We start from the raw sequence: 121,896 nt of genomic DNA on the forward strand, positions 1-121,896 counted from the left end.
GAGAAGGGAAAACCCACAGATGGCCCTGGAAAATTGCTCTGAACTCATAAACACCTAACTGGATATTAATTAGAGGCAACAAAAAAATTCAAAGTTTAGAAGATCCTAGAGGAAGAAATAAGGACAGACATAAATAACTGGAGGTACGTGTTACCTGTGACTGAGCAGCTAATAAGCTTGTCTCCCTGGCACCCTCACATAATCCTGTGAGCTGCCATACACTCTAGAGTTACATCCCTCTTTTCTTAGAGTAGCTGAGTGGGTTCTATTGTCTTCAGTAAAAACCCTGGTTATTACAGAAGACAAGGGAACAAATGGAATTCCTAAATCACTGTATAGAAAAAAGATAATCAGAGAGAGAAAGACAGAAAAATGAGAGGCCAGCAGAGGAACGCCTGAAGGACTGTGGAGTGGGTGTGTCCTGCTTTCAATGTTGTCAGGCTGTTTGTGTTACTGAGATATAACTATCCACTGCTCTGAAACATCCACCCATTTTCAACACATTCAAATGTCCTTCAAGCGAATGAATTGCAGGTGCTTGTGTACATGAAGAAAAATGGATTCGGTCCCTCATCTGTGTCAGTGCAGTGTGGACATGAGAGCAGCCATCAGCAATAAAACTGCAGCAATCAAGACACACTTCGAAGCAGGAAGAAGAGCCAGAAGAGACTGAGAAATCGCCTCTAGGAATTCGATTTCTATTATTTGTATGAAGGAGTGAAATGGAGCAGGACCTTATGGTTCTTGTCCCCCATGTCCTCTGTTTGCCTTTTGTCTGTGGCAAAACCTTCGTCAAAGAATAAGTTTAATCAGAGAGGTGAGAAAATGCAGAGACAATGGAAAACAGTGAAAGAAGAACAAGTACTAGGACGTTTAGTCATTACACATTGTCAAGTTGTCAAGGACCTTTAGTTCCTTCTCAAGGGCTATAGATAATATTCTGAGCCATAACCTGTGAGCTGTCTTATAGATACTGAAACCCCCACCGGGTGGAAGAAGTCAATTACATGACGACCAGGCTGTAGCTACGACATAAGCTGCCACAATTCTAAGGACAAGCTTCAAGGAAATGGGGACAAACCAACCATGGAACTGAAGACTAACTGTAAAGCAATCAAGATGATGCCGATCAGACCACTGATGACCAATTTCAAGATGACTGTCAGAGCTGACTGTGCTGTTTCCATATGTTGCCCCATCCCTTAGCCTATGAAAGCTCTTGCCCCTGAATGTCAGTGGGGAGGAGGTGGCCTTTGAACAGAAGTCTGCTCCCCTCCTTAGTTGCCAGCATCCAAAATAAAGCAAACTTCTATTTCCCCAACGTTGTCTCTAATTAGCTTTTGAGCAGTGAGCTGCTGGGCCCCACTTTGAGCTGCAGGAGAATGTGGGAGTAAAGAGCTTGAGCTGACCTCTAAGTTCCAAGGGAACAACTGCTTCTAGCCCCGTGGTTCTCAGACATGGCTGCATCAGAATCACCTGGAGGGCTGATTAAACAATGCTGAGCTGTGCAGGTTTATCAGTCAGTAGGTCTGGCACAAGGACTCATAACTGACCTTTCTCACAAGTTCGATGTAACATCAATGCTGCTGGTTCAGTGATCACACTTAGTCAACCACTGTTCTAGACCCCTGAAAGTAGGTCTCATTAAGCTGGGGCATATGATAAGCTGAGACAGGTAGGACACAAGCCTGTGAGCCAGGGAGAGATTATTTTTGTCCAGTTATCTACTATCTGCAATTTATTTTTGTAGAAAAGTTTTCCTAGATTTTGTCATCAATGTACTGCAGGTGAGTACAAATTGGCATAATCTCCTCAAAGGGAAACTTGGTAACATTAAAATAGCAATATCAAATGAGTATATCCCTTGTAAGCTCCTTCAGCTTAGAGACCTTTTTCCATTTTAATCCCTGATATAGCCTAAGCAGGGTTTCCCTGGTGGCTCAGTGGTAAAGAATCTGCCTGCAATATCGGAGATGCAGGTTCAATCCCTGGGTCAGGGAGATTCCCTGGAGAAGGAAATGGCAACCCACTCCAGTATTCTTTCTGGGAAATCCCATGGACAGAGGAACCCAGCAGGCTGTAGCCCATGGGATCACAAGAGTAGGACACGACTTAGCAAATAAACCACCATCACATATCTGAAGCAACTAGAACGATATCTGGCACATAGTAAGTGCTGAATAAATGTTATCTGAATGAAAACAAACAAACAAACAAAGAATAGATCCTTTGACTCAGAAGATTCACATCTAGAAGTAAATAAGCAGTATGAAAAGATAAATCCAACCATATTCATGGCAGCATTTTTCTTATCTTTCACTTCTCCATGAAAAGATAAGTGACAAAGTATGTCATAAAATAATCACTGTCCATGAGACAACCTTCCCAATGTACTATTTAGTGAGAAGGCAGGTTAGTACTAGTACATGTTACAGTACTCTATTTTGTTCTACTCAACGTGCCAGTCTAGTAACTGATTTTTAGCCTCTATGAATATAAACCAACACACTGCCTCCTTTATTGACAATCTTTTGTCATAGAAAATAATACAATAATTTCTCCTAATCTCAGTATCTTCATATGCTTAATGGGGATAAAAATCAAGCATGATACTGGATGCTTGGGGCTGGTGCACTGGGATGATCCAGAGGGATGGTACGGGGAGGGAGGAGGGAGAGGGGTTCAGGATGGGAAACACGTGTATACCTGTGGCGGATTCATGTTGATGTATGGCAAAACCAATACAATATTGTAAAGTAATTAACCTCCAATGAAAATAAATAAATTTATATTAAAAAAATTTTTAATCAAGATTTACAAAACATATTTCTTTAAGGCCTTAATGAAACTAGTTCTTGGAAACAAAGATATTACCAAGCACATGTCCAGTTTTGTGGGGATGCTAGGCTATGTGCCATCATATGCCAATACAACAAACACCATACACCTTTTCAAATAATTGGTAATTGGAATACGGCAATGTGTTTAATAAATACTTTCAAAAAAGAAAAAACCAGAGCACCAAGTAGTGTTTATATACCAATATATTGAATATATGGGTATACAGATGGTGCTCTATTAATACATCAGATGTGAACTCAGGCCATGTGGAGCACAGAGCTGATATGCACGTGCCCTTTGCACAACAGACAAATGGAAGCTCCAGATTAAGTATCACCAACAAACTAAATTTAATTACATACGTCAGCTCCCAACGACAAACATTCCCTAGATTCCAAAATCAAAGAAAGTCGAAGCCTTGGCAACCCAATGGGGTTTTAGTCTCAGTTTTAGGGATGATGGGACTACACAAAGACGAATAAAAGGCACTGAAGCTCCATCCAGAACTCCTGGCCAAAATGAAGCACAGATCACTTTAAAGAACACTCTTGCAAGCATAAAATAAGACTGACAAGGCCTGCTCACTAGCACACAGAAACAGCAAAGACATTGCTGAGTGCCCCAGGCATTGCTGAGTTAAAACATCCATGAAAAATGGAAATCCTAAGCTCACGCAGGTGAGGGGTCTAAGTTTTTTCTCCATGCATAGCTTAAGAAGGCAGATGAATAGTTAATATAAAAAGTGATCCAAGACCACTAACTCCCTAGGGGTCTAATAAACACACCATGAAAATCTTTATCCTGAGCAAGTCTTCCACAGCTCAGGGCTTACAGGAAACTCTCACCAAAGATAAACTACCAAAATTAAATATCACAGACCACAGAGGAAATGAAAAATCATCATAAGTGAATCAGCAGACACCAAAATTGACACGCAGGAAGGAAAAACAATAGACTAGAAAAGAATCATGCCTTTAAATAATTTAGAAACCATGGTAAAGAAATAAGATACCATAAGAACAAATTTTTTTTACTAAATGAGAATTTTTTAAGGAAAATTATCACTGAAATGAAAAATGTTCGATAGGTTAAATACCAGACTAAATTTAAGAAGAATTGCTTAAGTATAAGACATCTGAAGAAATTATGAGATGGAGAAGGGTGGGAAGAAAAGAGAAAAAAGTAATTATGACTGGATGAGTGGTTAATAGACATGAAACATGGAAAGAGAAGCTTTAATATGTCAGCCTAATAATGCTTAAGAAGTAAAGAAGTTGCGGGAATGTATAGAGAGAGAGGTAATGTCCAACATAGACAGCATATTGAAAAGCAGAGACATTACTTTGCCAACAAAGGTCCGTCTAGTCAAGGCTATGGTTTTTCCAGTGGTCATGTATGGATGTGAGAGTTGGACTGTGAAGAAGGCTGAGCGCCGAAGAATTGATGCTTTTGAAGTGTGGTGTTGGAGAAGACTCTTGAGAGTCCCTTGGACTGCAAGGAGATCCAACCAGTCCATCCTAAAGGAGATCAGTCCTGGTGTTCTTTGGAAGGAATGATGCTAAAACTGAAACTCCAGTACTTTGGCCACCTGATGTGAAGAGTTGACTCATTGGAAAAGACTCTGATGCTGGGAGGGATTGGGGGCAGGAGGAGAAGGAGACGACAGAGGATGAGATGGCTGGATAGCATCACTGACTCGATGGACGTGAGTCTGAGTGAACTCCGGGAGTTGGTGATGGACAGGGAGGCCTGGCATGCTGCGATTCATGGGGTCGCAGAGAGTCGGACATGACTGATCGACTGAACTGAACTGAACAAGTTCTATTATGGTATCAACAAACTGATTCTAAAGTTTGTGTGGTGTGGCAAAAAGACCCAATATGGACAACACAATACTTAAGGAGAACAAAGTTGGAAGATTTAAGTTACCTGAATATTAGATTAACTAGTAGTTACAGTAATCAAAACAGTGTAGTATTGGAGGAAGAATAAACAGACTAGTGGAACAGAAAAGACAGCCCAGAAATAGACTCCGCATAGTCAACCGATCTTTGACAAAGGCAAAGGCATTATAATGGAGCACAGATAGTCTCTTCAACAAATGGTACAGGAACAACTGGACATCACATGCAAAAAAAATTAATCTAGACACAGACCTTACATTCTTCACAAAAAAATAATTTGAAAAAGATTATAAACCTAAATGTAAAACACATAAGTATCCAGCTCCTAGAAGATAACATAGGAGAAAACCTAACTGGCCTTGGATATGGTGATGCCTTTTTAGATACAACACAAAAGGCAGGACCCATGAAAGAACAGATAAACTGGACTTCAGTAAAAACTTCTGATCTGTGAAAGACAACGTCAAGAGAAGTAGAAAACAAGCCATGGACTAGAAGGAAATATTTGTAAAAGACACATCTGATAAAGGAGAGCTGTCCAAAATATACAAGGAATTATATAACTCAACAAGAAGAAAACAAACCACTCAAATTTTTAAAAATAGACCAGGAAGGTTCAAGAGGGAGGGGATGTATGTATACTTATGGCTGATTTATGTTATTATCCAGCAGAAACCAACACAATGCTGTAAAGCAGTTCATTTCCAATTAAAAATGAAATTTTTAAAAATAGACCAAATTTTCGTGAGCACCTCACGAAAAAAATATATTCAGATGTAAAACAAGTGTATGAAAATATCTCATCAGGAAAATGTGAATTAAAACAATGAGATACCACTTCCAAAGAGGAAGTATACTTTGCATGACAATAATAATGGGTATATGTCATTATACATTGTCCAGATTCCTGGTGCAACTGGATTTGGACAGTCACCAAAGGTTCAGCCTTGATAACAAGTGATGCTGACAATGGGACAGGCTATGCATGTGTGGGGGCCGTAGTATACAGGAAATCTCTGTACTTGCCTCTCAATTTTTTTGTGTGTGTGTGAACCTTACACTGCTCCAAAAAAATATTGTCTTTAAAAAAAATGCACACCTATACACATAAAGGTTAAACTTAACATAAAAGAAAAAGGGGAATTATTAAAATCAGAGATAAGACATTTTACCTTAAATTATAAATTATGTTCAGTTCAGTTCAGTCACTCAAGTCATGTCCAACTCTTTGTGACCTCATGAATCACAGCATGCCAGGCCTCCCTGTCCATCACCAACTCCCGGAGTTCACTCAGACTCACGTCCATCGAGTCAGTGATGCCATCCAGCCATCTCATCCTCTGTCGTCCTCTTCTCCTCCTGCCCCCAATCCCTCCCAGCATCACAGTCTTTTCCAATGAGTCAACTCTTCGCATCAGGTGGCCAAAGTACTGGAGTTTCAGCTTTAGCATCATTCCTTCCAAAGAACACCCAGGACTGATCTCCTTCAGAATGGACTGGTTGGATCTCCTTGCAGTCCAAGGGACTCTCAAGAGTCTTCTCCAACACTGCAGTTCAAAAGCATCAATTCTTTGGTGCTCAGCTTTCTTCACAGTCCAACTCTCACATCCATACATGACTACTGGAAAAACCATAGCCTTGACTAGACGGACCTTTATTGGCAAAGTAATGTCTCTGCTTTTCAATATGCTATCTAGGTTGGTCATAACTTTCCTTCCAAGGAGTAAGCGTCTTTTAATTTCATAGCTGTGATTACCATCTGCAGTGATTTTGGAGCCCCCCAAAATAAATTATGTTACTCATCAATGATAGATGCCAAAGGACTAAAAAATAAATAATACATTAAAATATTGAGGGGACTTCCATTTCTGGAGAAGTTGGAATAAATATATTTTTTTAAAAGCTGCAAGAAAAATATAGTCTCTGTGGTTCAGGGTTTCTCAACCTTGACACTATTGACATTTCGGCCAGAAATCCCTCTGTTGTTGGGGCCCTGATATGTATTTAGCAGCATCCCTGGCCTCTGGCCACTAGATGCCAATAACAACATCAGTTGTGACAACAAAAAATGTCTTCAGACACTGTCAAGTATCACCTGAAGGGCATATCATCCCTAATTGAGAGCTGCTCTCTCTAGCCACAGGACTTAAAAAGGATAGCCCTAGAGGAATGAACCCTCTCGAATAAGCCTAGCCTACTCTAGAAAACATCACGACACAGCCACATCGCTCGGCCTCCTCCCAGGCACTGCTGAAGGCCAAAGGAGGAACACTGCTGACCTTCCTTGCCCCACGCTAATTGAGCAGAGACAGCATTCATCTCCCTTCCCACCAGGTGCTGCAGAGATGGTGGGTGTAGCCCCATTGACCATGCCTGCTTGGCACTAAGATAAAAGGAATAAGACAGTGCCCCTTCCTCTCTTCCTGGGCATAGTTCCCACAGAGGCCACACAGCACATAGAGAAACCCTGTTGACCACCACAGGCACTGTACCAAGTAAAGGAGAGCAAACAGGCCAGCACCCACCTCCTTTCAACTAGAGAGAACCAAAGACACAGAGAAGAGGAAACTGGATAAAGGACTCTCATAAATCTGTACATGAAATGGTCATATATGAAAATTTGTATAACCTAAATGGTCCATGAAAAGAAAGAAAGTGTTAGTCACTCAGTCATGTCTGACTCTTTGCGACCCCACGGACTATAACCCATCAGGCTCCTCTGTCCATGGGATTTCCCAGGCAAAATTACTGGAATGGGTTGCTATTTCCTCCTCCAGGGGATCTTCCCAACCCAGGGACTGAACCCACATCTCCTGCATTGCAGGTAGATTCCAGGGACTGAACCCACATCTCCTGCATTGCAGGTAGATTCTTCACTGTCTGAGCAACCAGGGAAGCCAAATGGTCTATGCATGGAATCAATCTAAATCAATACAGAAGAAGTTTGAGAACTGAGCTATAATGAGAAATACCACCCAGGTTTCAAATTAGCCTGTGGGTAATCAATCAGAGCAGACCAGAATAGCAAAACAAAGGCTATGAAAACCAAACTGACAGTCAAACCACAGCCCATAAAAGGCTGAGAACATGAGTTTTGAACCTAAGCTGGCTGATTGGTTCCTACTTAAACATGATACTTTTGGAGGCAGTCTCATGTAATACTCAAAATGTCTAAGATACAACCCAAACGTATTTATCATACCAAAAATAGGAAATCTCAAACAAGAACAAGGCAATCAACAACAGTAACACCAAGAGGACACAAATGTTGGAATCACATGGCAAAGATTTTAAAGCAGTTATTTCTAAAATGCTCTAAACAAAAATGATAAACCTCTTCAAACAAATGGAAAATCAAATCTCAGAAACATACTGAAGATATAAAGAACAATGAAGTAGAACTATTGGAACTGAAAAATACAGTAACCAAAAATCTTTTTAAAAATCATTGTCTGGGTTCAGTGGCCAAATGGAAATGACAGAAGAATCCAAGGTCTTCAAGGGACCTTAAAGATTTATCAACAGAAATTGTTCAGTCCAAACAATAGAGAGAAAAGGGTAGCTGTGGGACAATAACAAAGGATCCAGCATTTGTGCCATCAGATCCCAGAAGGTGGGGAGAAAGAACACAGGACTGAAAAACTATTTGAAAAGTAACGACTGATGGACTTCCCTGGTAATTGAGTGGTTAAGAATCTGCCTGTCAGTGCAGGGTACTTGGGTTTGATGCCTGGTCTGAAGATTCCACAAGCCACGAGGCAACGATCTAAGTCATGTGCCACAACCACTGAGCCCGAATGCCCCCGAGCCCATGCCTCACGACAAGAGAAGCCACTGCAGCGAGAAGCCCGTGCACCACAGCTAGAGAGTAAGCCATCTCGCTGTAACTAGAGCCTGCATGCAGCAACAAAGACCCAGCACAGCCAAAAGTAGATAAATAAATTTTAAAGAAAAGAAATAACAACAAAAGTTCCCATACTTGGAGAAAGACATAAATCTAAAAAATCAAGAAGCTGAATAAATCCCAAATAGGAAAAGCCCAAGAAATCCACACCCAGACTTAAATTTCTAAAAACTAAAGACAACAAAACATCCTGAAAGCAGTCAGAGAGAAACAATGCTTTGCTACCTATAGTGGAATAACGACTCAGACGGTGTGTTTCTCATCTGAAATAATGGAGACCAGAAAGAAGTGACACTTTTTGTTTTTTTTTCAAGTGATAAAATTAAAGAACCGGGAAATATTTGGCTTATCAGGAATGAAGAACAGTAACAAAGATGATAAATATTTGGGTGAATATAATAAACAATTCTCCTCTTGAGTTCTTTAAAATATGTTTGACTTTTGAAAGCAAAACTTCTAACTCTGTCTTATGGGATTTTCAATGTATGTGTAGTGGTTTTTAGGGCTGCCAAAACAAAGTACCACAGACTGGGTGGTTTAAACAATATGAATTTATTTTCTCACAATTCTGGAGTCTAAAAATCTGAGCTCAAAGTGTTGCAGATGTGATTTCCTCTGAAGCCTCTCTCATGCTGGTAGATGGCTGTCTTCTCCTCGTGTCTTCACATTCTCTTCCCTCTATGTCCAGATTTCCTCTTCTTATAAGGACACCAGTCATACTGGATTAGGGCCCACCCTAATGATTTCATTTTAACTTAACTTTTAATTTTACCTCTTTAAAGGTTCTATTGCCAAATACAGTCACATTCTAAAGTTCTGGGAGTTAAGATTTCCACCCACGAATTTTTGAGGGACACAATTCAGTCCGTAATAGATGTGAATAAAACATATAACTAGAAAATATAAGGGGTTGGGGAGGGAGTCACTAGGGACTTAAATGGTGGTAAGATTTCTACATTCCATTGAAATAACACAATATTGATTAGAAGTAGACTGAGAAAATTTAAGTATATACATTATAATTCCTGTGCAACTATGTTAGGCAACAAGATAATCAATAGTTTGTTCTCTATATCTATGAGTCTGCTTCTTTTTAAATTCATTTGTGTGTTGTATATTTTAGATTCTACATATAAGTGCACTTGCATTTATCTCCATTTTTGCATCTCTGAAACTAGAGAAAAGGTAAAAACCAGACTAAAAGCTAAACTAAAACTAAACTAAAAGAGCAAGGGAGAAACAAGAGGAGGTGAAAAGATCAACACATCATTGGAAGATTGGAAGGAGATAGCAAAAAACCAAATCTTGCTCATCTTTCCCCAAACTACTACAGGGGATACATCACAATAAGCAAGCCAATACATGTTGTAGAATCCCAGAATGACTCTGTAATTGTAAGTGGCAAAGAGGGACCAAGACTGAAACAGAGGAATGGGCTGAAGGACTTGTAAAGCACTCAGAATCCAGAAGGCCCCGGCTTCTGCTAATGAAGCCAGAGGACTATTTCTTTCCTAACACTAGCAACTGAACTGTGCTCCCCTAAAATGCGTAATTCACTAACCCCTAATGTGATTGTATTCAGAGACAGGGCCTGTAAAGATGTAATTAAGATAAAATGAGGTCATATGAATGGGGCCCTAATTCAAAAGGCCGATGTCTTATCAAGAGGAGGAGACATAAGAGGACACGGTGAGAAGGCAGCCATCTGCAAGTCAGGAAGAGGATCCTCGCCAGAAACCAGCCCTGTGGGCACCTTGATCTTAGACTTCCAGCCTCCAAAATCAGGAGAAACTGTTGCTTAAGCCACTCAGTCTGTGTTATTCTATTATGGTGGCCTACACTGACAAAGACACTATGGCAGAGAGGCTCTGGGTTTGGAAACCAGTCATCTGGTGTTAAGGATGAAGTTCTGTACTGAAAACAGGGTCTTCAGGAAGAGCCCAGATAATGAAGGGAAAGACCACTGGATACCTTCACCTCCCAAACTCACAGAATCATAGAAGCTGGGCCTATAAGTATGTGTGCAGAGTGAGAAACAGAAAACTTTGTTCAAGGGTCAATGACAGCATAAAAGGAGTTTTGACCTTGCAGACCCTCTATAATTCTTAGGCACTTTGACCACCCTGGGTTCCCAGGTCCACACTGTGAGAAGTGAGTAAAGGATGGGATCCAGGAAAAAGAGGAGGCTCACAGTAGAGAAATAGACTGAATTTAGCAAACATGTGCATGGTTAGTCTATGCAGGCCACCATACTTATTCAATAGAATGACAAAGTTGAGGAAATATACATAAAAGTAGATCATTTCCTCAAGAGGCATATAGAACAGACAGGGGTTAAAATAGAAAAATATAACTTAAGAAATTTATATACAATAAATGATGGATTCTGTTTGGGAGAGTGATAAAGACTTCAGAGAGAAAACAGCATGTGGTTTGGAACACAATGTAGGAGAGACACCTTTTTAATAAAATGATTTCAGACTCTCCCTTTCGTTTTATTCCTTTTAATATTTATTTGGCTGTACCGGGTCTTTGCTGTGGCATACAGGACCTAGTTCCCTGACTAGGGATTGAACCTGGGTCCTCTGCTTTGGGAGTGTAGAGTCTTAGCCAGCAAAGTCCACCACCAGGGGGAGTCCTTCCCTTTCATTTTACATAGGCTGATTTTACTGGATAAAAACAGAAATGTTTGTCTCAAGGATCTAACTCAATTTCTAAAGACTAGGATAGTCTTACCTCAATTACAAGGAGCTAATGACTCTAGTTACAGCTCTTTCACTATAGAATAGCTTTCAGGTGATAAATAGCAACCAAAAATGAAAGTGTCCCAAGTTTCAAGAAAGAGACATGCAATCAAAATCAATACTTTCCATCAGGCAAAACTTTTTATGATAGCTTCATTTTCTAAGCTCTAACTTAGAGTCAATAATTATAAAGCAAGAATTCAAACAGTAGTTTGTCATTACACAAAACTATCAGCCAGTCAGGAACTATCCAGTTTTCAGGTATCTGTCACCCTGTTACTAACTCAAAAACAATGATTTAAAATGAATAAAATCACTGGAAAGAGAATACAGTACAAGCATATAGAGGCTTAAACTTTAAATAATCTCTTATTATTTACATGTAATCTCCCACGTAATGCCTCACACACAAGCAAGGCGGCTTAATGAAATTAAAATCCTTTTGTCCCTAAGAGAGGATTGATACAATTCTCATCCCCTTATTTTTCTCAGTCTGTGTCCTTCACCAGCTTTCAACCCAAATTTTAGTTTGTCCTGTTTTCCTTTACTTTTTAACTCCCAAAAATAAGACTTTGGGTATTTTAATTTTTATAAATTTCTAACAGCTTTCATGAAATGAATTCACTAAGCATACAGGCTTCGGCTTATTTCAAGCTCCCTAAAGCAGTATATATTCGGATATGACTTTCCCAATAATAGCTAAAGGTCAAACATTACCTTCCCTGCCCCTCTTCTACCACCATCCTTCCTACAGCACATCAGCTCTCTGTAGGTGGGAGGGCCATTAGTTTCTAAGGAAGGCAATTATCATCAGGACCTTAACAACCTAATGTTGTCTAAAGTTTTAAAGAGGAATGTGATACTCCAAAAAAAAGTCCAATTGAAGATATAGATTAAAAAGTTTAATGGGAGTATGGCAGACAGAATTCAAGACGGTCTTCAATTGTCCCCATCTCCTAGTTGTCCACTCTTGTTCAATCCCTCCAAGTTTAGGCAGAATCTATAACTTGCTTCCAACCAACAGAATATGACAAGGATTGTTAATGCCTGTCTTTCTAGGAGATTCTGTTCCTTCCTAACTTTGATAAAGTGGCCATATTGTTGAGGCTAGTATCTAAGGATGACCTCTAGTCAAGAGCCAGCAAGAAACTGACGTTCTCAGTCCATCAGCCCACCAGCCTGAGTATTTACAGGGCCTGAGTCTTGGTGATACTACGTTAGCTTAGAAGGGGATCCTTCCCCAGTCAAGCCTCAGTTCTTCAGATGAGAATCCAACCCTGGCTGACACCTTAATTGCAACCTTGCAAGACTCCTGACTTTCAGAAGCCTGCCCAGACTCTTGGCCTAGAGGGATAACAAATGTGTGTTGTTTTAATCCACTGAGTTTGTTGTAATTTGCTATTCAGTAATAGATAAAAAATAAAGGGAAAGCACAAAGAAATATAACACATATAGCTATAATTATGATGGTAATTATCACGCCTAAACTCTAATAGCTGACTCTGTACAAACAGACCCATTAGGGAAAACATAGCAGTGAACCTCTAAATAGCCTGAGGAAAGGGTGGTAGGGGCTGAGGGTTGTCCTCTACCTCCATGGAGAAGCAGGAGAGGGCTGGTTGAAGACAACCTAACTTCTGGGGACTCTACAAACCTGAGACGGACAGAGCAGTGTATCTCAGGCAAAACCCAAAGGAATAGTGAAACCAAAGGAAAATCATGATTGGCAGGTACAAAGATTAAAGCATGAGCTGGGAAGCAAGGGAAACCATGGAACTATCAAGATGTGCAGAGACCAGCCCCCCAGCGGCACAAGTGAGACAAAGGCAGGCTACTCTCAGAGCCTGGATGGCCAAAGTCAGGACCGATAGAGAGAGCAGGCAGATGAGGTCATTACATACGGGCATTACTAGAAGGTTAAGCCTTTTTAGACCACCAGCAACATGCTCAGGCTTATCACCATTATTGGACAAGCTTTTTTGAGACTTGAGAGCCAGGAGGGCATCAAACGCTGAGGATACACCCTGAAGCAACCTCCACCCGGTGCTACAGCTGCCCATCAGTCATGGCCACACACGAGGGGCACATCACAAAGCCCAGAGAGGCCCCCAAGAGCCAATCAGCAGAGACGGTCCCAGAATCCTCCTGGATCTTCAATAAAAATGGTAGTTATTGGACCCCTCTAAATGCCCGGCACTGAAACCTCACAAGTTGTTCAAAGCTGTACGTGTGCACATGCACCACAAGCCCATGTGTCGCATCACATTTGTGCAAAATGATAAGCCTCAGGGAAGAACACATCACAATTAATGTTGCTGTTTAGTTGTTCAGTCATGTCCCCACGACTTCTGCGACCCCACAGACTGTGGCCCACCAAGCTCCTCTGTACATGGGGTTTCTCAGGCAAGAATACTGGAATGGGTTGTCATTTCCTTCTCCTGGGGATCTTCCCCACCCAGAAACTGAACTTACATCTCCTGCACTGCAGGCAGATTCTTTACCACTGAGCCACTTGGGAAGCCCATCAATACTTCTATTTAAAATCTGAGTTCTGTACCTTCAGGTGATTTTTCCTCGAGTCTCTTCCTTGGAGTCTTCATTTCCAAACAGATCATTTGGTCTTCACTTTATATTCTTCAGCAGTCCCTGGTGGCTCAGACGGTAAAGAGTCTGCCTGCAGTGTGGGAGACCCAGGTTCGATCCCTGGCTAGGGAAGATCCCCTGGAGAAGGGAATGGCAACCCATTTCAGTATTCTTGTCTGGAAAATTCCATGGATGGAGGAGTCTGACAGGCTACAGTCCACGGGGGCGCAAAGAGTCGGACACAACTGAGCGACTTTCTTTATATTCTTCACAAGGAAAAATGGAACCAATGACTGAGGACCCCATTTCTGAAGGTCAGATTGTTCTTGTAACACAAGGTACACATTACAGGAAGAATGTTGTAGGGAATGAGAAGAGAAATATTTAATGGCTACTGTGTGCACAAGCTCAGTTAATTCTTGCAACTCTTCATGTGGAATAAGACAAACCTCTGGGAAGTTAAAACAACTTCCTAAGGTTATGCAGCCAGAATGGCAGGGCCAGAGTTTGGAATGTGGGTAGCTCTGAAACTGGGTCTGTGCTGTCTTCCACCATCCCACACTGAGTTCCTCAAGCTCGAAATTTCTATTGAGCTAAGTCAATTGAAAATCTAACTTTGACTGGTAAAAAGATTATAATTAAGGTAGTGTATAAATATATTAGTATGTAAGCCAGGGAAATTTTTTCAAATAGGGTAGATAAAATCATTATATGTCTCTTAATCTTTGCTCCATTGTAAGTTAAAGTATAAAATGTGATTTAGTGCATTCCTAAAATCAGAACTCTCAAAAATAATATACTCTGGCAGTAAGAAAATCTAATGAAGGGGGTTCCCTGGCAGTCCAGTAGAGTGTAGTAGTCCCTACACTCCCAATGCAGGGGGCATGGATTTGATCCTGGGTTGGAGAACTAAGATCCCGCATGCTGCACAGATCAAAAAAAAAAAAAAAAAAGTAAAGGAATGGTATCTGTGCTTAAATTTAAAGTGCCTAAAATCAGTTGTGTATAGTCCCTTAATGGAAGGTTGATAAGAACTTTATTTGCAATATATATGAGCTTCAGAAACTGCCCTAATTTATTACAAAGAGCTATCAATCAATTTTATGATCATTTTAACATACAGATAACCATTGTCAAATGGCATAATGGACATGTTTTAACCAACCCATAAGGCTAAACCATAGTAGTTAATTACTAAATGATACCCTAGGGACCTAAAAGAACAACTGCCATCCACATCTACCCACACTTAGGAGACTCCTCCCAAGAGATTTGACCCATTTCTATTTCAAAACATTAGAAAGTCAGCTCAGTCAAGAAAAAACTTCACTGAGCTTTCTAAATCAAAGATGCCATGCTGAAATTTAAACTTGGGGAATTCTAAATAGTATGAAATTAATCATTCTAACTTTCAGAACGTTTCATCAGGGTAGCATCAAATGAGTAAATCAGTTCAGAACACTGTCTCCGTACCCATATTTATGTTTTTTCCTGGAATTTAATTCTTGGTTTAAAAACAGGAGGAGGTGTTTGCAAAACAAAACAAGAATAAGCAGCTTCTCATACCCTTTCTTCTACACCATTTGTAATTACCCAGGCTCTCTCAACTTTTCAAACTTAGAACAAATCCACAACCCATACATGTCAAATCAGAGCATTTCTCAGAACTCTGGTTACTATCTTGCATCGCTAACAAGTTTTAAACATTATCATCACTAATTGCAGAATCGTTACTTCTCTTAAGTGCAAGAGCAGCATGGGGGTTATGGGAAGAAAAAAGTGTACACAGAGGCATACTAACCATCAGTGATTGAAATAACATGATATCTTGGAATTGCTTTCAAAAACAGCACCTAAAAAGGGGGTGTGAAGATAGGCAGATGCAAAATGCTGATAATTTTTAAAGCTGGGTTACCTGAGTACATTGGGTTCATTATCCTATTCTCGGTTCTTTCATATGTATATGAAATTTTCCACAATAAAAAGTTTTGTGAACATTATCATCTCAAACCAGATTTAGGAGTCCAGAATTAAGTCTTTCAGTATTATTTTGCTCAATAAGTAAACTCCAAAATATTAGACAAAAATGCCTAGAGTTAAAAATCAACATCCCAGACTGTTGTTTGTTTTTTATTTTTTTTAATAGAAGTATAGTTGATTCACAATATTGTGTTCATTTCTGTCATATACCAAAGTGATTCAGTTACACATATATGTCAGAAAGGGGATGTTTAAAAAAAGCAATTCCTTTTAGAAATCACACTAAAAAAAGAAAAATACGTAGGAATAAACCTGATTGAGGAGGTTAAAAGAATTGTATGCTAAGAACTATAAAACATTAATAAGGGAAATTGAAGATGATTCAAGGAAATGACAAGATATCCAATGATCTTAGATTGGAAGAATTAATACTGTTTCAAGAAGAGGATGACAGAGGATGAGATGGTTGGATCGCATCACTGACACAATGGACATGAGTTTGAGTAGGCTCCAGGAGTTGGTGATGAACAGGGAAGCCTGGTATGCTGCAGCTCATGGGGTCACAAAGAGTCAGACACAACTGAGCAACTGAACTGAACTGAATATTATTAAAATGGCCATACTACCCAAAGCAATCCACAGATTTAATACAATCCCTACCAGGTGACTCAAGGGTAAAAAATCCTCCTGCCAATGCAGGAGACACTGGTTCGATCCCTGGGTCAGGAAGATGTCCCAGAGGAGGAAATGGCAACCCACTCCAGTATTCTAGCCTGAAAAATCCCATGAACAGAGGAGTCTGGCGGGCTACAGTCCATGCAGCTGCAAAGAGTCAGATATGACTGAGCTATCAAATTCAGTTCATTTCAGTTGCTCAGTCATGTCTGACTCTTTGTGACCCTATGGACTGCAGCACCCCAGGCCTCCCTGTCCAGCACCAACTCCTGGAGTCTACCCACACTCATATCCATTGAGTCAATGATACCATCCAACCATCTCATCCTCTGTCATCTCCTTCTCTTCCCACCCTCAATCTTTCCCAGCATCAGGGTCTTTTCAAATGAGTCAGCTCTTCGCATCAGGTGGCCAAAGTATTGGAGTTTCAGCTTCAACATCAGTCCTTCCAATGAACACTCAGGAAATTACCCATGACATTTTTCACAGAACTAGAACAAATAATCCTAAAATTTACATGGAACCATATGTTTTGATTTGCAAATTTACAGAAGACTTGGAAGAATAGTACAAAGAACTCCTAGATTCACCAAATGCTAAGGTCTGGCACATTTTCTCTCTTTTCTTGTATAACACACATACACACACAAGTGCACACATACACATGAGCATTTTTCTCCTAAACCATTTGAGATTTTGTTGCAGACATCATGTCCCTTTACCCCTAAAGACTCCAGTTTCTCCTAAGAAAGATGGTCCCTTCCAAACTGCAGTTAAAACATCCTATTTACGGAATTTAGCATTGATACAAGGCTATTTTAATGGCAAAAAGTGAAAAGGAACTAAAGAGCCTCTTGATAAAGGCGAAAGAGGAGAGGGGAAAAAGCTGACTTAAAGCTCAATATTCAAAAACCAAAGATCATGGCATCCAGTCCCATCACCTCATGGAAAATAGATGGGGAAACAGTGGCAGATTTCATTTTCTTGGACTCCAAAATCACTACAGACTGTGATTGCAGCCATGAAATTAAAAGATGCTTGCTCCTTGGAAGAAAAGCTATGACAAATCTTGACAGTGTATTAAAAAGCAGAGACATCACTTTGCTGACAAAGGTCCATTTAGTCAAAGCTATGGTTTTTCCAGTAGTCATGTATGGATGTGAGTGTTGGACCATAAAGAAAGCTCAGTGCCAAAGAATTGATGCTTTTGAACTGTGGTGCTAGAAAAGACTCTTGAGAGTTCCCTGGATAGGAAGGAGATCAAACCAGTCAATCCTAAAGAAAATCAACCCTGAATATTCATTGGAAGGACTGGTGCTGAAGCTGAAGCTACGATACTTTGGCCACCTGATCCAAAGAGCCAACTCTGGAAAAGACCCTGATACTGGGAAAGACTGAGGCCAAGAGGAGAAGGGGGTGACAGAGGATGACATGGTTGGATGGCATCACTGATTCAATGGACATGAGTTTCAGCACACTCCAGGAGATACTGAAGGACAGGGAAGCCTGGTGTGCTACAATCCATGCGGTCACAGAGTTGGACATGACTTAGTGACTGTACAACAACATGGCTATTATCCAACATACAATCCATACTCAGATTTCCCAATTATCACAATATTGTCCTTGGTAGCATTTTTTCCTAATTTGGGTCTTATCCAAACCATCTATTGCATTTACGTATCTCTTTAGTCTCCTTCATTCTAGAACAGTGCCTCAGCCATCTTTCATGACACTGACTTTTGTGAAATGTCTCCAAAAGTGGGTTTGTCTGATATTTCTCCCTGATGAGAACCAGGGTACCCATTTTTGGCATAAGTAACCCTCTATCCTTCTCAAGGTTTCAGATCAGGCAGCACAGGTTACCAGCTTGCCCTATTACTAACTAGTGATGCTACCTTTGATGGTTGGTTAAGGTAGTGAACCCCATGTTTCTGCACTATAACATTACCATTTCCCCCTGTGCAATTAATAAGAAATCTGTGAGGAAATTACCCCAAAATGTAAATATTCTGGTGTTCAGGTTTTCACACAATAGTTTAGCATCCACGGATGATTCCTGTATGAATCAGTAATCTATGATGGTTGCAAGGGCTTCCCTTGTAGCTCGGTTGCAGTGCAGGAGACCTGGGTTCAATCCCTGGGTTGGGAAGATCCCCTGGAGAAGGAAATGGCAACCCACTCCAGTATCCTTGCCTGGAAAATCTCATGGACAGAGGAGCCTTGTGGGCTGCAGTCCACGGGGTCGCAAAGAGTCAGTCACAACTGAGCGACTAACACTAACTTACTTACTTATTTATGATGATGGCAAAGTAGTCATTTTCTAACTCTTTTTGTCTCTGTTTTTTAGTTGGCATTATTTGTAAGCTGTTTAATAATAATTATGACTGGAAATAATTTTACTTAAGAATTTGAGTTCCTTTTCACTACAATCAAGCAATTTTCTTTTAAATACTCAACATCCTAAGTCCTAAACATCTTGAGTAGCTATTTGGCAGAGCTTGCTAACCTTCACCTGTGTAGGGTCTAAATTTGATTTTCCCTCCCCTGCTGTCTCTTCCTTCTATCCTCCAGGACTAGGCACAGAGTAGAAATCACTGCTGGGATAAGTAGGGTGGGGAAGAAGTAAAGTGCAGGTTGTCGACCAGTAGCAGGAGGAGGAATGGCCTGTGGGGTAGTAACCTGGATGTACCCAGCCAAAATGATAGACAACCAACCAGTAAACCAGGAGCAAGCAGATGGGGACTAGAAGTTTTCCTGATAAAACCAAATATTCATCCACAGCAAGAAGGGCCCGAGATTGCCAGGGCATAATACAATTATATATTTCCAACATTGCCCAAATATGCCTGGCTGTTCCTAAGAAATTACACTTCTGAACAGATGACAGTGACTTTAACGATAAAGACTCATAAGGGCAAGTACTAATAATGGAACAAGTGACACAAATGGAAGAAAAAGAGAAAAGCACCTCACTGTGATCTGGAAACACAAAACTATCTGGAATACTTGTTACTGAGAAACTCAAGAAGCATAGGCCGAATACGTAAGTACCACCACTTTATATAATAACCGAGCTGCTCATACTAACAGAGTTTGGGTTTGTTTTTTATCCCCTACTAGTCTCCTTTTTTTTCCACTATAGTTCCTCCCAATTGTTTCAACCTTTTAAGATCTCATAAACCTGAATTTTACAAATAAAAATATGAATTGCCCAAGGGGAGTTTAGTTTGATGGTCTCAAAGATCCTTCCCATTTCACCACACCTCTCTGAAAACCAAGGTGAGGCCCTCAGAGTCTCCATTCTTCCTCTGGAATCTGCCTTCAGAGGGCATGTTGTCTGGGCATTCTTCTTGTGAACATTATAAGTTGCCAGGCAAATATTTTTAAAATATCTGTGTATTTTATATACCTTTACATACCACATTTGTAAAAAAAAAAAAAAGTCCTTCTGGATTACTTCCAGGAATAACTGGAGAGGATTCTGGTTTTGCTTAACTTTAGAACCAATTTTTCTCTCAAGAGTAAATTTCTTTGGGGACAAAAATAGAGAAAGCGTCCACTGTAGCCCAAAGGCAACACTGCCCAGGTGTGATATATGTTCACGATGCCATGTACCTGCAACACATTGACAGGACTGAAGAAGTGACCGTCTCTCTGTGCTCCTACCTGCCTCTCACCTGTCATTCCCACATCTACAGAGAGAAGACAGGGAGCATAGTAGCTTCAGCAACACCTGAAACTTGAATAAAACATCAATTCTCAGGCTACAACACAGACTTACTGAATTGCAGATTTTGGAAGTGGGAGCCAGCAACCTGTGATAACAAGCCCTCCAGGAGATTCTGATTCAGATTAAAATCTGAGATGTATTACTTTAAAAAAATAAAAATACTGATGCTCAAGGATTTTTGAAAGCTCTGGGAGTAATTATAAAATGCAGGCAAGCTGAGAACTGACCAAAGAACTCTGCATCTAGGAGAAGCCCTTTCCAGGATCACCTTTACACTAACAGTAAAAGAACTGTGGATCTTTAAGCTGCAGACGTGGTCAAGATCTGGAGAGAATTTTTCAAGACACTGGCTGAGAATACTTTCTTTTCATTTCCCTAGTAGGGACACACAGTAAGTGTCTTATCCTACTTCTGAATAAGAACAAAGACAAACTAATTATCCTCTACATTCTGGAAACCTTCATACTTTCAGCTCCATGCCAACTGAAAACAAACATAATTAAGGTCGTACTTAAAAATCAGCTCAAAAGCTAAGCTGGTAGAAAATCATTACCATTTTCCCATAAACAAAACCAATGGGCTAAAGTTTTATTCTTCAATCAGTAGTTGAACATGGGGCTTCCCAGGTGTCGCAGTGATAAGGCATCTGCCTGCCAATGCAGGAGACGCAACAGACGCCAGTTCTATCCCTAGGTCGGAAAGATCCCCTGGAGTAGGAACTGGCAACACACTCTAGTATTCTTGTCTGGAAAATTCCTTGGACAGAGGAACCTGGCGGGCTACAGTCCATGGGGTCGCAGAGTCGGACATGACTGAGCACACACACGCACGCACACACACTCCCTTTGAGGCTCCGCTAATGCGCATCCAGCTTCCGACACATCTAACTTAACCAGCTTTCGTAGACGTGATTCCATTTCCAAAAGCACTGAGCCAATAAAACAGTGATGCCAAGATGCCAAAAGCAGGCCAACCCAGCCTCTTCCAACACTTCCATTCAGTAGTTTTAACCTGACATCCACGCGCTCACCTGGTTCGCTGTCCATGGTGACCAGATAAGGTCTCTGGCCCCTGGGAACATGGCCCGGGTGGGCACATGGGGCAGTCGAGCAGTCAAGCCACCCTCATCCCCAGAAGGCGAACACGCAAAACCAGCCCCAGCACTCGGGGCGAACCTTAAATTCAACGCTAAATAAGCTCCCGGCGCCTGGATGGCAAGGTTCCCAAAAGGCCAGCTCTGGGCCCAGGGGCATCCCCAGAAGGGCTGCGTTGGCATCGAGCGTCCCCTCCACCTCGGCGTCCGCCGCTCGCCCTTCCACCGCATCCCTCCGGGACCGGGCTGCCGGGGCCGCCTGTGCCTCTCCGATCCTGCTGGCTGCAGAGGGTGATGGGCAGAGGGGCGCGGGGGCACCCGGCCGCGGCCCCCGCGAGCCCGGCACAAAGGCGGGCATCACAAAGAGGAAAACTTCTCGCCCCCGGGCCCCGCAGCCCCCCACCCGGGGCCTCCGCCGCCCGAGCGCACTTACTGTCGGTCGCCATGGTCCAGCCCGGGGCCGCGGGGCGACCACCCGCGCCTGGGGTACCGGAGCCGAGCCGGGCCGGCGCGCTCCTCGCCAGGCCCCGCGCGCTCGGGGGCCGCGCCGCGCACAGCCCCTCCCGCCGCGCGCCCCCGCCGCGCCGCCCCGCGCCCCGCCAGCGCCCCGAGAACCCCAGGCTAGCTGGCAGAGCCGGCCGAACCCCTGGGCCCGGCGGCTGGCCCACCCTTCTCCGCCTCGAAGCATCTGTCCTCTCTGCCGGACCCTCTCCCTAAGACAATGAAGGTAGCCACTTGGATAAATGCTCCTGGCCACGCTCCTTTCCCACTACACTCCCCCTATGTTCTTGTTTTTGTCTCTCCTTTTCCCAGTGGCCACCTCATCCTTGCCTCGACCTTCCTACCTGTGGCTTGGGAGCTCCAGCCACCGAAAGGAACAAAGCAGGAAGAGATGAAGAGTGGAAAGTGACGTTCAGCCAGGTGCCGGACATTGATCTCCAGGCCCCAGAACTCCTGAGAATCCGCCCAACACCAGCCTGGTAGCTTTCAAGGGTCCAGTGTTCCTTGTGTTATCATCCGTTTTGTCTCCTGTGTGAAGAGAGTGTCTGGCACTTAGTAGGCTCTCAGTAAATATCTGTTGGGTGAATGGTTCTGTGACAGAGGCCTGCAGGAATAAATGAAGGATTGAATAAAATGCCCAACTAACTGGATGCCACCTGGGTGAGCTGATTAACCGATGACCACTGGGAACCTAGCCCTACCAGCTGACTGCATGGATCCTTGAGTCTTGAATCAGCCTGAATGAGGGAGCCAGTGAATGAGTTTTGTGCCTCAGGGACCCTTCCTAGTTCAGGAGGGCTCCCAGCTGAAGCCACCTGTAAGAGCTGTATACACGTCCCTGAAGTGCAGAAACCAGTTTCTGATGGACTCTTGATTTGTCAGAGGGAGTGGTACACGAGACCCTGGATCCCTGATGTAAAGAATCAAAATGGCTCAAACCTGTGTTCTGAAGCATTATGGCGGCTCTTGACTTCTTACAGGTACACCTGTTTGTTGCATTTGGGAAGCATCCTCCACCCAATCAGTAGGGAACCCAGTAGGCTTCATTCCAGCCCTGGGCTGGATACCAGGAAGACCCTGGAGTAAGGCAGGGCAGAGCAGCTCCTGTTTGGCTGGGAAGACACAGGAAGCAACTGGACAACAAGGCAGGAGTCCCTTCTGATCTGTCCACAGAGCACAGATGAGGGAGACTTTGATATTGATTGGGCCCCACATTCAGAGTAAGTCCATCTGAGGTGGGACTGGGGGCATCATTTTTAGGTTGTTTGTTTTTGATCTTTCTGTGTGTAACACAGGTGATTCTGAAGCACACTTCTAGTTAATAACCACAGAGATCTGACTTATTGGGCTTTCACATCAACCCTCTGTGGTAGCCCTCAAAGTAAAGAGACTTGAAATGAGTTAGATGGAGAACAGGAGGTGGGAGGGGATTAAAGGTGACCCAGAAGTTTTCATCTTGTTGGAGGCTCACAGACCAGGAGGGTTAAGCTGATTGGCGGGGAGGGGTGGGGAGGGGGAGATAGTGGTTTGGGTTTGGATTCATTTGAAGGGTCAGTAGAACATTGGTGAGGTTCTTTAATCATCAGTTGAACCTACTTATTTAAGTCAGAAAGAGGAAATAACTCAAGGTATAAGTTCAATAATTGTTTTCTCAATGACTGACCAGTTTGACAGCAAGTTTGACAGCCTGGAGCCAGATGTCAGACGAGGAGGGGTTAAGCAATAGGTAGATCTCAAAGAACAGTGACCCAGTATCAACCATTTTCTCCAAAAGTTTGGCAGTACAGGGAAAAAGGGATGGAGAGCTTCAGAGAGTAGGATTGAGGTGAGGCTGGTTTTTTGTTTTGTATTTTGAGATAGAGGATTGTTCAGGAGGAAAGGTACATTTGTCCATATATTCAAATATGTAAAAAAAGAAATAACATGCTTTTCTATAAGTTAGCTTTCTGGGCCATCTCCCAATTCTACGTATTGTTGGGTCAGTTCACGGTAAACTCCCTCAGTTCAGAGCAGTTCTGAGATTACCCTCCCCACTTTCTCTTGTGGTCATGTCCATGTTCAAAGGAAACGATTGGATTGCTTTGGGGATGTGAAGAGGTATTGAGCACATCTCCTCCCTGTGAGGGACTGCTTGTCTGGATTTCAGGGCTCATCAGACCTCCTCAGTCAGGACTGGCCCCTAGTTATTTGTCCACAAGCGCGGCATCCACTGCTCTGTCCTGTCACCCACACCCAAAGCCTCTCCGGGTCTGACTTTTTGTCCTTGAGGGGAGGGATGGCTCCCCTCAAGGGAGCCCATGCCATTCTGAAATCCAAAGGTGGGTGGTCCCATGGTTAGTATAGCATCTCCAAATGTCAGGGGAAACTCAGACTACTTCCATCTGCCACCTGGAGTCCCTGGGCAGCAGGCCCCCCTCATGATCACAATAAGATAAAATCTCATATCCTCAAATGATAACTTTCCAAAAGTGGGGAGGGGGGCTATTCCAGCTATTCCTTCTCATATCTCTCTCTGCAGACAGGGAGAACACTCTTTGTAAAAGCTCCCTCCATCAACTCTTTCAGGATAGGGAGAAGACTGGACCAAGCGTTCGTTCATAAAATGCTTTAGTTAGATTTCTAAAGGATGAGGGCTTTTCTGACTTTGACGTAATTGTGACTCAACCATCCCCATCCATGTTGCTTGAGTTCATTTCCAGGATAAGAAAAGACAAATACCTCTTATACACACACTGCATGGAAATCACCATATAGTCCCTCTGACCCTTGACCTGTGACCACATCCTGTTGACTCTATCACCACCCTGGCTATAAACAATCCTGAGAGCAGGGAGTGGGGAGGGGCTGCAGCCACTTGCTGTGGGTCTGCATCACGACAGAGGTTATTTTTGGTTGAAATAGTTATTGCTTTGTCTCTTTGTTAGAGTAGATAAAAATAGAAAAATTATTTTAACTATGACTTGTGCATGTAGCCTGTGAGCGTCTAAGGAATTTATCTGATAAGAGCAGAGAGGAGCTTTATTTTATATTAAAACTTGCCTTGATTTTCATTTGGACTCTGTATCTGTTCTAAGCATCTGAACTCAAATACCTCAGAACATTCAGATACAATATGGATAATGCTAACAAACAGGGGAAGCTTTTTCAAAATAGCTATTAGGTAATAAACATCATGCTTTCATTTAACCCTTGCAGGTCACACAGGGAAGGGCAGAAGAGAGACAGGGCTAATAGGTACAAGTCTGGTCCAGAAAGTAGAGGGCAAGGGCCTGGGAATTGGCCCTACTGTTTGGTGATTAAGTTTCCAGTAGTCACTGGAGAGAATCAGCGGCTTAAAATAAGAAAATTAGGTAAGGGAGAAATAGTAAGGAAGAGTCTGGGAACCAGGAAAACAAATAGGTCAAAATGATGGCTTTGCTCTTCAAAACTCTTATGAACTCAACATTAATTTCTTTTTCCCAATAGGGATAAAAGACATATTTGTTAAAGAACATTCTAGCAGTTATTTTTCTTTAAAGTCAAAAATACACAATTATAGAAATAATACTAAAAATCTCAAGCCATATATGCTTACCCTACAATCAAGTAATCTTGGAGTAGGAGGAGGCAGGGGCCAGAGAATGCATCCTTGCTGTTATTCAGTTGCTAAGTCCAGTCCGACTCTTCACGACCCCATGAACTGCAGCACACCATCCTTTCCTGTCCTTTACTATCTCCCTGAGTTTGCTCAAATTAACGTCCACTGAGTCAGTAATGCCATCCAACCATCTCATCCTCTGACGCCCCCTTCTCCTCCTGCCCTCAATCTTTCCTGGCATCAAGGTCTTTTCCAGTGAGTCGTCTTTTCACATGAGGTGGCCAAAGAATGGGAGCTTCAGCTTCAGCACCAGTCCTTACAATGAATATTCAGGGTTGATTTCCTTTAGGATTGACTGGTTGGATCTCTTTGCTGTCCAAGGAACTCTCAAGAGTCTTCTCCAGCACAATTGGAAGGCATCAATTCTTCGGCGCTCAGCCTTTTTTATGGTCCAGCTCTCACACCTGTACATGACTAATGGAAAAATTATGGCTTTGACTATACGGACCTTTGTCAGCAAAGTGATGTCTCTGCTTTTTAATAAGCTGTCTAGGTTTGTCATAGCTTTCCTTCCAAGGAGCACGTGTCTTTTAATTTCATGGTTGCAGTCACTGTTCACAGTGATTTTGGAGCCCAGGAAAATAAACTCTGCCACTGTTTCCACTTTTTCCCCATCTATTTGTCATGAAGTGATGGGCCGAGATGCCATGATCTTAGTTTTTTGAATGTAGAGTTTTAAGCCAGTTTTTTCACTCTCTTTCTCCATCATTCAAGAGGCTCTTTAGTTCCTCTTCACTTTCTGCCATTAGAGTGGTATCATCTGCATATCTGAAGTTGTTATTTCCCCCAGCAATCTTGATTCCAGCTTGTTTCATCCAGCCTGACATTTTGCATGATGCACTCTGCATATAAGTTAAATAAGCTGTGTGACAACATACAGCCTTGAGGTACTCCTTTCCCAATTTTGAACCAGTCCGTTGTTCTATGTCCAGTTCTGTTGCTTCTTGTGTTGCATACAAGTTTCTCAGAAAACATCCTAACAGCTCTCAATTTTTGCCAAAGGTAAGCATATACCATCATTCACCAAGTCTGGGCCTCAGGGCACCTGGTCTAGAATCACCTTGAGAACTTGCTAAAAATGCATATCCTTTGACTCTTATCAACAGTTACTGGATCAGAAGCTGTAACAATGGGACCCTAGAATCTGCCTGTTAAATGAGGTGCCCTGATGGTGTTTCTAACACAGTCTAAAACTGGAGAACCTCTAACCCAAGAAAGAGTAGGTCCTCACAGGGTAATAAAACTGAAGATCTAAAACTTCAGACCCGGGAATTTCTGCTTTGCTCTTCTCTGACAGTGAAGAGTGGAGACATTGGTAAGCTACTAAATGCTGAGAGATGAGCCACTAAGAAACAAAGGCAGTGCTAATAAACTTGCTCAGTAGATGGCTCTTACTTGGATCTAATTAAAGACCTCCATTTAAAAATGAAAATCCATTCCTTTTTATTGTTCATAAGGACAAGAACTGGTCACAATTATCTATAATTCCTTGTATCATAGTAAAAAGCTCCAAGTTATAGGGCCACATAGCTAAATATGTGGCCACAAGCTAAGTAACTTGGAGGAATAGTTGTTTTTTTAAGCTAAAATAACAAGATATAATTTTTCAAAGCTGTATTTTACTTAAGCAATAAGTCTTGGACAAAGAGGGAATTATGGCTGGTAGGAACTAAAATACCCACTTGACTTCACCTCTGAGTATTTAATTTTCCCATTTGATGTAAGAAAACAGAGCTGGATAACTATAAGGGGGAATGTTACTGAGTTTTAAACTGCTGATCTGCAATAATAATTTATTTCAAGGTAGAGTAAAATTTATGATTTAAGTAACTCATTTTTATGTCATTCTCTTTAGTTCTACTTTCTAAACCTTTAATCATCTTGCCCTCTTGATCTTGTGTTTACCTCTCACTGGGCCACCCAGTTTCTCTTCCTCTCATGCAAACTTCAGAAAAGAATGATCCAACCACAGAGCATCACTTCCAACTTAATCCTTAAAAAAGCAAAAAGCTAATCAAAGAATGAGAAAATGTCAAAAGTATCTACAGGGATATAAATAAAACTCTCAGAAATTAAAAAAGCAAACTGGAAATTTAAAACTCAGTGGATACAGCCATGGCCTGGCTTGGTACTTAGCTCCCTTTTGGTTCCATGAATTCCAGCCTAAAGAGGCTTGCCTGGAAGGCCATGCTTGCCTGCTTTTATTGCATGTAGTCACCTAGACTGTACAAATCGCTAGAGATACTCTCCTCATTTAAAACTTGTTATCAGAAAGTGTGTAAATCCACCAAAGAACAAAGAGATATCTGACTGTACAGCCCTATCATTTTCTTCCCTGAATCATTAAGTCCCAGTTATATAAGAGTGCAGTTTTGTGAATGAATTATATTTGTAAATATAAGGGATTTTTTAGAAAGAAGTCTAAGAGTTATTTACTGGTACAATATGTTTATGGGTAATTTTGCTGGTAATTCAATATTTTGTTGGGCATCGATGGTAACACTAAAGAAAACTAGTAACACTAGAGCTATATCTTTTGATTGTTGATTAATCTTTAATTATACACAGAATGACTTTTTAGACATATAATCTCTAAATAAAGGACAAGGTATTTGGCTCTTAAATTCAACACCATCAGTTTCTGCCAAGCAATTTTATAGGCAACTAGTTGAAGTTTACAAAGAGAATACCTTCAGTTAACCAAGTATAACAACATAGACAATGGATTGGGTTGGCCAACAAGTTCATTCAGGTTTCTCCATAAGATGTTATGGAAAAACGTGAACTTTTTAGCCAACCCAGTATCAATTATGCTGCAAGAAACTAAGAAACTATGAGCTAATCAACCATTTAAAACATTTAACAAAAAGCAGAAGAGTTAACAAATTTGAGACTTTAACAAAATTCATTTCATTTAAATCATGTACACTATATGAAGTTCTGATTCAACAAATTATGTGGATTAACTAAAATAGTTAACTGAGCTAATATAGCCCAATTCGTTAAGTACTATGGTGACAAGGTATCTGAAATCAACCTGTAGATAATGTATTTATATGAAAGCTTTTTTGCTGTTATCTACCTTAAGAATTTTTAAAATCTCATATTAAAGTGCTTGTAAGAAAATACTGGTGCATGTAAAAAAATCCCCTCATGGCATAACCTGTAATTGGCCTGATAGGCTTTGTAACTTGCAACCAAAAGCAAATTAATACACAATTTGATTATTCTCTACTGCTGAGTTAAAATTTGGAGAAGATTAACCTTCTTGAAGTATCAGGGATTTTGAACATATTTTCAGAAGTGCCCCAACTTCTTTCAAGCCATTCAGTTCAGTTCAGTCGCTCAGTCGTGTCTGACTCTTTGTGACCCCATGAATCGCAGCACGCCAGGCCTCCCTGACCATCACCAACTCCCGGAGTTCACTCAGACTCACGTCCATCGAGTCGGTGATGCCATCCAGCCATCTCATTCTCTGCCGTCCCCTTCTCCGCCTGCCCCCAATCCCTCCCAGCATCAGAGTCTTTTCCAATGAGTCAACTCTTCGCAAGGGGTGGCCAAAGTACTGGAGTTTCAGCTTTAGCATCATTCCTTCCAAAGAAATCCCAGGGCTGATCTCCTTCAGAATGGACTGGTTGGATCTCCTTGCAGTCTAAGGGACTCTCAAGAGTCTTCTCCAACACCACAGTTCAAAAGCATCAATTCTTCGGCACTCAGCTTTCTTCACAGTCCAACACTCACATCCATAGATGACCACTGGAAAAACCATAGCCTTGAATAGACGGACCTTTGTTGGCAAAGTAATGTCTCTGCTTTTGAATATGCTATCCAGGTTGGTCATAACTTTCCTTCCAAGGAGTAAGCGTCTTTTATTTATTTATTTTTTTTTTTATTTCACATGTTTCAATGCCATTCTCCCAAATCTTCCCACCCTCTCCCTCTCCCACAGAGTCCATAAGCCTGTTCTATACATCAGTGTCTCTTTTGCTGTCTCGTATACAGGGTTATTTACCATCTTTCTAAATTCCATATATATGCGTTAGTATACTGTATTGGTGTTTTTTTCTTCTGGCTTACTTCACTCTGTATAATAGGCTCCAGTTTCATCCACCTCATTAGAACTGATTCAAATGTATTCTTTTAATGGGTGAGTAATACTCCATTGTGTATATGTACCACAGCTTTCTTATCCATTCATCTGCTGATGGACATCTAGGTTGCTTCCATGTCCTGGCTATTATAAACAGTGCTGCGATGAACATTGGGGTACACGTGTCTCTTTCCCTTCTGGTTTCCTCAGTGTGTATGCCCAGCAGTGGGATTGCTGGATCATAAGGCAGTTCTATTTTCAGTTTTTAAGGAATCTCCACACTGTTCTCCATAGTAGCTGTACTAGTTTGCATTCCCACCAACAGTGTAAGAAGGTTCCTTTTTCTCCACACCCTCTCCAGCATTTATTATTTGTAGACTTTTGGATCGCAGCCATTCTGACTGGTGTGAAATGGTATCTCATAGTGGTTTTGATTTGCATTTCTCTGATAATGAGTGATGTTGAGCATCTTTTCATGTGTTTGTTAGCCATCTGTATGTCTTCTTTGGAGAAATGTCTATTTAGATCTTTGGCCCATTTTTTGATTGGGTCATTTATTTTTCTGGAGTTGAGCTGTAGGAGTTGCTTGTATATTTTTGAGATTAGTTGTTTGTCGGTTGCTTCATTTGCTATTATTTTCTCCCATTCTGAAGGCTGTCTTTTCACCTTGCTAATAGTTTCCTTTGATGTGCAGAAGCTTTTAAGTTTAATTAGGTCCCATTTGTTTATTTTTGTTTTTATTTCCAATATTCTGGGAGGTGGGTCATAGAGGATCCTGCTGTGATGTATGTCAGAGAGTGTTTTGCCTATGTTCTCCTCTAGGAGTTTTATAGTTTCTGGTCTTAGGTTGAGATCTTTAATCCATTTTGAGTTTATTTTTGTATATGGTGTTAGAAAGTGTTCTAGTTTCATTCTTTTACAAGTGGTTGACATCTGCAGTGATTTTGGAGCCCCCAAAAATAAAGTCTGACACTGTTTCCACTGTTGCCCCATCTATTTCCCATGAAGTGATGGGACCGGATGCCATGCTCTTAGTTTTCTGAATGTTGAGCTTTAAGCCAACTTTTTGACTCTCCTCTTTCACTTTCATCAAGAGGCTTTTTAATTCCTCTTCACTTTCTGCCATAAGGGTGGTGTCATCTGCATATCTGAGGTTATTGATATTTCTCCCGGCATTCTTGATTCCAGCTTGTGTTTCTTCCAGTCCAGCGTTTCTCATGATGTACTATGCATATAAGTTAAATAAGCAGGGTGATAATATACAGCCTTGACGTACTCCTTTTTCTATTTGGAACCAGCCTATTGTTCCATGTCCAGTTCTAACTGTTGCTTCCTGACCTGCATACAGGTTCCTCAAGAGGCAGGTCAGGTGGTCTGGTGTTCCCATCTCTTTCAGAATTTTCCACAGTTTATTGTGATCCACACGGTCAAAGGCTTTGGCATAGTCAATAAAGCAGAAATAGATGTTTTTCTGGAACTCTCTTGCTTTTTCCATGATCCAGCAGATGTTGGCAATTTGATTTCTGGTTCCTCTACCTTTTCTAAAACCAGCTTGAACATCTGGAAGTTCACGGTTCACATATTGCAGAAGCCTGGCTTGGAGAATTTTGAGCATTACTTTACTAGCATGTGAGATGAGTGCAAATGTGCGGTAGTTTGAGCATTCTTTGGCATTGCCTTTCTTTGGGATTGGAATGAAAACTGACCTTTTCCAGTCCTGTGGCCACTGCTGAGTTTTCCAAATTTGCTGGCATATTGAGTGCAGCACTTTCACAGCATCATCTTTCAGGATTTGAAATAGCTCAACTGGAATTCCATCACCTCCACTAGCTTTGTTCGTAGTGATGCTTTCTAAGGCCCACTTGACTTCACATTCCAGAATGTCTGGCTCTAGGTCAGTGATCACACCTTCGTGATTATCTGGGATGTGAAGATCTTTTTTGTACAGTTCTTCTGTGTATTCTTGCCATCTCTTCTTAATATCTTCTGCTTCTGTTAGGTCCATACCATTTCTGTCCTTTATTGAGCCCATCTTTGCATGAAATGTTCCCTGGGTATCTCTAATTTTCTTGAAGAGATCTCTAGTCTTTTGCATTCTGTTGTTTTCCTCTATTTCTTTGTATTGATCACTGAGGAAGGCTTTCTTATCTCTTCTTGCTTTTCTTTGGAACTCTGCATTCAGATGCTTATATCTTTCCTTTTCTCCTTTGCTTTTCGCGTCTCTTCTTTTCACATCTATTTGTAAGGCCTCCCCAGACAGCCATTTTGCTTTTTTGCATTTCTTTTCCATGGGGATGGTCTTGATCCCTGTCTCCTGTACAATGTCATGAACTTCATTCCATAGTTCATCAGGCACTCTATCTATCAGATCTAGGCCCTTATATCTATTTCTCACTTCCACTGTATAATCATAAGGGATTTTATTTAAATCATACCTGAACGGTCTAGTGGTTTTCCCTACTTTCTTCAATTTAAGTCTGAATTTGGCAGTAAGGAGTTCATGATTTGAGCCACAGTCAGCTCCCGGTCTTATTTTTGCTGACTGTATAGAGCTTCTCCATCTTTGGCTGCAAAGAATATAATCAATCTGATTTCGGTGTTGACCATCTGATGATGTCCATGTATAGAGTCTTCTCTTGTGTTGTTGGAAGAGGGTGTTTGCTATGACCAGTGCATGTTCTTGGCAGAACTCTATTAGTCTTTGCCCTGCTTCATTCCGTATTCCAAGGCCAAATTTGCCTGTTACTCCAGGTGTTTCTTGACTTCCTACTTTTGCATTCTAGTCCCCTATAATGAAAAGAACATCTTTTTTGGGTGTTAGTTCTAAAAGGTCTTGTAGGTCTTCATAGAACCGTTCAGCTTCTTCAGCATTACTGGTTGGGGCATAGCCTTGGATTACTGTGATATTGAATGGTTTGCCTTGGAAACGAACAGAGATCATTCTGTCGTTTTTGAGATTGCATCCAAGCACTGCATTTCAGACTCTCTTGTTGACCATGATGGCTACTTCAAGCCATTAGGTTAGTCTATCATTAAATTATGATCAAACAGCACTTTGGGGACCTAAATGAGTTAATAAACTCCCAAAGAACGCTAAGTGGAATCTTGATAACCTAGGAGACACTTGACACAAATCCAGTGAACAAAGTTCAATAAGTTCCAGGTAAATAGGAGGCTATCATCTGGTTCTTTTCTATGATTAAAAACTGTAGGGCATGCCATCCTTGAAGGGAGAGATCCATGTTTCTGTAACATCACACCTGAGTGCACACCCTTGTCCATGGGACAAGACAGGTGTGCCGTGTGTGCTTAGTCCTCAGTCGTGTCCAAATCTTTGCAACCCCATGGACTGTAGCCCACCGGTCTCCTTTGCCATGAGGATTCTCCAGGCAAGAATACTGGAGTGAGTTGCCATGCCCTCCTCTAGGGGATCTTCCCAACCCAGGGATCGAACCCAGGTCTCCTGCATTGCAAGCAGATTCTTTACCATCTGAGCCACCAGGAGACTAAGTCTTACCTGGGCAGTCAGAGAATGGAGTTGGGGCTGTCAGGTTAGAAGTCAGAATGGAAAATCCCTGAAAGTAGCAGTTGCAGGGAGGGCAGCCCCAAAATGTGAGTGTAAAATTATCTCAGATCTTAGCCTGCAAGCAGGACAAGAACTCCACTGATTCCACGGCAAATAAACTGCTGGCGACCTGAAAGTGCCAAGCAGATATTTCAGCATCTACTGGCTCAAGCTGCCCCTGAGTTCAAAGTTTCAGCCCTGACAGGATGGAGTAATGTGGCAAATACTGTCAGCTTTCCACTAAACACAAGGAGGGGCACACCTAAGAAATAAGGGGCACATACCAGGACTAAGTCATCTGCCCTAAAACTAAGGACAAAACCAAAACAGATCCAGCCTAACAAGCCTACACACAAACCTCTCCAAGTTGTAATGCTCTGGCGGTAACTGAACTGCCTTTTAGAACAAAATTCAACACTCTGGAGGGAGATAATAGAATCCAGAGTCTCTAACATGCATCTTCATACAATAAAAATAATTACTAGACAGAAAAAGAAATAGGAAAATGTGACCCACAGTCAACAGGGAAAAAAACAGCCAATAGAAACACATACACTGATAACCCCAATATTGGACCTAGCAAAGGTGTCAAAATATTAATAACTAGCTAAGTATAATGGAGTAGGAAATGGCAACCCACTCCAGTGTTCTTGCCTGGAGAATCCCAGGGACAGGGGAGCCTGGTGGGCTGCCATCTCTGGGGTCGCATAGAGTCGGACATGACTGAAGCGACTTAGCAGCAGCAGCTAAGTATAAACTGAAGTAAAAGATGGATATAATGGGCAAAGAAATAGAAAACTCCAGTGGAGATATAAAAACCATAAAAAAGAACCAAGGAGACTCCTAAAACTGGTCAGACTCCTACTGGATGAGATTAACAGCATATTGAATAATGAAAGAAGGGATTTGTGAACCTGAAGTCAAAAGGAATCATTCAGTTTGAAGCACAGAGAGAAAAATCAGTAGGGGCAAAAAGCCACGATGACCTGTGGGACAGTACAAGCAGTCAATACACATATACCCGGAGTCCTGGAAATAGAAGAGACTGCTGCAGAAAAACACAGATGATACCCTGAGAAAACAAGCCATGATAGGCACGTCATATCAAACTTGAAAACCAAAAATAAAGAGAAAATGTCAAAAGCAGCCAGAGAAAAAGGGCACGTCATATACAAGGGAACAAGATGAAAACTAGCTTCTCATCAGAGACAATGAAGGCTGAAGATAACGAGTAGAATAGTCTTTAAAGTGCTGAAAGGATAAAAAGAAAAACATTTCCTACCTAGGATTCTAAACCCAGTAAAAATATCTTTCAAAATAAAAGGTGAAATAAAGACATTTTCAGACAAACAGAACCTGAAAGAAATTTTCTCCAACAGAGCTGAGATGCAAGAAATGAATATTAAAAGAAGTTCTTCAGGCTGAAGGAAAATCATTCCACAGGAAAGCAAAGACTTGCATGACAGAAAAGAACACTGCAAAAAGTTCCTATCTGGGTAACTCGAATATACTTTTTTATGTTTTCTTTTTTTAAATTGAGAAAAAATGTATAATGAGATTTATAACATATAGAACTAAAATATGTAACAGTATGACAAAGGATGAAAGGGGGCTTTAAATGGAATTATACTGAGTCAAAGATCCACATCCCTAACTTATTACAGGTAGGTTCTACTAATTCAGATGCATACTGTAATCCCAGAGCAAACCCAGGTTGTCTGGCCCCAGAGCAACTTCTCTTAAGTGCTGTGCAATGCTGCTATTTGTCAAGTGTACATTTTGCCACTACTTTGATTTCTTCCTGAAACTGCAATATTGACAATGATGTAGATCATCATTATCATTTTAAACCCATCATGATTATACTAAGAAACCCATGATTTTCTGAAGGCCTGTCTGTCCTGCTCACAGCCTCTTTAAGGAAGGCTGTCCGAGTTGGGTCCTTCCACATAATTGGCTGTGCCCTCTGGCTTGTGGGGCTTCCCTGATAGCTCAGTTGGTAAAGAATCTGCCTGCAATGTAGGAGACCTTGTTTCGATCCCTAGGTTGGGAAGATCCCCTGGAGAAGGGAAAGGCTGTCCACTCCAGTATTCTGGCCTGGAGAATTCCATGGACTATATAGTCCATGGGGTCCCAAAGAGTTGGACACACTGAGCAACTTTCACTTTTCCGGCTTTGACCTATTGCATTGGCCACAGTCAATTATACCAGGTGTCTCTGCCCTAGTTAAGGGCAGCCATCCTTTGGCTGGACATGATTTAGAGGGCCAGAATGATTTAGAAGAAAAGAGAGTGAGGGGGCTCTCTTTTGGATTATAATAGAATCAATCAGAACCTCTTTCAGGAACAACAGAAGCTGCAGAGGGCGAAATGTGCAGGGAGAAGTTGGTAAACCAAGTAAGAATAGGTACATGATGACTACTGAGCAGTGGATATCGACATCAAAGTTGAGGGCACTACCCAGCTATGAGAGCTGCTGTGCCCACTACAAGACAGTAATTTTCCCAGCCATGCCTTCGATGAGGCGGTCACCTTCCTGTCCTCTGTAGTCTTAAAATAAGCCTTCAGCATTTAAGATAATGTGAGTGTGCCTTGAAACCTAAAGGAGCATGTCTAAACTGTTCTTTAAAAACTCCAGACCTGCAGTATATAGCATATTAAACCAAATAATCCAAGCGTAAAAAATACGACATAAAAGGAGGTTATACAGCCTGAGACTTTGTATTACTTTAATACAGGGAATTTTTTTTAATGTGCAATAAAAATTACTACACAGTTGTTCAAAAGATAAATGAAAATGTGGCTAGTTAAGCACCCAGTCTTCTCAATGCCATTTAAAAAGCAGGCATTCTTCAAACCGTAATTTAATTCAAGAATCAAGGGTGGGTTGGGAAGCCATTAACAACTCTGCTTATTTTCCTAGGCTCTTTATGTCAAAGCAAGAGTAATTTTCAGCCCATAGAGTTCATTTTTAAAGACACCTCAATATATTTTCTCTATATATATTAATATATAGGCTTGTATATCAAGCCTTTATGTTATCCCTGAAATAGGTTATTAGAAGAGCCTATATAAAGAAAGCTGAGCGCTGAAGAATTGATGCTTTTGAACTGTGGTGTTGAGAAGATTCTTGAGAGTCCCTTGGACTGCAAGGAGATCCAACCAGTCCATCTTAAAGGAAATCAGTCCTGAATGTTCATTGGAAGGACTGATGCTGAAGCTGAAACTCCAATACTTTGGCCACCTGATGCGAAGAGCTGACTCATTTTAAAAGACCCTGATGCTGGGAAAGATTGAAGGCAGGAGGAGAAGGGGACAACAGAGGATGAGATGGTTGGATGGCATCACCGATTCAATGGACATGAGTTTGAGTAAACTCCAGGAGTTGGTGATGGACAGGGAGGCCTGGCGTGCTGCAGTCCATGGGGTCGCAGAGAGTCGGACATGACTGAGTGACTGAACTGACTGACTGATACAGCATACCTAATTCAACTTGAAAAAACCAACTCTTCCTTGTGAACTGAGTCATGAGAGCTTTGTTTCACATCAATCTGAAGATCTGTGTAAACACATAAGCTTTCAATTATTACTTAAGAAAATCACCTCAAAAATCACCACATTCACTAATAATCACTTTCATTTCCTTGACATCCAAATACTTTCTAAAATCTTACAATTTCCAGCTGTAATTATTTTGAAGTTCAATATTCATATCTTTGCATTTTTAAAGCAATATGCAGTTCTTAATATTCTGAAGTTAGTAAATGGTTCTCGATTATCTTGAATTTACAGCTAAGAAAAGGATTTAAACATAATGAATTTATTAAGGACACACAATGAATCAGTGGCAGAACTAGGATAGAAATGTTTTACTTTCTAGCTTTTAGATTAAAAAATTATAAGTTTTCAAACCAGTTGGATAAAGTTGTTAATGCATTTCCTTATATGTTCAAACTATCGTACAATTATGCTCATTTCACATACTAGCAAGGTGATGCTCAAAATCCTTCAAGCTAGGTTTCAACAGTATGTGAACCAAGAACTTCCAGATTTACAAGCTGGATTTAGAAAAGGCAGAAAAACCAGAGATCAAATTGCTAAAACCCATGAGATCATAGAAAAAGCAAGGAAATTCCAAAAAAACATGTACTACTGCTTCATTGACTGTACTGAAGCCTTTGACTAGGCAAATCACAACTGTGGAAAATTCTAAAAGACATGGGAATACAAGCCACTTTACCTATATCCTGAGAAACCTGTATGCGAGATAAGGAGCAACAGTTAGAACTGGACGTGGAAAAACAGACTGGTTCAAAAGTGGCAAATGAGTATGTTAAGGCTGTATATTATCGTCCTGCATATTGAACTTATGTGCAGAGTACATCATGTGAAATGCCAGGCTGGATAAACACAAGCTGGAATCAAGACTGCCAGGAGAAATATCAACTACCTGATACGCAGATGACACCATCCCAATGGCAGAAAGTGAAGAACTAAAGAGCCTCTTGATGAGGGTGAAAGAGGAGAATGAAAAAACTGGCTTAAGACTTAACATTCAAAAAACGAAGACCATGGCATCCGGTCCCATCACTTTGTGGCAAATAGATGGGGGAAAAGTGGAAACAGTGACAGATTTTATTTTCCTGGGCTCTAAAATCATGGTGGACAGTGACTGCAGCCATGAAATGAAAAGACACTTACTCCCTGGAAGAAAAGCTATGGCCAACCTGGACAGGGTATTCAAAAGCAGAAGCATCACTTTGACAAAGGTCCATTATAGTCAAAGCTATGGTTTTTCCAGTAGTCATGTATGGATGTGAGAGTTGGACCATAAAGAAAGCTGAGTGCCGAAGAATTGATGCTTTTGAACTGTGGTGTTGGAGAAGACTCTTGTGAGTCCCTTTGACAGCAAGATCAAACCAGTCAATCTTAAAGAAAATCAATCCTGAATATTCACTGGAAGGACTGATGCTGAAGCTACAATACTTTGGTCACCTGATACAAAGAGCCAACTCATTGATAAAGACCCTGATGCTGGGAAAGACTGAGGGCAGGAGAGGGGGCAACAGAGAATGAGATGGTTGGATGGCATCACTGATTCAATGGACAGGAGTTTGAGCAAACTCAGGGAGATAGTGAAGGGCAGGGAAGCCTGGCATGCTATAGTTCAGGGATCTCAAAAATTCGGACATGACTTAGAAGCTGAACGACAATCATATCACTATTCTGGAAATCCCTATAGAAGACAAAATCTTTGCCTAAAAGCTGGTTCTGTATCTCTCCCTTGGCAGTATAAAATAAACTGCAGATGGTACAACTCTGTCTGTCTCAGGAAACAAGCACTTTAACTGGGTGTTAAGGAGATTGGGAATGTTTCCTCGTTTTAAATATATCCACTCACAGTTAGGACATTTGAGGCATTAAGAGAAAAGGGTTATAAATGGGATCTTAGAAGGGCTTGTTGTTGCTGTTCAGTCGCTCATTCATGTCTGACTCTTTGTGACCCCATGGACTGCAGCATACCAGGCTTCCCTGTCGTTTACTATCTCCCAGAGGTTGCTCAAACTCATGTCCATTGAGTTGGTGATGCCATCCAACCACCTCATCCTCTGATGCCCACTTCTCCTCCTGCCCTCAATCTTTCCCAGCATCAGGGTCTTTTCCAATGAGTTGGCTCTTTGCATCTGGTGGCCAAAGAATTGGAGCTTCAGCATCAGTCCTTCCAATGAATATTCTGGCAGGGTTGATTTCCTTTAGGATTGACTGGTTTGATCTCCTTGCTGTCCAGGGGACTCTCAAGAGTCTTCTCTGCCCCATAGTTGAAAAGAATGAATTATTTGGCGCTCAGCCTTCTTTATGGTCCAACTCTCATATCCGTATATGACTACTGGAAAAACCATAGCTTTGACTATATGGACTTTGGTCGACAAAGTGATGTCTCTGCTTTTGAATACACTGTTTAGGTTTGTCATAGCCTTTCTTCCAGGAAGCAAGCAGCTTTTAATTTCATGGTGACAGTCACCATCCACAATGATTTTGGAGCCTAAGAAAATGAAGTCTGTCACTACGTCCATTGTTTCCCCATCTATTTGCCATTAAGTCATAGAACTGGATGTCATGGTCTTCGTTTTTTGAACGTTAAGTTTGAAGCCAGCTTTTTCACTCTCCTCTCTCATTTTCATCAAGAGGCTCTTTAGTTCCTCTTCCCTTTCTACCACAAGGGTGGTGTCATCTGCATGTCTGAGGTTATTGGTATTTCTTCCAGCAATCTTGATTCTAGCTTGTGCTTTATTCAGCCCAGCATTTCACATGATGTACTCTGTACTCCAATTTTGTTGCTTTTTATCCTTCTACATTTTCTGCTCTTAAGATTCTGCTGTATTCAATTGACAAAGACTGATAACGTAATGGTGAAAGTGTTAGTCATTCAGTCATGTCTGACTCTTTGCAAATTCATGGACTAGTTTGCCAGGCTCCTCTATCCATGGAATTCTCCAGGCAAGAATACTGGCGTGGGTAGCCACTCCCTTCTCCAGGGTAATCTTTGCAACCCAGTGACTGAACCCAGGTCTCCTGTACTGCAGGCAGATTTTTTACCATCTGAGCCACCAGGGAAGTCCAAGGGTCCTTTGCAAATACTGTTAGTAGGAATGTGGAGAAGGCAATGGCACCCCACTCCAGTACTCCTGCCTGGAAAATCCCATGGACGGAGGAGCCTGGTAGGCTGCAGTCCGTGGGGTCGCTAAGGGTCGGACACGACTGCACACGACTTCACTTTCACTTTTCACTTTCATGCATTGGAGAAGGAAATGGCAACCCACTCCAGTGTTCTTGCCTGGAGAATCCCAGGGACGGGTGGGCTGCCGTCTCTGGGGTCGCAGAGTCGGACACGACTGAAGCGACTTAGCAGCAGCAGCAGCAGCAGCAGCAGGAATGTAAATTAGCAGGCTTTTTACAGTTCAATTTGGCATAATTACCAAAATTTTATATATACACAGTGTTCAACAAATTCATGTGTAGATCAGATTGATCCAGCAGAAACACCAATGTAAGTGAGTCAAGATACACACACAAAGATCAATGCAGCATTGTTTGAAATAGTGAAAAATGAAATGAACTATGCATTAGAGGTAACAGAGCAGGCCTGAGACTACTGTCCTAAAAAGGCTTGCTTTGCAAGGTTGCCCCTCAGCTGGAGGGTAAACAGTTCTCTACACTGATATAAAGCTTTCCCTAAAGATCCACACCTGGGTAAATGAAGCCATCATGGCAATGAGACCCTACATAACCCAGAGCCACCGACACTGAAGCTCAACTGGTTTCAAATAAACTTTCCTTACTGTTTACGCCATCTGAAGTGGGGTTTTACTGCTTTCAGTCCATCTGGATTTCCACTTGTGTTGGCTTATATAAAACTGACTCTGAAATTATAAGCCAGAGCCCTGTGTGTGTATCCTAGGTGCATCACTAACTTCGTGAATGTGGGCAAGGCGTTTATCATCCACAGATAACAGTTTTTTAATCGTACAAATGAAATGATACCTTTTAAAAGTACTGTAGTGAAAAAATAACAGGGAAACTCACTGTTTTGGTTATACAATGTTTGTAAAGTTTAATGATCAGAAAGAGCTTAGCAAATAACCTGGTATATAAGTCACCAGGTAATGGATCCACATCTCTGCATGCCCCAATGCTAGAATATTTAAACCCTAGAAGCTCTGTCCAGTAAACACATCATAGAAACTGTCCATCAATTATCAGAAAAATCTGAAATCAGCCAAGGGAAACAATTCTGTTTCACAGCTAACATTATAGCACAGATTCTAATAAATGAAATTTTTATCTGGGCTAGCATTAGTTATTTTCACTCACAGGGCATTTGCAGAATTCCTGAACATACCACATGGGAAAACAACCTGGAGTATAATCAACTTTAAGACAGGCTGAGCCAGCCACATGATGTGGAGGTGGTCTGCTACTGGCAGCAATTCAAACAGTATGGCTGAAGCAATCTCCATCTAAATCTCTCAAATGAGAAATTAACAGAGAGGCACATTCACGAAGCTACAGAATTTTTTTTTCGAGTACCAACTTTCTGTGCCACAGACATGTTCTGAAATATATATTACCACTCTTAAAGGTTTTACTAGAAATAATCAGTATTTAAATGTTGTACCCAGTGTGCTGACTAATCACATTATATGCATAAATGGACACATACATAGATATATCTACACATACACAAACATGCATGTATACATACTGACATGTTAGGCCAAAGGGAGCTTTAAAACAAGCATCAAAGGATACTTAATCAATTATAGAAGTAGAAACTGAGCTTCCTAAATTATCAATCATATAAGCTGACTATATTGTCTCAAATATTCAAAAATAAAGCAAATAAGGCAAAAACTTTAGTGCACTTTACAACATAATATATAAAATAGTTAATATACATCATAAACAAATCTGTTATCAAACTGTAGATATAAAATAACTAATCATTTACATGTGAGTAAGTGAGTAGGTCAAAGTCGCTCAGTCGTGTCTGATTCTTTGCGACCCCATGACTATACAGTCCATGGAATTCTCCAGGCCAGAATACTAGAGTAGGCAGCCTTTCCCTTCTCCAGAGCATCTTCCCAACCCAGGGATCGACCCCAGATCTCCCGCTTTGCAGGTGGATTCTTTACCAGCTGAGCCACCAGGAAAGTCCAAGGATACTGGAATGGGAAGCCTAGCTTTTTGTTCTCTGTTTTCTTCTCCTCTTGGGTGCTGTGAACTCTAAAGACAAAAAATTAAGGCGTCTGTCAGATCTAAAAAAGAATACTTAATTGATAACACACATTAAACTAAATAGGTTGGTATAACAGTAAGAACACCTTCACAACAATGATACAAGACATCTTAAACCTGACATATACATGAGTTTTTCCCTTCAAAATGACATTGCAGTTGTAGACTTACTAATGTAGATCCCAATCATCCTAAATGCTACTTGATAATAAGCTACTTGGAGGTCGTTTCCTATGGGTATGCCCTCCCTATAGTTAGTATAGGCCCAGCATGCCAGATCGGAACAGTATCTGGGCCAGCGCTAACAGAAAGTGACTGAGATGTCAACTGCTTTCCACCTGACATAGTCACTTTCTGTTAGCACTGGCCCAAAACACTAGCACCATACCAAAAAGGTAGCATCTTTTTGGCTACCATGGCACATTCCATGACCAATACCCAAGTTAAGTCTCCATCTAGAAACAGTCGAGAGCCTAAAGTCACTGATTATTAAAAACAAAGCAAATAACAGAAGATACAAAACATGAAAATTATGGAAGACACAGAAGAAAGAAATATTCCCCATCAATGAAAACTAAAAGAAGATGACAGAAAAAGGAATGAGAAAAGACAGAGACAAAATTAAGAAGAAAAAGAAAACAGATTCCTGGAAGGCAGCAGCATCAGGCCAAGAGTACATAAAGCAAGTCTGAGACCCGGTGGAGACCTCCTTAAAAAGATGACAATGATAAAATGCCTAATGTGCTCAAGTGTTTCAAGGGGAAGGCTTATACATTGAGCAATAGTCTGAGGATAAACTAGTGATAAGTACATAAAGAAACAAATTAATAAGGCAAAAAAGTTATTAACTCTCTAAGGCCAACAATAAATGCTCAGATTAAGGGAGAATCACAGATTATGTTAGATGGCCCTACTGCTAATAATGTTTCATAAATGCTGAATACTCACGTAACTAAAATAATGACTATACTTGGAGGATGGGGGATAGGAAGTATCATGTGTTTGGGTTGGGAGGTGAAGAATATATAAAATTATTATACTGTACCATCTTTGTATGGTGACAGAGCTAACCCGTCACATGTATCTCTCTCTCTCATGGTGACCACCTTGTAGTGCACAGAAATATCCATTATGTTGTGCACCTGTTACATTAACGAAAACTAAATCCTCATCCTCCTCAGTGTGCAAAGTCAACAGATAATTCATAGAACTGAAATATGAATAAGTGACAATATAAACATGCTATTTAGAAACATGGAGGTCAATGCCAAAATAATTACGAAAGAGTTAAAAGTGGTTGTCTCAGGGAATAAGAAATGGGAGTCAATGTCAGAAGTCCATCATTTCTTATAATCAGTATGATAAAATTGTTAAGTATTAAATTATATGCTTATGTATTTAATAAAAACCAAATTTTAAAAACTCGCACTCTGATAGAGTTTAGAATGTGACTTGCCAGGTAGCCATAAAAGTGTACACGTGTTTGTTTACTTGCGACAAAACTAGAAAGCAACTATAGTCTGAAACTATACAGGACTATATAGGATTATAAAGAACTGTTTTACGCTGACACAAGCAAATCACAGAAGCACTCAGACTTCTGAAGCAACAAATATTCTCTTGTCTTTGTCTTCCGTATGGTTCCATAGCACCCTGTCTCTTTACCATAATGTACTGGGTCGTTTTTTTTTTCACACTAAGCCATAAGGTTCTTTGGAACTTGGACTGATCTGATTCATTAGTACCTTAGGCCCACTATGACCCACTCACTCTCCTCAGATCTATTCACTGTGATCAAAATAAAACAGTTCTTAAAACTCTTGTACTATATATCTTTATATTCCCATACCTCGCTAACTACTTCAAACATAATAGGCACTCAATAAATGTTTGCTGAATGAATACAGCACCAAAATGGAAAAGTCATTAGGCAGATTCTTGATATGTATTACATTCATTATCATTGATGGATTACTAAATATCAAGCCTAGCCAGCTAAATATGACTTATTCTCTATGTTACTGTAATTATTATTAGAGATAGTTATTTAAACTATTGTTTAATAAATATTATAAATTATGAAAACCACAGCAGCACAAAAAGGTATAGCCATTTTAACTCACATTGTGCAATTTACCACTTAGTTACAATCATCATCTCATAGGTGAAAATTTTACATTTACTAGAATTTGAAATGAGAAATTTTTAGCAATAAAGTATTTTTTAAAAAGTTATATCCAGTAACTCACTTTGTGAACTTTGCCCTTTGTTAGGAATACATTTCAGAAACCCTCATGATTACAGATATTCACTTACTAATAACGATGTATTCCCTCTCCTTCACTGACCACTGACCGCTGCCACTCCATATCCATCCATTTACTGTATTATCACTTACTTTTAAGTGTCAGGATTAATGGTATGATTAATGGTAAAATTCTCCAGTGTACCAAAGATAAAAACATCACAGGAACACACAGTTGTCATGCTCTTCTGGGTTCTAAACCTTGATGCTCTACAAGGAGTTTGACAAAATTTCATCTGTACCTGTTTCACTAAAACTTTCATTCTCTTCATCCTCTTCTGTAACCACAGGCATACTCAGATTTAAAGATTTATCTTCCATATGTATATTCTGCATGTCACCTGGAAATAGTTAAACAAGTAATTTTATATGAAAACAAAGAATGTTAACCTTTGAGAAAAATTTTACACAAATTATGACAAGACTATAATAGCACATATTAGGTGTTTAAAAGCTAAAATTGTAATGGTGAACAGAAATATGCATTTTAAAATCACACCATTTTTTAAAGTATTAATATATTTATACCTATGTTTTGAAAATAGCCTCTAATTCTTCCATTAAAGAAAACAGAGGAAAAGTGAAGAAACAAAATTAGCCAAACACTGATACAGGATTCAATCCTTATCACACACAGCATGAGTTATATCTGTAGACACCATGGAATAATCATGTGTTACTTCAAGTTAATCACAAATGTAATTCTAAAGTTAACAGTCTTTTGTTTTTAAGACTGATATGGACTTAATGACAAATATTCTATATCAGTTGCTGAACACCAGAATGCTGTCCAAGAACCATTATTAAATAAAACAACCTGAAAATAAGGCAATTCTCACATACACAAGCACACACACAAAATCTGTTCCTTTAGGATCATTATTCACTAACTTAACAAACAATTGTAAGATCACATTACAGTGACTAGGAAAATGTGCACAAACTTCAGAAACACAGTTAAGATTGGAGGTCGTCTATAGCAACCTTCTATTGCCGGAAGAAATATCCTCATCAAATTATCAAATACCATTGTCGTATCAGGTCTCATTCAGCATATCATTTTCTGTTCATGGCAATCCCTTGACACAGTCACTCTTTATTTCTTATGCTTCCTGATTCTTCTCCACAACACTTATTCCACCTGTTATCTGTAGTAATTTGTCTCTTTATAGCCTGCCTCTTCCCACTAGAATGTAAACTTCACAAGGACAGATTCTGGTTTGTTTAGGTTGATGTATCCCCAGCACTTAGAAAAGTGCCTGGCAGAGAGGAGGGCCTCAATTAACCACGAATAATCAAATATGGATTCAAGTATTTTATAACACAGTATTTCACAGAGTATATATGTTACTAAGTACCTGCCAGTACAGAAGGCAACAAATTCAATAAAAATGAGTTTAAGCTTTCTGCTCTGAACACACATATGCTGGCATCTTAATGCGATGCAGATTTTATGGAATGAAGAGATTGCTCTCAGTTCAGTTCAGTCGCTCAGTCATGTCCGACTCTTTGTGACCCCGTGAATTGCAGCACGCCAGGCCTTCCTGTCCATCACCAACTCCCAGAGTTCACTCAAACCCATGTCCACTGAGTCAGTGATGCCATCCAGCCATCTCATCCTCTGTTGTCCCCTTCTCCTCCTGCCCCCAATCCCTCCCAGCATCAGTCTTTTCCAATGAGTCAACTCTTCACATGAGGTAGTCCAAGTATTGGAGTTTCAACTTTAGCATCAGTCCTTCCAAAGAACACCCAAGACTGATCTCCTTTAGGATGGACTGGTTGGATCTCCTTGCAGTCCAAGGGACTCTCAAGAGTCTTCTCCAACACCACAGTTCAAAAGCATCAATTCTTCGATGCTCAGCTTTCTTCACAGTCCAACTCTTACATCCATACATGACCAGTGAAAAAACCATAGCCTTGACTAGACGGACCTTTGCTGGCAAAGTAATGTCTCTGCTTTTCAATATGCTATCTAGGTTGGTCATAACTTTCCTTCCAAGGAGTAAGCATCTTTTAATTTCATGGCTGCAATCACCATCTGCAGTGATTTTGGAGCCCAGAAAAATAAAGTCTGACACTGTTTCCACTGTTTCCCCATCTATTTCCCATGAAGTGATGGGACCAGATGCCATGATCTTTGTTTTCTGAATGTTAGCTTTCAGCCAACTTTTTCACTCTCCACTTTCACTTTCATCAAGAGGCTTTTTAATTCCTCTTCACTTTCTGCCAGAAGGGTGGTGTCATCTGCATATCTGAGGTTACTGATATTTCTCCCGGCAATCTTGATTCCAACTTGTGCTTCTTCCAGCCCAGCGTTTAGATGAAGTTAACTAGCAAAAAGCTTCCATTTTAAACACGATTCAAACCAAGATTATAATCAGTACAATCTATCCCAAATTACTAATACTCCTCTTAACAATCTTGCGCCATGTCCATCCATATCAACTATTAATGATTTTTTCAAACCCACATTTATAACCTAAGGGAATCTATGCAACAATGTCAAGGGAAGGATTTCTGAGTTTAAAACTGTCAGCTGTGCAAGAAAACCTTCATCTAGTCACATGATGATTAACTACATTTTAGATATCATTTCTACATTAAAGGAATAAGTTTAAAAAAGAAAGGCAATGTTCTCCAAAAGCTCTTAAAAACAAAATAAAATGCTTCATCCAGTTATGCAGCTAGGAACCAAGAAGTGAACACACAAAACTTCAGGATGTTTATCTCAGAGTCAACATATTAAATAAAAGCTATAAAAGCTCACGATACGTTCCTCAGGCCTTTATCCAAAACCTAATTATTTTACATAAAACTGAAACGAACGGCCAACCTGCTTCTTAAAACCCACTAGTTAAAGAAGCAGCAAAAGGGCAAAAAACTGCTATGTTTGCACACTGAGAACATAAAGACACCTACCACAACAAATGTGCCAGAAAAACAAGGACAGTCCTGCGTCCCGAAGCCATAGTATAATGATCAACTTGAGGTATCTGATAGGATTACTATATTACAAAATCCAGTAAAAAGAATATGCTCATGATGAAAACCCTGAATCATAAAGTGAATACTAAATTATGTTCAGGATACACTGTTCAAGAAAATAGGAGAGCATAAAATACCTGTAAAAATGATAAATGCACATTGTAGAAAACAAGAACCATATACATGTAGTATGCTTTAGAAAGGTATCAACCAGAATAATTAACTGTTTAAAAAGTAAATTTTGACATTTAAATCATTAACTTCAGTTATCCACAAAGCTAACTTCCTAGGGGGTGTTAGGTTGATAGTTTTCCTCTGCTCCAAGCTCATCACAATTATGGGATGCAATTATAAGTCACAGATTATTGCTCCATCTCAACACATATGATTACAGGACATGCAGCTAGAATACGACAATTACTTAAGTGCATGTCTAATCTGAGCTCCAGAGCCACATTTCCAATTACGTGAGAGATAACAAGTATGGAGTTAAGGACTCAGGCTTCGATTCAAGCAGACTGCCACTCAAGTCTCAGCTTTAAGTATTAGTTAGGTGACCTTGGACGTGGGAAAAAAGTTCAGCAGAAAATAAGTGTTACACCGCTATATGTAAAATGATAACCAACAAAAACCTATTGTATAGCACATGGAACTCTGCTCAATTTTATGTGCCAGGCTGGATGGGAGGTGGAGTTTGGGGGAGAATGGATACATGTACATGTTCGGCTGAGTCCCTCATGGTTCACCTGAAACTATTACAACACTGTTAATTTGGCTATACCCCAATACAAAATGTTTTTGGTGTTAAAAAAAATTAATTAAAATTTTAAAAAAATTAAAAAGGAAGAGTGTTACATAAGCAACAGTTGTTATCATCTTCACCATCATGTGTCACCATTACTATTAACTAATGTTCTTCCAGAAGCCTGCATGTTATATTCTAGGAATGGTGAACAGGTATAGCTTAAGTAATACAAAGTGGGTAAATCCAATCAACATACGTGAGCACTTATTTATGCATTAGACACCCTTTACAAGAATTGAGCCTGGAAAGGCAGATTGTGGCAAGTTCTTCCCCCAAATGAAATCTTCATCCTGTGACCCTTAGTCTGTTAAAGTCACCAACATTCCCCCAGTTGCTGAGGCTGTAAGCGTCCCTGTCTCATCTCTCTCCACCAGCCTCTGTATGTGGTTACCTGTAGATAGCCGCTGGCTCTCCTAATTGTCAGTCTACTTGTCTAATTCCTACAACCTGGCCAGATCCTCATTACTCCTCAACAGCCTTTTACTTAGAGCTCCTATTTTCAGTTTGTTCCCACCTAACTACCATACTACTGCCAGACTGATCTTCAAAGAAAACTGGTCATACCACTTGCTTGCTTAGCAGTCTCACAAGACTCCCTTCTGCCTACTAAATGAAGTCCTAATTTCTTGGTTCCACACTTCAGGCCTGGTCACAATCCAGTTCTCAACATATCTTTCTATATTAACAGTAACTCTTCAATACAGCAGTCACAATCCACATAAAATGGAACCTTCGTATCCTATACTTCCACCCACCTTGCCTTTTTTCATGTCAATCTTGTCGTAGTCTAAGGAATTATTTTATATTTGTTTGCTTTTTAATCTTTGGATTTTTCCTGATTACTAAACATGGTTATCATCTAAAAGTCAAACATTATGGAAATTTATGGACTTAGAAATTTCCATGATCCCATCCCTGAGAATTAACCTCTGTTATATGCATCTAGTTTCTTCAAAGATATATATATATATATATATATATATATATATATATATAAAACTTCTGTCTACATATTTTTTTATTATAGTTCACTTACAATGTAGTTTCTAGTGTACAAAAAAGTGATTTAGTTTATACATACATATGTGTGTGTATATATGTGTGTGTGTGTATAGTGTTGTCGCTCAGTCGTGTCCAACTCTTTGCTACCCCATGGACTACACAGCCTGTTAGGCTCCTGTGTCCATGGAATTCTCTAGACAAGAATACTGGAGTAGGTAGCCATTCTCTTTTCTAGGGGATCTCCCTGACCCAGGGATCAAACCCGAGTCTCCTACATTGCAGGCAGATTCTTTACCATCTGAGCCATCAGGGAAGCCTTGATTACTTGATTACACATATTACTCTTTTTCAGGTTCTTTTCTATTGTAGTTTATTATAAGATATTGAATATGCTTTCCCGTGCTATACAGCAGGACCTTGTTGTTTATCTATTTTATATTATAGTAGCTTTGTGTCTACATATGTATTTATTAAGAAATGAATCATACTTGTCTTTAAAAAAACATTTTCACTAAGCAATGTATCAATATATTTTGGACATATTTTCATGTCAGTATACAGAAAACTTTCTCCAGCTTTTTAGGAACAGCAAAGTATTCCTTTATATGGACAAAAATTTCATGTACACAATTTTTCAATGTTATACATTTGAGTTGTTAACAATCTTTGCCATTTCAAATAATCCTGTAATGAATGTCCTGTTTTTGTCACTTGGACAAATCCCTAGAAATCAAAAATACTTTTCTACTTTAATGAACTTTTTGATTAAAGAGAATCTTTTTAGTAAGCACTTGAATATTTATTAAGGTGAAGAATAACAAATTACCTCTGCTTCAAAGTATTTACAATACCTTCTGAGCTATAATAGTAGCTGGAATAGTTGAGTTATAATTAAAGATCTTAATTCAGATCACATTTTACTGTACTTTCTTTCTGATGGGTTAAATCCTCCCTAATACACCTAGGTAAATTCAATAACAAATCTCAGCCATCTTTAAAAGTTAATTTCAGAGTTTATGAAAATGTTTTAGGTAACTACATAAAGTAAAACAAAATATGACTAGTGAAGGAAGTGATCTTTCACAAATTACATGTGTCAAACCTTTCAGATGAAAAGGAACTTTCATTTAATTTCTTTTCTAGCTTGCATTTGCGGAGAAGGCAACGGCACCTGACTCTAGTACTCTTGCCTGGAAAATCCCATGGACCGAGGAGCCTGGTAGGCTGCAGTCCATGGGGTCACTAAGAGTTGGATACGACTGAGCGACTTCACTTTCACTTTTCACTTTTATGCGTTGGAGAAGGAAATGGCAACCCACTCCAGTGTTCTTGCCTGGAGAATCCCAGGGACGGCGGAGCCTGATGGGCTGCCGTCTATGGAATCGCGCAGAGTTGGACACGACTGAAGCGACTTAGCAGCAGCAGCAATAAACTTAGATATACAAATTTTTGTGTGAATGTAAGTTTTTATTTCTCTTGCATAAATATCAAGGAGTGGGATTGCTGTTATATGGTCAGTATATGTTTAACTTTATGAGAAACTGACAGTTTTTCATGGTCAGTATATGTTTAACTTTATGAGAAACTGACAGTCTTCCAGAGTATAGATCTAGGAGTTACCATTCTGAATTCCCACAAAAAATGTATGAAAGTTCCACTTAGCTCTAAAATATTTACTATCTGGCCCCTTACAGAAAGTCTGTTGACTCCCAACAGCTAGAGACTATTTTTTAAAATCAAGATGGATGCTAGACTTAATCAAATGTTTTCTTGGGTAACTATTAAAATGAATTCACATTTTCCCCTTTAACCTATTTACACAGCAAATCATATTCATAGATTCCTAACTGCACCATCCCTGCATCATAGAATGAATGTACACAGTAAAGCTGTTCTGTATCTGAGATTCTTTTGATACATGTAACTTAGAATTTTTCCATTAATACTTATGAGACTGGCCTAACAGCTTTCTTCACAATACATGCTAGTCCTGTAAAGAAAACTAAAAAAAAATTCTCCTTCGGAAGTATTTCTTAATTATCCTTAACAAATGTAGTATCTCTGCCTCTGAATTCTCAAAGCACTTCATGCATTAATTGATGGAACTTATCATATCTGGACTATATTAAAGGTACTAAACTGTAATTCTCCCTCTACCATCTCAATATAGGAAAAAAACATGCTAAAAGGCTATTATGCTGTCGCTTCAGTCGTGTCTGACTCTGTGCGACCCCAGAGACGGCAGCCCACCAGGCTCCCTCGTCCCTGGGATTCTCCAGGCAAGAACACTGGAGTGGGTTGCCATTTCCTTCTCCAATGCATGAAAGTGAAAAGTGAAAGTGACGTCGCTCAGTCGTGTCTGACTCTTAGTGACCCCATGGACTGCAGCCCACCAGGCCCCTCCGTCCATGGGATTTTCCAGGCAAGAGTACTGGAGTGGGTTGCCATCGCCTTCTCCGAAAAGGCTATTAACATATCTTCATATACTGCTGCAGTGGCTTTCTCTGTGCTTCTTATATCAGGCACTAAATATTTAGTATGTTTCTAATACTTTTTTTCCCTTGAGCCTGCTAATCAGATTCCAGCTTTATGTATGGTGAATATATTTGTGCAGTGCTCAAAAATTAAACTACTTGAGTACATGAATTCATGTTTTTAGAAAACAAACAGCAAAGTTAACTTTATAGATAAGCTATTTCAAAAGAAAAGCAGGTACAGCTTAGTTAGTACAGATAGTGGAAAATATGGTTTATAGAATGTGCTACTTATCATAACTTATTCTACATGTAAGTTTGATTCACACACAAAAATTACTAATGAAGTATAATATGGATAATTCTAAACTGATTCTATAACTAACCATATCACTTGGACAAGTTATTTAATCTGTATGGGCCTAAATTTTATCATCTATGAAACGACCAATTTTATGACTTCTAGGGTTCCTCTCAGTAGTAAGATTCCAAGAATCTAAGACAATTTATTTCTAATATTAATCTCACAAGGTTCTTAAACAAGTATCTAATGCTTTTTAATCAAGAAAACATGGTGAGGGAAGACAGTACGTAAGACCCATTCTCCCTTTTTAAGGTTCTCAAAAGGTACCTCTGTCTCTGGAAGACACTTTCTTTCCTGCTGGTTTCAACGTTTCTTTGTTTTTTCTTTTCCTAGTTGTTTTGGTTTGTACTTGGCCGGATTCAGAATCAGAAAAGTCAACTTTGACCTGACGGTGCCTTCTTGACTTCGATGCCTAAACAGTTAGAAATCTAATTAATCACAATGAATCACAAAATGAATCCAACAATACGTCATTTAGGGAATGGCAAAACATTACTGCATGGCAAACAGAAGGGGAAAAAGTGGAAGGAGTGACAGACTCCCTCTTCTTGGGTTCCAAAGTCATTGCGGACTGTGACTACAGCCACGAAATCAGAAGACGATTGCTTCTTGGCAGGAAAGTGATGGCAGACCTAGACAGTGTGTTGAAAAGCAGAGACATTACTCTGCCAACAAAGGTCCATACAGTCAAGGCTGTGGTCTTCCCAGTGGTCATGTATGGTTGTGAGAGCTGGACCATAAAGAAGGCAGGACACCAAAGAATTGATGTCTTTGAACTGTGGTGCTGGAGAAGACTCCTGAGAATCCCCTGGACAGCAAGGAGATCAAACCAGTCAATCTTAAGGGAGAGCAACCCTGAATATTCACCAGAAGGACTGATGATGAAGCTGAAGCTCCAGTCCTTTGGTCATCTGATGTGAACAGATGACTCACTGGAAAAGTCCCTGATGCTGGGAAATATTGAGGGCAGAAGGAGAAGAGGGCATCAGAGGATGAGATGGCTGGAGGGCATCACCGATGCAATGAACATGAACTTGGGCAAACTCTAGGAGATGGTGAGGGACAGGGAAGCTTGAGGTGCTACAGTACACGTGGTTGCAAAGAGTTTGACATGACTGGCCAAATGAACAACAGGTCATTTAGGGAATGACAAAACAGATAGACAAAGATGAGGAAAGATTTACAGAAATACTTGTCATAAAGTACTTTACTAGGATACTTGCTTGCTTAGTATTTGTCACAGGTGTATATACCCGTTTATCTTTATAACAGGAAGAGGTCCCTGCAGCTGTCATCATCATCTATTCAAACTGGGTTAAAATTTCCTTATTGGGTTAAACGGTTGTAGATGCATGGTTGGAAGTGGAGGTAAAAAGGACAAGTATATTTTTCCCAGCTAACAACCTATTCTCCTTTTCTTCTAAAAACATTTTATTTTCCTTTGTTAGCACCACGTATTTCAAGTGAAACTACTTTATGCCTGGCTCTCCAAATGGTCATGTGGTCCCAATCTAGTCAAAATAAGCCTCACATCCCCAAGGCCACCAGGGGAAGGGCGTGTGATCTGCCATAGCTGATGTAACTCAATTTTTGAAATCTGTTTAACTATTAGAAAGGAAAATTCTCCCTTTCCACTGAACCAAAAGCTGGGAAGGCTGGAGTTGTCATGAATAGCACTTGAAGATAGTGAAAGCAATATAAGAGATGAGAAATAGAGGTAGAGTCCTAGGACTTTTTAGTTACATCAGTCAATAAATTCCCTTGTTTAAGCAGAGCTCTAACTAACACAGTTTTCAGTCAATGTCATCTATGTGGTACATGTATTATCAACAGTTTAAAAGCTACCTTGCATTACATGTTAATTGTACCTCAATAATTAAAAAAAACCACAACCATGCAATGACACATTCTTATAAAAATTTATGGGGATTATAATTTAATTATTTAATAATTTTAAAAGTACTTCATAATATCTTAAGAAATTAAACAACAACTTGCCTATGCAATATGGAAATAGTTCTGGTTTAAAAGAATTTGGAATAATTCATTTATTGTCCTGATGCTTTCATTCAAAACTGCAGTAAAGCAAATTGGTAACACTTAACTAATCTATAGTCACTTCCAGTTTTTTCATTTATTCCTTTTTATTTCAACAACCAGAGAATTATAGTAGTTTCCCACAAAGTAAAGACACTTTCAGATTCATAAAAAAATCCCAGGAAAAAATATGAGATGAAGCACATAAGTTTATCAGTGCTCCTTCCTGAAACCCCACTAAAAGTGGAGGAGAGGAATAAAAATGAATGAACTCACAAAGTGGACATAAAAGGAAACAATATAGCTGTAAACAAAACAACACATTCTGGAGGCAGAAAAGTGATGGCTGACTTAGAATGAAGAAAGGTGAACAAGGAAAGCTGGTCCAAGTAGATCAGGAACTGGGGTCATTAAAAAATGTGTAGATATGTGAAAAATCTACAGAAGGAATAGTATCCCATTTTCCAGCCTCAAAGCTGAACAACTGACCTCTTCCTGTACAAAACAGGTGAGCTCTCTGGAGAGGCTAAGCCAGAGCATCTGAAGGCTTTTGACAGCACTAGAAAAGCTAAGGAAGGGGTAAAGCCTCTTACTGGAAGCAGGGGTGTTGAATGAAGTCTCTGGAAGGAATGAATGGTGAGCTTGTCAGTGGATTCTCTGTAGGCACCCAGAACACTGCCAGCTGGGCTTATTTACTACTTTCCTCCCCCAGCTTGCTCTCTGATAAAAATGGCTAGATCTAAGAAAAACATGGAGACTAAAAGGCTGTATCTCTAAATGGTGGTTTAGGCACTAAGTTGTGTCCGACTCATACAACCCCAAGGACTGTAACCCACCAGGCTCCTCTGTCCATGGGGCTTTCCAGGCAAGAATACTGGAGTGGGTTGCCATTTCCTTCTCCAGGGGATCTTCCTGACCCAGGGATTGGACCCAGGTCTCCTGCACCTGCAGGCAGTTTCTTTACTGACTGAGCTACCAGGGTATCTCGGACACGACTGAGCGACTTCCCTTTCACTTTTCACTTTCACGCATTGGAGAAGGAAATGGCAACCCACTCCAGTGCTCTTGCCTGGAGAATCCCAGGGACGGGAGAGCTTGGTGGGCTGCCATCTATGGGGTCGCACAGAGTCAGACACGACTCAAGCGACTCAGCAGCAGCAGCAGCAAATATGATCTCAAGATCTTCAAACGTTTGCAAAAAGTCACCAAAATGAAAGATAGAGAACAGAATAAACAAAAATAAGAATTCTGGGGGAAAAGGAAGAAACATCAAAAAACTGTAATTAACATCCTCAAATAGATAAACATATTGAACCACGGTGGGGGGGAAAAAAGAAGAAATCCATTTTTTAATTAATAACAGATTCAGAGAAAAGAAAAAAAATCTTAGTAATGAAAAAATGTCAGCAGAAATTTAAAAAATCCATTATAATAGTTCAGAAGATAAAGAAAGCTCTCTGAAAATAGATAAAAACAAAGAAGAAGAAAATAAAAGTTCCAGAAAATAAAAAAAGCAAAACTGCAGCAAAGAATTCGATCAGAGAAGCATTTACAGAAAAATCCATCAGAACGGAAGGCTATCAGATCAAAAGGACATCAATCATAAGAGCCCAGGGCACTGGTGGAAAAAAAGACCTACACCAAGGTACATTATCATGAAAATCCAGAGCTCTGGGGATAAAGATAAAATTCTAAAACCTTTCATAATTAGGAATACTAGAAGCTGGAAGACTATTAATAAAGAACAATGGGATCAAAATTCCAGGTAAATACCAGGAAAAAATAACTAAAAGAGAAAAAGGGGAAGATAGCTGCCTTTTGAGATCAAAAGTCCAGGGGCAGGAAGTGGTGGAGCAGGACTGCTGAACTGTATAAGCTACATAGTATTATTAGATTTTTTAAATTATGCAGAGGTGTTACTCTGATGAAAAAATTAAAATGTGATTAAAAGAGCATCAAGTAAATTTCTAAATTACCTTATTAAATAAATAACGTACCTGAGCAACAACTGAAAAGGCCTTTGATTTTATTTTCGCTAATGATTCTGCCCTTTCACATCTCTGGAAGTAAAAACAAACCGGAAGGGGAAAAAGTTAAAACACACAAACATTAAGTAAAATTACGAATAATTAAGTATTTTTTTTACCAGAAATAAGATTCAAGACAGAAGGTTAGGGTAAAAGAAACTAACATTTATTGGACACATATTAAGTAAAGACACATAGACATGGCATTACTTTCTAACAGGGGCCATGATAACAACCCCATGGCTACTGACTGTTTTCATTCAAGATTTAAAAAGGATAAGAATGAAAGCCGTGAGCCCTGGTGACTATGCCACTCCCTCTTCATCTGCCTATGCCCAAAGATGGCTCTTTGCCTCATTCACTAAGATGGATGAAAACCTTGAAGGCAGAAAGCAGTGAATAGTAGCTTAAGCTGCAGACTACGTGAAAGACTGACAAGCAGGGAGAAAAGACATAGCATTACAGCAGTCTTCCTCTGCCCCTGTAAGGACTGAGGGCACCTTCCACCACCATCTGTCCCCTTTCCCGCTGAAAACGGTGAACATTCTCATGCCCAGTCTATACCTGATGTGGTCTTTCACAAGATTTCCAGGAAAGAACAGACTAGCTCTTCACAGAACCCATGTTACAGAATTTTCTGAAGTATGTATTAATATAATATTGACCACAGGATGTTATGGTTAATACACAGAATCACAGCCACACATAAAATGAAAAGAAGCTAACCAAACCTCTGCCTCGTAAGCAATCATATAATGAATTTTTCTGACCTCTGATTGTTGTGAATTTCTCTCACTCTTTTCTTCTCCTCCTTTAACTTTCAGTTTTAAGGGTGGTTTCTAAAAGATAAAGTAAGTTATATTTACATATTTACAATTCAAACCAACTAAAAATTAACTGAAAATTATTTTCAGAACAATGGAAATCATTTACTTAATTACTGAAAAACTAAAAGAGTATTTCACAAGTACTGAAGCATGGCTCACCACCAGATATTAAGATCATGGTTAGGTTTCATTAGAATTATAAAATCAATAAAAATTAATCCTAACTAATGAAAGATAATATGCAGATTTATGTGGTGGCGAGAGAATTGGTTTATTCTCCTTTCCTTCAGGTTTTCAAAGGTCTTAGTCATGATCATTAAAATGAGTTATTAAAAGAGTGCTACAAAAAATGTTTATGTAAGTGCCCAGGTCATCTGTGCAACCCATTTGTAGCACTTAAAGTAGTCAAACATTAAAATAAATGTCCATAGAGGAAGCAAATTATTTCCTTCTTCCCAAGGCTGTTATCTCATCACTTTCCTTGTTCATCTTTTATAAAATTGAGTTTTGAGCCATTATCCTTTATATAAGCCAAAAGTAGCAACAAATCTGATATATAACACATAATGATGAAAGATAACACGTAAAAATGCCTTTCTAGCATTTGTGAAAACATTAACACATTATTAAACACACAGTAAGTAATAAGAAATTACTTGTTTTTTTCTTTTATCCTTTTCCTAGAAGTATTTAGTAAAATTAGATGGAGAAGTGGTTTCAAAGGGAAATTTAGCAAGGCTGGCCTTCAGAGGTAAAGTTTCTTTAGCTGAAAAGACTAACATGGAATATGGGCAGCTCTAGCATCAGCATTTGGGTCAGAAAACTAAATGGAAGATATGCATTGATGAGATTTGTAAACAGTTAAACCAAGGCAGGTAGAGCACTGGTAAACAGAGAGCATGCGCTCTGTCACAATGGGAGAAGCCACCCTGAAGTCTAGCTGTCCGCTGCCATGCAGCAAAGCAGGACCGGTATAACCAAACCTCTCACCTTTAAGAGAAGTCAGATGTCTGGAATCTTAAGACCACAAATACTTAAATGTTGGTAATTAATTCAAGTTTTTAAAACATTAGGAACAATGCTATGTAAAGAAAAAAAAAAGTTATGTGTAGGATTTGGATTAAAGATGGTCTGTGTGCAATCTCCAGAGAACGCTAAATTATAAAGATTGTACTAAATCCATGGTACACCAAGATTATTTATTTCCTTATAATTATGTATACTACATAATGTATACATATATATTAAATGGATATTAAACTATATATTATATAGTTGCAATTATAATTATATAATATTATTACACATAAAACATTAAATAACATCACCTAGCTAATAACTGGTAAAGCTAAAACTAAGGAAATTAAGCCCTGCAGATCTTTATTTCACAGGAGGTAGCCACTAAACAAGGCTGCCTCTCAACACCCTCAACCCATGTCCAGCCAGTCATGTACGATGCAAATGCAAAGGTGACGTATCAGACAGCTACAAACCTTTCTGTCTTTGTGCCACTGCTGATGCTCCAAAACTATGTTCTTGATATTGTCAAAAAAATCATCTTTTATCAAGTCGAGGGATTTTTCCGGATTGGATTTGTCAGCTGAAATTACATGTTTCATTCTCTGATAATGGTCATGAACATTCATCATTTCCTATAAGTGAAAAGATGAGTCCTTTAATTCAGTTTTTGAGGAGAAATGCACCAAAACAAATAAAATCAAATCACCTTCCAAAGTGACAGAGTTGAGAAGGAATAACTTATTACTGTATATTAAAAATAATATAACTATGCAAACCAGTACATTATTAATGAAAAGTCTGCTTTCCAGAAATATGGAATCATTATAATTAATGAACATTAATTAATATACAATATATGGAGAGATGATGCGGAAAGTCTAATTAATATAGGACTGCGTTCCTGGATGTAACAAAACTTATTTGTAGTATAGCATATCTTTAAATATTACCCCTAATAATTAAGATCATATTTTTATTTCATATTGTCACATAAAGGATATTTACACAATTCTTTATATTCAGCTGGGAATTCGTATCTCATGACTCTCACCCAATCCTCCACAGAGATGTGATTTCAGAAATCTCAAAGCTCTTGTGTCTATCTCCATAAGTTTCTTCATTACTTAAGTGATAAGATTCAAGATTAAATGAAATAGTGACTTATGACACCATTTGAGGCATAGTTATTAGTAAGACCTTCCTACTCAAGAAACCTCCAGACAAATGGGCAGGTCTACAGGGTAAACAGAGAGACAGCCTATGGCAGGCAGACTTAAAACTCACATAAAACCAGCACTGACACTCGGCTCCAAGACCAGCAGAGAACCATCCCTCACCGATTGTTACCACGTCCTCTGAGTCACTCCCAAGATAGGCTAGTCAATGCATTTCTAGGAGATTTTTATGGACTTGATCAACATCTGTTCAAGGAATGCAAAGGAGTGCTGAGTGCTTACATATGCGGGATCTTCAATGAGGAACAGTGTGCTGACATGGGCAGCCCCTAACATTTTACATGGTACACTGTGCTGTATTCCCATTATTTTGCATGCACTACAATACAGGACAAAGACAACTAGCTTGGGGCCTGAGACCTATCACTTGCTAGATTGTGACCTTGAACAAATCCCTCAGTCGCAATCATGTTCCACGTTTGGACAAACACAATGCAGATATATAAAGTGAGCTTATACAAGTGGAAGTAGTCTGTAAATGTAAAACACTATACAAAAATCAAAGGATGAAGAAATAAAAGGTAGTGTAGGGCTTTGGAGCTTTACACATTTGGACATTCAAATCCAGTGTCTGTACCTTATGCTACGTAAATTACTTAATTTCTCTAAGCCTCAGTTTCCTTGCTTTTAAAACTGGGAAAACACTACCTCCTCTGCAGGACTATTATAATTAGTGAAAAAACATACAAAAAACCTTCAGCATAGTTCCTGGCACACAGTGAATACGCAACATGTAATGCCATTATTATAATTTTATAAATGAAGAAAATAGATTCAAAAGTGGAATGACTTGCTAAAGGGCATATTTAAGTAACAGAGTTGGAATTAATCAGATGCTTTAAAAAACTGTAATCATGTATGGTGATGGATGTTAACTAAACTTACTGTGGTGATTGACCATATATATAAATATTGAATCATTATGTTATATACCTGAAACACAATATTATATATTATGCCTGAATTTTTTAAAAAATCAGCTATTTTGATTCAATATTCTATTCTCTAGTTTTATTAAACCTCCTTAATCAGATAACTGAGAATCATAATCAGAATTCAAATACGCTGACATGAAGACTTAAGAGCATTCGCAGGAGGAGAAAGAAAATAGAAAAGTATTCAATTTAGGGATTATCAGTGAAAATGGGTAATAGACTATGCAGAACAGGAAAAATAGAGCCAACACAAGCACAGAAGGAAAAGGCCTTCAAAGCAAATCTGTGGCAAGCCAAAAATGCTAGATAAAGTCAGGATGGCGTCACAGTCTTCTCCATTCCTAAAGGCTTCCATGAAAAGGGTCCTTCTGACCCTCCTCTCCAAGCACAAAAGAATATGGCTTTATGCATCACCCCAGCTCTGTTCTCTAAAACTTCCCATTATCTGCTTGCTCACATATACAATTATATAACAGAGGAACCTTTAATTAAAGAGCTTCAAATGAAAAAAAAAAAAGTTTAAGAAGGCATATTGAAAAAAATTAAGGCTCTATCACCAAATTAGTCAACAATCAAAAATTACAACCAACTGGGTTCAAATCATCTTTTTTTCATTAAGAGAATACTAATAAGAGCAACGTCTTGCTGTTCAAAAACAACCTCTGCCTCTCTCTTTATAATTCACACCAGTACTTCTTGGCAAATCCTTTCTGGTCTCCCCAAATCTTTCATTCTTCATGGTACTCCAAACTTTCTCAATTCTCTGTTCCAGCAGGAAGCCCCCTCTTAAAGTTAAGGCTATTGGGTCTGTTTGCTTTCTGCTTCTCTTCTTCACAGTTATGAGTCCATTTCCACTTCCTTCCCTCAGGTTTCCAAGGAAAAAGTACCTTCTCCAGGCCAAAGGAATCTCTCCACCGGGCTCTTGGTCACTGACCCACCACCTCCTCCACAGAAGGGACCTCATAGCCTCTTTTCTACACAAAATCTCTTTCTAATGGCTCCTTACCCCAAACCTAAATATATACTCTAATTTTCTCCAATCCCTAAAACTTTTAAATGATTCCCCTCTCCCCAAAAGATAAAACACAAATTCCCTCTATTATGCAAAGTTTTTTTCCTATCTTTATTTTTATACATGACCTTCTCCCACTTCTTTCCTGCTCAGCTGCTAGAGGGCAAAGATCTTAATTCTTGTCATACTTCACTGCTGCTGCTGCAAAGATCTTAATTCTTGTCATACTTCACTAGACATCTGCAAAGGATACCTTTCCAACCCCAGTCCCAGCTCAGACAAGGTCTCTGCTGTCCAACAGGCAATGCTACAGAACCTTAGCTCCACTGCTTCCTAACTTAATGTCTCCATGCCTCAGTTTCCTTAGCTTTTAACCAGGGATAAAACATCTTCTGTTTAAAAAAAAAAAAAAGAAAGAAAAAAATTAAATAAAATTTGTTTAAAGCACCTGTTTTGCAGGGATGTCGTTGAGGAGTAAAATATTCATAATATACAGAAAACATCTTGTATAGCTCCTGCACTACACCACAGTCCAGTCTTTAGATACTTAGTAAATAATTTCCTTCTGTGTAATTCTTAACATTCTGGGTAGATGAACACCTTTGTCAATCTGAGGATAGACTACCTCATCCTCACCAAGTGTCCATACATATGAAAAATTTATATACAATTTAGAGGGGGAAAAGGATCCATGGACCTTCTCAAGACTATTCATGGACCCCTGATTAACAATTCTTGCTCAAAACTGAAGTCGGTATACAGAGCAGACCCAGAGTGCTTTGAAAAATCAATCAACCTGACAGCTGAAGCTATGAGCACATGGTGGCATCTAGGACACAGAGAAACAGTTGAGCAAATCACAGATCTGATCCCCTTTCCACTCCTTATGTAGGAAAAGACTGAACAGGGATGAGGGGGGAAGTAGTAACATTTACTAAGCACCTACTATGTGCCATAGGCCACACTCAGCACTCTTCAGGAATAATCTAGTCTCAACTCTTACAAGTGGATGAAATAAGGGTTGCAATCATAATATTAAAGAGGAGGAAACTAAGGCTCAAAGGAATGAAAAAACACAACAAGGCCCCCACCTGCTCACACTAACTCCACACATTTTCTATGTACATAGGAATCTATTCTTTAGAAATAAGGAACGGATCACTAATTAGAAGGCTGCAACCCTTTAGTGGGGTTTTGTTTTAACCTCGGGGCAACTTTCCCACTCAGGTAAAACTCTCTGTAACTATTTATCAATGCAAAAGATTTTCCTGAATACTGCACATCTCAAAATACTGAAATACATTAGATTGAAAAGCTGTTTTTTTAAGACTCTAACTCTTATCCATTATTCTTGACTTCAAATTTTTGTTTTATCAAAATAAACTTTTCAATAGTGGGTTTTTACTCAAGCATTGTTAAAAAGGAATTTAGGAAATGAACATATATATTCATGTTAAAACATATATATATTCATGTTAAAACATATATATTGTTTTAAAAAAATAAAGTCACTAAATTCTTGTTTTATAATAGTGGGCTTTTACTCAAGCGTTGTAAAAAGGAACTTAGGAAATGAACATACATTGTTAAAAAAAAATAAAGTCACTAAATTCTTGTTTCATAATATATCTAAAGTCAAATACAAATGGTAGTTTCAGTATTTGAATCCCAGTATCCCTAGTCCAAGTCCAGTCTTTTACATCTATTTCTCACTCTTTCAAAATTTATTCCAGAAATTTTGATATATTTAGGGTATAGTATTCCTGACACTTGAGAGAAGGTAACAGCATTCTATGATTAGAAAAATTTTCAGTATCCAGTAGATGAAGGTATAAACTCAATATATAGTTAACAACAAAACAGTTTTTAAAAAATTTTAAGAACATAAAAGCAAATTTACCTCTAATACATCAGAAGTGATAAGTTTCAATACACGATCATTTGGGTCCTTAAATTCTTCAGTAATTTCAGCTCGTTGCATTTTTTTCTTCATTCTGTATGACAGCTAAATAATAATGTCTTTTAAAATAGATGTTTTAAAAGATATATTTTAAGTACTGAAATAAGTAAGTAAGCCAATAATAAAAATCATCTATAAGTAAATATGAACCAAAAAAAAAACCCCAGCTCTAAGTATGTACTTACTAAATAAGTACATATTTAGTAAGTACATACTTACTCTGGAAAAAATATTTTTCAAAGACTGTTAAACAACTTTTGAAATAACCCTTAAGATGCCAGGCCACATGCTTACAAATTCAGAGAAGTTACATGATTTGCCAACTGACAGAACTAGAATCTTTTGATTAAAATGCTCTTTCAGTCTAGCATCTGAAAGTATCACAAGACTGAAGAAATATATATTAATGGAAGTTTCAACTTTTCTCTAACTGGAATTAAAATCCCTTAGTTCTCTTTCAGTAGCCTCTTTGATGTCTGAATACAGGCATAAGCAAAGCAGATACCCAACTAACTTCTTCTTCTAACCATCTACTTAATGGACAACATTCAGAAACACTGCATTATTAGGAGAGACTGAATTTTGCTTTCAAAAAAAAGTAAGCAGAAGGCATTTTTTCCTCTTTTCTTTTTTTGGCCATGATACACAGCTTGTAGGATCTTAGTTTCCTGACCAGGGAATGAACCCAGGCCCTCAGCAGTGATAGGAGTCCTAACCACTGGATCACCAGGGAATTCCCAATATTTTTTTCCTACTTTAAGAAATCTTTTTTCTTTTCTTTTTTTTGGCCATACCACATAGCATGTCGAGATCTTAGTTCCCTGACCAAGACCTGGGATTGAACACATGGCCCCTGAATTGGAAGCACAGAGTCTTAACCACTGGACCACCAGGGAAGTCCAAGAAGCCTTTTCTCAAGTATTGGAAATTATATAATACTCTCCACTTTCTGGAGACTGAGGAACTTTACGGACAATGAAACAGAATTTCTCATTTTGAAAACCAGTCTCTTTCAGATAACATACCAATTTAGGCATTGCTGTAAAGTGAAATGCTCTGTCTAGTCGTAGCTTCCTAAAAATATAAGCTGCATCAAAATGTTGTGCATTTATCAAATCTTGCTGAAATTTTAAAATTTCATCCCAATCCTTCAGGGCAACTCTAATCTACAAACAAGAGGAATAAAAAAATTGTTAATAAATGCAAATCTTTCTTCACAAATGTATTATAATTTTGAAACACTGGTATTTCTCTTTAAAATCAGTTGGCTATGAAAATATTGCACCTGTTTCATATTTCAGCTGGAGGAAAACAATTCACAAATATTACCTTTTGTTTTGGTTGACACAGTTGCATGTTATATAATCCATATAGCAGATACAAAGCACCAACTCTGATCTGGAAGGTATATGGAGGTAAAAAGTATCGCCAAGCCAAAGTCAAAGCTTCTTTTGTAAACGTGTTCTTTTCTAAATTTCTCATTCTACCACTAGAAAACAGAAAGAACCTATATTATGCCTGTGAAAAAAAAATAACAGAAGAGATTTATACTTGTTTAAATAGCAGCTGCTAGAAAGTGGACAGGCATTCCACACCTGATCCTTTCATGATTCAAGGATAAAGACCTAATTTTCTGCTGTGTTTCTTACAGTGAGGCCCTAGATACTCTTGACGCATCTTCCAAAAGCATCAACTTTACTGCTGAATTGGGAGCAAAAGGACCAGGGTTACAACTAACTACTGGTTTAAGAATTTTAAATATGTAATATATTAAAATAACCATGGTAATGTTACAGAATAAAATACAAAGATCAGGAGCATTTTGACAAAATAAATTGAACTAAAGGGTATTATGCTAAGTGAAATAAGTCAGACAAAGATAAGTTCTGCATAATCTCACTTATGTGTGGAATCTAAAAAACCAAGAAACAAAACTGAAACATATAAACAGAGAGCAGGGTGATGGATGTCAGAGGGGAAGAGGATAGATGGATGGGCAAAATAGGTGAAGGGGATTAAAAGATACAAACTTCCAGTTATAAAACAAGTAAGTCACTGGATATAATATACAGCATAAGGAATAAAGCCAATAAAAATAATACTTCAATAATTTTGTATAGTGCCAGATGGTCACTGAACTTGTGGTTGATCAATTGTAATGCATTTGACTGTGGAATCACTACACTGCAAATGCTGTAACTCAACTATCAGTCAGTCAGTTCAGTCACTCAGTCATGTCCGATTCTTGTGACCCCATGGACTGCAGCATGTCAGGCTTCCCTGTCCATCACCAACTCCCAGAGCTTGCTCAAGCTCATGTCCATCGAGTTGGTGATGCCACTCAACCATCTCATCCTCTGTTGTCCCCTTCTCTTCCTGCCTTCAATCTTTCCCAGCATCAGGGTCTTTCCCAATTAGTCAGTTCTTTGCATCAGGTGGCCAAAGTACTGGAGTTTCAGCTTCAGCATCAGTCCTTCCAATGAACATTCAGGACTGATTTCCTTTAGGATGGACTGGTTGAACCACCTTGCAGTCCAAGGGACTCTCAAGTCTTCTCCAACACCACAGTTCAAAGGCATCAATTCAACTCAACTATACTTCAATTAAAAAATATATGTGCATATTAATATATAATAGAGTTTTTCCCCAGTAGCCTCAGGGGGTCCTAATCTGTTCTGGAGACATTTGGGTGAAAAAGTTGGAGAACCACAGCAAAATGTAACCCTCCTCCTCCTCCCAATTCTGCAGGGAAAAAGTTCACCAATGTAAACAGCAGGGTAACAAAGGAGACTCCACTATATTCCAAAGCCTGGGCTCTCTAAGTAATGAATATACTACAAAAAAGAGATCTTTTTTGACCCAGATAATCATGATGGTGTGATCACTGACCTAGAGCCAGACATCCTGGAATGTGAAGTCAAGTGGGCCTTAGAAAGCATCTCTACGAACAAAGCTAGTGGAGGTGATGGAATTCCAGTGGAGCTATTTCAAATCCTGAAAGATGATGCTGTGAAAGTGCTGCACTCAATATGCCAGCAAATTTGGAAAACTCAGCAGTGGCCACAGGACTGGAAAAGGTCAGTTTTCATTCCAATCCCAAAGAAAGGCAATGCCAAAGAATGCTCAAACTACCGCACAATTGCACTCATCTCACACGCTAGTAAAGTGATGCTCAAAATTCTCCAAGCCAGGCTTCAGCAATATGTGAACCGTGAACTTCCTGATGTTCAAGCTGGTTTTACAAAAGGCAGAGGAACCAGAGATCAAATTGCCAACATCCGCTGGATCATTGAAAAAGCAAGAGAGTTCCAGAAAAACATCTATTTCTGCTTTATTGACTATGCCAAAGCCTTTGACTGTGTGGATCACAATAAACTGTGGAAAATTCTGAAAGAGATGGGAATACCAGACCACCTGATCTGCCTCTTGAGAAGTATGTATGCAGGTCAGGAAGCAACAGTTAGAACTGGACATGGAACAACAGACTGGTTCCAAATCGGAAAAGTAGTACGTCAAGGCTGTATATTATCACCCTGCTTATTTAACTTATATGCAGAGAACATCATGAGAAACATTGGACTGGAAGAAGCACAAGCTGGAATCAAGATTGCTGGGAGAAATATCAATAACCTCAGATATGCAGATGACACCACCCTTATGGCAGAAAGTGAAGAGAAACTAAAAAGCCTCTTGATGAAAGTGAAAGTGGAGAGTGAAAAAGCTGGCTTAAAGCTCAACATTCAGAAAACAAAGATCATGGCCTCCGGTCCCATCACTTCATGGGAAATAGATGGGGAAACAGTGGAAACAGTGTCAGACTTTATTTTTGGGGGCTCCAAAATCACTGCAGATGGTGACTGTAGCCATAAGACACTTACTCCTTGGAAGGGAAGTTATGACCAACCTAGATAGCATATTCAAAAGCAGAGACATTACTTTGTCAACAAAGGTCCATCTAGTCAAGGCTATGGTTTTTCCTGTGGTCGTGTATGGATGTGAGAGTTGGACTGTGAAGAAGGCTGAGCACTGAAGAATTGATGCTTTTGAACTGTGGTGTTGGAAAAGACTCTTGAGAGTCCCTTGGACTGCAAGGAGATCCAACCAGTCCATTCTGAAGGAGATCAGCCCTGGGATTTCTTTGGAAGGAATGATGCTGAAGCTGAAACTCCAGTACTTTGGCTACCTCATGCAAAGAGTTGACTCACTGGAAAAGACTCTGATGCTGGGAGGGATTGGGGGCAGGAGGAGAAGGGGACAACAGAGGATGAGATGGCTGGATGGCATCACTGACTCGATGGACGTGAGTCTGAGTGAACTCCGGGAGTTGGTGATGGACAGGGAGGCCTGGCGTGCTGCGATTCATGAGGTCGCGAAGAGTCGGACACAACTGAGCGACTGAACTGAACAAGAATGAAAACTACCTATTACAGTACTGGCAACCAAAGCAATTTCTAAAGAAAATCCACCACTCCTTAAATAATCTCTACTTGTTTTCTCATTTTAGTTTCTTCTTCATTAAATTAGAAGTTGGGGCAACCATAGCAAAATTTTTCTAAACCACCACTTTTCCCAAGAGGGCTACAGTGAAAAAGATCACGGGTTTCAGAAACAGTCAGACAAACTGGTTTCAATACCTGCTGTACCACCTACCAGTTGTGTGATCATGGAAAAATTACTTAACCTTTTAAAATCTCAATTTCCTCATCTATAAAACAAGGATAATTACTGATCTCAGAGTTGTTCTTTGGATTACATACAGCTATAAATGCATTACATTTAGTACCCGTAAAAAAAAAAAAGAGTTCCTCTCCTTTCATTAATTGTACAACAAACGGTTCTCCATTCTCCATCCCCTGCAATGGACAAACTACACAGGTAGTTATTTTACAGCAACAAGGAGAAAAAAGAGAATGTTCACATTTTATTCAGCAGAACATAAGAGTTATAGTCACAAAGACTCATTCATTTTATTAATTTAGCCTTTTAAATATTTTAAGTATTCTAATGGGATACTAGATCCATCCAGTCATTGTCTTCACAGAGCTAAGTCTAGTGGAAAGAAAATTTAAAATAATAATAAGGAATATTTCTTGAGCACTTAAGAGTGCAATTATTACCACAGTCAGTAGAGGACTCTGACCACAATCAGGGAGTGGGGCTCCATAATCCATGCTTCTCACCACTACACTATACTGCCTTCTGAACTACACAGGTAAAATGTGATTAAGTCAAGAGATAAAATAAGCACAAAGTGCTACAATAAAAAGAGCATGAACACTTTATTTAGTCCAAAAGGGCTAAGAAATGTTTCCCTGAGGAACTGTCACAAGAGCTTAACCCTGAATGAAGAATAAGGTAGCCAGGCAAAGGCAGTTGGGGTAAAGGTCCAGACTGAGGAAACGCATGTAGAGAGCCATGGAGTGGGCTGGTAGATAAAGCTGCAACGCTGGGCAAAGGCCAGCCACGAAGGGTGTTGCCAACCTTGTTAGGGAATTTGAGCTGTACTCAGAGGCAACGGAAACCATTAAGGGTGGTATGATAGGCCGTGACATGATCAAATCTGCACTTTACAAGTTCAGCGGTTGTATGAAAAATGAATTCAATCATGCAGGGTTTTGTCTTTGCTTGTGTGTTTGTTTTCAAACATGGAGTTCTAAGAAAACAAGACTAGAGGGAGGGCACGCGACGGTGATCTCGATCAGGGTAGTGGAGGTAGAAGAGTTCAGAAGGGCGGCCAGGTAGAGGTATACGTTATCTGGGAGGAGGCCCCAAAATGGATGGATGAAACCCAAGCCAACGAAATCGGCCAGGGAAAACGCGTAGCCAAGCATAGATGACGGCCCAGAAGAGACGAAGGCAGTGTTCAGACTGCCACTTTCCTCAGCCCTTCCCAGGTGCCGCAAAGAGAAAGGGAAGGAAGAAACTTGTTACACCGCCCCTGAGCACAGAGATAGGCGGCATAAGAAACACCCACCAGAAGATGGTTCCGAACTTCATACTTCTCCAGAGCTCAGCGAAGTCCTCGAAGCGCACGCTATCCATCTCCTGGAAGCGGCTGAGCAGTGCCTCGCAGTCGTCCTTCAAACCTGAAGGAGTCCCCATGTCTGCAAAGCAAGCACGCCTCGCTCAGGGTAGCTGCCGGTGGTAGCCGAGGAAACGAGGCTCTGAGCCCCACCTCCTACGACCTGACGCACACGCCCTCCGTGACGCGTTTCCGGCCGTTTCAACTCCACCTCCAGCTGGATCTACCCAAGCTTTCGCGATGTGTTCTGCGCCTGCGTAACCGTTTGCCTCAGGAGCTCAGATCTCTAGGGGAAGTAACGTGGGCGTGATTAATTTCAGTAAATAAGTTTACTTCTCAAGGGGACCTGTGAGCCAAAGAAGGAATTTAGGTCTGTATTATACCTTCTACCAATCATTATTACACTTACCATCTCTCCCCTTTAAAGTGATCCTAGGGGAGAAGGAAATCGCAACCCACTCCGGTATTCTTGCCTGAAGAATCCCATGGACAGAAGAGCCTGGCAGGCTGCAGTCTATGGGGGTCGCAAGAGTCGGACACGACTAAGTGACTAAGCGCAGTGCAGACTCTTGCATAAAATAAATAAATAAAGTGATCCTAGGGTGAGAAGTCAACTTTTACACCTAAAAAGGAACATCTCCCAACCTCAACCACTGCCACGTAGAAATAGGATCCAAAGAGGGTTTACTGAGAAGTAGACTGGACTTCAGAGGCGGGCATGGCAACCCACTCCAGTATTCTTGCCTGGAGAAGCCCATGGACTGAGGAGCCTGGCGGGCTATAATCCATAGGGTCGCAGAGTCAGACATGACTGAAGTGACTGAGCACAAACCCACGCAAACTGGACTTACTCTCTTGTAGGCTATAATACCCGTGCTTAATGTGTGGCTCTCTGGTTGTAGCCTTAACACCCTTCACTCTTGAGAAGCTCTTGTAAATATACCCACTACCACCACCACCACCACCACAGTCTAGCACATTACTTAGCAAAAAGTACTGTATCTGATTTTGTTGTGTTCTGTCGCTAAGTCGTGTCTTTTTTTTTTTTTTTTGACCCCGTGGACTGCATTACTGCCAGGTTTCCCTGTCCTTTATTATCTCCCAGAGTTTGCTGAAGCTCATGTCCATTGAGTTGGTGATGCCATCCAACCATCTCATCCTCTGTCGGCCCGCCCCCTACTTCCCCGCTTCTCCTCCATCTTTTCCAGCATCAGGATCTTTTCCAATGAGTCAGCTGTTGGGAGTCTGGTGGCCAAAGTATTGGAGCTTCAGCTTCAGCATCAGGCCTTCCAATGAGTATTCAAGAGTTTATTTCTTTTAGGATTAACTGGTTTGATCTCCTTGGTGTCCAAGGGACTCTCTAGAGTCTTCTCCAGCACCATGGCTGAATCTGTCTTCTTTGTACATTCCACCTTCTAGCATCTCTCAGGAACTGGCTATCAAGTAATATTTTCTATCTTTCACTATTTCTGTGATTGCAAGTCATGCTATTCTTATGCTTTTGGAGAGTTATCCTAAAAGTATAAGGGCTCTCTGTAACTTTCCTTATCATTCATCTTTTTTTTAAAAAGTTATGTAATACACATTATAGAAAAACTTATGTAACATGTCTGAATAAGACGCATAGCAGGTATATGAATACCTGTGTACCTTCTACATGTATAGGAACTGGAACGTGACCAACACCTTTCCTCCTCTATTCTCCTGCCTCTGCCATTACTTTAATAACAACTACCTTATTTTGTTTCTCATTCTCTTGTAAATATTTTATCACGTGTTCAGATCTCTAAACAATATATTGTTTACTTGTGGTTGATTTTGAGCTTTATAATGGTGTTGCAATTTCTAATACATAGTCTTTGAATTGCTTTTTAAGCTTAATAGTGTTTCTGAGATTCATTTATATTATTTCTCATAGCTGTAATTCATTTATTTTCATTATTTCCTAATATTCCACTGTGTGAATATAGTTTATTATTTCCTCATGAAAATTTAGGTGGGTTCCAGATATTGCTGTTATAAACCATGTTTTATGAACACTTTTTCCTGTCTTTTTGGAGGATTGCCAGATAAAATACACGAGACCAAATTAAATTTGAATTTGAGGCCAACTAAAAGAATTATTCATTGTTCATCTTAAATACAGTTTCACTGGGTACCCCTTATTTTTGTTGGTTTAATATGGATTTCTACTTATATGTTGCAGGAATGTGGAGTATATATATCTGAGAGGAATTATTAGATGATAAAGAGTGCAAATGTAAAACTTATCAAGATTTATACTTTACTATCAGTGAATCAGTTCAGTTCAGTTCAGTCGCCCAGTCATGTCTGACTCTTTGTGACCCCATGAATCGCAGCACGCCGGGCCTCCCTGTCCATCACCAACTCCTGGAGTTCACTCAGACTCATGTCCATCAAGTCAGTGATGCCATCCAGCCATCTCATCCTCTGTCATCCCCTTCTCCTCCTGCCTCCAATCCCTCCCAGCATCAGAGTCTTTTCCAATGAGTCAACTCTTCACATGAGGTGGCCAAAGTACTGGAGTTTCAGCTTTAGCATCATTCCTTCCAAAGAAATCCCAGGGCTGATCTCCTTCAGAATGGACTGGTTGGATCTCCTTGCAGTCCAAGGGACTCTCAAGAGTCTTCTCCAACACCACAGTTCAAAAGCATCAATTCTTCGGCGCTCAGCCTTCTTCACAGTCCAACTCTCACGTCCATACATGACCACTGGAAAAACCATAACCTTGACTAGACGGACCTTTGTTGGTAAAGTAATGTCTCTGCTTTTCAATAATAAGCATTCTCATTTCAGCCGAATCACCTCAGAAACTTGGTATCTAGTTCTGGTCTTAAAGTGCATTTTCCTCACAAAGCCAAAGGAGCAATGGAACTCTCTGGAGCCTCTTTTAACAAGGGCACAAATCCCATTAAGGTCTCATCCTGAAAACCTAATCACCTCCCAAAGTCCCCACCTCCTAATACTGAGCTATCATCTTGGAGGTTAGATTTCAACATATGAATTTTGAGGTGCCACAAACACACAAAACATAGCAAACACCTTGGACTCACTCAAGCCTCAGAAACTTTTCTTTGAATAGATAGATTTTACTGGAACAGCTAGAAAATGGCCCTGTTTCCCCCATACTTCTGGTCATTTCTTCTCTGGTCTGTGTCACACGAGATCCTCTCCCACCCTCAATCATGTGTGTGTTGTCCTTGTGCAAGCAAAGTGGAAAGTTTTAGGAACAATCAAAGATGAATCAGATGGGAACCTTGCTCTGAAGGAACTCAGTCTAATAGGGGAGAAAAGACATACATAAATGATCACAGAAGGCTGAAAAATAATCAGAAGCAAGGGCTTAAGGTGATGTTCATAGGGCCGAAAAATATTAGCAGCTGAATTTGCCTAGAAAGAGGCAAACCACCTACCCAGGCTCTCCACGCTCCTCTCTAATTGGTGATTGTCTCTAATTTTATCTCAGTTAAGTTTTTGCTTTAAATAGTCTACCTGCAGGCTGGGCAGTCAGGCAAGTTTATAAAGGCTTACCCCAAAACTTGTCCAGTAGTCCTGTTCAAGTAATCATAAGCAGTTCTGTGTGGAAGCATTGAAAAAAAATTTTTTTCAAAGAGCCAGTAATATTGTCCAGAAATATATGGAAAAGATCTCTACATAAAATAGTGTTTCTTAATGTTTTAATATTCCAAAGATCCCTAAAGAATATTTGACTTGACAGTATTCTAGCCTACTTGTCAGGCTACATATGCAATTTTAAAAAATGCTTTCGTGATAAACATTAAAGCATATCACTCCCCCAGACCTCCAGTTTGCTCTCCTCTGTGAAAGAATCACCAGTTTACAGTGATTGAACATCCATAAGATGAAAAGGGTTGTAGCACTCTCCCTGAAGGGCACTTCTCTAATTAAACACACACAGAGACTGAGGCTACACATCAGGCTTTATTAGGAAAAAATATTCACAACAACTCAGCCCCATTTTTTTACATGTCAAATAAGAGAATGTTTAATGTCCTACTTTTTAGGGAATTCTATTTGAGAAAACATAAATAATGAATTTTCCTGAAGAAAACATAATATAAAACGTAGTCTGCTGCGGATATACAGAGGGTAATTTATTCTAAACAATACCTCGCCCCGCACTTTACAACAGACTGCGTAATCATAAACTGCGTAATCATAAACTAATTACAGATTCAATTTAAGGCTCCGAGCTTTTCCACTTTGCGTAAACTCACTACCCTTCTGTCCAAAAAGATTATCTTCTCCCAAAGGATTCTCAGGGTGCAGTCACACAACAAATTCAAAAAACAGGACAGGCAAAAAAAACCAAACCAACAATAAAAACCCACCTGGGGAAGCTAAAGTTTCTATTAATCAGGCATATCTCAAATGCTTAATTTAAAATAAACGAAGTCTCTGAGTGCCTTTAAGGCTAATATCTTGAAATAAACACACAACTCTATTTTTGACCAGTTATTAGTAGATGAGTAATTTTTAAAAAATCTTACATAGCTACTCAATCTTTTAGGCAACCCCTCGGTATTTCTCTGGTGGATTTTCTCGGTATTTGGAGTGGAGGATCACACTCCAAAGCATCTATCTGCTTCAGAGTTCAGAAGACAGTTCTAACTAGAGCAACAATTCCTGTCTCAGTCCTTCAGATCTCTCGGCCACCTTCTACCCCTCTCCTTCCGCAACCCCAACATCCAAAGCGACCAAGTTTGAGGAAGGGCGGGCAGCAAAATCCGACGAGTCTCAGAAGACAACAAGCAACGCGGAGCCCTCGCGCCAAGCGCCTCCCCGCGATCACCCGCCCGCGCGCGTGCTTTCCAAGGCCGGGCGGGGCAGTGCCTCCACATGCTCTCCCACACGTAGGCGGGAGCCTGGGGCAGCGGCTCCACGCGCCGCTCCTGCTGCCTCGCGCTGGCCCCCAGTCCCGGGGAGGGGCTAGGGCTGCGGTGCTGCGCCCCAGCACGTACTGGGGCGTGGCCTGCAGGGCGGTGGGCGGGGTTTGGGGAAGTTTCTTTGGGCGGCTCACGTTTCACATCCTTATCATGTAGGCACTAGGGCGCTAGAAACAGAAGGGGTAGCCGGTCCCTTCCGCATCCTAGCTATTTTCCCCGCTGAGGGTCTGATCACTGCCGCTCTCAGGCACCTGTCTTTCCTCTCCGTCCGGGAATGGAGCCAAGAAAAGGGAATAAAAGAAATTAAATAGTACAAGGAGATCGGGTGTCTGAGCAGCGTCTTGGATAAAACCGTCCACTACAGGTAAGAATAAAAATTATGTCCAAACCTCGGAAAGGTGTGAACACAACAAAGCTCCAGAAGGTGTTCATAGGAGGTAGTGGTAAAGTGTGGCTTTTGTCTTACAAGGAGACTATTTTATTTCAGATCCTACAGATTGAACTAATTGTCTGTAAAATGATCTGGGACAACAGGTTCAGCGCTATTTAAAGGGATGAAATACGAGCGAAGTGGTTAGTAACAGACTTAAAAAAACACCCGAGTAACATTTTTTTCTTTACACTTTTGTTGGTTTTAGCTAACATGTTTGCAAAGGTTTTATTTAATCAAACCCCGTTAAATTTTTTTTTGTATTCGTTGCAACTTGTTTTTGACGTTGCTACATTAGAAATGTGAATTTTAGAATGCTTAGGTTTCAGCAAACCCTGTAACTTTAAGTTCTTTTTTTTTTTTTTTTGTATTTTAAAGATTGTAAGGAGAAATCCAAATTTAGAAATGGTAGTTGTGAGGTTAACACAAGCTTAAAGAAAATAAATGTGTCTAGCATGCCTTTAAATCAAATAGCGCTGACAAAAACCATACCATATATTCATGTGGCCTTTTATAGTCTATCACTGTGCTTTTCATAAACCACCTCATTTACCTGTGAGTTAATGTCACCATAAGCAGACACCTGAATCTCTAGTTCAAACTCAAAACTCACTAAATAGCACCAGAACACTTTTATTCATTTCCATTTGTCTTGCCATTCCTCTTACAGAACATCCCCTCGATGTCCTCTGTGATTGCATTACCACCCTCAGTTCCCTACATCCCTATTGCTTTCTATTGATATTTGCCATTTAAACAGTTAATTGGGAGAGGAGTAGGGTTTTACTGGACTGGCTAGCACTCCACCAGCTCAGAGGCTCTGAATCTTAGGCTACCTCTCCAAGACTTTTGTCATCTACAAAATGAGATACAGGTCCTAATTCATAGGGTTTTTTGGAAGATTGTGAGATAACATGCAAAAAGCTTAGCACAGAGTACTAACAGCCATTAGGTTCATTTTAACTTTTAATCTAAAACTTGTACGCAGCAGTGGTAGAATCTCTGTGGAACTCTTTCAGTTTCAAAGTGAACAGTGAAACTTAGAACAAGTGAACAAAATACACCAAACTCCTTTGCCATACTTTCTTCAGATGTGAAAATAACACTATGGTCGTTCAGTCACGACAGCATCAGAGAAGGGGAAACTATAGCCATGCATAAGGAAGGGAGACATTACAGGTCTATCTATGGTTGCTGGGATAGGGCTGTATTTAGATGAAGACATTATAAAGACATTTGTGATGGTCTCAAAGAGGCTGGTACACTGCTGGAGGAAGGACTGGTTCTGCTATTTAAAACAGCTTCAAGCACTCCAGGGGGCTTGTTTTCTGAATGAGAGGGGTGGATACTTGTTTTCTTCCAGCTGCACTGTCCTTTAAAGTGGCTTTCTCATCTAAACCCTTGCTCCCAAAAGTCATTTTCCTACTCTTGGTCATTACAGATCTGACCGTTACTAATACTTGAAAATGATAAACTTCTAGATTTCAGCTTAATTTGCTACCAAAATGAGAATTTTTAAATTTCAACTGGGAATATTAAGCAACTACTTTATTCTAAAATACCACCTCCAGTACTATCTGTAATTAAATTCAGAAGCACTTTGGATCATAGTATTTACAGTGAAATATGAGTCTTAGTAAACATTTGTTCCCAAACTTTCATGTAATTGTAATCACATTTTCTTCATTCTACGATTAAAAACAGACACTTAAGGTCTGTGGCTTAATTTTATTCAGGTTGTTCCTGTAACCTCAGTATACTGGGCCTAAGGCTCTGTATGTATTTACTTTATCCATAAAAATAATCTGTTGTTAATTTTAGGAGAAAGGATTCACTGTTTGTTATATCTTTTTGTGCTGAGTTTTAAAATTTTAAGTGAGAATGTATTACTTTTACAATAAAAAAATGCTATTTTTAAAATGGAAAATGAATATAAAGCTATTAAAGAATTTTAAAACATACAGTATCATTAACGCAGAAACAAAGCAAGGTTTTTCTGGTTTCATATTAAGAGTCAGAAGACCTAAGTTTAAATCTTTGGTCTGCCATTTATTACCCTTAAGGCTTGGACAAATCCTTTATCACTCAAGGTCTAAATAGCTTCATCTGTGAGTGAAAATAGATTGGAAATCTTACAAAGAACTTCTAACCCCTACAAAATTATGTAACTATAATGTTAAGGATTTGTTTCATTCATCCCATTCATATTAAACATTAAAATTTTGTTTTACTTTAATAAATTAAAGGTCCATAAATTCATAAATGACAGTTTTCTAAAAGCATATTTTTTACAGTGGAATATTATGGTTTGCTATTATTTAACATTACAGTTAGGGACACAGTATAAATTAAAGTGATGGCAATAGGGTAAATGTAGAAATAGCAAGAATAATGTAATATAAAATACTTAAACTGTCGGTAAACAATTTTATGAGTTGGATGTGTTGAAACAAATATTATTTTAACATAAAAGCTGGTCAAAGTGGGCCTGGTCCACAGAAGATGTTTATTTGATGTAACAAAACAATACAGTTAGTGTTAGAAGATCCAACCACAAAGAGCAAAAGGAATGAAAAATTTGTACAATGCACATAGAAAAACAAGATGTTTACTGTGACAACTATATATTTCTAAAATAATGCTTCTAAAATTACTCAATTATTGAAATCTATATGAAAACAGAAGGATGTTAATAGCGACAAAGTGCATAAAACCAAACATCAAATTTTGAGCAAATTAACATTACTAGGCAATTTTGCTAACAAAGCATGATTTTTTTTTGTTGTTCACAATCTGCTCAAAATACCTTTATACCAACAGGGTGGGCAGAACATTTAGGTTTAATATCAATTACACAATATTAGCATAAACTTCCACAACTACAGATAGGGTATTGTCTTCTTTTGAGCTGGCAAAGTGACTACAGAAACATCAAATCATTTCTCTGAATTGAGAATTTTATCCAAATAAATGCCACATACCTTCCAGATATATGTATATCTTTCTATATCATGTAAATGGCTTTACCCATTTAAATAATAAATCATACAAGCATTTAAGAATCATTATTATATGATTAACAATGTCATGTTCCAGGTTTAATAATTTCATAGGCCAAAAAAAATTTCTTCTTAAAAACTAGTTTTATAAATGCAGAATATATTGCATGAGTAACTGCTGGTATTTTTTTAAGAAAATATATTGTGCAATTGCGGCTACCATGTACTGCTGGCAAATCATTATTGTTTATGTAAAATGTGAAAAAACTGAGTAAAAATTTTTTAAACTCATCATGATGAAAGGTTACAGCCTTCTTAAAAAAATTATATTGGCATCTTATTAAAAATAATTCGATAAGGGACAAACTCCCTAGCCCAAAATAAATAAATAAAAAGGTGCATTTTAAAAATGATGCTACTGCAATGCAATGGTTTAAATACCGAAGAACTATGAAAATGTGCTGTGTGTGATCTGGCATTAAAGAACATACTAAAAAAGAGCATTAATGTAAATTAAGTAGAAAGGGGATCAAAATTGAACTAACCGAGTTTGTGCAGTATTTGTAGCCAGGCTTCTAAAATTAGATATAGAAAATATAAATAGACTGCTTTAGGTAATGAGCCACCAGTGTCCAAAAAAAGGAATGAGATTATGAAAAAGCTCAGTTAACTTGATCCAAAGCTCTGAGTAATTCTTCACCCTGCAGTAGGTTTCTGCTGCCTTGTATAGGAGCATTAACTTCACAATCATAACTGGTCAGCTGTGGTAGTCCACTCTCATCCATTGATTGCCCCAGCAGTCTACATGCTAAATCTGAAAAACAAAGAGATATATATCTAAGTATTCATTCATCTAATCAATGAATATTATTAAACAGCAACTATACACTAGGTATTGGGGAGAATAAGGCCAGTTAGCTCTAGAAGGGTTTTTAGTCTGTTAGGCAAAACTACAATTATGTAATCAAGAAAGTGCAAACAAGCATTACTGGTGCTATGTCACAACTGTTTAAAAGAACCTTGAAGGTGCAGAGGAGTGATTTAAACCAATTTAGAAAAAGGCATTAAAATATACAAGTTTCAGCTTCTATTCATTATTGATAGCACACAGACACAGATCAAAGAAGATAATTCAGAGTTCCATCTGGAAACTATTAGTGATCAAATAAAATGCAACCTTACTTTTTAATCCTGGTAAGGAATGGAAATCACTCTCACTTGGAGTAAAGCTCCTAAATAAAAGTTTCATATACTTTAATTCTCTTTGTGATATTTAATGGAAGAAAGAGTAAACTAACCAGAGGGTATTAAAATAATTGTCTTTTGCTCCATTCCATTTTGTTCACTAGATTTGCATCCTTTTACACGTTTCCAAGAAAGTGATGTGGTAGTTGCACGATCATCTGGTTGCTGTAATAATGTTCCCTGAAAACAGTAAAATTATTTCAATTTTACTATGTTGAATTTTTTTTTTAAATCACGGACTTTGAAATCAGTATAGATTTGCTAACAATACATAGGCAGGATTCTTAAAGACTGCTCTCAGTTATTTAAATTCTATTTTTTAATGCTGCTGTGATGAATTCATTTGCCACTCATATGACAACTATGTAAAAATGCTTTCCAGTTAATTTGGTCTGAAAATATCGGTATGGCTTATACTAGCACTGACTGTGTTCTGTGGGTAAGAAGGAAAAGTAACCAAAAGGGAAGAGAAAGAGACTTGGTAATGATACTGGGTGTGGAATGAGGGGAGAACTATACTTACTCTAAATACATCCCTAGTGTTTGGAATTTTTTGAGACTGTATTCTTTAAATGTTTGTACTTTTAAGAAAGACCATGTACAAAGTGAAAGAAACCAATGTGTAACTTCTGAGAATGTACCATTAATATTTGGAAGATACAAGGAGTTACCTATATATCTAACTCAGAAATAGCACATCAGCTAGAATAGAAAAGCAAACATGCTGTCACACTTACAATTCCTACTGCTTGAAAAAGTGAACCATCATGTTCAATTTTTCGCTTTCTCTGAGCATTCTGCAAAGCTAGTATCTTTGGATTTAGTTCTTCCTCAGGAGCAGTAGTTCTGCAAACAATTTTTTAATAAAAAATATGGTTGTTTTATTTATTTTAAAAATATCCCGTTAGCTTTTTAAACAAAATATATTATGCCTATTTTCCAACATTAAGGGATATAATGTTATACATAAGTTTTCCTGATTATACTAAAGTTTATTGCCCTAAAAGTCAAAGCTTATTTTTTAAAACAAAATTTCCTAAACTATTCATTACCCTATTTATAAAACAGAAGTAAACAGAACTAAATTGATGTTAAAGAGTTAAATAGTGGCCTTTCATTCCACCTAGTACATACATATTCTTGGGACTACTGTAATACAAGATCAGTTTCACATTCGAATAATGCTTTCACTGTTTATAAAACACTGCATCTTAATTAGTTCATTTTAGCTTTGCTCTAGTCCCCAAGATAATACATGTATATAATACATATTTTATAAATGAAAAAATTGAGGCCTGTTAGGTAACTTGCTCTGTTCCTAATTAGCTGCAAATATGGAAGTACACTGTAGGTCTCCTAATACCCACTCTCCTTCCCAGTGATCTTCCCACTAAGCTGTTTTGCCCTCAGTATTGATCTGGTTATCAAACTTGAACTATCTGCAACTAAAATTAATAGTAAACAGTAAAGAACTGTTTTATGTGTCAAGTACATCAATTTTGTTATATGTTTTGTCTTTTCAAGAACCAGCTCCCTACCCCGAACCCCAACATAATGATAATAGATCCTTGCTCTGTTCATCTAGTTGAGAATGGCGTATGGGTAAGTGAGGTACTACTCTAACTGCTCTCCTACATGCAGTCTTGTTTTGCATTCTTAAAAAATTCTATAAAACCTTCAATATATAGACAGGCATATTTTAATTTTTATATACATGTTATCTTTATTAAGGATAACTCAGTCTATCATGTAAATATCATCTTAGTAGTACTTTTAATAGTTATTTTCGATCTTTAAAACTTCAAGTTGTCTGGTTTGATACAGCACTTTGATTTTTTCAAATTACCAAGAGAGGTAGTAAAGAAAAAGCTTCCATATAGTTCTGAAAGGTAAATTCATTTCTTAAAGTGTTTAGTGCATACTGTACTGGAACTAATGTAAAAAAAAAAAATTGTTAATTTGACTAGATGTTTGTTGGACTTTGGTTTTCTTATTTAGAAAACTGAAAAATCTCATCTGTGTAACTAAATTACAGATCACTGCTAATTCTGTTGCTAAGTTCATTCTTTTCTTCATCCAATAACCATTTATAAAGCAAGTACTCCATGTTAGGTACTGAGTTAAATATTAGTAACACTGTCATTGCCCAGAGGAGCTCCAAAGTTGGTTGGTGATACAGTAGAAAAGTAATGTAGAATACTTCTTTGTTAATTTAAAGTTGCAAGATCTTTTCCAAGTTCCGGGAAAAGGTCTCTACTAGCATTCTAGGTCAAAGTAGTGATGCAGGGCAGGAGAAAAAGCCATAAGCTCTGGCTATGGCAGTGCTTTTTCCTATTGCTATTAACATCTCAGTCTAGGCACTGTGGAGAAGGAATCGTTTCTGTCCCCACACACTGCCCCACTGACTCGTTTTCTCTATATAGCCTCAAAGTTAAAATACAGCAAATCCTATTGCAAATCATACACCAAAATTATAACTTAAAATTTTGGTGGTGTCCATATGTTTGCTCAAATTAACTCCATAGAAGCAATGTCATAAAACATGCTTAGATTCCTATTGTACCTCTTAAAAACCTATTTTAATACTTAGGGACTTCCCTGGTGGTCTAAGAGTTAAGACTCTGCACACCCAATGGATGTATTTATCAATATATCCATTTCCAACTCTATGGGTTTGATCTCTAGGTCCCACATGCTGCAACCAAGGCCTAGTACAAACCACCCTCCAAAAACCAACCTATTTAATCTGTGATATAGCTAGTGTTCTACAAATGAAAAGGAAAAACAAAATGCAGTAGTTATAATATGGTTATATATAACTACATAGTTATCTATCTACTAGTTATCTGTCTATATATGTGTGTGTATAAATATAGCTGTAACTATACATCCAAAAGTTTTAAATGCTTATTAAGTATCTGTATTGAATGCTGAGGACTGAAGACCATCAATTTCAATTTGGAATGGAGAATTATTAATACTTTTAAGTTGGAATGGCTTCCCTGGTGGCTCAGATGGTAAAGAATCTGCCTGCAATGTGGGTTTGGTCCCTGGTTGGGAGATCCCCTGGAGAAGGAAACGGCTATCCACTCTAGTATTCTTGTCTGGAGAATTCCATGGACAGAGGAGCCTGGTGGGCTCCAGTCCATGGGGTTGGAAAGAGTTGGATACAACTGGGCAACTAACACACACACTTAAGTTGGGATGTGTGTTACCTTTTCTTCAGGTAAGCTTAAAAAGAGCTCCGAGAGGATAGTTAACTAGTCTGATTTAAGCAATTGCAAGAAACTGGGCCAGTTTTTATACATTTATAGAACTTACTGGCTGGATTTTATTTTTAGAGGTATTAGAAGACCTCCTATTCCTACATTTAGATAAGTGATGTGACTATAAAGTAATACATAAGCTAATTTAGAAACAATTTTTTGAGTGCTTAAGTTCAGAATTTGTTATGTCAATTTTATGTTCCTTAAAGTATAAATATGAAAAAGTTTGCTATGTTTAAAAATAATTTACCATCATACACATTTCCTTAAGAATAATGACCAAACTATAAGTTTAATGTTACATATAAATACCTTTGACTCAAAGCGACAGATAACACATTAGGGCTTCTTGGATGAGATTTTTCTGTCTGTTCTATGACTCCTTTTCCTGCTCTGTTGGGTGAGGCTGTCCGACTTCCAGTATCACTATATGGTGACGTTGTGGCACAAGGAGGTTCTTTAGGTACGTGGGGAGGAGATGGAAATGCAATCAGTATTTTAATGTCTTCCATACCATCTTTTGTCACTGTTTTCAATTCATCACTGGTGGCTGTGGTAGTGACGGTGGCTATAGGAGGTTCTTGCATTTGAGTGGGCTGGAATACTGTATTTGTGCTTGCACTCTGAGGACTTGTAGAACTGTTTTCCAGTGGTGACAACTGATCGAAGGAACGTAACTGGAAGTCATCATCCATTGGGATATAAGGAGCTAACATCTCCAAGTCTAAATCAGTGTCCTTTAAAACAAGATACATGAGTTTTTACAATGGCCATACCTTATGAAGCAAAAATAAGTTAAACCCACAGCCACTTGAGAATAAATTTTAATAGAAAATATATATAATAAACAAGTTTATATACCTGAGTGGAAAATGGGTTCTTTGCTTCTGTATCTTCAGCAAAAAGTTTCTCTACCAATTCCAACTTGAATTCATTAACCATATCACTATCCACATCAAAACAATATTCACTGGGACTGTTAGGCTGTAAAAAGAATTAATATATTTTACTTTTCTCTGAGGAAGCTTGCATAAATGTTTTGCTAGTTGTTAGAATTTGCAAACCTGATCTCAGAGAATACACAACAGAACTCTTCTCTTCTATCAAATTATCTAACTAGTGAGAAATTAAATTTTTGAACTTACACTTATAATTTTGTCAGTATAATCATTTCTAACTGTGCATAACATCATTTATAAAATTAAAAGATGTGTTTATCTGCTTATTCTAAAGAATAAAACTCACCTAATAGTTCAACTCCCAAGGGTGCCTAGCTGGCCAATACCTAGATGATACACTCACTGGAATCTAGCTGTGTACTGAGGCCACGTTGCTATAGTGATCTACCTAAAAATCGCACAGCAAATCTGGGGGCTGGAGTAGGGACAGGGCTGCAGACTGAAGTTCTTTACTTGTATTCCCCTTAATGAACGTAGTACTAGTTTAGTTTTCAGCAAGAATTCTAACCAAAAAACAATAGCTGTATATTCTAAGCATAAACTTTTGCCTTCCTCATCTTAACATTTTTGTTAGATTTATTTTGGTTGGATTAAAAACAAAATGATTCCAACATTTTTGTGCTAGACAAAACTGAGCCCCCAGAGAATAGATACATTCTCTGAAAGGCTATGACATGTCAGATCTGCTACTTTTAGCTTACCAGTTTGAATGAATAAGTATTTAATGTAAAATAATGTATCACTTGTAAAGGCTTACTTGAGCCTCATTTATCAACTCATAATACTCAAATATGAGTAGTCCCCGTCCATGAGCATGTTTTTAGACATAAGAAGCTCTGAAATCAAGTATGTCTAGATTGGGATATAGAGCCCTATTTGATACCTTCAGTCTTGGCCCAGCTAGCCCTTAAAGATTGTTTTTATTCTGTATATGAGAAAACTAATATCAAGACAGAACTTAAATTTAATATAAAGCTTTTACTCTGGGTAAGACTTGGTATTTTCATATAATACTTACACAGAATGTCAATACAGTGATGGAAATTGTACTAAACTGGGCAAAGCCCTTTGCTACTAGATAATTCTCGAACTCAACGGGTAATATGAATGGGCTTGGAGCAGTCATAAGCACACAGTATTGCCCTCTGTGGATGTCTAAATTCAAGACTTTTATTGTCCTGCTGATATTAAATACACAGAGGAGCAATGTATGTTTTACCTTTTGCCTTATGTTAAGGCATCTCCTTCCCACATTCCTGTTTTTGAGCCTGAAACATGAGCCTGAGGTCAAAGGTAGGCATAGCTTTTGCAGTAATTTTAAAAGTGCTAAAAGTCACACAAACAAAACTATGACACGTGGTTCAAATCTACAAATACATCCCCAAACATTAAAATCTATAAGTTATCCTTTTCTAATTATATTATGACACCTACCTCAGGTGAACTTTGTCTGGTGCTTCCATCAGAAGGACTAGCTGGCTGATCTTGAATCTGGGGCATGGTAAAAGAAAGTTCCAGTGACTCTGGATTTGGTTCTAACTTTAATGCAACTTCTTGGTTGAGTGCAGGGTCAGCACTACTTCTAAGTGGCTTTGGAGTTTCAGAGGCAGGTAATGGAGACATTGCCAAATTTATATTCTGCAATTTCTCATTAGATGAGGGGAGCATTACATCATTATACAATGGAACTTCCTCAAGTTGTTGGTCATCAGTCTCTGTGTCTGTAGGGGAAAAATCAATTTAAAGATTACCTAGATTTTAACATATACAGAAATTTATGCCCCCTCTTACAAAAGGTTTGTCTAGTTGACTTAAGTAACAAAAATGTTACCAAATTTTACTTAATCTAAAAGTCTGCAGATACTATGGTATAACTGTGGGTCTGAGTTATCCTACCAATCCACTACTGACAACTTCTGTAATCTATATAGCCTAAAAACCCCTGCATTCCAACCTTCTCATACCTTTTATTCATTAAAGTTTAACCTAGTTTGAAATTAGTTTTCTTTTTCAATATGTGATATTATGGTACGACTCCTTATTTATTCTTTAGCTCAACTTATGGCTGCTGCATATAGCTGTCCACTTGTGCAGAAAACATGGCAGCAGGGTACAGAAAGAGAGCAGCTGAGAGCAGTCAGAAGCAGGAAGGAGAGATGCCCTAAAGATATTGAAGCATCATCTCCAAATCACAGGGCCCAAGGCCACAATGTCCAAATGATTATCAACAACAAATGGTAAAGTTTAGGCAATTAACAAAATAACTAAAGACCCACCATTGCTGCCAAAATCTAAAGATATGATTGTGTCTCCAGCAGCTGGGGCCAGCAAAGTTAAAGCATCAGGCTCCTTCTTAAGTTTATCAAAGAGACTGCTTGTATCTTCTGATTCAACTTTGGTGAATAGCTGAGTCATTTTCATGTCTGAAGATTCAACTGGTTTGAGAACACATTCTGTTTGTTGAAGGGAGAAAATCAAGTCGTGCTGAATAATACCACTGTCAAAAAAGAGAGATTAGTAATTCTTAAATGACCACTTGACACAATGTTGGAGGAGAAGGACTCTGAAATGTCTCAAAAAAATTCAAAATTCTGCTTTATGGAAGGATGCTTAAAACATCTCTCATGCCTACCTGGTCATGTTCAGGGTTTAAAATCCCAATATGAAATAAAGACCTATTATATTAAAATTCACAATACAAGATAATTCAAAAATTTGATTAATTTCAATTAAGAAATTTCAGCTATCCCTTTGAGAAGATTGGTAGTGACAAAGAAATATAATAGTCAAGTACATGTAGGACAATAAACAGATCTTTTGTGCCCACATGGAATGAAATTAACACAGAACTCTTGGACACTAATATATGAAGCATGATCTAAGGATGGTCCTAGAATATTAAGATATAAATGACAAAGGTCCTTCGCAGAGGGGCACTGTTTTTTCCATGGTGGTAAGAAAATGATCTGTGATACCACCTATAGGATAGAGTTGAAGAGGGATGATGAACAACAGCTCCATCTTCATGTTTCGCTTAATTTTGTTGTTGTTTAGTTGCCAAGTCATGTCTGACCCTTTTGCAACCCAATGGACTGTAGTCCACCAGGTTCCTCTATCCATGGGATTTCCCAGAAAAGAATCCTGGAGTGGATTGCCATTTCCTTTTCCAGGGGATGTTCCTGACCCAGGGATCAAACTAGGGTCTCCTGTATCCTCAAGCGGATTCTTTACCACTGAACCACTGCTGCTTTAATCAACAAACTTTAAGTGTTTACTAAATGAACTGAGGATTCAAAGTTCAAAATATCTAACCCTTGCTTTAGGCAGTGTAAAATCCAATGTGAAAGTAGGTGTGCAAACAATTAAAATACAAAGTGATAATTTCTAAAATGGAGGAGGTTTGTGTCACAGAGGTCAACAAGCTGAAATTTGATAGCCACAATATTCACAAGCCAGTCCACTAAGAGAAGAGTTCATGAATACACAAGAGTCATGGGTCCCACCATACAGCCTTTTATAGTAATCTCACAAATAATTTAACTTAATCCTCATTTTAACCTTTTGAGGTAAGTTTTATTATCTCTCCTAAATGGATGAAATTCAGAGAAATGAGATTTCCCCAAGTCATGGAATTAATGAGGGACAAAGCTATGACACAAACCTAACTATTCCAGGGCCAGAATTCTTTTTATAAAAATAATATAGTTGCCTTGAGATAATTTATGATGATAGCTGTATGACTAGAACAAACTAATCCATCAGAGATGTGGTATTTTTTCAAGGTCTTTTTTTAAATGGGAGTAGAAAGGATGGGGATGACTAGCTACTGATGGTAATTAGTGGAATCAGTGAAAGATAGCTGGCTTAGAAACTCAGAATACTGAAAACAGTAATTGGGTAGAAACGTGAAAATTCAGTTATCATTTATAATCTTTTCTATAAAAGAAAAGAGCATTCAAAGACTTACTACTTGCTGCCCCCAAATATTTATTTTCCAAGCTTACCTCACAACATAATTTACACATACAATGCACTGGGGCTGAGAGTTCTTAGTGTTATATATGACAGTTGCTTGAGTTTCTATCCAGACATATCCACCTCTTTTGGCAAGCATTCTGTACTGTCCTGTTGTGACTTGTCCTTTAGTAAACACTAGGAGTGAAAAGGAAAAAAGTGTCATGTAGAGAAAATAACTTCAAATTTTCAATTGAATGAATAAATGCAGAATGTTGATCACTGTTTTAGAAAAAAAGAGAAATGTTTAATCAGTTGTAACTGTTTAAATTAAGAAACAGTGAAAACACCCCAGGACAGCTGAAAAAGTACCTATTCCATTCTAATCCCCCAAATACACTCCTTTCTTGCCAACCTTCACTTTAAATAAGATGAAAGCCAGGAATGAAGGACAGCAGTGACTAAAACTCCTTTAACAACTTACATGTTGAACATATCAGAAATATTAAAGAATGAATAACTAATTCTACTGAGAACATTTAAGAAAGGGGCACTGCTACCAGTTCCTTAAATTCCTACTATAGTTTCCTGCTATAGTTGTGCTAGCATATGTGAATTTCAGTTGGTATGCTAAAGTCTTCTGGCAATGTAGGCAATCTTAATTATTGATTTGGAAGAAGTACTAGATAAACATGATGATGTTATCATGGAGTATTGAGACCCTGACTGCAGACTTAGGCCCATTCTATAGTTCAAGGCTAATCATGCTAACTCAGTGACATTCAGGCATCCCCAATCACATTGGGAAGTCATATTTAGGGACAGATTAAACAGGCCAGTGAGAAATTCCAAAGTTTTACTTATCACGCGGTCTTCAAATAACATTCATATGAGTAAAACTGAGAATTACATCTTATGTCAAGGTTCTTATTTCTACTAACTGTGCATGATGTTGATCATATTCATATTCATTAATCCATTGAACAGTTACTTTCTGAGTGCCTTCTTTGTGTTAACTGTTCTTAATACTTAGCCATGAGTTCTGAAAATGATACTATAATAGTCTGTTATTTTTTGTCTTTGTAAAATGCCAGGGTAGTTTTATATATTATCAAATGATTCTGCTTTAACTGGTATTAGTTATAACAAATATGAAACAAAGATTTAATGATCTAGATTACTTAAGAAGAGGTTTATTCAAGTGTTTGGTCTAGGAAGATTAGTCAGATATACAACCAAACAGTAGAAATTGCAACAGTTAAATAATTAGAATGTCTATACTTACTATCATGATGAGTTTTGGTCAGATGGTCAGAGTCCAAGGCATGATAATATTCATAAATTGAGCGGCCCAAAAGTTCTTCTGGCTCATATCCCATCAATTCTGTAATTCTGTTAAGTAAAAAATATAAGAATAAAACTGACATAAACTAACTAATGAATACAATTTTGCTTCTTCGGAGTATCTGCTATGCATTAATCTTATGGATAATTGAATTTTCAAAAATAAAGAGCATTCTTCTTGGTTTGAATAAACTTATACCTCACCTTTAGTAAGTCTACAGATACTAAATGCAGCACCATGCATTCCTTTAAGCTCCAAGGGTTCACCCTGCTGCTTAACCCTTCTATCTCCTTCACCCAAACTTGTTACCTACTTTATCATATTTTATTGTACATACTTTTGGTAATAAGGCAATTAATTAATATAATAGTTATGAAGGACTGCTAAATTAAATGATAAAAGCTTCAAAGGCAGTTAATGATATTTAAAATATACACTAAACCCATAACATTATTTTTACCATAAAACCAGATTCTTTTTGTGTGTATACGTATAAAATCAGATTCTTTATGTGACAGTTCTCCTAGGCAAGGCTTCACACCTTGGGGGATCAATATCTATGATAAAATTTTAATATGGGAACTAAATAAATTCTTATTATGTTGGTTTGGGAAGATGCTCTTGTACTTACTTTTTGAAATTACAAAAAATTATAGAAATTCATCTTAGATGAAACAGTGATATCAAACTGAAAATGAACTAGAAAGTAATTCAGTTACCCATTCTGTTCCTTAGCAGTTCAGTTTGGACACAGACTATATTTTATGCATCTCTCTAACCACAGTCTGAAATGGAACCTATTTCATGAGAAATAGTATCATGCTAACAAAAATATTCTCTCCTCTTCTGGGAGCAAAAGATGAGTTAAGTTCTTTGATTTCTCAGGCTTTAGAATTCAAAGGACTTTCTAACTGAGGTTCAAGCAAAAGTTATGTAATATACTGTATACAAAAATATAAAAAACCAACTAACTCTAGAAAACACACAGGGGAGGTATCTTTATCCAAAGAAATGTATAAAAGTAACACTGTTTGTTGTCGCACCTTAAGGAAAGATCTGCCATAGTTTATTCCAAAATAAATAAATAGATAAATAGCTTATTTGTAAAAAAAAAAAAAAAACAAACTCAACCTTGGACTGCAAGGAGATCCAACTAGTCCATCCTAAAGGAGATCAGACCTGAATATTCATCAGAAGGACTGATGCTGAAGCTGAAACTTCAATACTTTGGTCACCTGATGCGAAGAACTGACTCATTTGAAAAGACCCTGATACTGGGAAAGATTGAGGGCAGGAGGAGAAGGGCATGACAGAGGATGAGATAGCTGGATGGCATCACCGACCCAATGGACATGAGTTTGAGTAAACTCCAAAAGTTGGCAATGGACAGGGAGGCCTGGTGTGCTGCAGTCCATGGGGTCGCGAGGAGTCGGACACGACTGAGCGACTGAACTGAACTGAACTGAACTGAAAGCAAACTAAGCCAAAATCGAAATTTGTTTACTAAGGGCTATCTCTAAACACATCAACACTAGGTGGCAGCATTACAAGGAAAGCTTAAAAAAAAAAAAATCACAACAGTCCTAATTATGCTTTAATAGTGAAGTCACTCAGTTGTGTCCAACTCTCTGGGATCCCATGGACTGTAGCCTACCAGGCTCCTCCGTCCATGGGATTTTCCAGGCAAGAGTACTGGAGTGGGTTGCCATTTCCTTCTCCAGGGGATCTTCCTGACCCAGGGATTGAACCCAGGTCTCCCACATTGCAGGCAGATGCTTTACCATCTGAGCCACCAATATAATTTTAATTGGTCTTATATGGGTTATATATTTTTAAAAATTCTCATGGAATTAAAATTTAATTATTTAAACCTTAATATTCTCATATGTGCCTGGCATTGTTCTAGATATGAAAATGCAAAGGCAAAAAAAACTCAACCTATGGTGAATTTTCTGGTGCACTTAACCATAGTACTTAAGAAATTATGTGGCAGGTGCAGTGATAGTAATACTACAGGAATTAGAGGAACCACCCCTGTCCATGATAAGGAATCATGGGGATGAGGGACAGCTTCTTATAGGAGACTTATGAGTTGAGTATAGAAGAGAGTCAAAGAGAGAGTAAATTATTTGGGGAAGAAAGTACACTAAAAGCAAAGACAGAGATAAGAAAATGCTTGACATTGTACAGGCAGGCTAGTGGGGAGGTAAGGCTGCAGAAGTAGGCAGGAGAATCAGATTAATGAGAGCTTTTGGTTTCCCTAGCGGCTCAGACGGTAAAGCGTCTGTCTGCAACGCAGGAGACCCAGGTTCAATCCCTAGGTTGGGAAGATCCCCTGGAGAAGGAAATGGCAGCCCACTCCAGCATTCTTGCCTGGAAAATCCCATGGGTCGCGGAGCCTGGTAGGCTACCGTCCATGGGGTCGCAAAGAGTCAGACACGACTGAGTGACTTCACTTTCATTTTTGTATATCATGTTAAGGAGCTTTGATTTAATCAGACGTCAATCAGTGCTTCTCAATCTGAGTTGAGGTACCACTATCACTAAGGGACAAAGGATGTCAAAATATAACAACATGGTTTCCTAGAAGGTCATTTTTATTCATATTTGAGGGAGAAAGGTAAAGTTAATTTAACATTAGCTTTTTATACCAAAAGGGGGAGGAGTGATCAGGAAAATTTAACCAAAAAGTGTTTGTAATGGACTATAAACCTATAATCTAAACCAACTATGCAGTACACAATTCATTTGTTCTAAGTATCATGGGGCAGGAACTATTTAATATTAAGCTTCATTTCTACCTCAATATGTTATTGTGCCACAAACATAGTAGCTACTCAAATGTTTGAATGATTACAAATGGAAATTAGTACAATTAATAATAGTTATTTGTGGGATATTTTAGATGTAAGAAGTCTGATATGTTAGAATTCCTCAATAATGAGCAAAATTTTTTCCACGTTGGTTCTTAATGGGTATAGCTGTGAGAAGTTCTGAAAAGAATAACCAGAAAACATCTATCTCCTGGTCAGACTCAAAATCTTACTTGGTTGGTCTCTAAGCAGGCTGCTTTTAGCTCTCTATCACAACCATTTTGCTAACTTTCTGATATAACCAGAAGGGCAGTGTCACTCCCTTTCATTATCATTCTAACTCCATCACTTTCCTTTCTTCCCAACCCACCCCTATACTTTATATATTGAGTTCAAAAACATAAAAATAGTTTCTAAAGAAGGATGGGCAATATCTGTTCTATCATGCATTGATATAAATACTGGCACCAAACACCATAAAATATGTCTTAGCATTTCTGTCTTCATTTTTCTTAAAGTTAACCCCAGTGGTAAAGCAGTCACTATGTGCACTAGGCACTCAACAAACTCTTAAAATCCTTACCACAGCCTTCTGAAGCATGACCCTATTTGGAGAAGGAAATGGCAACCCACTTTAGTACTCTCACCTGGAAAATCCCATGGACGGAGGAGGCTGGTGGGCTACAGTCCATGGGGTTGCAAAGAGTCAGACATGACTGAGCAACTTCCCTTTCTTGTCTTTCTTTCTTATTTAACAGATAAGGAAGATGAGATTTAAAACAGCTAAGTTCTAACACCCAGGCCACACTATAAGTACCAGGACTACAAGCCAGGATTGAATCAAGAATGATGTGATTCCAAAGCCAGTGCTTTGTCATATTTTCCCGCCCAGTAGGAGAAGGCAATGGGGCCCACTCCAGTACTCTTGCCTGGAAAATCCCATGGACGGAGGAGCCTGGTAGGCTGCAGTCCATGGGGTCGCTAAGAGTCGGACACGACTGAGTGACTTCACTTTGACTTTTCACTTTCTTGCTTTGGAGAAGGAAATGGCAATCCACTCCAGTGTTTTTGCCTGGAGAATTCCAGGTACGGGGGAGCCTGGTGGGCTGCCATCTATGGGGTCACACAGAGTCGGACACAACTAAAGTGACTTAGCTCAGCTTAGGATAGGGCTTAAAATCAATTTTCTTGTATAATGTTCAATTTTAAGATAATACAAATACATGTATTATACTGTGACAAACTGATGCTCAAAGAAAAGTAGAAATGTGTCTAAGATCATCTGGATATAGGCAGCAAAGTCAGCATTTAGTAGTCTAGTTACAAAACCTATGCCTTCAGCCACTATGTTACAGTTTTACAGTAAAAAATGGGACAAGCAAGCAAATAATTACAAAACAGAAAAAAGGCTATGACAGACCACATATAAGGAACAGTGGCTTTTTTAAGTTTGTGTTTGGAGTTAAGAAAACTATCACTGTACTAAGACAACAAAATAGCATGTGGAGTTCTCTGGAAGTAGGACATTAAGGGCCACATCAGAAGGGTCTTCCCACCCTCCTGATTAATTTGGGGAAATCAGGAACGTCCATGGCAGTCCAATGGTAAAGAACTCACCATCCAAAGCAGGGACACGGGTTTGATCCCTGGTCACATCCCACATGCCACAGGGCAACTAAGCCTACATACACGAGAAGGCCGTGCACCTCAACAAAGGCCTAGCAGTCAAAAATAAAAGTCTCCTCAAAAAAAAAAAAAAAAAAAAATTGGGGGGAGAAGTCAGCAGGGGCCAGATCATAAATATCTTTCCTTGCCACGCTAAGAAGTTTAGATTTATTAAACAGGTCTATTTTTCTTTCAGCTTTTCAAAACGCATGTCTTCTTTTGATAAATAAAAATCTCCTACCCTTCTAATATTTTTTATAAACAAAAGTTTGTGTGTGAAGATGAAGGGAAGCAATGAGGCATTTTCACAAGACGTGATCTGATTTCCACATTAGGAAGTTCACTTCTTGGAAACCAGGATGAGATTAAAAGGGCACAAATCTGTTGGCAGAGATGCAGTTAGGAGACTTAAATGGCAACAGTTCAAGCCAAAGGTAATAATGAGCTGAAGAACTCAATGGCAGGAAAGCAAGAGTGGAAGGAGGGAATGGAGGAGACATACATAGTAAATCTATTAAGATTTTGAAACAGAATGTAGATCAGTGAGCAAAAGAAAAGTTAAGGATGACTTTCCAATTTTTGTTGGAGTTATATGTCTACACTGGTATATTAATCATGACAGGTATTGTAAGAGGAAAAACTGTTTCTGAAGTTGTTTTGGGATAGGAGTGGTTCAGTCAGATATGGAAATATTTAGTTTATAATACAGAAGAATATGTATCTAGATAAAAATATCAAATTGGCAATTAAGTAGAAATAGTTATGGATAGAAATCTGCAAAACAGCACCATCAGCAAGGATAAAGCTGCTCAGGAAAAATATGTAGGATGAGGAGATGACCAAAGGCTTTCCTTTCTAGTCCACAACCAGAAGTAATCCTTCCTCAAATTATGTATTGTATGTCTCTGAAATATATTTATTTTTTTCTTTAAATAAATTAGAACACCTAAAGGAAAAAAAACCTCATCTTAATAATCACTGGATAGCACCTGCTAGAGTAAGTATGCATGGTACACAGTAAATATTCAATAAATGTGGTTTAATTAATCTATAAAGTTAATCTTACAAAATTCTAGGATGTATGATTGTATTCAACTTAAGTGGAAGGAAGCCTACACACCACAACTAGAGAACTAGATTTATTAAAGAGGTCTATTTTTCTTCCAGCTTTCAGTCTTCACTATAGTCAACAGTTAAAACAATTTTGTGGACTAATTAAAAATTTCAAGTTATATTTTCACTTACCTTTCATCACAATAAGAAAATTTCATATCCAGACTGTGACGACTGAGAAAAGTCTTGCTGTCTAAAGGAATTTCAATATTTGATGGATGAGGAATGGGTTCACAAATCAGCACCAAGCACGTCATCGGTGGTTTCTTATACCCACACTGAGATTGGTTACTGTTGGTATCGTATACATGAATATGGCCTGTGCAGTGAAGTACCTGAGTATGAAGAAAAACAAAGCAGTTTTTTAAAAAAACTTATGCTAGTAAAAAACAAAACGCAGAGACAGTTGAGTCTGACATGGCAAGTAAGCTTTGATAAAATTTACTATCATTAGTAGATCACTATATTTTTGAAAATCAGTGTTTTTCTCTACACTACCACCCTAAGATTAGTCTTTGAAAAAATTTCCCTTCACACAAATCTGAGCTTGTTTTTCATTTATCTGGCCACTATACCTGTTTGATGGTTATTTCTTGCTCTGATGACGATGTTTCAAAACTGAGCAAAGAAATGATACAACAATAAATAAAATATTAATGTGTATCAAGATTCAAACACTGGGTAGTTGGCAAAGCCAAATGTGCACATAACTTAAGTTCATGCCTCTTAACTGATGAATTACTAAACTTTTTTGGATATCAAATCTATAAACACAAAGGAACAATAAGTTTTCCCTCACAGTTCTAATGCTGTCTTAATACTAGTAATGTCAAGATGCATTCGGAGAAGGCAATGGCAACCCACTCCAGTACTTTTGTTTGGAAAATCCCATGGACGGAGGAGCCTGGTGGGCTGCAGTCCATGGGGTCGCGAAGAGTCGGACACAACTAAGCGACTTCACTTTCACTTTTCACTTTCATGCACTGGAGAAGGAAATGGCAACCCACTCCAGTGTTCTTGCCTGGAGAATTCCAGGGACAGAGGAGCCTGGTGGGCTGCCGTCTATGGGGTCACAGAGTCGGACACGACTGAAGCGACTTAGCAGCAGCAGCAAGATGCGTTAATTTATCTAGAAATCAGCTGCATTCACAGATCATTTTTATACTTACTTTCCATGTTGCAGATTTTATGTTCATAGTTCTCCCCCGGCTAGTTAGGGTACACTTCATTCTGAGAAAAAAGCTCCGCTGTGTATTTTGCTCTTTACCCTTTTTCACAAGGCCTTATGAAAACATGAAATAAAATTTAAAAACATAATTAATTACACAAATTTGTTACAGCAGAAGTAGCACAGTGCCCAGTACTTAGGTGCTATTCAATGGAAAGTCTCAATATGAGAACAATGCTTCACACCTGCTTTGCTCACTCCAATACATCCAAGGGATTTAATGCACTTGTAGTAAGTAACGGGTTCACAATAGCAGTGATTCCCTGAGATGGTGAGATGAGAATAACACTTAATCATTGCACATTCAAGCCAGTAGAGTTGGCCAGATTACAAAGAAATATAAACACGGTATGAATTTGCTCCCTAACTGTGTTATCAGTGCATAAAGCACACCCCCGTCCCCAAAAAAAGAACTTAAGCAAACTCCTCCAAACTTTTACTAGATGTGTTAGCTCAATTTATAACATTCTGTATATTTATAGAACTTTTAAAATATAAAATTTCTTTTTAATACCAAATAACATTTTTATATATCTGATTTTTCTAAAATCTTCCTGTAAAGCAAGGAGGAAATTATCTCTACTTTGTTACTAGGGGGAAAAAAAACATATTAAATGACTTTTCAAAGCAAAGTTAGAATTAAACAACCTGAAGTGTATTTACTCCCATTCTAAGCCTCAATAACTAATAAAATGAGATTACACTCAACTAACAAAGAGCAACTTGATTTCTTCTCTTCATTGATCAGTCTGATTCAAGCCAAGTACTTCATTCAAATATTTATTATTCAGGATCTGGACTGGATATTTCAGGCAATATAAAGATGAACAAGACACAATGCCTGTCCTGAAGAAGTTAAAAATTGAGTAGATGTAGTGACGTCAGTGACAATAACACAATGTAAAGTAAATGCTCAAGACTTACAAGAACACTTTATAAAAGTACAAAGAGAGATCAAGAGATAACTTTAAGTTAAGGGGAAATCAAAAAGTCCTTCTCAGAAAAAGAGACATTAGAATTTCAGTAAGTAGAGATGAGTAACAACATTTGGGCAGAAGGAAGAGCGAAAAATATAGAGGTGAGAAAAAACATCACACATTTGGGGAACAGTGTGCATAATTCAGTTTGACTCTAATATAAAGTATATACAGAAGAGTAATCAAAGTTAGAAGGGATGGTTAAGGCTATAACTAGAGAGGGCCACGGGTGCCACAATTAGATCAGTCTTAAATATACAAATGCAGCTTCCCCAAAATTTTGAGTTGGGAAGCAAAATAGCAACCTAAGGAACATTAATATAGCAGCAATATATGTGTGTTAGAATATAATGATGGTAACGAGGGGCTGAGCAGCAGGCAGTAGAAGTGAAAAAAAGGCTGACAAAAGACAAATGAAGAGGTAGAATCTATAAAAACTTGGAAGATTAATGGAAATAAGGGAAAAGAGAACTTAAAAAAAAAGATCTGGAGATTTTAAGGCTAATATATTGAAAGAGTCAAGTCAAAAAGAAAACATTTAAATTTAGGCTTGCATAGCTAGAAATACTGGACTCTGGAGAAAGAAGAGTTCTAGTTCATACTCAGAATTATGGAACATAGGCAAGTTGGGACAGTCTTGGTGCTGATACAAGTGATTCAGGTTTACTTAAATAGGACTGAATTTGCCCTCCCTAGAAGCAATTGAAAGTAAATGTTAAAAAGATGCGACAAGAACGATAATGGCCTTGGTGATGGTATAGGAGTGTGTGTATGGGACGGGTTGGGGCGGGGGGAGAGGGGCAGGGAAAGGGTCCTTGTGGTAGCAGCAGAGATCCACATGTAAAGTCTCTGAGGTATTTTCAGTCCTTCATAATCTAAACTTGAATTAGACTGCCCAATGGAAACCTAAAGCATTTCAACTGGGACATGAAGATAAATTTAACACTAAGGTAAGTGAAAACTACTAGCATTTTCTTAATAAAAAAATTTTTAAACAACTAAGTTTTCAGCTCTATAAAAATAAATACTTTACAATAATTTAATGAACTCTAAATTCTATTTAGAATTTAAATGAAATAGGACTATGCTGTATAAGCATACCATAGGCTCTTAGTGTATCATTAAAATGTCCTGTACTGTAGCAGCCCTACTTTGCTAAAGGTGAAAGTCTGCATTTTTGTTTCCCAACAAAATATCAGAAATTCACTAACCACCATTAGGAATTATTTTTTTAAGTTCATAATTAAATCACAAATCTATTACAATAAGAGTAGTACATGTGCTTTAACAGAAGCATTTGGTTAAAAACATACATCTAAGCTCTAATAAGTATACTAGATCTGATTTAGAATAATGCATTAGCATCATCACCAAACCAAAATAAGACTTCCAAATATTTATGCATTTATAGTCTAGACCAAGGGAAGCAATAAACTGCCAATACAAACGTCAAAGTATAAACACTAGAAGTTATATATTAAACTCATCAACAATCCACTTAAGTCCTTGCTCAGAGTATATTTACTCCTCCTTTACACAAAATTCTAAAAAGTATGCATTTGCTTTTCCAAGTTCACAGTAAACACACAACATGAAATTAAAAGAAGAGGGCTCCAAGGTAAGAAATGGCAGTAGGAATGTATTGAGAGTTGGTGAACATGGAAAGAGCTCTAAAGTACTAAGGAGTATGGACTTGAACCACTCTACCTTAGTTTAACGCTCACTGTAGTAACCAAATAATCTTTGGCAAGTTACTCAGTAACTCTGTAACTCAGTTTCCTCTGTAGAATAGAAATTGTAACTTCATAGGGTTTTTAAAGGAGTAAAAGCACAAAAAAATGCAGAAAACAGTGTCCTGGCACAGATAATCTCTAAATAAAAGTTAACTTTTAGTAGAAATGAGATGAGCTTTAAAACGAAAACCATAAAAAATGACTGACAATAATCAATGAGGTTTAATGTAGAAACAAACAAACATATACTTAAATGGGAGACCTACAAAGAACAACTGCAGAGCACAGTGACAAATTTTCAGTGTGGTAACTTTGAGTCGTGAAAGAAAGATCAAATTATGATCCATATACTCTGCTTAAGGCACAGTTATGAAAAGACTTTATTTGCTAAGATTTGTAATGCACAAAGTACTTTTTTCCCAAATCTTGGAACATTTGATTATTTTTAACAATTCATTCCTAAAAGTTAAAGGTCCTAGTAGGTCTTTTTTACAGAGATGGGAATACCAGATCATCTTACCTGTCTCCTGAGAAACCTGTATGCAGATCAAGAAGCAAGTTAGAACCTTACATGGAAGAACTGACTGGTTCAAAATTGGGAAAGGAATACCTCAAGGCTGTATATTGTCACCCTATTTATTTAACTTATATGCAGAGTACATTATGTGAAATGCCAGGCTTGATGAATCATAAACTGGAATCAAGATTGCTGGGAGAAATACCAACAACCTCAGATATGTAGATGATACCACTCTAATGGCAGAAAGTAAAGAAGAACTAAAGAGACTCTTGATGAGGGTGAAGAGGAAAACAAAAAGGCTGGCTTAAAAACTCAACATTCTAAAAATTAAGATCATGGCATCCAGGCCCATCACTTCATGGCAAATAGAAGGGGAAAAGGTGGAAACAGTGACTGATTTTCTCTTCTTGGACTGCAAAATCACTGTGGACAATAACTGCAGCCATGAAATTAGAAGATGCCTGTTTCTTGGAAGGAAAGCTATGACAAACCTAGACAGCATATTAAAAAGCAAAGACATCACTTTGTCGACCAAAGTCCATATAGTCAAAGCTATGGTTTCTCCAGTAGTCATGTAAAGATGTGAGAGTTGGACCATAAAGAAGGCTGAGTGTCGAAGAATTGATGCTTTTGAACTGTGGTGCTGGAGAAGATTCTTGAGAGTCTCTTGGACAGCAAGGAGGTCAAGCCAGTCAATCCTAAAGGAAATCGACCCTGAATATTCACTGGAAGAACTAATGCTGAAGCTCCAATACTTTAGCCACCCGATGCGAGGAGCATACTCATTGGAAAAGACTGTGATGTTGGAAAGGATAGAAGGCAGGAGGAGAAGGGGACAACAGAGAAAGAGATGGTTGGATGGCATCACTGACTCAATGGACACGAGTTGGAGCAAACTCAGGGAGATAGTGAAAGACAATCTGGAGTGCTGCAATCCATGGGGTCACAAACAGTTGGACACGACTTAGCAACTCAACAACAACAACAAAAAATGCAAGGGCATCCGTAATATAATACTTTGTAACTGAACTATATAGTCTTCAATTATTATGAACAATCTAAGGGGTCAAATAAGCAGTTATGTTTTAAAATTTGGTTAACTTTTTCTTGGGCATTCGGAAGCTTGAACCCAAACTGGCACCTTAACTTTAATATTAAACTATGTAAAATTCTATTATTTGTATGACTGACTTCCTTGCCTTAATGTTAATATTAAATTAACTTACTTGGTCCTGATTTTTATTTATTTTTCCATTTTATTTTATCAAGTCTTATATCTCTATAATTATTTACAGAATTAGATGGGCTTTTTTCAAAACGTAGGTATTTTTATGAAATTCCTAAAAAATAGAATAACAGATATAACAAAGAACAGAGTAACATTTTATTAAACATGAAATGAAGTTTTGCCTTAGGTTAGTACAATAGCAAAATTTTAAGATTAGTGATAGTATCCAATTAAGTAGAATCACCTGTCACAATAAATCAAACAAAAAACTTCTTCTCACCATTTCTGTGTGTAAGCATTTCTCTCATTTCCTCATGGTCACATGGATGAGTAAAATCAAACACACTGTGTCCAGTTAGTTCAAACTGTAAAAATAAACACATTTAAAAAATTAGACCTGTAACACAATCATAAACACATACAGAACAGCTCTTAATATGTGGGCATTTTACCTGAGTTAATCCCATGTATTTGTTCACATTATCAGAAATGTAAATCATGTCACCATCATCTGTGAGAACCATAACAAAACCATCCAAGGCTTTCAAATAAAAGCAATTCATCTGTGCCTTCATTTCATCTTCAATATCCAAATCACCTAAAAAAGGCACAAGAAGAAAAAATGGTTAAAATTTTATACTTAAATGATAGGAACAGAGACTAAATTTAGATTTGCCAGCTGCTTTTAATGATTATTTAAAGTAATGAAGCAAGGCAAACCACTGAAAAGAGAAGGGTCATGTCATTAAAAGTAAGATAAATATAGGTAGGTAGGTAAGTATGGCAAGAGTAAAAGAGGGGGAGGGAGGCCAATATCTTAACATTCCTGACTGAAGCTTTAAAAGCAGGTAATAAAAAGGATATCATGTTAAAGAAGTGAGAGTATGACCACCTTCTAAAAGTAATTTCCAATTTACTTTTGATTTCTAATTTTTAGACCTATCGTGTCCTTGTAAAACAACTCACCAGCATCCAGAAGTTTCCTCACACGCAAATAGCTGATGGTGAGCCTCATAACAGAAGCCTTATCAAGATGCGAGCTTACATTATGGGGGAGTGGCAACTGATGAGCAAGCTCATAAAAAACTTCAGACTCTTTACTTCGACGAGATCTGGCTGCATCTCTAGACTTCTCTTTTCGACGTTCAGAACTTATCCTATTTAACCAAAAAGGAGCAGGAGAGGAAAAAAAGACAAAACGTCAGTTTGCCTTTGCTTGAATAAAATTCATTTTACATTTTTCTTACCACGAAAAGATTAGAAGATGCCACGTAACTGTATAAAGATTTATTCTACTACATAAATGTATTTTTCAAGACAGCTATACAATTTTTTGGATTACTATAGACAAAAGGAACTCTCACAAGAAGTCCAAGATAAAGCTCTTCATCTCTCCAAACCAAGTGTTTCCTCCCTGGCACATCAAATTGGACTGGATGTTTTTGATTTGGTCAAAACCTTACAAGTAGCCTGTATATCTAAAGCTGTACTTTCATAGCCATTCACAAGTAGTCTTAGAGCTTTCTTACTCTCTCCCCTACCACACGAGCAATACAGACTATAAGCTCTAGGAATTTACATTAGCATCTATAATCAGCTACTGTTTTCAGGTTGCTTACTCCCTTAGCAGTCCCTTATCTTTACTGACACAAAAGGTACCAAATAAATGCAGGGGTATGAAAAAAAAAAAAGATGTGGCACAATACTAAAAATTTAAGAGAACAGGCCAAGAAAGATTACTGGTGAAGATGCATGCATGTGTGCTCAGTCGTGTCCGACTCTTTGTGACCCCATGGACTGTAGCCCACCAGGCTCCTCTGACCATGGGATTTTTCCAGGCAAGAATATTGGAGTGAGTTGCCATTTCCTTCTCCATGGGATCTTCCCGACCCAGGAATCAAACTTGAGTCTCCTGCATTGGCAGGTGGATTCTGTACCACTGAGCCACCTGGGAAACCCAAGAAAATTACTGAGGGTGTCAATATAATTATGTATCTTTAGGCAACTCTTCCAAGAATAAAACCAGTTAGAAAGATTTTCGTAAGTCATCCAAGCAGAACCATCTTTCTTTGCATCACTGTAGCATTATCTATTCCTCCTGACCCAGCTGAAGGTAGACAAGGCTAACCTGGTTCTGGCCTTAGCTGCTTCTTTAGTAGCTATTGTTTATTAATACCTACTACATGTCAAATATTATCCTGTACTACTTCTCTCAAAACAATCTGTAAATAGATTAAATATTATCCCTATTTTATATATTAGGAATCTGGGATTCATTAGGTTAAAAATAGCCATGCTGTAGCAGACAGGATTTGAATGTAGGTGTTTTCTTATTTACTTCTCTGCTCTTCCACAAGACTTTATCTTCTTAATGCAAAATGTGGCTTCTACCTCAAATAGCTGCTCTCCTATGACCCTCAACCTAATCCAATTAAGTCAATTATTTATTAAATGTTGAAAATAACCATTACCATTTACTAAGCACTGAGCAGTATGTTAAGGATCTTCCCAGCATTATTTCAGTTAATCTTCCTTATATTCTACGAACTAAGTACATAATTGCTTCCAGGTAAATCTCTTCGCCCTCCAGCAATCTGCAAAGCTACAAAGATTCAATCACAGAAGTAACATGCCCAAAAACAAGCAAGGTCCTCCTCAGAGTATGCTCCTGTTAAGCTGTATAATAAAAAGCGAAATTCTAGCATCTGCCTTGTGACAACAGTGGTGATAGTTTTAGCACTTGCTCAAGTTTGTGTGCTCATCTGACTTTTACACGTTCATAAGGCATGTGAATATTTGCTATTATCAGTAAGTGAACTTTGATAGAAAAAGTTCAATTCAAGCATCTAGATCAATTTAACTTGAGTATCTAGAGATTTAAGGTGAGCTATTAAAAAATATTACTACTTATAACTTGGTATTTGTGAATCAGGATTATCTCAATGCTGTAGAATTTTTTTAAAAAAACACAAAAATATATTACATGCTAAGGCTAACATGAAAATCTGACAATGTCCTCAGTCTAAAACTTCATTTTTTTATTTGCATTCACTGTTCTCATTGACTTTAAGTAGATGTTTTAAATGTACAATAATAAAAGTTTAACATCTCAGATACTGCTTCTCTCACTTCTTTACACTTATGGATTGGCAGGTAAGAGGCAGAAATGGCAGTGGGAAACAGATTCCTATCTGGTTCAAGTAAAATCAACAACAACAACAAAAGAGTGATAATCAATGATCTTATGATAAACATGGATATTGGTTCAAATGCCATATTTAGTCCAGGAAATCAGATTTTTACCAGAAACTTCCATCAGATTTACTAAGCCCTCTTTCATTTAATTACTCAACCAAATCTAAGCTACCAACAAATTACTGCCCAACTGAAATACTTGGTGAAAAACAAATCCTTATATTACATATTATATGCTTTTAAAGGGCATCTGATCAAGCTAACCATCATGATGCATTATCTCCATACTTTTAGAAATATTTGTATTGTTCAGAACTTTAAAGATAATGATTGTCCAAGATATGGCAACTAAGTTTATAAGACAAATCCATTACAAATGACAGTTTGGAAAAAACATTTAAAGGACAACGTATAAGCTAGTGAAGACTGTGAGAACAGGAATTTGAGCATTAGCCAAGTTTTTAGAAAAAAAAAAATAAGCCTTATCAAAAAAGTAATATGATACCTCAAGAGTTGACAAACCTAAGTTAGATGAAGAAGGTGATGAAAATCAGTATATCTTCTATTCATAATCAATCTAGACATAAAGCAATCAGGAGACCTGTAATAAAGATTTAATGAAGAAATTTATCTGGTGTTTTTCACATGTGACTATAGGAGCTCTTAAAACATTTCTCAGGTTAAAACTAAAACTTCCAAAACTCTTAATAAAGTTTCAGCATCTGAACTGCCCAGTTTCTTGTCTACTCACAGGAAGGCTCTTTTTATCAGGTCATACCTCATAGAATTATAGTACTTCTGGTAGAACATGGAGTCTAGGTTCCACAAAGGAGAATCCTGTACTATTTACTTACTTATTCTTAGATGGCACAATACAACTTTTGTAGACCAGAACAGGCAGATTTTTAGCATGCAAATAAGGGCACCGTTTTTCTCTAAATTATAAATTCCATCTATGTTGTTTTTATTAAGTACAGATCAAGTAAAGTTCTGCCATTAATATGTCTGCATAAGGTGCCATTCATAATCTGATAGTCATGCTAGAAATCAGTCAAGAGTACAGTAAAAATTCGGTCTTTTGAATAGTTTGCTTACCCATTTCCATGACCATTTTAGAATCAATGTTTGAGTAAACCAGCAATACAGCTCAATCTTTGTGATACTCTAGTTTTCACATACTTATTATTTCATTATTATTTAACATACAGTACTGGACAAAAAGCTTACAGTTATACCTTCATATGATTTTGTATAGGAAATACATTTATAGCTACAGTCTTATTCAGTTTCTTGTGTACAGAGTTCATGAATAAGCAGTAGCCATTTTACAGAGAATGACAATTATTCTTCGGATTAGTAAGAATAAAAAATAATTGCATATGTTCATTCATCTGTATTGTCTACTAATTGCACAAGAAAGGCCTGTTGGCATTCCTAATTGTAAATGACTTTAAGAACTGAAGTTAGATCATAATCATTCAAAATGTTAACAGATGATCAGACATTTCTAATAAAGTTAATGTATAAATTTCTTAAAAATCAACTCTATTATTTGCTGCTTTAAATATTCTTTCTGACCTTGAAGGTACAAGTTGTTGTTTTGCACTTCTTGTGTAAGTATTTATATAAGATAGACATTCTGAAGTGAAATTCCATGATCTAAAGGATGTGGCATTTAAATTATCCTTTCCAAAACAGTCTGTTTCCATTTTTTTGTCTCTGCCAAACCACGAATGTGTGCATTTATTTGCCCATGTTTTCTGGGCATATTATTTCTGTGCATAATATATCAATATTATGGATCTTTTTTATCATTCTAATTTTTGCCAAGCTGTTAGGTAAAAATTGTGTATCTCACTGTTTTCACTGCCCAGTACTTCTTGATGTCTCCTCAGGTCAGAGGAAATACCAAGGAAATTTTCATTCTTTAGTTGGCATTTTGGCCTGCAGCTTTGAGTCTAAACATCTATACATGGTACATACTACGTACACATTGGTATTCTAAACGTTTTTCAACTATTAACTTATTTAACTTATTTAAACCTATATGCAGGTCAGGAAGCAACAGTTAGAACAGGACATGGAACAGACTGGTTCCAAATAGGAAAAGGAGTACGCCAAGGCTGTATATTGTCACCCTGCTTATTTAACTTCTATGCAGAGTACATCATGAGAAACACTGGGCTGGAAGAAGCACAAGCTGGAATCAAGATTGCTGGAAGAAATATCAATAACCTCAGATATGCAGATGACACCACCCTTATGGCAGAAAGTGAAGAGGAACTAAAAAGCCTCTTGATGAAAGTGAAAGAGAGTGAAAAAGTTGGCTTAAAGCTCAACATTCAGAAAACGAAGATCATGGCATCTGGTCCCATCACTTCATGGGAAATAGATGAGGAAACAGTGTCAGACTTTATTTTGGGGGGCTCCAAAATCACTGCAGATGGTGATTGCAGCCATGAAATTAAAAGACGCTTACTCCTTGGAAGGAAAGTTATGACCAACCTAGATAGCATATTCAAAAGCAGAGACATTACTTTGCCAACAAAGGTCCATCTAGTCAAGGCTATGGTTTTTTCAGTGGTCATGTATGGATGTGAGCGTTGGACTGTGAAGAAAGCTGAGCACCAAAGAATTGATGCTTTTGAACTGTGGTGTTGGAGAAGACTCTTGCGAGTCCCTTGGACTGCAAGGAGATCCAACCAGTCCATTCTAAAGGAGATCAGTCCTGGATGTTGTTTGGAAGGAATGATGCTAAAGCTGAAACTCCAATACTTTGGCCACCTCATGCGAAGAGTTGACTCATTGGAAAAAGACTGATGCTGGGAGGAATTGGGGGCAGGAGGAGAAGGGGACGACAGAGGATGAGATGGCTGGATGGCATCACCGACTCAATGGACGTGAGTTTGAGTGAACTCTGGGAGTTGGTGATGGACAGGGAGGCCTGGCGTGCTGCAATTCATGAGGTCGCAAAGAGTTGGACACGACTGAGCAACTGAACTGAACTTAAATTATTATATCATCACTGTATTACAGATAATGGAACGTGAACAGTTTACCCAAGTTTACGTAGTTAATAAATGGTAAGCCTGTATTCAAATAAGCAGTCTGACTCTAGAAACCATGGTATTAAATAACACTAGACTATGCTGCCTCTCAGAAACTTATTTTAATTACCAAGATAAGTACTTATAAGTCCAGACCATTATTATAAAGTTCAAAATTGGTTTCCTTCACATCTCCAAAGACATAAAGGGGAGGTACAGGGATTGGCTTTGGAATTTAGAACCTGATCCTCAACTATTCAGAGGAACTCTTTTCTGGAGTCTGCTTGTAAATCCAAACTTCTAATCGAAAGGCAAGGCCTCTTTCTGCCCCACTAACTACCTCTTAAAGCAAAACAACTTTTAATTGGTACTGCCAACCACTAAGGGGAGAGAATCAGTTATCCAATCTACCTCATATACTCTCACTAGACTTTATTTTTAATTTGTACAAAGGAGTATCTCTGTACTTAATTTGAATATCTTGTTGGTGTTTTATTTGCATAACATTCAGCTCCCCAAAGTAAAACCAATCTGCATACATACTTCAGGAGATCTGGCCAGGCATAAGCCAATTTCCAAGATACCTTATTTACATAAAGTACCATGAGAGAAAAGATGTAGAGAATCCCCCCCACCACCAAACACTTACTGAGCACTTACTATGTGCTAGGCACTGTGTACTGCTTTCACATACATACAATGCTTTCATTATATGTATTTAATTGTCATAATATTTTAGAGAACCAAAACACTAGATGGGAAGTGACCTTCCTGAACCTCAGAATAAACTTCATTCAAGAACTATTAATTCAACAAATATTTATTGAATATATATCAAGTACTATGCACTGTGTAGGAACTCGGAATATAGTGATAAGCAGAACAGAACTCATGGAACATAACCAGCCTCCCCCTTAGTCTACTAAAGTAGTTACTTAATGCAATATTCGCAAATGCCAGTCAAGGAGCATTGTAATTACCTGGGAAAGTCAACATTTCAAACTTCTGGGCTCTATCTTTGTAAATCTGATTCAGTAGATCTGAAGTAGAGCCCCCAAATCTGGGTTTTTTTAAACTCCCAGAATGTGCATTATACACAGTGAAATTTAGGAATCATTGACTGAACTAATCTTCACTGTCACATTCATTTAATGTTGCCCTCAAATTACTACCTCAATGATACTTTCAAAGTAAGAGCTCTGATATTATGTCCTTAAAATCCCATCAAATGTACACTTCACAAAGTCTAATTATTCAGGTGAAACCTTCCTTTAACTAGTTTTCCTGCCCATCTCTTCATCCTCATCATTTCCCACATTTCTTCAGCCACAGTGTAGTTACTCAGAAGCATAATACCTTATTCATTTCTGGCTCACTACTCTACTCTCTCTGCTGAGGTATCCTTCTCAATATGTAACTTGGTAAATTTATGTGAGAAACTCAAAATTCAATTCCATCATCATTTTGTCTCTGCATTCTGTCTTTCAAAACTGCTCCTCTCCCCTAGATCTGACCATTCTGGTTATTTTGCTATAATTATGTCCCTCTATAGTCCCTTAACGGAGAAGGCAATGGCACCCCACTCCAGTACTCTTGCCTGGAAAATCCCATGGATGGAGGAGCCTGGTAGGCTGTAGTCCATGGGGTCGCTAAGAGTCGGACACGACTGAGTGACTTCCTTTTCACTTTTCACTTTCATGCATTGGAGAAGGAAATGGCAACCCATTCCAGTGTTTTTGCCTGGAGAATCCCAGGGACAGCAGAGCCTGGTGGGCTTCCGTCTATGGGGTCGCACAGAGTTGGACACGACTGAAGTGACTTAGCAGCAGCAGCATAGTCCCTTAAAGCTTCTTGGAGGCAGGAAACTGCCTCATTCATTTGTGTTCTTAGTAGGCAATGTGCACAAGTGGCTTTAGTACTTTGCCCAAATCTGCTATTTGATTTGACTTCAGCACTGAATTTGTGCTTTACCAGCACTCCTATGATCCTATAGATTTACAATCATAATTAAACAGCATAACAATGTCAGCACTATGAACAAGGCATACTATTGGGATTTACTGTGATTATCCAGATATGCACTTTCAAATATAAGTAAGCATACTACACATAACTTAGAATGGGGGAAAAAGCTAAAAAAAAAAAAAAAAAATTCACTAAGCAGTATTAACAGTGAATAGCACCAATATCATCACCAAGGAAGAGTAAGTGATCTCAACAGAGGAGAGATTTAGAGCACAGGCAGAGAGCTGAGAAACTAGAATACCAACTTGCTAAAAAGAAACTTGAAGTTTAAGATTACTTCCCTTATCACTGCAATCTATGTCAGGAAAAAGCATGACATATAGTTAATGTTGTTAACCACTTAAATCAACACCTTTATCACATTTATTTTATGTCATCCTAGGCCATCTGGAAACATGATAGCTGATTCACTTTGTTTTCTATATAATCTTTTCCAAGAGAGTCTTGTAATTATTATAATTCATGAAAATTTTCATTAAGTTGATTTCTAACCTCGTTTCCCCCCCCCAAGGGAGGGTTACCCTTAGACAAGTATTTTGTATTTATTATTAAAAGTATTCTTATTATTCCTGGAGGAATAAATGGCTACCCACTCCAGTGTTCTTGCCTGGAGAATCCCAGGGACGGCGGAGCCTGGTGGGCTGCCGTCTATAGGGTAGCACAGAGTCGGACACGACTGAAGTGACTTAGCAGCAGCAGCATAGCAGAAATTTAACAGGCTAGCCAGCAAATTTGAAAAATGAGAAAAACGTATTTTTAGTTATAACTACATATATATATATATCCCTAGCTATCTAGGTGGCTCAGTGGTAAAGAATCCGCCTGCCAATGCAGGAGACACAAGAGACCTGGTTTGATACCTGGGTCAGGAAGATTCCCCTGGAGTACGCAATGGCAACCTACTCCACTATTCTTGCCTAGAAAATCTCATGAACAGAGAAGCCTGGCAGGCTACAGTCCATGGGGTAGCGAAGAGTCGGACATCACTGAGTGACTGAGCATGCACGTACATACACACACCACAACTATGTTTGTCAGGCAGAACACTGAACTGAGTGAGCAGTAAAATTGCTGGGAGAACAAGATACAACTGCTGGGAATAAGAAGCTAGAGGTGATAACTCAATGATAAGTCAGTAATAAAGTGTGTGCACAGTAAAACCAGTAACTTTTCTTCAAAAAGATCAGAGCGTAATTAGGCTTTGCATGTGTGCTCAAGTAGTGTCCAACTCTTTGCGACCCCATGGACGGTAGCCTGCCAGGCTCCTCTATCCGTGGGATTTTTCAGGCAAGAATACTGGAGTGGATTGCCATTTCCTCCTCCAGGAGATCTTTCTGACCCAGGTATGGAACCCCTGTCTCCTGCATCTCCTGCACTGGCAGATGGATTATTTACCATGGAGTAAAGATGATTACATGAAAAATGTGACAATGGTGCAATGTTTTTTCAGTTCTCTGAAATAATTTTTTATAAGTCAGTTCTGAAAACTCTTTAATCAATGTCACAAACATCAAAGCATCAAGATTCACTCTCCGTAACAGCTGTGATTTAACAGCTTTCCCAAAATTCTATCACCTACTCTACCACTCTTCTCCCTTTGCATTACCTCCCTTCTCACCTTGTAAATTCCTTTCCATTTCCCTTATCATATGCTTTCTGATAGTAACAGAACTGAGACTGGTAATCAAGGTCAGTGACATTAAACTTTACACATGCGTATATTCAGAAAAACGTGTCCTTTTTATTATCTTTATTTATTTGGGTTTTCTTTAATCTAACTCAGCAATATTTTATATAAATATTTTATAGGTCTTGCATCTCTTTTTGCCAAATTTATCCCTAAGCATTTCATAATTATAATTTTTAAATGGTATTTTAAATTTTAATTTTTGATTCTTTGTTAGTTTATAGGACAAGTAGAAAGAAAAATCGGTAAGGATATAGAATTAAAAAAAAATTTTTTTTTGATGTGGAGCATTTTTAAAGACTTTGTTGAATTTGTTACAATATTGCTTCCATTTTATATTTTAGCTTTTTAGCCCTCAGGCATGTGGGATCTTTACTCTCTAACCAGGGATCGAACCTACAATGCCTGCATTGGTAGGTGAAGTCTTAATCACTGGACCACCAGGAAAGTCCCAGAAAAATGTTTCTTTAATTATTTGCTTAAAATATAACAAGATACATTTCTCATATAGGAGGAGGAAAACACATGTATCAGAACAAAGGTATATACACAGAAATCATATCCTGAAGATTTTTCCTATTAGTTCTAAACCCTGACCATGATGAAGTTTCTGAAAATAATGACAAAAGAGAAGCTCTTCTGAAGCCTTGGCTTGATTCTCCACCTACACTAATCCATCCTGTCCAATGTTACAAAATAAATTTTCAACTAACTCTCTGATCCTGTTTGTCTATAAAAAGAGGATAAATAACACTATTACTAAGCAGCAGCTTTCAGATTCCACCTAGAAATAATGCCCCTGTATTTAATATGGCCTATGCCATTCCACAAATCAGAACTTAACATAGAATTTTTAAATTAAAATATAAAGAAATTTAAGGATGTTTTTACTTAGGAATAGAAGAAAGAGACGCAAGTACCTTCAGATATTTGAAAAGGATGTCATACAGAAGGCAGATTTATGCAATTATGCAAGGTATGCAGTTTCAGAGAGTAACAAGTGGGAGTTAACATGGCAGGCTTTGCTCAATAGAGTGAAAGTAGTGCTGAAGGTAAACTCTGAGAATTTCAGGTTTTTATTCTTATTTTGGTGGCAATGTAAGAAAAAAGGGGAAAAAGCATGTTCTGGATCATCTAGAAGATCTCTATAAGGTCTCTATTCTTGCTACAAACCTTCTATGTTTGAGGTTGCTATGTTTCTGATCAAATTGGTACCAAACAATCACTAAAAGGAACAGGGTTACATTTTTAAATCTGGTATAATCATGTTGAGGTCACATGCATTGGAGCAGGAAATGGCAACCCACTCCAGTGTTCTTGCCTGGAGAATCCCAGGGACGGGGGAGCCTGGTGGGGTCTATGGGGTCGCACAGAGTCGGACACGACTGAAGCGACTTAGCAGCAGCAGCAGCAGCAGCAGGCACTTCTCAAAGGTTTACAAGTATTACTTTGCTCCAAAAGAGATCTAAACATTAGTTGGTATTGAGAAATATTGGGATAAAGAACTTTCTAACATTTAAAGCTGCAAAAATGTGCTTTTTGTGTCTCTAAGAAAATTCTTCGGCTCCAAAATCACTGCGGACAATGACTGCAGCCACGAAATTAAAAGACAATTGCTCCTTGGAAGAAAAGCTATGACAAATCTAGACAGCGTATTCAAAGGCAAAGAAACTATTTTGTCAACAAAGGTCCGTCTAGTCAAAGCTATGGCTTTTTCCAGTAGTCATGTATGGATGTGAGAGTTGAACCATAAAGAAAGCTGAGCTCTGAAGAACTGATACTTTTGAACTGTGGTGTTAGAGAAGACCCTTGAGAGTCCCTTGGACTACAAGGAGATCAAGCCAATCTAAAGGAAATCAATCCTGAATAATCATTGGAAGGACTGATGCTGAAGCTGAAGCTTCAATACTTTGGCCACCTGATGCAAAGGGCTGACTCACTGGAAAAGACCCTGATGTTGGGAAAGATTGGGGGCAAGAGGAGAAGGGGGCAACAGAAGATGAGATGGTTGGATGGCATCACTGACTTAATGGACATGAGTTTGAGCAAACTTACGGAGATAGTGAAGGACAGGGAAGCCTGGCATGCTGTAGTCTATAGGGTTGCAAAAAGTCGGACATGACTGAACAACTGAACAACAAAGAAAATTCTCAGAGTAGATTGGCAAATTTGTAAACACAATTATAGAGGATATTCCTATGATGGTTGATATTAAATTAATAATACTTAAATCCTAAAGTCAATTATTTTGCAAGAATCTCAAACCTAAAATCACACTGTACTAAAAAATAAAAGATGGAACACATAATAAATGAATCAATTAACACCAAAAACTGAATATTTAACTATGGCCTGAGCCATCAACAGTTCACTTCTCTGCTTAACAAATAAGATGCACAAATATCTGCTGAATAAATGAATGTGCAATAATCTGTAGGCCATGGTGCTTAGGTATTAAGAGTAGTGGTCTAGGGCTGAAAAAAATTTTTGAACCATTGAAATAAATCAATTCATTATCCAAGAAAATATCCCTTCCTCCACTCCTAATGAAGGCTCTACTGATTTGAAACATAACATTTAAACATTTTAGCTATGTTACTGCAAAGGTAGGCAATTTCCAACTCTTCTCTGTAAACAGACTAAATAGACATTTAATGAAATTTTGACCCCCAAAATGCATGGAAAAGTAGGCTTTCTTAATTTTCCATCCTCTAACAACCAAATAAATAAACTTCAGAGTATTTTTCTTCCTTTACTATTACCACTGTAGAAAATGATTATTTAGAATGTCTGTACAAAAAAGTATGTCCATGTAATTTTCAAAGGCCAAACATTGATAGAAAAATACCAATGTAGAGGAAAAGCAGCACTAACTATTCTTACCACTATTATAAGTTCACTGATGGTTTCGCTCAAAAGGACATCAGCCTTTGTCAGATTGTCCTAAAGAAGGCTTGACGGATTCTAAATAATACCATGAGATTTCAGGGAAGTGGAACTCTTCTGAAAACAACTTAATAAATATAACTGTATGAATACAATTATGGTTCCCAGTTTATTAAGCCCTTACTTTATGCCAGAACTGTTTTGAGTGCTCCACATGGGTTAATATCTTGTTTGTCCTCACAACAATCCAATCAGGCAATTATTCTTATCCTAATTTACATATGAACAAAGTGAGCCCTAGAGAGGTAAAGCAACTTGTGCGAGATCACACAACTGAAGGAGCAAAGCAAGCAGCCAGCCTCTAGAGCCAAAGCTCTTAGCCAGTAGTCAGTCATTATGACATTTCTCTTAAAGAAATGAAATGAAAACCCTAGTCCAGAGAAGAGATTTTAAGCTTCCCCAAAGGCACACAGCAAGAACAGTTGTAGACTGAGGAGGCTTGAAAAAAGACTCTGTAGCATATGAATTCAGGCACTTTGCAACAAAAACCTATAGCTCATTCATTAGGATACCAGCACTGATCAAGAGTCCTTTATAAAGAGATAATTAATAATCTACATCAAGGCAATCAAATAATATACAAAACGATATTTGACTCATGTAATCAGAGAACTCCACTGACATAGTTAAAAATAATGGTCCAAGCAGGGCAAACTGGAATTCATCCAGGAGACTGATATGTAGACATGTAGATACTAGAAGACAGAGGGAGTTTTTCTTCTTTTTCCTTTTTATCCTCACAAACTGTATGGAGGCAAGCATGGGAATGCTTAGTGGCCATATTTCATACCATATTAATAGAATGTCGGTGGCAGAATGAGGCAACATGCAAATCAAGCAAAATATAAACCAAGTAAAATTCAAGAGAAAGCCTGAGATGACATTTTAAGGACATCACTTAAGATACTGGGTCTAGCTGTCCCTTAAACCAAAGCCAAATTGTGTGAGCTAGTAACAGGCTCCCCATCGAGCCTCCGAAACTAGTTTGAGCTGTGTTTCATCACTTGCAATAAAAAGAATCCTAATATACTAACAAACAGCCAGTGTTTCATCTTAAAAACAAACTTTAATGATGATCAAGTATAAGAAAAGGGCACTCTCAAATACTGCTAGAGAATATAAACTGATCTAAACTTACTAGATGTTTAGAGTAGATTGTAAGAAATGTTTGCTAAAGATGAAACAAAAGTAGATATCTTCCACATTTACCTAGCTGATTTTCCACAACCATACACATATGCGTCTTAGTAATATAAACTTTTAATTTGGTGTTCTGCATATAGGAAAGTACCTGATGGCTCTGTCAGTAAGGACTCCACCAGCAATGCAGGAGACCTGGGTTTGACGCCTGGGTGGGGAAGATGCGCTGGAGAAGGAAAAGGCAATCTACTCTAGTATTCCTGCCTGGTGAATCCCAGGGACAGAGGAGCCTGGTGGGCTACAGTCCATCAGGTTGCAAAGAGTCAGTCGTGACTGAGCAACTAAGATACACACACACTGCATATATAGAATTAGTTTTTAAGATATCTTAAGATAGGGTATTGAGTTATTTTCAAGGCTTGTACATGTTGCTGCTGCTGCTGCTAAGTCGCTTTAGTAATGTCCGACTCTGTGCGACCCCTGAGACGGCAGCCCACCAGGCTCCCCCGTCCCTGGGATTCTCCAGGCATGTTACATAGCTATATTCATTAACACAGTGTGTTTTCTGATCTGGTATTAATCAATTCAGTTCAGTCACTCAGTCACATCAGACTCTCTGTGACCCCATGGACTGCATGCAGCACGCCAGGCTTCCCGTTCATCACTAAACTCCTGGAGCCTGCTCAAACTCACGTCTATCGAGTTGGTGATGCCATCCAACCATCTCATCCTCTATCGTCCCCTTCTCCTCTGGTATTAATAAACAGCATAAATATTTAAGTGACAAAAAAATTAAAACTCAAGATTCAAGAATGTTCTAAAGTAGCACAAGAGATGCAGATGCCCCAGCATAAGAAAAATTCCTATGAAAAGAGCAACATGGAAGAGCAATGATGACTTCCAAAAAATCCTCTTAAACTCACTCTCTGCTTTCTTTGTTCACTCAGTTATTCTCATTGTTTATTTATTCATTCAAATACTTATTAAGAGGTCACTGGATACCAGTAATCTCTTTTACATTACAAGTTTCAAGTTAGGTCTATTTGTGACCTTGTTCATTGAAACGTTTCCATTTCACAACTGAAAAAAAGAGGAAGGAATCACTTTAAAGAAATTTGCTTAGCATCTGAATTCTCAAGAAAAGATCTATAAGATCTATATGTAAGAACAGAAATACACTCAACTCAAAGATTTAAACGTTCTGCCTTTAAACTTTATGTTTACCACAGTATGATTCATTTGGAAAAATAAATTCTCACAAACTATTAGAAAAAGTGGAGAAGCACATGGAAATGTCACTAATAAGGGGAAACTCAATATTAACTAGTAGTCATTTTAAATACTGTAACTTCAAAACCAATAGGTAGAACTACAGTAGAACTACAAGAACTACAGTGAGTTATATTCCATTACTAAATTCTGTCCCATTTACGAAACAATAAATTTTGAAAATCATACTTGGGAATAATCTTTATGTTTAATATTATAACCAAGTGAAAATTTTAAATGAAGACACTCATAACAGGTGAGATCACCAGAGCAAAGAAAACATAACATCTAGAGAATAGTTTTCTAATAAAAGTAAGTCACTTCAATTATTGGTTTAAGTACTTTAAAACAAAGTTACTAATGAAATGGGGCTTTAGCAACAATGTAACAGGTAGAGACCATTTTAAACACTAAATACTTCTCTGAGAAAGTACTGGTACATCAAATCTTTCAAAGTCACTAGAAAAACTTAATTCTCTTTTCACAGATGCTTAACCTCACTTCTGATAAAGCTTCTAGTGGCAACTGTTCTCTGTTGTTTTAAGTTGGTTAATTATCCACAAACAAACCCTTAAAAACACAACCACTTCAACATATCCATTATGATGGCTACTGTCATAAAAACAAAAGAATAACAAGTGTTGGGAAGGATGTGGAGAAAACAGGAACCCCTGTGCACTGTAAGTGGAAACGTAAATGGTGCGGCCACTGTGGAAAACAGTATAGGCAGCGCCTTAAACAATTTAAAAGAAGAGCTATCACATAATCCAGCAATCTACTTCTGGGTATATATACAAAATAACTGAACACAAGATCTCCAAGAGATATTTCCACACCCATGTTCATAGAGTCACTATTCACAATGGTCAACAAGTGGTAGCAACTGATAATAGAAATTTTCACGTATTGACCTATGAAGAAATCATTCTGGCTGTACATGAGTTAACTTAAATTTTATGCTAACTAGAACAGACTGTGGTTTACCAAATATACACTGTACATATGCTTCAGTTATTTAAAAAAACAAAGGGGGCACACTGACCAGAAGTATGATTTCAGTTCTTCATTTTGCCTTGTGCTTGTTTTTTCATCTTTCCTTGCTCTTTACCATTTGCTTTCTATGGTAAATGGTGTTTTCTTTCATCCACTGATTTAAAAGTTATGTCTATTTTTGTTCTACAAGTGATTTCTTCAATTAAAAAATATATTTGGGGGAAAAAAAGATTAAATGCCTCCCTTTGGGATGCCAAAGCTGGTACTTCTTGGATGATAAGACTCCCTTCCCAGGTGCCAAGGCCATACTGACTCGCTGTGTACATGCTGATCTGTTGTGGTTTTTTTTTTTTTTTTTTTTTGAAACCTTGTATCAATGTATCCCTATTGTTCTGACAAGACATAAACTGTGCTGAAACCATGCTTCCCCAGAGCAATTTCTCAGAGTAATCTAGGAGGCTGTCTTCTGGGCTACAGTCCTCAGTTTGGTTCAAAGAAAACCCTTTTCTATTTCTATTATAGATTGTTTATTGATTATTTTTGTCAATATTATCTAAGTGTCCACTGAAAGATGAAAGGATAAACAAAATGTGTTATACATTATTCAGCCTTAAAAAGGAAGAAAGTTTTCACACATGCTACAACATGGGTGATCTTAAGGACATTATATTAAGTGAAATAAGTGAACTGAAAATTTCTCAGTTGTGTCCGACTCTTTGTGACCCCATGGACTGTAGCCTGCCAGGCTCCTCTGTCCATGAAATTCTCCAGGCCAGAATACTGGAGTAGGTAGCCATTTCCTTCTCCAGGGGATCTTCCCAACCCAGGTCTCCCGCATTGCAGGTGAATTCTTTACCATCTGAGCCACCAGGGAAGCCCCAGTGAAATAAACCAGTCACAAAATGACAAAAATTGTATGATTCTATTTATAAGAGGGATTTAGTAGTCAAACTCAAAAAAACAGAGCAGAATGATGGTTGCCAGAAGGTAGGAAGAGGGGGAAATTGGGGATAGTTGTTTAATAGTTAAGAGTTTCAATTTTACAAGGTGAAAAATTCCGGAGATTGGTTATACGACAATGTGAATATACATAACACTACTGAGTTGTACATTTAGAAATAGTTAAGATGGGAAATTTTATGTTGTTTTTTAAAACCACAACTTAAAAAAACCCCTAATCATTTTAAAAGTTATGGGAGAAAAATGTCATATGAGGTAATCACTTATAAATGTTTTTATATAATTAATTTTATATTTTTTCTAAAAGAATCATATCTGGCAAAGATATGTTTATTATTTTTTACTGCAGAAAACACAACTTTTAATATAAAACTCAATGCACATACAAAATACTTAATTTTTTGATGCTCTAAGAAACAGAGATACAATTATTTTTAAAATCCCAAGGCCTATAACAAATTTAAAAATTATCATTATACTTTTACCAAAAATAGTGAGCAACAAGAAGATTGGCTTATCTAAGTTTCAAATTCTTTTTTCTAACCCTCTAGTTAAGCAGAAAACATACACAACACATACATCACAAACAGCAGAAGGCTGAGTATAAAATCCACCAACTTGGATAATCAGTCCCAATGTTTACAAAAGAAAAAAGAGAAAGAAAGAAACAAGGGGAAAAAAGAGCATTCTTCTTATGAATTAAAATCAGTTTCTTAATAGAAAACTAACCCAACACCACATTTAAGTCAGTATTTTCTCCTACTTGGAAAATCAGACCTATGTTAATAATCTTAGACAAGGAAAGAATATAGTACTTTAAATATCTAAATGTTTTAAAATTATATTTTAAGAGGACAAGTCTATACACAAGCACAATAATCTAACCCAAATCTTTAACACCCATGCATGGTAAGGTTTTTACTTTACCACCAAACATAAAGACTGTTATAAGCTCTTCTGAAAAAAAGTCAGTTGAGAGACTAATCCCTCAGCCTTCTACACACCATTCCTAACATACAACAATAGAATGTCACCACAAAATCTTTACCTTGAGCCCAAACCCCAATAGAGCTGCAAAGACAGTGAACGTCAATAGGTAGAAAGACTGGATATTATCTAAACTGCACAAAATGCTTCATAGTGGACTACAGTAATGAACTACCACACTTAATCTAAAACAACGTGGTAGTTCAGTAAACAGATACATGTGGAAGAGTGCACTAATATAAATATTATACAAATTGAGCTACAAAAACCAGTTAAATAATACAGACTTTAAGCTTTGCCTTGAGATAAAGCCAATGATCTTACCTCTGGACAAATTCATAAGTAAAGGACAGTTTTTCTACTATGTAGACTCATATGTTTTACCACACTTATTTTATCAACTCATCATATTTAGGAAATATTAATATTTACAAAACTGTCTACTCCAAACTGGCATCAAGACCAAAAAAAAAAAAGGTTTGTTACTGCCATTTGTAAGACTGCAGTGCCTTGCACATACCCTGCTAAAATGAACTGTCTGACTAGTATATGTGATTATGACTCCAGTCTCTGAAGTCCACAGAAAATTTTTAGTAGCCTATTTGGGGAGGAAACAAGGGGGTAAGGAAATGTGAAAAAAGGGGGCCTATGGTAGACACTAGATTACATGCTCAAGAATACTTGATGCTAGATGCCAACATAATTCAGGTACTGTTTTAACTAAAAAGAATCCCTTTAGACTTCTGGGTCCAATGACAGTCTTTTCATTTTTAGGAAATAAAAGAAAGTAGGGAGAAGAGGACATAACACAAATAGCTGGAAGGACTTGCAAAACAAACAAAAAAGTGTTTAAGTGTTGTGGAAGTTCAAATTAAAACTTTAACAAGTAACATCTACTTTCAAGTATATAATGTTAACCAAGACTCCTAAACCAAACACTAGGCATTATCTCATTTAATCTTCTCAATAACCACTAAGATGGCTGCTATTATTATCATCATTTCAAAAGGAGGAAATAGGCTCAGAAGCATTCAGTAATAATAACTTGCCCAGGCTCACAAAGCTAACAAGTAAAAAGCTGGACTCAGAGGTGTCCGGTTCAAATCTTAAGCTCTTAACCAGCAGGCAACCTCTTCAAAGAGGAAATCAAAGTAAAACTGTAACAAGAAAAATGTTCACTAGTGAATGAGAGGTTCTTGATTTTTAATGACCAAAGTTAAGAAGTTAAGGAATATCCATTCTCAGAGATTTTACTTTAATGATACAGCTATGTTTTGAAAACTCTGAAGGAATCTGCCCTGAAACCTAAAAGAGAACAATGAACCTCTTGACATTCCACTGAAATCTAAAATTCAATATTAATGTGCTATTAAATCCAATCCCTGTTACTAAGCAGTCAATGTGAAATTTCCTATGGGAAATCTATTATAACCATACCCAACTTCTGTTCTGATTTCTTCTAATCCTTTAGCTTTTGAATTTCCTAGCCCTCCTTTAGAAAAAGACAAATTTGTCTCCCCCACCTGCTCATTTAGTGGAAAAATTCTAAGGAGAAAAATCTCTGCCCCTCGATCTCCCAGTTTTCTTTTTTAAAAGTTTTAAAATTGTTAGTTAGAAAAGGATAAAAAAAAGACCTCTTTAACAAACAGCACCTATAAGTTGTTGAGTACCATTTTTGTGTTTAACTTAATTTACCAGTTATAACAACTTCTGTAATAAGAAACATTAAATCCAATTCAAGTTTATGCTAAATTTTCAAATGAGAATATTTTGCAAATAAATGGGACTGAGGAAAATTAAGAACTGGTTTAGACTTGGGAGTGAAGCACAGTAGGTAATTAATTCATTTATATTAAAGCTGCTTATGCTCGTCTCAACTTATGAACTGCAAAGAAGATACAAGTACAATAAGGCCTACAAAAAGGGACTGAATGGTGCATAACTTCATGTACAATGTTAAATATGTTTTAGCACTAAGGACAGAATATTGACAATACACTGAGGTGATGTGCCTTAGGTTTACAGCAGCCTCATCATTTCATCAAAAGCCTGGTAGTCACCTCTACAAAATTAATTAATTCCTGGCAACTCTTGGAATTAGGTCTAGATCTGTTTACTCACTTTTTAAATTTTATACACGCTTTCTCTGGTGTATACAAACTGAGAACTTATCATTCTATTAGAGAAAGACCAAAAAAGAAGCCACAAAATCGCAGGAACATAAACAAGTTTATCTTCTGCTGATACTGATTAGGGCACTTAATCTGTCCCAGAAGAGTGCAAGGACTTAACAGTAAAGCCAGCCTACTAACCAGAACTCTTAGCATAAATCTTCAATTCCTTAAAATAATTTCCTCAAAGGTTAAAATACCAGAGTGGACCAAAAGGTGGGGGGCCACGGCGGGGGGTCGGGGTGCGGGGGGGCACTTAATTCCACTGGTTGGACTCACAATTCTTAATCCTATAATGTACCAGTTAAGACTCAAACTTCGAGGTGTTTTTAAAACTTGCATTAAGTTCTAACAAGATGGTTATTTATTTACTTCGCGTATATTTTAATATACCTCAATTTCAGAAAAATCAGTCGGGTCAATCTAAAAACTTCGTAACATTTTAGTGCTACATTTCATTTGCTCTGATCATATATCTATATACGCCGCCCCCCCCCCGAACCTCATTAAAAGTGTTTGCCTGAATTTAGCCATCCGCTACGTTTTCACTAAGATATTTTCAAGAATGAATGAAACATATAATTCACTTATAACATCTGGGCTCTCATGACAGGTGATAGAAACACAGGTATCCAATTCTGATATTCTCATTAAAATGTTACTATTTCTCAAAATTCCCGTTACTCCGAGTCTTGCTCTAGGCAAGTTTTTCAACGCGATTAAAACAAAACCAAACCAAACCTGCACGTGCAAACGAAAAAGTTAGCATCCCAGGCCATCGCGGCAAATCCCTAATGCACAAAGGCAAAGTCACCCGCCTGGCCGGACAACCGCAGAGCAAGATCTCACCCAACCAACCACGCGAGCTCCTAGGTCGGAAACCCAGGGCCCCGAACCCATACCGAAGCCAGGACCTGCGTGCAAGGGCCGCCCCGGGGCCGAGTTTTCAATGGAACAGGAGAGGATGGGGGCGGGAAGGAGCGGAAGCTCGGGTGCAAGTGGCGGCGACCAAGCTGCGGCTCATTTCTCTTCCCGGGGTTTTCAGGCTGGGGGAAGTCCACCCGGAGCAGGGCACGCGGCAGGCTGGGGGTTTGAGGCGGGCAGGGAGGGCGATGCGAGGCCCGGGCTGCCGGGAAAGGAGGCGAGCAGGGCCCAGCCCCCGGCCCCCGGCCCCTGAAAGCACTTTAGACGCGTCTCCCACCCCCACGACAAGATGGCGACGTGGACAGTGGGGAGCCGGGCCGGCGAGGCTGGGGGAGAAAGAGAGGAGGGGAGAGAGGCAGAAACAAAAAGGCGGCCCCCCGGAACGCGGAGGCCGGCCCGCGAGCCCCCGGCGGCGGGCGGGGGCGCCGGGGGGAGAAGGCGGCCGGCGGAGGGGAGTGGGCTTACTTTTTCTTGTCGTTCGCGCCCCCGGCGCCCTCCATGGTGAATCGGTGCCCGCGATGCCTTCACGGCCCGCGGCCCCCAGGCTCGCTCCGGCCTAAGCGCTGGCTCCCTCCACACGCGGGGAGGGGAGAAAAGGCACGTCCAGAGGTGGGGGGTGCGAGGCGGGAAACCCCTCGTGAGATCAGAGGAGGGAGAGCAGACGGCAATCGCAGAGGTCCAACTCCGGCTCCGAAGAGCCTCCCCAGGGGCAGCTTGTCAGGGCCCGAGCCGACGCACTGGCCAAAGCGGCGGCGAGGGCGATCCTCGCGTCCCCTCAGACGAGGCGGTTCTGTGCACTGAGGAGCTGAGGCAGCGGCAGGGGGCGGGCAAGGGCGGAGGCGCGCTCGGGGGCGCGCGCGCGGAGGGGAGTGTTGGGGGCGCGCGCCCCCGCGGAGCCCGGCGCGCGCTCACGCAAGCCCGCCTCACCTGAGGGGGAGGCGGGTTCCTTGAGAGCCAATGGCGAGGGACGCAGGCGGCCAGTCCCCACCCCAGCCCACGTCTGTCTCAGCCAATCAGGAGGCGGTCAGCTGAGGCACAGCTGGGACGCGCTGCCGCGCTCACGTGCTCGTCTGTGTGCCGCTGCGGAGGCAAGA

At 38.7% G+C, this 121,896-nt stretch overlaps 2 protein-coding genes and 1 long non-coding RNA gene across 5 annotated transcripts; 1 reads left to right on the forward strand and 2 right to left on the reverse strand.

Annotated features, from left to right (window-relative positions):
• Positions 1–33,799: 33,799 nt before the first annotated feature.
• On the reverse strand, positions 33,800–69,213 carry SNAPC1 (small nuclear RNA activating complex polypeptide 1). 2 transcript variants are annotated; one of them, XM_070377753.1, is made up of 10 exons: positions 69,008–69,107; positions 64,363–64,551; positions 64,059–64,199; positions 62,974–63,078; positions 58,365–58,523; positions 56,815–56,883; positions 56,015–56,077; positions 52,248–52,392; positions 44,593–44,691; positions 33,800–42,033 (listed from the first exon to the last, which is right to left on the reverse strand). In XM_070377753.1, exons 2-10 carry the CDS (start codon positions 64,513–64,515, stop codon positions 41,987–41,989), a joined length of 981 nt encoding a protein of 326 aa, XP_070233854.1. In that variant the 5' UTR covers positions 64,516–64,551; positions 69,008–69,107; the 3' UTR covers positions 33,800–41,986. The 2 variants fall into 2 exon arrangements, with proteins under 2 accessions (XP_070233854.1, XP_005890757.1); XM_005890695.2 differs by having other exon boundaries at positions 33,803–42,033; positions 64,363–64,522; positions 69,008–69,213.
• Positions 69,214–73,657: 4,444 nt separating this feature from the next.
• On the forward strand, positions 73,658–102,570 carry LOC138989391 (uncharacterized). The gene is made up of 2 exons (XR_011465629.1): positions 73,658–74,347; positions 100,396–102,570. It is a non-coding gene; the product is annotated as an uncharacterized lncRNA (long non-coding RNA).
• HIF1A (hypoxia inducible factor 1 subunit alpha) lies at positions 76,901–121,584 on the reverse strand. Of its 2 annotated transcripts, none has more exons than XM_005890693.2 (15): positions 121,268–121,584; positions 100,425–100,615; positions 99,911–100,056; positions 99,739–99,823; positions 94,942–95,054; positions 93,905–94,107; positions 88,122–88,228; positions 86,887–87,034; positions 85,159–85,379; positions 84,317–84,603; positions 82,785–82,907; positions 82,236–82,660; positions 79,395–79,503; positions 78,711–78,837; positions 76,901–78,226 (listed from the first exon to the last, which is right to left on the reverse strand). In XM_005890693.2, exons 1-15 carry the CDS (start codon positions 121,300–121,302, stop codon positions 78,075–78,077), a joined length of 2,472 nt encoding a protein of 823 aa, XP_005890755.1. In that variant the 5' UTR covers positions 121,303–121,584; the 3' UTR covers positions 76,901–78,074. The 2 variants fall into 2 exon arrangements, with proteins under 2 accessions (XP_005890755.1, XP_070233855.1); XM_070377754.1 differs by lacking the exon at positions 121,268–121,584 and adding an exon at positions 101,930–101,988.
• Between the last annotated feature and the right edge of the window lie 312 nt (positions 121,585–121,896).

The sequence above is a fragment of the Bos mutus genome, chromosome 10 (assembly GCF_027580195.1).
Source record: "Bos mutus isolate GX-2022 chromosome 10, NWIPB_WYAK_1.1, whole genome shotgun sequence".
Classification (NCBI taxonomy): domain Eukaryota; kingdom Metazoa; phylum Chordata; class Mammalia; order Artiodactyla; family Bovidae; genus Bos; species Bos mutus.

Coding starts and splice junctions, on each gene's coding strand:
- SNAPC1 (XM_005890695.2), bottom strand. CDS start 69,135: ATGGGGACTCCTTCAGGTTTGAAGGACGACTGCGAGGCACTGCTCAGC. Junction 63,079..64,058: donor TTACAGCAATGCCTAAATTG/GTATGTTATCTG, acceptor ATTATTATTTAG/CTGTCATACAGAATGAAGAA. Junction 56,078..56,814: donor GAAATTCACAACAATCAGAG/GTCAGAAAAATT, acceptor TTTTACTTCCAG/AGATGTGAAAGGGCAGAATC.
- HIF1A (XM_070377754.1), bottom strand. CDS start 101,973: ATGCTGGGAAGATCCTTAACATACTGCTCAGTGCTTAGTAAATG. Junction 100,616..101,929: donor TGCTCAGTGCTTAGTAAATG/GTAATGGTTATT, acceptor TTGGTTAAATAG/GATAAGTTCTGAACGTCGAA. Junction 100,057..100,424: donor GAGGAAACTTCTGGATGCTG/GTGAGTTGTTTT, acceptor TGCCTTTTTTAG/GTGATTTGGATATTGAAGAT.